General features: G+C 37.0%; 3 protein-coding genes across 3 annotated transcripts in view; 2 read left to right on the top strand and 1 right to left on the bottom strand.

Moving 5' to 3' along the window:
• The window catches only part of LOC131439101 (putative sodium-coupled neutral amino acid transporter 11), a 132,244-nt gene extending 86,124 nt beyond the window's left edge, over positions 1-46,120 (bottom strand). Inside the window, exon 1 of the mRNA XM_058609714.1 lies at positions 45,364-46,120. Coding sequence (XP_058465697.1) covers positions 45,364-45,423 — 60 coding nt within the window. The 5' untranslated portion in view covers positions 45,424-46,120. The remainder of the gene's footprint in view (positions 1-45,363) is intronic.
• Positions 46,121-78,093: 31,973 nt separating this feature from the next.
• LOC131435173 (fatty acyl-CoA reductase wat-like) lies at positions 78,094-132,354 on the top strand. The gene is made up of 8 exons (XM_058602791.1): positions 78,094-78,989; positions 111,459-111,795; positions 111,860-112,124; positions 125,685-125,877; positions 125,970-126,085; positions 126,157-126,337; positions 131,640-131,747; positions 131,822-132,354. The coding sequence occupies exons 1-8, from the start codon at positions 78,835-78,837 to the stop codon at positions 132,060-132,062; spliced, it is 1,596 nt and encodes a 531-aa protein (XP_058458774.1). The 5' UTR covers positions 78,094-78,834; the 3' UTR covers positions 132,063-132,354.
• Positions 132,355-139,788: 7,434 nt separating this feature from the next.
• Positions 139,789-141,719, top strand: LOC131438086 (fatty acyl-CoA reductase wat-like). The gene is made up of 3 exons (XM_058607884.1): positions 139,789-139,978; positions 140,034-140,632; positions 140,691-141,719. Exons 1-3 carry the CDS (start codon positions 139,857-139,859, stop codon positions 141,512-141,514), a joined length of 1,545 nt encoding a protein of 514 aa, XP_058463867.1. The 5' UTR covers positions 139,789-139,856; the 3' UTR covers positions 141,515-141,719.
• The last annotated feature ends 2,460 nt before the right edge of the window (positions 141,720-144,179 follow it).

Raw genomic sequence — 144,179 nt, 5'->3', positions numbered from 1 at the left:
AACATCCACGAATCTACAAATATTAATACAGCTAGTAGTATACCCATGGTGGCTTAACCATTCTAGATTATTGTTATATTTACATTTCGCTTGTGATCTTGATTATCAGATAAAAACTGTTTGTTTATTTATTTTTCACTATAATAAACAGTAACTACACTCTTAGAAAAAATGAAATTTACGCTTGACATAAATTCAAGTATGGCGTAATTTCTTCGGTGATGACACAAAATTACATCTACTAACATGTAAACATAAATTTTGCGTCTGTATCGATGTGAGTTTCAGCTGAAACAACTGTGAAGTTAATGATATGACTTATCTTTAAATGCTTTGTATTGTGAATGTAAGTGAATCGCGACGCTCCTTTTATGTGCATCTATAAAGATGTAACATTTTTTAAGTGTGTATGGTGAACTTGTTCTTACCCTTCAATGTTGCTAGTTTTATAGAAAACTCGTTAAAGTACATTGTCACTCTGACAGTGTATCATGACAGTGTACCGCACGATGCAAAATGTATCCTCGAAAATTTGTCGAAGTATTCCGTATTATAATTTGTATTTGACTAGAACAGCAGTATTGAACAAGTTTCAAACTCACAATCTCAGCAAATTGTTATGCCAAACCTCGGCAAGAAAATGTCCTTCACCGAGATACCAGAATATTATTTTAAATAAGTTTAAGTTTAGCGTTTATTTTCTTGAACAATCAATAAAAAGTGGTATTTCTGATCTAATTCATTATGCCGAACTCGTGAATCGATTTTCACGGACAATCTTTGACAATGCTTTCAATTATCTTTCCTTTTTAATATGAAATGTCATCGCATTACTGTAACTGTCCAGAAGAAGAAGAGGAATTAACTTTTGCTAGTCACCATTAATAATCAAATCGTTCGATCAAAACCTGGACACCTCTTTAATGCATCATGCCTTTAATAGCGATGAACCTGTTGATAGACGTCACAACAAGTCACAAATCACAGCAACCCAGCAAACTGAGCGAATCACGCGATCCGTGTTCCTGCTGCCATATCACAATCAAAGTTATGTCGTTTTCGCTTGAGAAAACTGAAACTGACCCAGGGTAGTTTCATCAAACAAACACTTTTCACGAAACTGTGTTGATTTCGCCCTTAGCAACGAGGGTTTAAGCAAACCTAATATTAAAACCAGGTTCGAAACTGACTCGATTTTCAGTTCAACAGCGTTGAAACTAGGTTCGAAACTGGTTTCAAACAAACGGTTTGACAGCAGTTAGAGTGGAAACTGGGTTAGGTTTGGCATCAAGCGAAAACGACATTAGTCAAATTTCGTGCCCAATTACCTATAAATAATGTAATGTTGCGGGAGCGACGTCAGCAGCAGTTGCTGCTTTTCATACGGATTTGTGGATGTGTGAAGCGTCGAAGAGTTGAAACCAGGAGACTGATAATAGCATCATGGTTGCGTGCTATGCGAAAGCTCCCTATGTCACGGTTACGGACTTCACACCCAGCGCGAAGGATCATTCAGATGAGTTACGGGGTCATGTAAATTGAGTTCGGAGGTTGGCTTCATTAATTATATTTCCATCATAACATTATCTGCACACTTTTTCCATTGGAATGCTTTGAACCACCAGTGGGGCTAGTTTTGGCTTTTTAAATCGCTATAAATACAGTTGGTTGTAGCCCCCCTCTGCTATGAGTACTGAACCCATAATCCTTCACGGTTCGGAAGGACCTACGAAATAATAGTAACCACTCTACTGAGTCATAACCTAACCCAATTATTTGAACGCAGCGCATGCCAGTCAGCCAGGGGTTTCGTGCTGATGTTTCTGCCAGTGAAGCTTTGAAATCAGTTCTTGACACTTGCCGACAATTTGTGAAATGGTTGTGCGTGATAGGGTAAACACAACACCTATCTGCCACCGAGCCGAACCCTTCCGAAAGCGTTGGGAAAGTTTTTCTCGTTCTACTGACGACTCCAGTCGCTGCTTTCGCCTGCCAATACAACTGACTCTTTGATGTTGATGTTTACGAATGGTTTGGTGACCCGCTGGGCCAACCCCGTCACGATGTTCTGGAGGCTGACATACGTGAAGAATCCAAAAAATGTTTCTTTGGATTCATTTTGACGATTTGTTTGGTTTGGAAACATGAAAGAAATGATTCGCATCTGCTGGTAGCTTCAACTATGAATGCCAAATAATAAAGGAATTCATGTCATATTTATTTCATCATCATCGATAAAGAAACTCCATTATGTTATGCTCCAATTCAATTGAAATTGATACAAATCTGATCTACTTTGTCAATTTTTCAATAGTACAACACAAATGGGCACGTTGGAGGGATGAAACACTTCACAGCTTCGTTAAACAGATGCAAAAACTTTTATCATTACCAGTTAATCGTTTGATCCTCATTCAACCAACTGTTGTCAGAGAGCGAAGATTTCCAGTTGAACCGAAATAAAATGGAAAATGATAGCAGTCTGTTCAATCCCCTCGGCAAACATCCACTCAGCTGGGATCGATTACTGAACGGTTCAGCTTCTATCGGTCTAGCAATTTCGGTGGGCTTCTAATCTTTCTCTTTTAGCTCTTCCGTGTGCGATAAGGTGGGCGGCGGCAGATGACGAGACCGCAAAAAGCTGCTATCAGGAATCAACATCCGAATGGGCGGCTGGCACCGGTCTCGAACGGATCGGTCGGTGGGTGTTGGGATTTGAATCGTGGCGACTGGGGATGACACTTGGTGAATAATGGAATTTCCTAGACGTGGTGACGACGGTACACGTAAATCGCTTATAATGGTTTGTAACGTGCGAGATGAATTTTATGAACTGTGGATTGGAATTTGTGGTTCGCTAAATATCTCTGAAACTTGTCCGGGGCAATGTGCTCCCTTGCGGTTCATCAAACTGAATCATCAAGCCGAACACAGGACATGACCCAGAGATTCCGATAGCATCGCCAAATACAGTTTTGTCAATAATTGAATTTTGTAGAATGCCGATGTCGCAGAAAGGTTTCCTTTCAGAATTATAGCGTTCGGTTTTGCATATAAATTGTGTTGCCATTAAGCATTCATATGAGTTCATCGTTAATCATACAGCTGTCTGCTCGTGAATGCCTTCTACATCCGATAACGAATTATCTTTCTAACGTCGTTGCTCACGCAGCAATAAATCATCCAATAAATTCCCACGGGTAGAATGTGCCGAAAATTTTAGTCTGCACGCATTTGTACGATGGCATACGACCAGTTATTTCCATCAACATGTACGAAATCGTTCGACAATTATAGTGCATAGTTTTCTAGAGATTTCATACGTAAATATTAGCCACCACCACACATATCCTTCAGAACCAGGGATGTCAAGCGATTCTTGCAAATGTGTTCTGATGTCGATGTTGTCATCAGATTCTTCACCTTCTCGAACAAAGCTGCATCGATTTCAAGCGCCGTGCATTAGACCTACAGCAAATGAAACTGAATCTTACTGAAGGAACAAATGAAACTTCAATATGATGATTGTTTGAAGTTGAAATTCAGTGAAATGGGTGCGTGGCAAATTATTATTGATATATAGGCCCTTATTACCGTTCTCACTCCACTTTCACATTCACTTTACTTACATTTCACTTCACTTGATTTTACCTATTACCGGTATCACGCATAGTGAAGTGATCACTGTGGTGGAAAAAACTAATTCTTCCAACAAAATGTTGGTGGCGTGATGTTCATAATGACATCAAATTCATTCAAGTAATTACTTTTGTCTCAAAATCGACTTCCGTAATAAGGACCTACATTCACTTCACTTGATTTCCACCGTGAAGTGATACCTATAATAAGGGTCACAGTCACTTCACTTGGTTTTCACCGTGTAGTGACACCGGTAATAAGGGCCATAATATTATATGTATTAGTAATAGATAAACGTATTGACGTACACATTTGTATTCAGTTAAAAAAATATTCCTAGTTTCTATGTGTCGGTTTTACATCTTCTGCTTTGTGCGAAGATTCGTTCAACTCAAGCGATCACACTTTGGCGCGCACTCTCTGGTACTGAATTTCACCTTAAGGTTTGAGGACAGAGGGTCACGTGTTGAATTTTAAATCGACCACGTGGCTCGCTCAATTCCCTTTGCGCATCGTATTTCTCTTGTACTCTCTCGTATATGAGCAAACTGTACCGGGTTGCCAGCTTACATTTTATTATTTTAGAAACGTGAAAACAGCCCTCTAGAACAGCCTAAAACACACTGGCCTCAGACCTTAAAGATACAATTCAACAAAACTTGTAGCTGTGGCTTTGTTCAGTTCTGACGAACAGTGTGTCGAAAATTAAACACAAAGTACCTGTGTACTTAGCGGACGCTGCCGTAGATATACGTTTAGATGACTTTCTCCAACAGTTCACTGAGTATTAAATTTGAAAAGACATGTCACAGTTTGGAGAGATTCTCGAAAGGGAAGTATGAAGAATTTTTTCCCTGATCCAGAATTGTGTGCAAATGAAATATTTAATAAAATACACATTTAAAAAAAAAAACCTGTGATTTTACACCTTATTAGATGCACATAAATGGAGTGTCGCAGCTCACGCAAATTTACGTGAAAGAACATTTAATATTGTGTCTAAAACTTCATACATGAAATTCATTGAAATAAAATAAAAAAGAATACTGAGGAGCGACCGTCGCGACTTGAACTGAGAATCATTGGATCGCTAGTACGCCTGTTAATCGACCGAGCCACAGAAGCATACACCTGCTTGACTGGTAAAAGGTGCATTTAAATTCATACAGACGCACCTGCTAGTAGAACGCAAGTTAGAGTCGAAACCAGTAAAATTCAAGCTCATCTAACATTACGTGAGATTTTCCGTCATTGAACAAATTAGGTCTTCATGAATTACATCGTATGAGGGATTTAGTCACCTGTACAGTTCAAGTTTTTATTATGTTAAAGAATCTTGTGAATTGAATTGTGAAACTAAATTCTAGAACTAAATTCTGAATTGTTGAATGGAATCTATGTTCTTGAACTGGAATTGGAATTCAATTCGAGATCTGTATTCTGGTTCAACGCTGAATTCTGAATCCAAGCCCTGAACTCTGGACCAGGATTCTGGTCTACAGCTGAAATTTAGTGTCTGAATTCCGGTCCAAGATTCAGTTTTCAAATACGGATCAAGAATTCGATTCCAAAGCTCAGTTCTAGAATTCAGATCCAGAATTTCGCGCTCGAATCTTTAGAATTTAGTTCCTAAATCAGTTACTTTCACAATTCAAGAATTGTGAAACTGTCTTTGGGATCCTAATTCTAGACCTGCATTTCGGAGCTGAATTCTGATCCTGGATTCTGGAATGGATTTTGGGACCGAATTTTGGAAATACTACTGAATTTTGGATCCATTCTGGTCTTGGATTTCGGCCTGAGGTTCCAGAACTTCAGGTTCAGAGCTCAGTTTCAGAATTCTGAGTCTGATTTCCCGAAACTGGATCAAAACCTGTAACTGAAACTATAGTCAGGGTTGAACCCTAATTTCTGTTCCAGAATTCAATTTTAACATTCAAATCCAGAATTTATTTCCGAAATTTAATTCCAAAGTCAAGGTCCTGGTTTCAGTTCCAGGTTGTGGTTTCAAAGTCTAGGCTTAGAATCAAGTTCTGAAATTCAGAGAATTTTTTCAGTAAAATTAACATTTCATCACAGCGGTACCTCAAGGTACTGCTGTCATCAAATGTTCATTTTTGCAGAGATATCCGTCGAATGAGAATGTTCGGTAGTTCGGCTGTTATAAACTCGTCAAAAGATGCAAAAATACCGAATTAGTGCAAAAATACCGAATTAGTGTGTGGCTTCGGATTCTGGGCTTAATTTTAGATCTGGATTCTGGAAATGAAAATAAAAGTCTGGTTTTTGGACTCTGAAAGTGAGTTTCATAACTCAACATTACGCAGAATTGAATTCTGAGCCTGGATTCAAGTCTGAACGCAGGTTAGAATGAATTAAGCATCAAATTTTCACCTTCTTTACTTTTCCAGCATTTTAGAAAAAAAAATTAGAAGGTTGTATTCAAGACACGACCGAGCACAATAACATTAAAAATGAAACGTTTCTAGGGTCTTCATAATAAATACAAAAAATAAAGATGATAATGATGATGATACACTAAACTTCACGACACTTCAAAGTTACTTGAAAGCTCAATTTTAGATACAAGCAACCTGAAGATTTAAACCTAAACAAATGAAACTATTTTATGATAATTTTCGAGAAACGTACAAACTTATTAATTTGATTTGATTTATATCGTTTATTTACCCCCAGTTTTAACCTAATAATGGTCGTTCACTGGGTGGACTTATTGATTTTATAAACAGTTAATCGACCGAAGAGAATGTTGTACCAGTAATCTCAGTAATGGTGTAATTTTATTAATCCTTCAAAATCGTCGATAATCTTCGGAAAGTGTCGGTAAATAATATGGCAACAATACGAGGAAGAAAACATGTAAAACAGTCCGCATAAAATATTAAGTTACTTACATTGATTCTCGTTTTGGCATATTAGGAATAAATGGAATGGATACGCAACAAAATTCCGAAATTTTGTTCATATTGTAACTTGATGTTATTAACACACGAATGAACATTGTCATAGTTACAACGCGTGTAGCCATCAGACGCCTATTGTTTTGAAGCAAATAATAATTAAACTGAAACTGGCGGTTAACCAAATTCTACGAGGGTTCCTATTCAAACGATACATGTAAAATCGCAGGTAAACTTACCTTGAGTTTATCTTTGATACTATATGATATTGCATCTAATTGTTCTGTATATGTGAGCCTGTGGAACTTATTTATACTACTAAACCGAAGAGGCCGCTTTTAGCCAAGTTTCAGAATTTAATTTTGAATATTTTGAAGCGTTTAATTCCTGATGAGACAACAACTTGTTCAGTAACATATAATGAAAAAGAAGTATCTATGATTATCATCATAACGCAACTTAATACTGAATCCATTTTCGCGCCACCGTTTTGTTCGTATGGGAATGGAGTATTTAAGTATGCAAACCGATCCGTTGACAAATTAAAACATTTTTAAGCTTACAATATTGAAGCTTTAGAATCATTTAAATTAGGAAAATCCATTAACAAATCATCGAGGAACAAGCGCTGCAAATTAGATCCGAAAAATCTATCGCCGATAATTCTAAATTATCCTGATAGTTACCAGAGAACCAAAATAAAATACTCAATTCAAACCAATTTTTCAATGGCATGCAATTGAAATATTCAAATGACGTTATCTCATAAGTTCAAGTAAAACGTTTCCGAATCGATTGGTTGTTGAATTAATTAAATCCATCAACAAATGACTGAGTTATAAGCGTTCAAAATTATGACAGAAAAATGTTACGCGATTAGTTTTCCATGTTTTAAATTGACACCCAGCCTCGGGAAGCGAAGTGTAAGGCATTTTTAATGGCAAAATCGACCAAAAATTTGCTAAATACATGGGATATTTCAAAAGAATCGGTAACCACGCTGATTCGGTTCTTCAATACCTAAATGATATATAAGATATACAAGCGAACACGGTGTTGCACAGACAACAAGAAATTTCACCAACACATAATGCAAAAGCGACAATCCAGCAATTGAAGGCATATACAACCCAGTCATCAGCTCACTGGACGAGCTACCTGTTTCATTCACAGTCAAACATCAACTAGGCAAAGAAATATTGTGCAGCCTATATTTATAGATTTCTCTTCATACTACGCATAACGATACGGTGTTTTTTATGCATGACGCAAAGCCTCCTATGCCGAACAAGAAGTTGACGTCATTTTGTACAACAGGGATTGGTGGATGAAAACATAGGTCGATTCCAACCATTTTTTCAATAGTATGCTATTGAAACATTGAAACGACGTCGTCATACATGTTTAAGTTAAAAGTTTCCGAATCGATTGGTTGTTGAATTATAACAATCCATCAACAAATGACCGAGTTATTAACGTTCAAAATTATGACACAAAAAGGTTACGCGACTATTTTTGAAACTTTTAATTGACACCCGGCCCCATATAGTGAAGAGTAAGGCATTTTTAATGCCAAAACATCAATCAATATTTGTGGTTATTTCATACTACTGGAATTTCTATCACAAATTGCTGGTCATATCTCCGATGACGATTATGTTGTTACGTTGAATAAATCAAGAGATATTCACGATCAAAAACATATCACTCTCTCATATGACTAATTCACGTCAAAAATAAAACAAGAAAACATCCTGAGACTCTTCTTCATCACGTCTTTTTTTTCTCTTAACTTGGTTCTCAGTTGGCGAGTCACACCATACAATTTGGGTTACAATTTCGATACATAATAGGTTAACGGCTCCCTATTTCGTCTGAGCTCCTAATTCCATCTCATCCCTTAATCGTGAAATTTTTTAAAATGCTCATTTGTTTTTGTCACACTTTTCCGTTAAAAAAATGGTTTAAAATCTTTCAGAGATCGTTTTTTCATTAACAAATAAATTCACTTTCCAATTTAGAAAACATTTTCGTCTCAAGTTTTACGGTTTCTGAATATTTACTAATTTATTCCTTTTTAAAATTTGATCACTATTTTACATAATTACACTACTATTCATTGTTGGATGACTTCATAATTAGCAATGTTCACTTTGCACTTGTTTAATCAACGATTGAAAACTTCTTCAATTACTCACTACTAGTGCTGCTTGATTAATATTTAGTCACATCGTAATCATGCAGTGACAGGAGAAATGAAGATAATATCAATCGCATCGGCAATCAATGAGCGTCCTGGTGAGTGTAATGTCAAGAAAATTTAAGTTATGACAGATCGTCTCTCAGACACTCAATCAGCGCTGCCAACTATACCGATTTCTCGGTATTTATACCGATTTTTGGACTCGATACAGGAATACAGATATGCTCTCTCAAAATACCGATATTTCAATTTTCATACAGATAAAAACCGATTTTCAGTTTTTGTGTTGGATTCCATAGGGGTAAACCAGGTCGAGCGACCTTTTTGGTCGCAAAATGGAATTTCGAGAAACTTATTGTACAGATAGATTTATCCGCCAAATACAGTTGACAGGACTGCATTCAATATATGATTGGTAGAGCCTGGTTGGCAGCAGTTCAGTGACATAAGCTTTCCAATCTTTCTCGTGCAAAGTTGCTAGTTGATAGTGTCATTTAGCAGCTGAGCAGAGCTAGACTAGACAATAAAAATCTTAAAAAATATGAAAATATGAAATGAAAGTTTGCACTTAATTCACTTGATTGCGCTTTGTTTTTATCTCATTTCGCAAGGTTAGCAAGGTTGCCCAGTTTTCTTATGAAGGCTATGAAAAAAAATCTTACCATTCTCAAGTGTTTTTTGGTATCCGTAACATTAGTTTAATTATATTTTTGATAGTTATATATCAATAAAACTGTTTCGGTTTCAAATATTACTAGAAAGTGCGTGTTAGGTGCTAATGAAAATATTGCAAACCTAGTCGCACTGGTTTCATTCCGATATATGTCAACATAACGCTGTTAAGTGTGTGTGTTTCATCGGTTGTGCATCTGATATTTTTATATTTTTAATAGAATTATCATGCAGTGAAATTTTAAATGTAAAACGAAAGGAAACGAAAACGACGTAATAGATTTTGAAAGTCGAATTGATTCCAAACTGGTTCTAAAAATATAGAGTGTCATTCGGCTCTTTTAATAAGAATTCTGATATTTTGCATCTGAGAGTGTAATAGTGCATTATTTTGTTTTGATTGCTATCGCAATGGCTATTTAGTATGATGAATATAGGGCCAAAGATAAGATGGATACAAATCCATTGAGATGAAATTAGGAACAGAGTAGTGAACATTTCAGAAGTGTTGGCCAAATCAATTCCCCGTGGACATGTTGCCTATGGTTTCTCGGGTTAGGAAACAAGATTACGCCGAGGTTCATTTTATCCTGTTGTTACCATTATAAGCAGGCAATGAGTCTCACTTACAGAAATTGAGTAATTCTCGTTACATTAGTTTTCACGAAATTTTCATTCTACGATTGAAAAGTCTCATTATCAAATCGGCAGTGCGTACTGTATTTGGATTATTTTTTTGAGACACGATCATTTTTTTCTGTACGTTTCTTCAAAAATAATATAAGAACTACAAATTATATTTTGTAGTAAACATATTCAATAACAGTAAGTAGGGGAGAGTCGACTGGCATAAGGCAGTTCGTGTTTTATCAAAAAGTATTTTAGGAATTTATTTGAATGCCAGAGTAAAATTTTTGAAATACCTTTCATGTACAGTTATAAAAAAATGTTAAGATTATGACCTAAGGTGTCGAAAATCTCATGCTTTTTGCCTTTCTCTATAGAAAGGTATTAGAATTGCTGGAAAAACCGATTTTCGAACGGAGCCTCGGAGACCCATAGTGTTATATACCATTCGACTCAGTTCGACGAGATCGGAAAATGTCTGTGTGTATGTGTATGTGTGTGTGTGCACTTTTAGAAGATATTTGAACGCGCTCAATTTTCTCAGAGATGGCTGAACCGATTTTAACAAACTTGGGCTTGTTTGAAAGGTACTATCGGGCCATTGATCAAGTTCGAAGATCAAATGGCTGTGACTTTTGGTTCCGGAGATATGATTATATAAGTGACGTAACCGACAAAAAGCGTTGTATTTGAACGCGCTCAATTTTCTCAGAGATGGCTGAACCGATTTTAACAAACTTGGGCTCGTTTGAAAGCTACTGTTGGGCCATTGATCAAGTTCGAAGATCAAATGGCTGTGACTTTTCGTTCCGGAGATATGATTGTATAAGTGACGTAACCGACAAAACACGTTGATTTTTACCGCTCTTATATATATAAGGGTGCCAAAATTTTTGGATCACCTCTATTTTCGTTAAGTTCTAGTGCTCAAAAGTTTAAGCACCTCGAAAAAAGCCTTCATGCAAAATTTGACCTAAATCGGACATGCGTAAGGGGTGCTGCCCGGTGGTAAAGGTTTGACAATTTTCGACCTTGAAAAAGCACCATAGGGGGGAGTACATGAAATTTCCAAAATCGAATTTTTTTTTTGATGCCGAAACTCTTAAAACTGCATGAAACATCGAAATTTAGTGTCATCTCAAAAAAAATTTTTTTTCGAAAAAATCAACTTTCTGGGACTTTTCATATTTTTTCTAAGTCCAAAAAAGTCGACTTTTTCAAAAAAAATGACACTAAATCTCGACGTTTCATGCAATTCTAAGCCTTTTGGCATCAAAAATTTTTTTTCGATTTCGAAAATTTCATGTGGGGAGTACATTCAAGATATATGAAAATTCCACTAAGTGGACTAAGAAGCCTTTTTGCCTTTCTCTATAGAAAGGTATTAGAATTGCTGGAAAAACCGACTTTCGAACGGAGCCTCGGAGACCCATAGTGTTATATACCATTCGACTCAGTTCGTCGAGATCGGAAAATCTCTGTGTGTGTGTGTGTGTGTGTGTGTGTGTGTGTGTGTGTGTGTGTGTGTGTGTGTGTGTGTGTGTGTGTGTGTGTGTGTGTATATGTATGTGTGTGTGTGTATGTGTGTGCACTTTTCGAAGATATTTGAACGCGCTCAATTTTCTCAGAGATGGCTGAACCGATTTGAACAAACTTGGGCTCGTTTGAAAGCTACTGTCAGGCCATTGATCAAGTTCGAAGATCAAATGGCTGTGACTTTTGGTTCCGGAGATATGATTATATAAGTGACGTAACCGACAAAAAGCGTTGTATTTGAACGCGCTCAATTTTCTCAGAGATGGCTGAACCGATTTTAACAAACTTGGGCTCGTTTGAAAGCTACTATTGGACCATTGATCAAGTTCGAAGATCAAATGGCTGTGACTTTTGGTTTCGGAGATATGATTGTATAAGTGACGTAACCGACAAAAAGCGTTGTATTTGAACGCGCTCAATTTTCTCAGAGATGGCTGATCCGATTTTAACAAACTTGGGCTCGTTTGAAAACTACTGTCGGGCCATTGATCAAGTTCGAAGATCAAATGGTTGTGATTTTTGGTTCCAGATATATGATTGTATAAGTGACGTAACCGACAAAACACGTTGATTTTTACCGCTCTTATATATATAAGGGTGCCAAAATTTTGGGATCACCTCTATTTTCGTTATGTTCTAGTGCTCAAAAGTTTAAGCACCTCGAAAAAAGCCTTCATGCAAAATTTGACCTAAATCGGACATGCTTAAGGGGTGCTGCCCGGTGGTAAAGGTTTGACAATTTTCGATCTTGAAAAAGCACCATAGGGGGGAGTACACGAAATTTCCAAAATAGAAAATTTTTTTTGATGCCAAAACTCTTAAAACTGCATAAAACATCGAAATTTAGTGTCATCTCAAAAAAAAATTTTTTTTTTAAAATCAACTTTCTGGGACTTAGAAAAATTTTCGTATTTTTTCTAAGTCCCAAAAAGTCGATATTTTCAAAAAAAATTTTTTTCGAGATGACACTAAATCTCGACGTTTCATGCAATTCTAAGCCTTTTGGCATCAAAATTTTTTTTTCGATTTCGAAAATTTCATGTACTCCCCCCTATGGTGATTTTTCAAGATATATGAAAATTTCACTAAGTGGACTAAGAAGACTTTTTGCCTTTCTCTATAGAAAGGTATTAGAATTGCTGGAAAAACCGACGTTTTTAGATTAGCATCACTGTTCTCATACAAATAGGCAACGCAAATGTCAAGCACTGGTTTGGAAAAATGATGCTGACTGTGTGACATAAACACTGAAGCATGCTTTTGTGAACTACTCGAATCAATCTGAATCAATTGGTGTCAAAATTAGTATCCAAAATTATTTAATAATAGTATGAAACATATTTTCATGAGACTGTTATGAAAGAAGAGAAAGGCATTATCACACCACTAGGTGGTTTAAGAAGGGTTTTTTTGTTTATTTACACCAATAATCATTTCTTTTTGTGTACATTTCCAAAGGATGTAAATGTATGTAACTTCTACAAGATTCCTCAAACCTACTATCGTTCAGAAATACGCAAAGAATTTGCTAACTCTCATTTCTGTTGAGATGAATAAAGAAGTATCGTTATTTAATCAAGAACCCTTTCTTCGATAATAACTGATTCTTTTGGGCCGTTCGCGAACGAATTGCCCATCTCTAGTAACGATTGTAGACTGTTTCACGTTTCGACAACAAAACGGACAACAAAGGATAGGTTTCATGTTCATCCCGTATCCTTAGAAGATTATTAATTCAAAGTAATCTTCGGTTGAATCAAATCGTTTCGGTTTACCATTTCCGAGCGAGCAGCTGACGGAAGTCGGTTATGGACATAGCTGCTGTTTTATAACCGTAAAGTTTTCGTTTATGAACCTAGACTGAAGATAGGTTATGGAAATTTTATCGAATATTGAGTAAAACGGTCGGTCGTTAACAGAGAGGCTGTAGGAATCGATATGATCCGATATGATGATGGAAAATGTGTTGTTTCTTGAAATGCTTTTGTAGCACCTGCTTACAGGTCAGTGAAAACGGAGCATGAGGGTTTTTATTGGGATAATTTTCCAGCCCAGTTGAGCGTTTCCTATAAGCTTGTTAGTTTCGATAAATTCACTAGACCATTATAGACCAAACTGAACCACTTCACGATTCACGCGTGACCTATCGGAAACAGTGTTGCCAACACCAACAAAAATCACCCTTTAATTATCGACATGCCCAAATTAAGGTTATTATTTTTGAATTATTCAAATGAAAAGTGCAGCGACATATTTTCTTGTTATTTCTGTCCAAATCACCTTGTTTCTGCCGTTTTCATCAGATCCGTGTTTTTAATAGCGAATGTTTTGCCTATAGTAGATTGCCGAATCTGTATTCGTTTGTTACACTTGTAACTGCGCTGTCCTACGAACTGCGAGTGAGAATTACAGAATAATGGCGGGATCGTTACTTTGAATATATTGACACTTAATAAGTGTCGCTGTTTTGTAATATAACAAAATCGTCGAAAGTCCGGGTAATGTTTATTTGATATATTTATTATTCTTAAGATAGTGCAAGCTACAAGTTTTTTTCGGATAATCGCAAAATTGAGATATTGAAGACGCACGAGCGAAGTCTATTTTCGTGCAGATGTTTGTCTGAAGAAGTGCATATAGAAATAATTTCGTACAGTGTACCGCGTAGCTATTCGAAGTTTTACGTAGTAACACATATTAACACAAAACATGATAAAGCTTCAACGCTTTCTCGGTAGCCTGCTGCCCAGAGAAAAAAAAAACATATGATTTTTAAAACACATACTAACAAACTATTTCTTCCTGTGATGTATGTGGAAAAGCATAGGATTCCTCGGTTGCATCGAACTAGCAATCCTTCCCTTTCCAAGCAGATCTGCATTCGGACGTGACCGGCATGGGTACAGTTTGCATAATGTTAATCTGCATGTTATTCCCAAGCACGTTGTTTCAGAAAAATAAAAACTCGGCAGGTCCTGATCAATCACGGAGTAGATACACGCGAGCGGTTTCTAATACCATAGCTAATGATATGCTGTTCGATTGAAATAAAATACAGCAGCATGCAGTAATACACGACTGTTGCATACATGGTTACATTTGACCATTCCTCCTCCCTCGAATTATTTGGCTTGTCAATAATTCAGATTCAATGCGAAATTTGATCTTACAGTTCGGATTCTAAAAATCTTCACTATCTAGTAGATTTACCATAAGACGAACTTTTTTTGCTTGAATCAGAATAAGCTCACTTTAACAAAACCAAGCGCTTCTTCCACGCATCGGTAGATTCCTAGTAAGATTCATGTGTCCAAAAAAGAGCGAATATATCTAACCCTCCATTTATGAACTAAACTTTTGTGAATCGAGTTAATTCGATATGGATATTTTCAGAACGTATGTGAAGAGTAGGTGCAAGAAAATGATGTTTTAAAATTTAAGATGGCGACTTGTGGTTTATTGATATTCCTTGAAAATGACCTACAGTATGGGTATTTTTGAAACGAATTTGATATGTAAATGCCGGAAAACGATGTAGCGATTTGCGATATATATGTTTTGCTTGGTAAATTGTTTAATACTTATCCGGCTATATTACAAATCCGTTTCCCAAGTAACACCTGTTACTTATTCATAGCAAAAGAAATTAAAACATATGTTACATAATGGTTGCATGAAAGACATAACGTAACAAGCCGGATTATAAAGGTGACAACGAAGTCAAAACAATGATACCGGATCACATCTCATCATACTACGCTACAATGAGTTCCAACATGACTTTGTGGTAACCTAATTCTTACGATATGTCCGCATTGACTGTTTTTGGTTGCAACACACTACATGACAAAGTTAAGTTAAGTATTCGTTGTAATAAAAAAAAACAAATACAATGTCGAATGAAAGTTTTCGTGCATTTTTCCCGGATAATAACATTACATCAATAAGTGAAGAAAAATTACTCAAATTAGGAAGATATTATGGTGATACAAGCGTTTTCGTTGGAATTCCGAATTTTTTTTCGGTATTTGTGCGAAAAAAACGGTATTTATGTTTTATTTTTTAGAAATATATTCTTCTACTAAAAAGAAGCACATAGTATATTTGTACGCTTTGTCACGGCAGTGTATATTTGGAAAAACTCATAGTATGACCATTGAATAAAATATTCATTAGATTATTAAATATGCATTATATGCATGGCATTTGGTCAACCTTTTGAACTTTGATATGTGAATAACTAATATTAATTATCGGAAACAATTCTATTTGAACATAATTCGACTTTTCATCTCCAAATTGCATATGTCGGGAACGAAATTATGAATATTATTTGAATGTCGATTCTGAAAACCCAAAAACAATGTACAATAATCAAATTCACCATAAATATCGAGTAACAAATAGTTTTTGAGTAAATATAGTGGGTTTTAATAAACTTGAAATCTTTATTTCAGCGTTGTTGTTATGCCTTCAGCTTGTTCCATGAATTTGTTTCATGTAAGTTAGTGTCATTCAAGTACAGTAACGTGTACTGCTTGAGTTATTTCACACTCTTTGAAATATCCATGAAAAGTGTTTTATTTTTCGGAGCAGAAAAATTGTTTTTAAGGTTGTTTCACTGTCCGAGATGGTGAATTACGGTTTTTTGATTCTTGGATTCTTCGGAAATCCTTACAAAATGGGTATTTTTGAAACGAATATGCCGGAAAATATCATTATAGCTGTAACTAATATATTAATAACTATAAGTCGAAAACATCTCAAACATCGTTTTTCGGCATCTACCCAAGATTTATAAGGAATATCAATAAACTGGAGGCCACCATATTGGATTCTGAATCTAGTTGAATCATTGTTTTCCGGTAAACTATTCGCCATATCAGTTTCAAAAATACAGCATTCGAATATTGCCGTAGCACTTATTTTCATATTTTACGAAAACCTGTTTACACGAAGTAGGTTCGTTGAAAAAATTTACGTCATTTGGAATTTACTTCGTATAAGAAGATTACGCTATGTGGGATTTGTTCTGTAAAAAGAGTTACGTAAATCGAATATTTCGTAAATGGAGTTTTTTTTTAAAAACCGTTTATTTCATAGACAATATACATAAGTTTTTCTTCGTCGTGGAATCCACAATACGTAGTACTTTAAACCTAATACATTTCGAATATCGTATTAGTATTTTGGTATTCATTTTTTAATCTGAAAACTGTTTTTATTAAGCCATTTGCTATTAAAAATTACATTAAAAAATACATTTATTTTGTACATGATCTTATAACTATTTCAGGTTTGTTTGTATCGTTTCATCACATTTATTTAATATATTTATTTGAACTCATGGAAGAGCATTTAAATTGGATTGAAATTTAAATTGGAACTCCAATGGACTTACTGAAATGATAAAGCAGTTTCATGAAACAAAGGTCACGACAAGCAAGAATGTCGCGAACTGGGACATTGGATAGTCTACCTTGGGTACGAAAGGAATTTATTAGTTGAGATCTGACATCACGATACTCCACGCATGTCCAAACGACATGATCAATATCGCGATAACCTTCGCCACAAGCACAATGATTAGTTTCGGAAAGCCCAATTCGAAGGAGATGTGCATCTAACGTGTAGTTATTGGACATGAGTTTGGACATCACACGAATGAAGTCCCTGCTCACATCCAGTCCCCCTGAACCATGCCTTTGTCGATATTTTAGGAATAATTGAGTGCATCCACCGACACAGATCATCTTTATCCCACGAAGCTTGCCAGCTGGAGAGTGTTCTTTGGCGAGACGCGCTATAGAATCCGTTGAAAGCAATCGGTCTCTCACAAAATTTCACCCTCAATAGCGCCACGTTTGGCTAAAATATCGGCTCTTTCATTGCTTGAAATGGAGCAATGAGCCGCGACCCAAACTATTGTGATTTGATAATTATTATTCAATGTGACGTTCACGCACTGTTTTATTTAGCCCAAGAAAAACAGTTCATTTTTGCCAGTAGCGTTTGAGCGAATATCTTCAATTGCGCTCAGACTATCTGTGAAGAGAAAATAATGGCTGGGAGATAATGTGACGATTACACTGAAACTATAATGAACTGCTGCTAACTCTGCTATATATACAGATGTTGAAGAACTCTTGAAGCCTAAATGAAGCCGAATTATTATTGTTGAATATACCAAACCCAGTAGCCTCTTCAATTCGTGATCCGTCCGTGTAAAATATTTTTTCAGAGTCAATATGCCTGAACTTACTTGTGAATATTTTTGGGATTTCCATCGAGCGTAGGTGTTCCGGGATTCCACGCACTTCGCGCTGCATGGATGTGTCGAGAAATAGAGTTGAGTCAGGAAGTGTCGTTGTCTGATACAATAAGATCATCCGGATGCGCACCCCACCAAGGTCCTGTTTTTGTTCGAAGAAAATTTACTTTTTGTTGACATTTTGTTATCAGATACCTAATGTGTCCTCCCCACGTGCATTTGGAATCAAACCACACCACGAGGTATTTGAAAGTCAAAACCTGTTGGATCATTTTTCCCATCATATGAAGCTGTAGCTGCGCGGGATCATGCTTTCTTGAAAAGACGACCAGCTCTGTTTTCTCCGCAGAGAATTCGATACCCAGATGGACAGCCCAAACGGATATGTTATCTAAGGTATCTTGCAATGGTTTTTGCAGATCAATAGCTTTGGATCCAGTAACTGAAACCACGACATAATCTGCCAATTGTCTTAGTGTACATGGGGTTACTAGACAGCTGTCAATGTCGTTTACATAGAAATTATACAGGAGCGGACTAAGGCATGAGCCTTGCGGAAGACCCATGTAGCTAATTCTGTGTGTTGCCAAATCGCCATGTGAAAAATACATGCAATTTTCTGACAAAAGGTTGTGCAAATAATCATTTATAACCGCTGGAAGTCCATGTTGGTGGAGCTTGTCTGAAAGAACATTAATGGAAACTGAAACAAATGCTCCTTTAATGTATAAAAATACAGAGGCCATTTGTTGGTTTTGAGCGAAGGCAATTTGGATATCAGACGAAAGTAATGCAAGGCAATCATTCGTCCCTTTATTTCCACGGAAGCCAAACTGAGTATTTGACAAAAAAATCGTTCGTCGTTTTCTGATGCTGGACAACATTGCAATGGGTCTATATGAGTTGTGATTGGAAGCTGGTTTCCCCGGCTTTTGCATGGCGATAACTTTCACTTGCCTCCAGTCAGGTGGGACAATATTTTGAAACTTGTTGAATAATTCCAACAAACGTCTTTTTGCAAGGACGGTCAGATTCTTCCCCAAGTTGAATTTAATTCTGTCCAACCCAGGAGCGTTATTGTTACAAGGCATGAGTGCTATGGAAAATTCCATCATTTTTAGAAGACTCCCTAATAATGCTATGCGTAGGAACAGAATCTGGACAAACTTTCTTCGCAAAATCAAATATCCATCGATTCGAGTATTCCTCATTCTCATTTCCTATGTTACGATTCCTCATTTGTCTGGCCTTATTCCAAAGAGTGCTCATTGAGGTTTCTCTTGACAAACTTTCGACAAAATGTCTACAATAGCAACATTTCTTGGCCCGAAGTATGCTCTTATACTTGGTTTCTAAAGTCAAGAATTTTTCAAAATTTTGAGGAGTTCCTCCTTCTCGTTTTAAAAACGTCTTGAAAGCATTTTGTTTGGCGAGCACTGAGCACTCTTTGTCCCACCAAGGGTTTGGAGGCCTTCTGTTAGACGATGGGCCAAGAAATCGTTTGGTTTGGGCTTGTTCTGCGGCCTCCAGAATCGAACAAATGAGGAAGTCATATTCTTCAAGTAGGGGGAGCTCTTCCATTAAGTTCAAAGTACTTGAGATACTACTTTGGTATTTAATCCAGTCAACATGTTTTGTCAAATCATACAGAATATTAACTGAATTAGCAATGCCTTTGATACTGCTAATTGAGATGATGATTGGTAAATGATCGCTACCGTGTAAATTAGGAAATACTTTCCAGGTGCAATCTAGTCGAATTGATGTCGAGCAAAGGCACTTGGACGTGCAGGAGGTCTTGGGAAAATGGAGGTTTGGCTGTAATATAGTTTCATAAGTAGTCAAGTTCCATTATCTTACATCATTTCGTTCTATTTCAACTATTACTTCACAGTGATTTTACGATACTTCCGGCATACCTCAACTCAAGAAACTCAATTGCAGGATCTTATTTTCCGAATAAATTTGCATGGGATGCATCGGAGCTGGTAACTCTATACCAAAGAATCTTCACGGTAAGGAGAGGGTGGTATGTTCAAGTTCTGCTACTGTCGTTACCTTTTTTTCGCAAATTTTCGTTTTTTTTCGCGATTTCATTTATCTAATTTCCCTCTCGGTCTGTTTCTCACTGGCAGTGATAGAAAGTAAATGTATCTATTTGTATGAAAAGTTGTTTCGACATAAATCGGGAGCTAAACCAGAATTGAGCCAGGGTATGTGAATTAAGAATTCACACAAAAACAGACTACTGGCTGTTGACGATGTAGTTCAGATGAAACCTTATGGAATGAATATTCCATCTAAACTCACTGTTGGGACATGGTTTGTTTACTCCAGATGATGAAATTGAACGTACGGTGAGCTTGTGATCTTCTTCTCTTCGTCTCAGACGTTGCGCCAGAAACCATGAAATCAAACATTCTTATATGACAACGCCAGATGTTTGTCCATTGTTGTAGGAGTTTCACTTATCATTGTCGTTTATCGACTTCATGAGAATTTGTATTCAAAACACTCCTCTGAGAGAGCTGGTTGTGAACATAAATAGTCGCTCTGAAAAAGGTCATAACTTTTCCAAATCTATCCCGGAATAGGGTTGATGTGGCATGCCCTGTAATTATGAACGTTTGAGTGGTGCGGGTCTCGTTAGCTTTATTCATGAAGTGAATGTCAGTATGCATCCTGTTCCCTGCTGCCGTATATCGACTAATCCTATGCTATTCACCCGAACACGTATTTCCAGTCACAAATTTCAACTACGGTCCACCCACGCCGAAACGTGTTATCATGTGTCCTACTTTTTTTTCTCCGGTAAGGATCGAAGAATATGATCCGAGCCTACATTCCGAATTCTAGCACATCGGGTACCGTATTGAGTAGTGCTGTCGGACGAAGAGCAAAATAGGAAAAAGCAAACCCATTTGCTCGCTTGATTTCCAACCGAGATGAGAATTTCCCACATAGTTTAGAGGTTTACGTCATCCCAGCTGGGAAGCGTGGATTTGCCAGCACCAGGAACGGCAAGGTGGCCAGCCCAGACAGGTCATATCAATGGCAACGAGCGTCGCTGCGGTTGACAAAGATGGGCCACCGGTTGGCCGCGGCAAATACGAAACAGTAAGGAACCCTGGGACAATGCTGTTGTGATGCTAATGCGGTCGAGGGAAGAAAAAGGATACCGAGATGGGTCCACGTTGGGAAGCGTTGCATGGGTGGTTTGTCGCGAAACACTGAATGCGATGTGGTTCGTGAAATGTGAAAGATACGGTAGGGATGTTGTACCCATTTGCTGTTTTCTTATTATCACTGAACGGCTCGGGAAAGTTTGCTTCGTCTCTATAAAATAGTGACCTTGAAAAATGTGAAGTTGCGTTGTTTTTTCATCCTATCCTGTTCACCAACGAATCGAACGGAGATACTGCTTTCACAAATGGCCTCCGCTGACGGGTTGAAGGAACGGACTCTAGTGAACATGGGTACGGTTACCCTAGCTTGTTTTTCTCTCTTTCCTCGTTGTCGTGAAGCTTTTCCATGGTCACTTAGGGCCATACAAACATGATTACGGCTGACACTTCCAATGCGGCAGATGAGAATCCATTTCGAAAATCACTTTGCTTAGAGTTTTCCGCTGGTGGTTGATTATTAATGTCAGAGTGCTTTTCAGTTTCTGCGCTCGTTTGTTGATTTTTTCCAACAGTAAAGTAATTAGCCTGTCAGCTGGAATTATTCCATGCACCCTTTCAGTGTGCAGTTCAGTGAACTTGATAATCGATTGTGTTTAATCAACCGGTTTTCGTGTGCCGTCAGACCCCAAGTCATCTAATTTAGAGTAACAATCATTGCCTGGCAAATAATTATCACAGATCACGCCAAACATGAGAAGGTATTCTTCGTTCCGTGAAATATATTTACACCCCTCTCAACAGCTGCCGCAGTACTGCCGCAATTTAGCCTAATTCCAAAGCCCTAGGCTCGGTCACGCCACTGTAAACGTAACTGCAGCGGACGTATTCAAAAGCTTGAGCATTATCTCTATAATTAAATCTAGTACCGATCCTCAATTTTCCGATTTATTTTTTGTTATTTACTCATACCTAGAACTATTTGTGTCAGTTTAGTGTGGTGCACAGGAAATTATTATTATAAGTATATCGTTTGTTTCCATTAAGGTTTGCTGAATACCGGTAGGCCATGTACAAAGATGTGCATTAGGGTGCCAATATTTTGGGGTTATCTCTAATTTCGTAAAGCGGTTGTGCTCAGAAGTTTGAGTAAACTTGAGTTACTACATATCTACTCATGTTTGAGTTGAGGGACGAAGCTGTCAAAAACTATGAAACTATGAAACTATGAAACTATGAAACTATGAAACTATGAAACTATGAAACTATGAAACTATGAAACTATGAAACTATGAAACTATGAAACTATGAAACTATGAAACTATGAAACTATGAAACTATGAAACTATGAAACTATGAAACTATGAAACTATGAAACTATGAAACTATGAAACTATGAAACTATGAAACTATGAAACTATGAAACTATGAAACTATGAAACTATGAAACTATGAAACTATGAAACTATGAAACTATGAAACTATGAAACTATGAAACTATGAAACTATGAAACTATGAAACTATGAAACTATGAAACTATGAAACTATGAAACTATGAAACTATGAAACTATGAAACTATGAAACTATGAAACTATGAAACTATGAAACTATGAAACTATGAAACTATGAAACTATGAAACTATGAAACTATGAAACTATGAAACTATGAAACTATGAAACTATGAAACTATGAAACTATGAAACTATGAAACTATGAAACTATGAAACTATGAAACTATGAAACTATGAAACTATGAAACTATGAAACTATGAAACTATGAAACTATGAAACTATGAAACTATGAAACTATGAAACTATGAAACTATGAAACTATGAAACTATGAAACTATGAAACTATGAAACTATGAAACTATGAAACTATGAAACTATGAAACTATGAAACTATGAAACTATGAAACTATGAAACTATGAAACTATGAAACTATGAAACTATGAAACTATGAAACTATGAAACTATGAAACTATGAAACTATGAAACTATGAAACTATGAAACTATGAAACTATGAAACTATGAAACTATGAAACTATGAAACTATGAAACTATGAAACTATGAAACTATGAAACTATGAAACTATGAAACTATGAAACTATGAAACTATGAAACTATGAAACTATGAAACTATGAAACTATGAAACTATGAAACTATGAAACTATGAAACTATGAAACTATGAAACTATGAAACTATGAAACTATGAAACTATGAAACTATGAAACTATGAAACTATGAAACTATGAAACTATGAAACTATGAAACTATGAAACTATGAAACTATGAAACTATGAAACTATGAAACTATGAAACTATGAAACTATGAAACTATGAAACTATGAAACTATGAAACTATGAAACTATGAAACTATGAAACTATGAAACTATGAAACTATGAAACTATGAAACTATGAAACTATGAAACTATGAAACTATGAAACTATGAAACTATGAAACTATGAAACTATGAAACTATGAAACTATGAAACTATGAAACTATGAAACTATGAAACTATGAAACTATGAAACTATGAAACTATGAAACTATGAAACTATGAAACTATGAAACTATGAAACTATGAAACTATGAAACTATGAAACTATGAAACTATAAAACTATGAAACCATGAAACTATGAAACTATGAAACTATGAAACTATGAAACTATGAAACTATGAAACTATGAAACTATGAAACTATGAAACTATGAAACTATGAAACTATGAAACTATGAAACTATGAAACTATGGAACTATGAAACTATGAAACTATGAAACTATGAAACTATGAAACTATGAAACTATGAAACTATGAAACTATGAAACTATGAAACTATGAAACTATGAAACTATGAAACTATGAAACTATGAAACTATGAATCTATGAAACTATGAAACTATGAAACTATGAAACTATGAAACTATGAAACTATGAAACTATGAAACTATGAATCTATGAAACTATGAAACTATGAAACTATGAAACTATGAAACTATGAAACTATGAAACTATGAAACTATGAAACTATGAAACTATGAAACTAAACTAACTAAGAAACCTTTCTTTAAATGATCTGGTTCCAACAGATCAGAGTCACACTTGTAGTAAACTGATTACTCATACTGACTTTGACTCATATCATCTTCCTGTAACATTCAAAATTTATAATGAAGCAATAATAATTCCAACTAGTTCTGTATTCAACTATTATGGAATTCAAATGCAGATCTCTATTGTGACATTGGAAATAATGAGAATTATTAAATGGTTTTGGGAAACTCTGCTGAAATCGATACAGCAACAGTTCATTTGAATCATCAAATAGTTGAAGACAGGAATCCTTCAGTCCGCAAAGCTCAATTTTCCTATCATCGATGGCAATCTTCATGAAATGTAGATTCATAGTTAAGGATTTACAAAAAGAAATTTAACATACCTTTACTTTTTTGCGAAATAAAAATTCTCTAAGGAAGTTGAATAAATTAAACCATATTCCGAAATTGAATAAATTAAACCATATTCCGAACCTTTACGAAAATTTTCTAAGATTTTTGAAAACCATCAGAAAACAATTCTAGCTTTCAAAGAATGGATTCAAATACTTCTTACAAACGGTAAAAAAGTTCAAATACTTGTGCAGCAATTCGAGAGAGTCCACAAATTTAAATTGAACGGTGTGACTCCTGATGAAATCGATGTCTTACGGAAATATTATCCTATTACAACTGAAATATTGCCACAAGATCAAATTAATTGAAATTAAATAAATCATATTTTGGGGACGGGTATAGCGTGATGGGATAGTCGATGCCATTCACGCAGCCCACCTGCGTTCGATTCCCAACCCCGCATATAGGGTCCGAAAACTTTTCTGGCCCGAACAGGCGAATGACCTTAAGGTTAAAACCTTTATATAATTGAAACAAAAAAAAGTCAATCATATTCATTAGGAAACTTAAAGACATTCAAGCTCCTGATAATGAAGGAGTCTTTAATATTCTTATTACAAATGTTCCATATGTTGCCTTGAGACTCCTGGTTGAAATTTTGAACAAGAGTTTTACATTAGCTTATTTAAAATTATACATTGTTTGTTATTGATTATAGTTTTGATCTCTAATTATCTAAAATATACACGATCTGTTTTAGTCGTAGAGCAGCATTAAGCTAGTGTCAGTTTTTTTATCAGCGTCTAACGATTTTTTTAAACTGAAATATATACCAGTTGTGCCAGTTAAAACAAGATCTCTGCAAAAAGTAGTCTGAACTATTGCGTCCTTCTTTTTGCTCTAACACCACGTTTCAAAACCTTTTGCTGTTTTGTCAATTGCAAGTTAGTGTCATATACATTTAGTGAAAAGAACATAGGTTTTGGGGTCCAATGGGAGATTGATAGTACCTATTATCTTTCTCCGGACAGGACCAACCTAGAGGCCGTGTGGAGTAGGGCGTCAAAAAAATGTAGCCAAGAGTAGATCCACTGGGTTCCTACTTTCATGTCGTGAAAGGCAACAATTGCAGGAGAATCGATTTTTCTATATTTACAATTTAGTATGTCTCGGGTTGGCGGTTCAATGCATAGGGCGCTGGTCTTACAAGCCAGTTGTCGTATGTTCGAGCCCCGACCTGGAAGGATTCTTAGTGTCAGTAGAATTCATAGTACTAGCCATGCAATGATTCTGTACACTAAGAATCGGCTGCGAAGTCTGTTGAAACAGAAAGGCCAAATTCCACAAAAGGAATGTAATGCCAAGACTTTACTTTACTTTGACTTTGCTATGTCTCGGGTTCTTCGAATCGTCAAGTCTGAATTCTTCTTGATTTAGACATCTTGGTTGTCTTTGATATTTTTAGTTGATAGATGATATCCAGATATGAGAATAGCACAAGTTCTAAATTTGTCTTGGAACTTTTGGAATGACAGTAGCTTCAGATGCGAGTAAAAAGTATGCGAAAATTATTGAATATAAACCACTAACCACACATGGGCAGAAAAGTCCCGGACCTAACAAAGAGAAAACGATTTTTTTGGTTCAAAATTAACTTCATTCATCAACGTAATCTTCATCAAGAACAAAGCAAACATTCCAGCACCGCTCTTACATTTCAATACCACTTTTGTAGAACGCATTATCTTTTGGTCTCAGTTTCATTGGAGCGAAATTTCTTACCGGCGAGCATTTTTTTCAGGTCGGCGAACAGCCGTAGTCGCTGGGAGCCACATCTGACGAATACGGTGGATGTAGGAGGAATTCGAAGTTCAATTCATATAGTTTTGCTTTTTTTATTGACTTGTGACACGGTGCGTTGTCTTGTTGAAACAATTTTTTTTTGCCATATGCGGTCGTTTCTTTGCAATTTCAGCCCCCAAACGCTCCAATAACGCTATATAATATTCACTGTTAATGGTATTTCCTTTCTCAAGATAGTCGATAAATATTACACCACGCACGTCCCAGAATACCGAGGCCACAACCTTTCCAGCCGATTGTTGTGCTTTCGGGTGCATTGAACCAGGTTGTTCAGTTGCTGTCCACTCAGATGACGATCGTTTTGGTTCCGAAATGAAGTGATGAATCCATGTTTCATCCATTGTCACATATCGACGCAAAAGTCCCGGTTTTTTACGTTTAAACATGACCAAACACTGCTCAGAATCATAAGCACGTTCTCGATTTTGGTTAACCGTATTGCTTACGCGGTCAAATGCTCAAGTAATATAAAACCAACACTTTCTTTTTATATTGGTATCTGGTAATTTCTGGTGTTACTGCCTCATTTGCACGTCCACTGCGTTCTGCGTCATCGGTGTCTCAATGACCACGTTTGAAGTCAGCAAACCATGCGTTATTTTATCATTACCATAGCACCTAAGTTTAGGACTAGTTGACATTCAATTGGAATAAGAACATATTTTTCTTTCGGCAACCGGCTGCCTAGAGATTGAGGAACAAAAAATATCAGTTTAAAAACCAAAGAAATTTACCAATTCACCGATTGCAAATCAGAATCCTATGGTGAATGAGCAGTCATTTTAAACTTTTGTGGATTGTTTGTATAAAATAATTGCCCTCGATATCGCGGGATATCGCCCCAGTCGGTTGGCTGTATTGTGAATACCGTGTTAAGGATATGAACTGTACCTGACATATGTCACTTCTAAATAGAGATATTACAGCAGAAAAAAATCGTCAAGTTAGACGTCGGACTGAATCGGTGTTTTAATGAATAATAAGTGTGCGGGTTACGAACATTGCGTGTAGGTTTTCTGCCCACTCCTTTGTAGGGGTATGAGGTGGGACCATCATCATCATCATCATCATCAATAATTAGATCTACCAAGACAAATCCTTATTATTTCCTCGCCCCACTAACACCACTTACTTTCTGGTGGAATCAGAATCAGAACAAATTGGCTCAAATGGCACGTTCCCCTTGATTTTTGGAGATTTGTGCCTCTTTATCATTTTATGCTCTTGGTCAACTTAGTTTACACGATGAGCATGATTTACTGCTCCCGAATATTATGCATTTGGTTCAATTGCAATTTCTACTGGTTTTTGATCAATCGCAGGAAACTCCCGGGCGGTGTACTGAGAAAAGCTACACTATACATTTAGTGAAGTTGAAGTTCAGGAAGGTACAGGGAGTGTAAATTCATTACTTTATTTTAAAAAAAGTTCCCATCGAATGCCTATTAAAGCTTACGGGGAACATGTTCTATCTGTAACGGCCTGCGACCATTGGTTTATACGATTCAAAAGTGGGGATTGCAGTGTGAAAGGCAAAGAACGCGTAGATCAACCAAAAAACTTGATGCTACCGAATTGTGAAAACTGTTGAATGCAAACAATACCCAAACTCAGAAACAAATGGCGAAAATGTTAAACATTAGTCATGAGAAAGATTCAGATGGTGGGAAAAAGGGTTCCTCATGAGCCGAATAATAGATAGCAAGAAAAACTAAAATTGAATAGCAAAATTATGCATTTTCGACTCGAAACAATAGGGTTTCCAGCACCGGATTATGACGGAAGATGAATAAAAGATTTATTTTGAGAAATCCAGGCGTACAGAATTTTTGGTCACCCTAGGTCCATTTGCGACACCGCACACAAAGCTGTTTAAAACGTCATTTCTGGTGAAAAGTTTTGCCCAATGATCTCACCACTAGGTGGATTAAAATAGATTTTCTTTTTTTGACAGCGTTTTTGTTGATAGTTTCTGAGTAACATCGATTTGAGCGATTTAGTATTTTATATTTACGTCAAACAAACTAAGGTAAAATAATAAATCGTTTAAAACCATTACTGTTAGATTTTCCGTAACAATCTGCTTTTGTTAGGTAAGGGCAGACTATCAAACAGGCTTCATGGGGTCTTTCGCTGACGATAGCCAGCCAGGGACTGGCACAGTAGAGAAAGCAACAGTGATTATAAATATACTCTCCCAGTGCTTGAGTGGAAAAATAGGTATAGAGCAAGAAAACTAGTGTTTGTTGTTCGATGAACAAAGAAGATGTTTGGATATGTTTGTGATTTGTGTGAATGCGATTACGGTACTATGATATGTAACTGTCCCGCATTGACGCAACTACATATCCGGGTTTTTGGTTCTCCATACATGGTTGAGTCTGTGTATGCAGAACTAAACTTAAACGATATTCGATCGTTTCTCACCTAATGTGGTAAAAAGCTATATTCAGAGGGTTCCATCGTTCTTTCTGGAGTGAATGAATCCTTTCTGTGTTGACCTTAAATAGGGTTTAGCAGATTGTTTGGCATCGTCGATGTTGAACAGTCGTTCGCACCGCACGCGTATAGCTCTTGGCTCCTGGAAATTTTTTCAGGCTACCTAGAGTTTCATTGATTCAAGGCTTCAGTCTTTTTCAAGGCTACCTGAATCACTAATTTCTCAAGGCTATACAAAGAATGATATTTTAATATAATCTGTCTTTTTTAAGTCTAAGAAACTAATCAGCCTTTTTCAAGGCTTGCTATTCAAAGAACTACTTTTCGAACTAATCAGTCTTTATTAAGACTACCACAAAATAAGTCTTTATCAAGACTTTTCCAAACTAGGAGTCTAATCGAAGACTAATTTAGCCTAGTTAATTTAATTTCAAATTTCATTCATTTCAAAAATGCCTGTGTCCAACCGGAAAGGCAACAAGCCTAAGGCTAAAAATAATTCGATACGGAATAAATCACAATCCGTTATTCAACATTTTTCTAATAACATTCACGATCTTATAGAATCTTAATGTAAAAATAAAAGACAACGGACGGATTTCCCTTCCGTTGATTGTGTGCCGTCTAACAATATTTACGAGATTCTTCCTGAATCCGATTGTAGCGACATAGAAGAAAATTCTTCAAAAATTCCCAAAATGGACGCTTGTCGTTCTGGGAAGAAACATCAATCTATGCCACCAGTGACGGTGATGATTTCCGACTTCAAAGCATTCCGTACTGAGCTTTCTACTGTTCTCCCGGAAGTAAAAGTCTCATTTCAAATCGGACGAAGAGGAGAATGTCGAGTCTTGGTTGATGGATTGGAAGATTACGAACGTCTTATTCGATATTTGTCCGAGAAACTTCATAAATTTTATTCATATGATATAAAATCAGACAGACCCTTCAAGGCTGTCTTGAAAGGCTTATCAAATGATCAAAGTACTGATGAAATTAAAAATGAACTAAAAGAATTGCTTGGTTCTGCCCCTTCCCAAGTAATACTTATGAAATAAAGAGCGAATGGTACTTCTAAACCACGCTCTGGAATTTCCCATGAACTTAACCTAATACACTTCAATCGAAGTGATGTAAACAATTTGAAAACTTTAGAAAAAGTACGTTTCATTTCCCACATTAAAATTCATTGGGTACATTATAAACGGCATAATCGTATTGCAAACTTAACGCAATGTCGTCGTTGCCAAGGCTTCGGTCATGGAACCAAAAATTGTCATATGGATATACGGTGTTTGAATTGTGGTAAATCGCATTCGAAAGACGTTTGTCCAATGAATGAAACCACTGATAAATTTTCATGTTCAAATTGCGATGGAAATCATAAAACCAATTATTTGAAATGTCCTATCAGTGAAAAAATTTTAAACGCTCGTTCGCTTAAACAACACGTCAAATCAACGACCATAAATTTACAGAACATATCTGAATATCAAAAAACCGTTACAAATGCCACGCCTAATTCTTCTAAGGCACTTATTTCTTCGAATTTAAAACAAAAAACCCGTCTTCTAACGAAAACAATTTATTGACAGGTAGATCGACCTCGTCATCATCTTCTTCTAATGTCAGTTACGCTAGTGTAACTGGTAGAAATCTACCACTTAATTCTTCTAATGTAAATAATCCAAACACAAGAACGCCTTGCAGTTCATCTTCTAACGAAAACAATTTATTAATAGGTTGATCGGCCAAATCATCTTTTTCTAATGGCAGTCTACCTACCAATATTCCTCCAATGCCATTCGCTTCTTTAAATTCGATTTAGGTGATATACCTGAAAATTAAATGATCTACCTACAAGATCAACTTTTTCAAATGATCATCCGAATGAATTCGATTTTATCACTTTTTGAAGCATTTCAAATTTCAATTTTCTTTCGAGGATGCAGATCGATTTTTTTCTTTATATTTTGTGCTGTTTTCCCACCTCAACTACTTCACAATTCCCTTCCATGTTCCTTTAATCCTTCCTTTCCTATCAGGAAATTGATGAGCAGCCAAGGAAAGGCACAAGATTCCAAATAACTAGGGAAACATGCAACTTGAGCCAATTAGTTCTGATTATTGCATCCTGATTCCTGATATAGGGTACCGGTCGTTAGATGGCTAGGATTTAGACCATGTTCGATGTACGCTTACCAAACCCAGTCTTGTGGTAGAGCCGTGTCTACCACAGCTGGTGGAAATGGTAACGCACGGATTGTATAAGAACGCAGGTTCGAGTCCATCTTTTCTGTGAGTTTCTCTTTCATTTGGCTTCTCCAGTATCGATTGGAAGAATGTACATGCATAGATACAACCGCCCTCTTTGAAAATCAGTCATCAGTTCAAAATTGATGGTTTGTCATATTGAAGACATGTGCCTTGTTTTATCCAAAATCAGATTATGGATGACAATTGCATGACTCTAAATTTCCGATTGTTGATTAAAGTCTGGTTGATGAAAACCACTTGGTAAAACATAGCCTAGGCGAACGATTTATATCCAAAGCATCCAACCGATAACCTCAAGTACTGAAATGGATTAGATATCATCTTGTGACCTAAAAGCACACGAGCACTCTCGAGAAGCAGTGCCATGTGTGTGTAAATAGGAAGAGAAATAGACCACGGCGGAAGAGCACTGTGAAAATGGCAGCGATCAAGTGGCGCCTACGGAAATAAATAAATACAATAAACAAGCCAGGAATGTGAAAAACACATATACGAGTGGCACCGTAGCACTCCTCGATGGTGTGAGGAACCCATCAGGCGGACTTGAAATACGCCATAAATTTCAAAAGTTCGTTACGGAAAAGCTCGCGTTTTGTGAATGAAACTGTCCTGAGGCTGCATGCGTGCGGATCTTGTGAGTATCAACTCATCGGTCCTGGAAAAAGATGAAAAATATGTGGGCGCCAGTGATTCGTTGTACCGGCAAATTAGATTGAAAAAGCCCAGAGATAACAGTTATCAAATTTATTGCCGAATGAACAACGATGTTTGCAGGACGGAAGCAACGATATAATTTTCCGTGGGCTAATAAATTATTTTTGAATTGTTGCGCTGTACACACTTGCTGGTTGATTATTTTTGGACAGGCACTTTTTTTCTCGTTCCGTCCAAACAAGTTTTTCTTTGGTGGAATGATGTACGGCGGAAATGAAAATCGTTCATCAACATAGTACCACCCCATGCTGTGAGTAAGAACAACAGCTCATTGCAGCATAAAAGAGTCGTCTTTTTCTTTAAATCTTTCCATATTAAAACATTTCAAGTTTAACTAACATGATATGATATAATGAAATCTTTTTGGCTATCATAACATGATGCGTTCATTTTCCGTGATTTGCTTCAGTTCAACACGAAACAGTATCAAAAATTGAAAACCCAAGAAACGTACGACCTTGGTCCCAACTTGTAGCAACAAAGTCTTATCTTGCCTTGTACTGCCGATTACAGGTGGGTAATAAAAGATTACGGTGAGTACGTGGTTGATGAAGAACTTTATAGACAAACGAGCTGAGAATGGTACGTTGCATTGCAAAGTAGCAAATAAAACTGTACCCTGGATAAAAAATGCAAGTGCTTATAGATTTCTATAAAGACCAAGAGTTCGGAGTGGAAACCGGCGATCTAAAAGTTTTTCGGGAAAAAGATTGAAGAAAACTGTTAAATCGTCGTAATGAGATAAAAGTTAGTCTTCATTGATTTCAGGGTGGCCATTTCCCATTTCAACTATTCAGTTAGCTATGAAGGTTAGCTAAATGCAGTTCTGTATTAAATTGGTACTGGTCAATGGAATCTCAGGGTACACTTGATAGAGCTGTGTCGACCAAACTGATTTAATTATTGATGATTAGTTGGATCTATCTGAAGCTAATTGTGCTTTCGTTTGGAACAGGTCATTCAGCATTCAGCTATCAATTTTAAACATGCTAGCAACTTAATTGGAACAATTATTAAACAATTTTGAAACAAAACTGTGTTAAAATGCCATAGGTCCTGAACCGAATTAAAACAAATTTGAAACAATTCTGTAACAAATTTGGAACAGCAAGTTTATTTTAATGGGTATAAATAATATATGTTATATATGACCTTGAAATAAACTGAAATAAAATATAAAACAAAGTTGAAATATGTAACGAAATTTAAACCACTTTGAAACATGTTTGATATAAATTAATTCATTATTTTTACGTTTCGTCTTTGACTCATCAGTGCAGAGCAGTTCAAATTGAACTGCTTAGTGCTAAACTCGGCAGTTCAATTTGAACCGCTAAGCAGACGTAAAGTTTCTGCTACTTACAGAACACTTTTTGTTTTGCAACCAAGTGCAATGTCTTTTCTGACGTGCCGAACGAAAACGTGTTTTCGACTATTTCTGGCCGATACAGGTATGGTCATTTAGGGGTTAGCCAAATTTTGTGCTAGGGCACATAACCGTTTTCATTATTTTTACGTTTCGTCTTTGACTCATCAGTGCAGAGCAGTTCAAATTGAACTGCTTAGTGCTAAACTCGGCAGTTCAATTTGAACCGCTAAGCAGACGTAAAGTTTCTGCTACTTACAGAACACTTTTTGTTTTGCAACCAAGTGCAATGTCTTTTCTGACGTGCCGAACGAAAACGTGTTTTCGACTATTTCTGGCCGATACAGGTATGGTCATTTAGGGGTTAGCCAAATTTTGTGCTAGGGCACATAACCGTTTTCATTATTTTTACGTTTCGTCTTTGACTCATCAGTGCAGAGCAGTTCAAATTGAACTGCTTAGTGCTAAACTCGGCAGTTCAATTTGAACCGCTAAGCAGACGTAAAGTTTCTGCTACTTACAGAACACTTTTTGTTTTGCAACCAAGTGCAATGTCTTTTCTGACGTGCCGAACGAAAACGTGTTTTCGACTATTTCTGGCCGATACAGGTATGGTCATTTAGGGGTTAGCCAAATTTTGTGCTAGGGCACATAACCGTTTTCATTATTTTTACGTTTCGTCTTTGACTCATCAGTGCAGAGCAGTTCAAATTGAACTGCTTAGTGCTAAACTCGGCAGTTCAATTTGAACCGCTAAGCAGACGTAAAGTTTCTGCTACTTACAGAACACTTTTTGTTTTGCAACCAAGTGCAATGTCTTTTCTGACGTGCCGAACGAAAACGTGTTTTCGACTATTTCTGGCCGATACAGGTATGGTCATTTAGGGGTTAGCCAAATTTTGTGCTAGGGCACATAACCGTTTTCATTATTTTTACGTTTCGTCTTTGACTCATCAGTGCAGAGCAGTTCAAATTGAACTGCTTAGTGCTAAACTCGGCAGTTCAATTTGAACCGCTAAGCAGACGTAAAGTTTCTGCTACTTACAGAACACTTTTTGTTTTGCAACCAAGTGCAATGTCTTTTCTGACGTGCCGAACGAAAACGTGTTTTCGACTATTTCTGGCCGATACAGGTATGGTCATTTAGGGGTTAGCCAAATTTTGTGCTAGGGCACATAACCGTTTTCATTATTTTTACGTTTCGTCTTTGACTCATCAGTGCAGAGCAGTTCAAATTGAACTGCTTAGTGCTAAACTCGGCAGTTCAATTTGAACCGCTAAGCAGACGTAAAGTTTCTGCTACTTACAGAACACTTTTTGTTTTGCAACCAAGTGCAATGTCTTTTCTGACGTGCCGAACGAAAACGTGTTTTCGACTATTTCTGGCCGATACAGGTATGGTCATTTAGGGGTTAGCCAAATTTTGTGCTAGGGCACATAACCGTTTTCATTATTTTTACGTTTCGTCTTTGACTCATCAGTGCAGAGCAGTTCAAATTGAACTGCTTAGTGCTAAACTCGGCAGTTCAATTTGAACCGCTAAGCAGACGTAAAGTTTCTGCTACTTACAGAACACTTTTTGTTTTGCAACCAAGTGCAATGTCTTTTCTGACGTGCCGAACGAAAACGTGTTTTCGACTATTTCTGGCCGATACAGGTATGGTCATTTAGGGGTTAGCCAAATTTTGAAAAGACATTGCACTTGGTTGCAAAACAAAAAGTGTTCTGTAAGTAGCAGAAACTTTACGTCTGCTTAGCGGTTCAAATTGAACTGCCGAGTTTAGCACTAAGCAGTTCAATTTGAACTGCTCTGCACTGATGAGTCAAAGACGAAACGTAAAAATAATGAAAACGGTTATGTGCCCTAGCACAAAATTTGGCTAACCCCTAAATGACCATACCTGTATCGGCCAGAAATAGTCGAAAACACGTTTTCGTTCGGCACGTCAGAAAAGACATTGCACTTGGTTGCAAAACAAAAAGTGTTCTGTAAGTAGCAGAAACTTTACGTCTGCTTAGCGGTTCAAATTGAACTGCCGAGTTTAGCACTAAGCAGTTCAATTTGAACTGCTCTGCACTGATGAGTCAAAGACGAAACGTAAAAATAATGAAAACGGTTATGTGCCCTAGCACAAAATTTGGCTAACCCCTAAATGACCATACCTGTATCGGCCAGAAATAGTCGAAAACACGTTTTCGTTCGGCACGTCAGAAAAGACATTGCACTTGGTTGCAAAACAAAAAGTGTTCTGTAAGTAGCAGAAACTTTACGTCTGCTTAGCGGTTCAAATTGAACTGCCGAGTTTAGCACTAAGCAGTTCAATTTGAACTGCTCTGCACTGATGAGTCAAAGACGAAACGTAAAAATAATGAAAACGGTTATGTGCCCTAGCACAAAATTTGGCTAACCCCTAAATGACCATACCTGTATCGGCCAGAAATAGTCGAAAACACGTTTTCGTTCGGCACGTCAGAAAAGACATTGCACTTGGTTGCAAAACAAAAAGTGTTCTGTAAGTAGCAGAAACTTTACGTCTGCTTAGCGGTTCAAATTGAACTGCCGAGTTTAGCACTAAGCAGTTCAATTTGAACTGCTCTGCACTGATGAGTCAAAGACGAAACGTAAAAATAATGAAAACGGTTATGTGCCCTAGCACAAAATTTGGCTAACCCCTAAATGACCATACCTGTATCGGCCAGAAATAGTCGAAAACACGTTTTCGTTCGGCACGTCAGAAAAGACATTGCACTTGGTTGCAAAACAAAAAGTGTTCTGTAAGTAGCAGAAACTTTACGTCTGCTTAGCGGTTCAAATTGAACTGCCGAGTTTAGCACTAAGCAGTTCAATTTGAACTGCTCTGCACTGATGAGTCAAAGACGAAACGTAAAAATAATGAAAACGGTTATGTGCCCTAGCACAAAATTTGGCTAACCCCTAAATGACCATACCTGTATCGGCCAGAAATAGTCGAAAACACGTTTTCGTTCGGCACGTCAGAAAAGACATTGCACTTGGTTGCAAAACAAAAAGTGTTCTGTAAGTAGCAGAAACTTTACGTCTGCTTAGCGGTTCAAATTGAACTGCCGAGTTTAGCACTAAGCAGTTCAATTTGAACTGCTCTGCACTGATGAGTCAAAGACGAAACGTAAAAATAATGAAAACGGTTATGTGCCCTAGCACAAAATTTATCTAACCCCTAAATGATAAATTAATTGTTAATTTAACAAAAACTAGAAATCCACCTAAAAGGGATTTGTTACGAAATGGAAACAAAATCAAAACAGTTCTGAAACGAATCAATGATTAGTTTGACACAATTCCTTAACATAATTAAAATAAATTCTAACCTTTTTTGCAATATGAGCGAAAAAGCAGCAATTGTGCCAATAATGAACATTTACTGTGAACGAGTCATGATTTTTGCCTTTCTCATATAGAAAAGCTATGCAATGTGAAACCAGACATTTGAACGGAGAGCCGAGTGTCATATATCATTCGACTCAGTTCGTCGAGATCACAAAATATGTATACTGGAGATGGTCGGGTTTCATGGAACAGAACAGTCAGGTTCGGGTCGGGAACGGATTAAAATATACATCCAAACCTCCGTTTACGAACACTTTTTATACGTAACCTCTTTGTACGTACCTCTTTTTACGAACCAAATCCCAAATAACGTAAACTTTTTTTACGAACCAAATCCCAAATAACGTAAACTTTTTTTACGAACCTACTTCGTAAAAAGAGGTTTTGTCATTCATCGAAAGCGATTTCCGACTCCATGGAAACTACTACAATATAGGTATTTTTGGAAAGGGTTTAAAGAGTAGATTCCGGAAAATGATGTTTGAGGTATTTTGGAAATCCAAGATGGCGACTTCCGGTTGATTGATATTCCTTGAAAACCAATACAATATGGGTATTTTCGGAACGGAATTGATGAGTAGATGTCAGAAAACGATGTTTGAGGTAGCTTTGAAATTCAAGATGGCGACTTCCGGTTTGTTGATATTCTTTGAAAACCTATATAATATGGGTATTTCCGGGACGGGGTTAATGAGTAGATGTCGGAAAATGATGTTTGAGGTGGTTCTGAAATCCAAGATGTCGACTTCCGGTTTATCGATATTCCTTAAAAACCCTTGCAATATGGGTATTTTCGGAACGGAATTGATGAGTAGATGTCGGAAAACTATGTTTGAAGTGGTTCTCAAATCCAAGATGACGACTTCCGGTGTGTTGATATTCCTTAAAAACCCATACAATATGGATATTTTCGGAACGGAATTGATGAGTAGATGTCAGAAAACGATGTTTGAGGTAGTTTTGAAATTCAAGATGGCGACTTCCGATTTGCTAATATTCCTCGAAAACCCTTACAATATGGGTATTTTCGGAACGGTATAGTGTTTTAAAGGAATAAAGAGTTAAAGGAAAATGGCAAAAACTTTCAAAAGATAATAATCAACCGGAAGTCACTGTTTTGCATTTCAAGACCACCTCAAATATAATTTTCCGACGTCTACTTTTAAATCTCTTTCCGAAAGTACCCATATTATAAGGGTTTTCAAGGAATATCTAGAAACCGGAAGTTGCCATCTTGGAACTAAGAACCACCTCAAACATTGTTTTCTGACATCTACTCATCAATCCCGTTCTGAAAATACCCATTATGTAAGGGTTTTCAAGGAATGTCAAGAAACCGGATGACACCATATTGGATGTCAGAACCACCTCAAACTTCATTTTCTGATATCTTCTCATCAATCCCGTTCCGAAAATATTCATATTGTATGAGTTTTCAAGGAATATCAACAAACCGGAAGTAGCCATCTTGGATTTCAGAACCACTTCAAACATCATTTTCCGACATCTACTCATTAACCCCGTTTCGAAAATACCCATATTGTAAGGGTTTTCAAGGAATATTAGCAAATCGGAAGTCGCCATCTTGAATTTCAAAACTACCTCAAACATCGTTTTCTGACATCTACTCATCAATTCCGTTCCGAAGATACCCATATTGTTAGGGGTTTTAGGCAATCTCAATAAACCGGAAGCCGCCATCTTGGATTTTGAAACGATCCCAAACATCATTTTCTTGCACTTACTCTTCACATCCGTTCCGAAAATAAACATATGATGCGCGGTTTCCATAATAATCACACAAAACTTTTTTTACGAAGTAAATTCCAAATAACGTAAACTTTTTTTACGAACCAAATCCCAAATAACGTAAACTTTTTTTACGAACTACCTCTTTTTACGAACCCCCGTTTAGTTCGTAAATGGAGGTTTCGGTGTATAATTTCGAGTTTTTTTTATTTCGGGACTTTTTTGGGTTCGGGTTTGAAAAAATGCCTGCCCGTCGATCTCAATTGTGTGTGTGTGTGTGTGTGTGTGTGTGTGTGTGTGTGTGTGTGTGTGTGTGTGTGTGTGTGTGTGTGTGTGTGTGTGTGTGTGTGTGTGTGTGTGTGTGTGTGTGTGTGTGTGTGTGTGTGTGTGTGTGTGTGTGTGTGTGTGTGTGTGTGTGTGTGTGTGTGTGTGTGTGTGTGTGTGTGTGTGTGTGTGTGTGTGTGTGTGTGTGTGTGTGTGTGTGTGTGTGTGTGTGTGTGTGTGTGTGTGTGTGTGTGTGTGTGTGTGTGTGTGTGCGTGCGTGTGTATGTAACAAATAATATCACTAGATTTTCTCAGAGATGGCTGAACTGATTTTTATTAACTTTAATTAAAATGAAAGGTCTTATGGTCCCATAGCTCGCTATCGAAATTTATCTTCATCCGAGGTAATATGTGCAAATCTAAAAGAAAATGTACACTCAATTTTTTCGGAAATTTTTTACAGATCCGACTTCCAGTTTTGGTATTATAATGCGATTAGTAAAATTTTTCAATTTCATGAGTATTTTTTCACAAGCGATGGCGAAACGACATGCACATTTTTATAAAACTTACTTACTGCTGAATTCATCTAGTTGGTGGATCTTATTCGTTAGTGGGTATATAAACCTACTTTGGGACTGCTAGTCCCCGGTTTCCGCTACCGCAAGCACCGGTAATAGTGAAGAAAGGCTCCAAAACCGGAACTCACTTCGATTTCTTAGCAACGGTTAAACCGGTTTTCACAATTGAAGCTCTCATTGCCTTAAAGATACTGTGCAATTTCATCCAGATCCGACTTCCGGTTCCGAAATTATAGGGCGATGATTTACAATGGGGTGCCTTTTCAAAATTTACCCTCTGAGAGAGCGATAAGTTTTTGATCGTGAATATCTCTTGTTGTATCTAACGAATCAACATAATTTTTGCTACATGCCATCGGAAATATGATCACAATTTTATGATAAAATTTTCAGTTGTGTGACATAATCTCAAATAATTCAAAATTAAACTTTTCTGAAATGTTCGGTATAAACGAGTATTAAAGAAGATAATTCGCGCGTTTGCCTTTCTCGTATTTTTAAAGCTCATAGCTCAGTGATCTGTGAAAGGATTTATATAATCCAATTACCAATAGAATCGAAATTTTTCAACTTAAGCGTGTTAAGAAAAAGCATTGAAGTATTTCTATAGTACACTATCAAAAAACCTGTCTCATTTGACCCATGTCAACACCAGCCAATCAGAACGCGTTCTGAAGAAGAGAACAAAATATCTTCTGCTGTACAACAAATCGTTCGAGAAAAACGTTCCGTACAGTGCTTAATATCGCAGTGAGTACCACAATTTGGTCCTTCTGAAAGGCAGGAATGAATCCCGTACAGCATGCTGATAGTTTGCTTCAATGAATTATGCGAAGCCGAAATGAAATAAAGAAATAAATGAAAGCTACAAACGAAATCACGTAAAAAGAAACCTCTTAACAAAAATTGGATCAGTTTGGATTCTATCGTCAATGTGAGCAGCTGTATTGTGTGTCGTTTGCAATGCTAGTTTCGCTTCCGACAAGAGCGATTACGTCACAGCTGCTAGTCGTTTGCGTTGGTGAAAAAACAACGAAAATGGGACAACGGTAAAGAGCATCACACAAAATCAACCGTTCTAATGGCTCTAAAAGTTCTCTTAAGAACTATTCGGATTTCTTCTTCGCAAATAGAAGGTAAATATCCTCAGTTTAGTGCAAATCTAGGACAGTTGGATTAGATTTGTGCACTTTACGCTGTATGAAATTCACAGCAATCGAGATCAGGTGAAGCCTTCTTTGTTTTTGCGAAAAATGTGAAAAAGGAGAATGCGTACATAATTAATACAATTGATCAACTAATTGATATTCGGAAGTGTTAAGGAACATGTCAGCTGTTTTCGTATTCACGGCATCCAGCTATTACTCCGACATTACCCACCCACCTTTTATTCGTTCTACTATCCAGCAAGTAGAAAAAAAACTAAAATTCTCCGACAATCGAATCATCATTTTACAGTTAACTCAAGTTTAAATATAAAACAGATATAAATGATACAAAAAATAATTTTCCCTCCAATCCGATTAATTATTAATATAGACACAATTGATCAACCGGCGAATTAAAGAGAGATCGCCTGGTAGGGCAAATGTGCAATAAGTTTTTGTGTGCGAAATTCTACCACAGGGGATCAACTAAAATGTGAACAACATCGGTCGAGCACAGTCAGATCAAATACCAAGTTCTTTTCTACTGGGAAGTCTTCTGAGTTGTGTATCACCACATCAACAGTAGTTCAGTTGGCAGAACGATTTCCAAGTACGATTCGATTTGTAACTGTCTCTGAGAGCTTGTGACGATAGTTTTTCGATTTCGTTTTCTTTTCTTTTTTTGATTTTATCAGTCATAATTTAAGTCGGTCTTTTCGTTGAGTAACAGAGAAAAGTTCTGCCTTAGATGTGTTTTCTTGTAGTGTATGTGTGACAACACTGTGAATTTTTTTCAGGAGCTTGCCCAAAAGTAATTTTTCGAGTCATTTATGGTTTTGGTTTTACTTGTGTAAGAGACATAAATGAAAACATTTGAACTCAAACAGTTTATTTGCGACCCACAAGGTTCCACGGAGAAAATAATGACAAAAATTAATGATTTATTAATTTTAGTTTGTTTGACGTAAGCCCGATGTCCAGCCAGCGACTGGCACCAGTAAAGAAGGTGACAAGCGATTATGAATACACTCTCTTACTCAGTGCTTGAGCGGAAAAATAGGTATAAAGCAGGGAGACTAATGTTTGATGGACAGAGAAAAAGTTTGGATGTATGGTATCGGCCGGATGACGACCAGGATGTAGACCATGTTCTACCATGTAACAAGGTTCAGATTGGCGAAATGGTAGCGCGTATGCACGGAATGCATAAGAACGCAGGTTCGAGTCCTGTTTCTGAGCGTTTTTCATTCATTTGGCTTCTCCAATATATGTTTCACTCAGTGTTTGCAAAAAAAACTAACTATTAAGTTGTAAGGATAAAAATATGAATGATTGTTAGTATTACTTTTGTTAGTATTTGGTTCTATGATTGTTAGGAAAACTCGCAAGTCCTCTCACTCAAATAATAATTAAGCGATATCTAGATCTGTATTCTGATCCTGAGCACTGGATCTGGATATCGAACTAGGTTTCTGAATCAGAACACTGAATCTGAACATGGATTCTGAACTGAGATTCTTTATCCAGATATGGAATAACTTGAAGCAGAACTCAGTACTTGGATTCGGAATATAGATCTGGATTCTAGACCTGGACCGAGATTGTGAACCTGAACCTGAATTCGAAACATGGGCTTGGACTTGGATCTTGGAACTTTTGACAGAGTTTATGAAACTAAACTTTGAACCTAGACTGTGGACGTGAGTTCTGCGTCTGGATTCTGAACCTGAGTTCTCTAGAATTCCTCAATTCTAAACTTAAACCTGACTTATTGACAGAGATTCTAAACCTAGATCAGGACTCTGAACCCCAGGGCCCGACCAGCTTTCTAGATCTGAAACACTGAATCTGGACATGCATTTTTAACCAGTATTCTGACAGAAAAGTTCTGAACCTGAAACAGAAATCTGCACTTGAATTTTAAAAGCTGAGGACAGTATGTCGCGTTTAACCACGTGGTTCGCTCTGCGTATTACATTTCCCTCCATGCTCTCTCGTAAATGTGCAAAATGACTCTGGACTCTCGTAAATGTGCAAAATTACTCGGGTGGTTTGACTACATAACATAACATACAATAAAGCTACCGCTTGTTTGGCAGCCTTGCTGAGCCGATTTGATTTCTCTCTCATGTTTCGTTACGTTACCAGGAAACTGAAGCAGAAAAAAATCACGGCGCCATAGAAATCGACTTACCTTCACAAAAATAACATTCACTTTATTTTTATCGAGACAACACCTTTGTTTTCATACACTAATCGCATCTAAATTAAATTATCTAGACATTGCCAGGATAGATTTTTGATCCACGCTTTTGAAGGCGAGGTATTCTATGAACAAGTTGAAAGACGGTGTTTTCAGCTATGCACTTCCTCCTTCAGAAAAAAAACTTTCTCGACCGCTAAAGTCAATGAATCATTCTGAAATTTTCACAGAATAATCTAAACTAATTTTCTAAGAGATTGTGAGTTGGGTTTTCGATATTCATCACCGTTTCTGAGAAAATCAGATTTGAAGCGTGAAAATAGCTCTCTAAAACGCCCTAAAACACACTGGCCTCAGCCCTTAGGCATGGATTCGGATTCTAGACCTGAACCTAGTTTCTTGACTTGAACTACTGATGTAGATTTTTAGTCTAAATCTGGAGTAGGACTCTGGACCTGGATTCAGTATTCTAAACAAGAATTTTTACACTGATAGTTTGAAATGCACCAGAATCGTGAACCTGGAACTTGGCCCTGATTTTGGATTCCGAACCTGCACCTGGATTCAGGAGCAGAACTTTGGGTTTGGATTCTAGCTCCAAATTTTGTAGCCTGACTAGGACTGAGTTCTGAGTTCTGTACCTGCATTCTGGATAAAGACTCTGACCTTGGATCTGTATTATGATTCTGAACCATTGTTCTCTGCTTGGATTTAGAACCTAGACCTGAATGGAGTAACTTGACCTAAACTCTAAATATGAATTTAGAATATGAGTGCAGAATCTGAATTCTGAGCGCAAATTCGGTACTCCGATTCTGGACCAGAATTCTTCATAGAGTTTTTACCTTAACCTGGGTTCTGTAAAATAATTTTCAACCTGGACTTCCAGAATCCTGATCCCGGATTTGGATTCAGGACCGGAACTACTAACAGAGTTTTGGAACCTGAAACTAGATCCTGAACCTTGGCTCTTAACCTGAATTCTGGACCTAGTTTTAGAACATGGACCTGGATTCCTGAGTGGAAATCGGAATTCGAGTTCTTGGCCTGAATTTTGTAGACCTGAACTCCTGACAGGGATTAATAGATTTCCATGACCTGAATTCTGAGCATGGATCTGGACTTTAGTTTTGGACATGAATTCTAATCCCAAATGTAGATTCTGAAGCAGAATTCCTGGAGAAATTTTGTATCAGAACCTAAATTCCGGGAAGCAGGATTCTGGACCCTAATTCTGGATTTTAGCAAGATTAAGGACTCGAATTCTGAAAATTCAATAGAGATCCGAGGCATCCATCTGAATCTTGAATGTGGACCTGGATTCTAATTCTAAAATCTGAATATGTACCTAAATTTCCTTTATTTTGTATTTTGTATGAATTTAATTCACTCATTCTCATTTGACCAATTTTTGACCGTAACACCACTTAAGCATTCATCTTCTCACTTTCATTTTATTGCTCATAAATCTCACAAGAATTCAATGATTTACTTATAACATTATTCTTAGAGCTAATAAATTGATTTGATTGTGGATTGTATTTTGCGATGATATAATGAAAAGTTTTCCACATCTACTTTGGGCCTATCTCAGAAAGATTTTTTTTAAACTAGCGAAGCCCACAATTTGCGACTGTTGTCAATTTTGAGTTTACTACCCATTAAAAATGAGCTAGAGCCCACCAGTGGGCTGTAGAGACGACCACTTTGGGGATCACTGCTCTATCACAAGCAACATGCAAAACATGGTTTAATATTGATGTGAGAAATGAAGAACGTGGAGGACCATCAAAAAAGTTTGAAGATGCCGAATTGCAAACAATATTCGATTTAGATGACACTTTTAGTCAAAAACGAATGGCAGCAATGTTAAGTGTTACATAACAAACAATTTCTGACCGTTTAAAAGCAAACGAATAGCAGAAATCCAAAAGTGTGGAAAATGGGTGCCACATGAATTGATTGAAAGACAGATGGAAAACCGACCGAATTTTGCTTCAAAAACATGAAAGAAAATCTGTTTTGCACCGAATTGTTGCTGGCGATGAATAATGGATTTATTTTAAGAACTCAAAACGCAAAAAATCGTGGGTAATCAGGGAAAACCATCAACGTCGACAGCACAACCAGATCGATTCGGCTCTGTGTTTGGAGGGATCGCAAAGGTGTGGCGCATAATTCAAAAACCTGGTAAAACTGTTAATAATAAATTATATCGCTGCTGACAATCCGTGTATTTTTCATTGATACTAGGAACTACATCATTTGTTTCCGCAACATCAATTATATCATCAAACGGTACGTAGTTGTATAATCTATTGCCATCTGAGTCGTGCATTATTCGTGAATCACTTGGACCTCGGACTTAAATTCTGCGAACATGCTTTATAAAAAATTTGTTTATCGAAACGCAACTCAGCAATAAGAAATCCTAGCCCACGGATGATCCAAGTTTGTACATCAGTCGGGGCCGAATAAACAATAAAATAAATAAATAAATAAATAAATTGTTCCGTCAGGATCTGTATTGTTCAAGAATATTAAAATTCGAATGCTTCGTTCCCACCTTACCAGTTAGTACAGACTAAATTCAAATGAGTTGTTTTCCTATTCAAATATTCAGTCATTCCTCGTTTCACACAACCATTGCATGTATAAACTTGATAACTGCTGACAATAAAATTGACACGCTGTTAACCCACCAGAAAACAAAATCATTACAAAGCTAATTACAACTAATCGTTACTGACTTCTACATTTCTCTCGACTTCGCGAGATCAACAAATATGTATTAAAAAAAAAGAAATATTGTGGAGGCGTATTCACAATTACTCGGCATGGTGCCTCGAATCACGCTCCTCCAGCATCGTATCCCGCTTGTATAGAAGTTCTGTGCAAATAAATGTCTCTATTCATTAATGCGATACAAAGGCACAATTTCAGGTAAGTATGCCCAAAAAACAAAAAAGAAAACGAAGGGTTGTTTGATACTTACTTGTCTTTGTAGCATGTAGCTGAACTCGGAAACGGTGTTTTTCTTATTTCCACCATCCATGCTTTGTCTTAGTGGGGCTGTGCCGGCTGTGTTCGTCGTCCTCTGTGAATAATTTCCCACGGGTCCGTCCGCTAGGTGGACAGTTTTCTTCCACTCAACGCGATAAATAAGCACCACAGGCGATGATGTTGCCGAAACGATAAGAGCTGTTCAATCACAACGTCCGGAGAGGGCTCCCACAATGCAGATCGTTTTATTTTTTGCCTTTTTCTCTCTATCTACTGTGGGTGGCACTAGCAGAACATAATTATTCCTTTATTCGGATGTTTTATTGCTCGATTTTTGAATGAAATAGCATTTAATCCCCTAGCTTTGATTTGATGAAATAGCATTTAATCCCCTAGCTTTTAGGAATTTAACTTTCTTCTTTCGTTTTCATTATTTTCCGAAGGGACAGCGAGGTTGCAGACTTCATCGACATCCACTAGGAAACGACGATCACAGTTTCAATTAGGAATTATGCACTGATTTGCCGACCAATGCAGATTTTAGATCTATGATGAAAACTCACTTATCACTTCCAGGTGCATCGGATGTCGAAAAAGCGGATTTTTGCGGAAGGGTTTTGAGATGGATGTGCAAATACGTGCAAGGATTCGAATCTTTGTCAATGTATTTTTTTTGTTGGAGTTTGTGGGACAGTTGAGTGTAGTGTGCCCGGGAAAAGAACCGAAGAAACGCGTCTGTACTCGATAAAGTTCCACTGCAGTATGACGAGGATCCTCTTGGATTTACTGAACTGAAGGTCCTCTCGCTTTGCTGCTCGTGAGGTGAATCCTCTCACTGTGCAGCGCTCTCAACTTTCTCTCGTTCGAGATAGCAGGTTTGTCTCTCCGCGTCATATGTGATTTCACACCTGCTGTGGTCAAACGACTGTTGCGCTTCCGTTGCATATGAACAGGCGTCGTGAAAATTATCAACGTAAACATTGTCAAAACAGAGAGTGAGAGTTGCAAGAGAAGAGAGCTCCAATTTTCTTACATCAGATGGTGGAGATAGGTTCTACTAGTGGGACGGTTGAACTTGACATTCAAATCTTCACCTGCATATTAGTTTTGTGAGAGATGATGGAAAAGTATGAGCACATTGCATTAGCATGCTAGGGATGTGCGAGCTCGTTTACTTTAGTTTGGTGAATTCTATCCAACATTATTCATATTTTGAAATTATAAAACGGTTTTTATACCTAGCGGTGTAATGATACCTTTCTTATATTACTTATGTTTTCAAAAATATCACTTCAAGATTCTGTCATGAAATTTTCTGTTAAAACTTGAATAAAATAAGAAACTTTCTTTGGTTACAAAATAACATAAAGTATTGCTACGTTTTGCACAGTATGAATCACAAAACGGAATCTATTAATATATGCTGTGTCACTTTTTTCTGCTATGTCAGTGCCTGCCTGAGGTGTATGAACAAAGCAAAAAGCTCGCCCAGTGAGGAAATGACTTGATTGAACAATATATGCGTTCGCTCTTTGACCGCTTTCGCACTGTATGCAGTGTGTCGGTGCAATTTTCCGTGTGCTATAAGCCGTATTCGTCCAGTATTGAGTATATTAAATATCAATTAGCTCAAATGTTTGGGGTTTGCGCGGATAGTGGAATGAAACGAAAAAGTTTCTGGAAATGAAAAATGAAAGTGTTTAAACAAACTTCTAAACTGATACACTGAGGATGAGGTCTGCCACTAGTTTGCTAGTATTATGACGAAATAGTTAAAATTCTTCATTGTGGAATTAAGGAGAACTTTCATTGAAACGATCAATCAGCTATTGAAGAATTGAAGCGTAGTCATCACGGAATAGCGTGATGATGATTCTTTTGGTATATATCATGTACTTATCAAATTTTCGAACGATTTTTTTTCAATTTACTTGAGTTTGAACGAATACAGGTACAAAAACTTTTCAAATATGGGTAAACAATCATTATTCACGTGTTGTTATCAAACGTATGATTTCAAACTGACTATTAAAATTTATTTCGACTATAATTATTGAGTTTATAAATTAATAACTTCAAACTTAAAAACTAAAAATTTTCCAGATTTGAAAACAGCTTCCAATCTCACTTTTTAGAATTTGGAAATTCATCTTACGATTTCCATATAAATGTTAATCGAATTAATTCCGATGCTTCGGAGCGCTTGTATCTCGTTCATTTGTTGATGAATTTGCTAGATTTTACTTGATTCGACATTGTACGCTAATACCACTGACAGACATGTGATTTCCGTACAATGATTTCTGTACAACGTTGTACGCGTACAACGATGAGGTGACAGACATGTTTTGCGCACAGAAACAATATACAGTGAAACGAAACATCTCAAATTTAGCTTGATTTCTCAGCTCCGATGAACGATAATATAGAAACCAAAAATTTTTGCGGTTTGAAGTGTATTCCTAGTAACTGATTTATAACAGTTTTGATCAATGCCTCTCTGAATTATTAAACTAATTTTGTATGTGAGTGTTCTTCGGAAGACAGTTTCACTCATATCAAATTTTAAGGTATATTTATGACACGGTTGTTTCTGGGATACAGGATTTTCACCTTCATTATTTAAATGTAATTAGCATTAGGGATACTTGATGTCCATAATTTTGATGTTCTACCGAAACATTCACTGAAATTAAAAAAAATAGAAAATGGAGGAAGTATGAAAGACTTTTAGAACTAATTTTCGGAACACTAGCACTATTTTGTATGCAACGAAGCTGATTTCTACCAAAAAGGTGATTAAACACCAAATTTTGTTTATAAATCTGTCGACTTTACAAAATCCGCAAAAATTTCAAGTTGTTCAGTAATAATTCATTTTTTACCCGTATATTCACAATAAAAATAAGAGCACATAAACCATGTATGGCACACACATATTCCAAAAAAATGCTTTCAACGAAACCGTTTATTCATTACAAAATTTTTAAGGATTATGTTTATCATAAAGCTGATTTCAAAACCTTCTTGAATTTGAAATCATTCCGAAATAGATTTGACATAGGTTTGATGCTTTATTTTGCTTCATAATGCTTATGAAAAATGATCTACTAGGCTGCAATATAATCTCATAATGGTTTTATTTGGATTTTGGTAAGTTTAAAGTTGTGATTACACAATTAGTTTATTGATGTATTGGATATTTATCGTTTATTATTACCACATGTGCATTCAAAATATGAATCATTATGTGTTATCCATTTCAACAATAAATTAACTTGTTATTGAATATCAGGTGTACAACTTTGCTTCCGCCGTTTTCCGATAGGTGGCTGTACCGGCTGAGGCTGGTTAAATTACATAGATGATAATGCTTTTAAAGTGAGTGTGTACAGTGCCTAACACCGTTTCAGTGATAGTTGTTCTTGTTTTCGTATTATTCACGCTCGAAAATGTCTGTTTATGTGCCCAATTCTCGCCATTTGCGGGAAGTTTTACTTTTCTGTTACAATTCGAAAAAATGCAGCTGAAGCGCATCGAATGCTCTCAGAAACTTTCGGTGATGCTGCTCTGAGTAAAATAACGTGTCGGGAGTGGTTTCAACGTTTTAAAAATGGTGATTTCGATGTCGAAGACAAACATGGTGGTGGAAGAGAAAAAACCTTCAAAGATGAACAACTAGAAGCATTGCTTGATGAAGATTCGTGCCAAACCCAAGAAGAGCTCGTTAGGAGTGAGTCAGCAAGCCATTTCAAAACGTCTCAAGGCCCTGGGTACGATTCAGAAAGAAGGAAACTGGGTGCCGTACGAGTTGAAACCGACGGACATCGAGCGCCGTCTATTTGTATGTGAGCAACTGCTTTAAAGACAAAATCGTAAGGGGTTTTTACATCGAATCGTAACCGGTGGTTCGATACGATAATCCTAAACGCAGAAAGTTATGGGGAAAGCTCGGGCATGCTACTTCGTCGAAGGCAAAACCGAATATTCACGGCGCTAAGATGTTGATTTGTATTTTGGTGGGATCAGCTCGGTGTGATTTACTACGAGCTCTTAAAACCGGATGAAACCATCACAGGAGATCGCTACCGAACGCAATTGATGCGCATTAGTCGCGCGCTAAAAGAAAAGCGGCCACAATATCAAGAGCGACATAACAAACTCATCCTTCAACACGACGATGCTCGGCCTCACGTCGCACAAGTGGTAAAAAAGTACCTGGAATCGCTGAAATGGGAAGTCTTGCCCTACCCGCCGTATTCCCCAGATGTCGCCCCTTCTGACTTCCACCTATTCCGTTCGATGGCACACGGCCTGGCAGATCAACATTTTCAATCCTTCGAAGAGTTGGAAAAATGGATTGCTTTATGGATAGCGTCAAAAGAGGACTCCTGTTTTCGAGCCGAGATCCGAAAATTGACGGAAAGATGGGAGAAAGTTGTCGCTAGCGACGGAGAATACTTTGAATAATACATCTGTAAGCACTTTTTCGCAATGAAGCTTTTAACTTTGGAAAAAAACGGCGGAGCAAAGTTGTACACCTGATAGAAAACAATAACTCAATATTGCTCAATGTTAATTTTATGTACAAATACGAATATATTGTTTTCCTTATTTGTATTTAAAAACTTCGCCAAATTTATGAGCATTTCTTTGTTTGACTGCTTTTTGGAAATAAGCTACAACGTTGATAACGTGTAGTTTAATGCTGCTGGTTAGCATTTTAGCGAGATTTTTCAAAATAAAACAAAGGTTGTTTATTATTTGATACTCAGAAGAAGGATATATTGTTTCGTGAGTTCACCATCGCTCGCCAATGGCGCTGGTAGCAGTAAACAGTGATGTGATTTTGCACAGTACAACGGCAAATGACCGTAGTACGGAAATCACCGTTGTATCATGATGCTCGCGTGACACAACCGTGATTTAGGGTGACAGACATGTGGTTTTATGGTGTACAGTGATTCCGATATCACATGTCTGTCATAAGCATAAGAAATGGATTCATTTGTCGACGGGGTCTTGTCCACACTAGAACCTTTACTTTAAGGTTGTGTTATGAAGATACTTCTTTTTCATCAAATATGGCAAAAGCACAATTAGATATATTTTAGCATCAACCCATTAACTATTATTGAACCTAACATTAATCATATAATCAAAAAAAATTAATATGATGCAAATCTTGCTTTCAAAAATCGCATAAATTTAAACTAAGTCTGTAACTTTGACAATACATATGCGTTCATGAAATCAAAATTGCAGAATTTTACTGCTTATCCAGTGGTTCTTCATATGCAAAAGATGGTTGAACCGATTTTAACAAACTTAGGCTCGTTTGAAAGCTACTGTCGGGCCATTGATCAAGTTCGAAGATGAAATGGCTGTGACTTTTGGTTCCGGAGATATACACCCAAACCTCCATTTACGTAACTTATATATGTATGTATATATGTATTAATATACGTACGCATGTGTGAAAATATTTGTATTTCTTAATACATATAAATATTGGTGAAGTAAAAGCGATCATTTATATGTATAAATATATACACATATACGCAAATGAGTGAGTGTGTAAGCATACATACATACATATATAAGGTTCGTAAATGGAGGTTTGGGTGTAATTGTATAAGTGACGTAACCGACAAAACACGTTGAATTTTACTGCTCTTATATAAAAGGGTGCCAAAATTTTGGGATCACCTCTATTTTCGTAAAGCTCTAGTGCTCAAAAGTTTAAGCACCTCGAAAAAAGCCCTCATGCAAAATTTGAGCTAAATCGGACATACGTAAGGGGTGCTGCTCGGCGGTAAAAATTTTGAAAATTTTCAATCTTGAAAAAGTACCATAGGGGGGAGTACATGAAATTTCCAAAATCGAAAACTTTTTTTATGCCAAAAGTCTCAAAACTGCATGAAACGTCGAGATTTTGTGTCATCTCAAAAAAAAATTTTTTTCGGAGAAATCAATTTTCTGGGATTTAGAAAAATTTTGATATTTTCTCCCAAAAATTTTGATATTTTTTAAGTCCCAAAAAGTCGATTTTTTGAAAAAAATTTTTTTTCGAGATGACACTAAATCTTGACGTTTCATGCAAATTCTTTTGGCATCAAAAAAATTTTGTTTTTATTTCGGAAATTTCATGAGTAACTTAGTGGAATTTTCATGGTAACTTAATGGAATTTTCATAGATCCTGAAAAATCACCCCCCCCTATGGTGATTTTTCAAGATCTATGAAAATTCCATTTAGTTGACTAAGAAGGGTTTCGTCTTGCTCTATAGAAAGGTATTAGAATTGCTGAAAAAACTGACTTTTGAACGGAGCCTCGGAGACCCATAGTGTTATATACCATTCGACTCAGTTCGACGAGATCGGAAAATGTCTGTGTGTGTGCACTTTTCGAAGATATTTATACGCGCTCAATTTTCTCAGAGATATCTGGACCGATATGAACAAACTTATGCTCGTTTGAAAGCTACTGTCGTACCATTAATCAAGTTCACAGATTAAACGGCTGTGACTTTTTGTTCCGGAGATATGATGGTATATGTGACGTAACCGACAAAACACGTTGGTTTTTACCGCTCTTATACATATAAGGGTGCCAATATTTTGGGATCACTTCTAATTACGTAAAGCGCTAGCGCTCAAAAGTTTAAGCACCTCGAAAAATGTCCTCATGCAAAATTTGAGCTAAATCGGACATGCGTATGGGGTGCTGCCCGGCGGTTAAGGTTTGAAAATTTTCGATCTTGTAAAAGCACCGTAGGGGGGAGTACATGAAATTTCCAAAATCGAATATTTTTTTTGATGCCGAAACTCTTAAAACTGCATGAAAAGTCGAGATTTAGTGTCATCTCAAATTTTTTTTTTGAAAAAATCAACTTTCTGGAACTTAGTCCCAAAAATTCGATTTTTTCAAAAACATCTTTTTCGAGATGACACTAAATCTTGACGTTTCATGCAATTCTAAGCCTTTTGGCATCAACATTATTTTTTTCGATTTCGAAAATTTTATGCCGAAATACATTTTTTATGTTCAAAACTCAAATAAATCGATTGCATATAGTTTTAATAACAGCACGAAACCCGGCTTACCGTTTTTTCATGTTTTTGAGATTTAAACAAAACTACTGCGCTATCTCTTTAATCGGCAGCACGATATGACTCAGTGAAAGGATAGAATGGTATAACATGATTCGTGTGGTTATTAAATCTATTTGTAATTTACTTTTTACGGTTTTCTACGTAATATCGAGCAATTTTAGTCAACTGGATCAATATTGGTAGGTCGTATTGAATCTACTTAAAAATTGAAACCCAGAATTCAATTCTACTTACAATCTTAGGATATCAGCCATTGTTGAAAAAAGCAAAAGCAATTTCACTGTTAAAAAAAACTAATATTCGTCTTGCAGTCTGTACGGCCAGTAAGTCGAAGCTTGTTTCGTCTGAGTCGTCAGGTTGGGCATCGCACCTCAGTGCTAGACTGATAGTGTTTTGAAAATAGCAATAACAGTACGTCTGTGATGAAGCAAGAAATTCAAATACTTCATAGCCTGTAAGATAGTTTTGAAGATGAGATGACTGCCAATAATAGTATGATAAATTGTTGGTTTTATACGTTTTAAAAAAAAGTATTTTCAACACTAACGGCTTGGTAAACGCATCACAGGAGTACGCAACTGATTAGTTTTTAGGTCAATTTTTCCACTGTAAAATTTGGTATGAGCCGAGACATCATACGAAGAAAAACGCGATTCACGTTCATCTCCCTGAACCAAGGTTTCGTCGATACCCTATTAGGCATTAAAATTACAGATAACAGGAGCGTGAAATTACATAATTTATTTACATTGTAAAATATTAGAGAAAGATCTCATTGAAACTCATTTGTAACGCAAAAATTGAGGTAATTTATGATGAGCTCATATTTCGAAGCACAAGACGATATGTCATGAAAAACATTATTACTGAGCTCGACGTAACGATATAGGGGAAAGTCTTATAAAGCGCCCCTGCTAGCCAAAATGCCCCCTTTCCTTTCTTAAGCATTGAAGACTTTTCTGAACCAAAGTTTTATCACTAACACTATCTTTTCGTAGGATCTTTCTGCTATGCAAGTTTGGTGGTTGTCGTTTGCAGGGAAGTATGAAAAAACCAAAAATTTCATTTGGCAGCTTTTCGATGTAAGGTTTTGCTTCGACTAAATAGAAGTTTTATCCGCAATTTATTTGACATACTGATTATCTCAAAACAGTAACTTTATGGACATTTCAAGAAGCATAATGCATCATTTTTGTGGGATAAAATGTCTTTTGTTGTGTGTCATGCCACTGATTTGTTGTGAGACATATTTTACGGCTGCTGGGGCATTATGTCTGAGGCGAGCGAAAAAAACTAAGAATGTGGCCGTTTTGGAAAATGTGTTTATATCAATCAATTCTCATCTTTTCCATTGGAGTCATTGAAAATTGTGTTCCTCATACGTATTGTAATGAAATACTTACATTCTCGAGGAAAATATATCAATACACTTGGAAATATCTCAATGTTTTCTTAAGGGGGGCATATTATAACACTTTACCCTATCGCAAATATTAAATTACCGTCGTAAAACAGTAAAGCGAAATTACTTCGATACTGTAGCGTTACGTCTAATGTCGATAATGTTATGATGTTGCAAGCTTTTACCCATTGAGCTTTCGCCGAACGGGCAAGCTTTACAGTACCGCTTCGAACCGTTTCAATTTACATCGCAGAGCACACTGCGATGTGAACCGTTTCGATCAATGACCAACCCGTGTTGAATGGTAATGCAATTCACATGACTTGCTGGTGTTGGTGATGGATAGTAACCTGAATGATATGGCGCAATTGAGCAGTTGATTCTTATGTCAATTGGACTGTTGAGTTAAAGTTGATGACACGAGTGCTACATTCCAACATTGTCCTGTGTCTAAGACAGTGAACCATCTCGCAAATTCTTTCAACTTTTAGTTGAAATTTGACAGTCGAGCAGTTAGTTTTTATGCAGTAGTTGAATTTAACTAAAACTTCGGCCCATTTAAAAGGTTGACGGATTGAAAGTTATTCGAGTTTATTTTCCACTGTAAATAAAATGATATCAAGTGATATAATAATTGCAATACAGAGAGCGTAATAAATAAATCGTTTGACAATATATTAAAACTTTTTATTGGGTCATTTTCTTTGACTGAGACTGTAAACATAAATTACACAGAAGAGATTTTAACTGAAAATCTGAAATTTCCAAGGTCGAAAACTTACTCAAAAATAACCAAATTATGTCGAGCAGGGTTCGATTAATCGTTCAGTTATTTATGCCGTCCATGGTTAATTTGAACCGTCCGTAAAATTGAACGAGCCTTGAGATCGAAATTAGACCACTTTAAAAAAAACCATGCGCATTTCATACGCATCGCAGATTTTTCGGCGAATTTCGAGTAAAATTCTTACGTCTCTTATATTGCGCAAATAATACATTGAAAAGTGATGGCCAGTAAAATAGATTCCATGTGTTTAGAAGGACCGCACGAAACGCTATCATGTCCATTTTACCCCAAGTTCTCTTTTTATACTGCCTTGTATTTAAACTTAACTATATAACTTAAAAACGTAGAACTTGCAGAAGAGCGGATAGAGTTTTTCTGATGTAAAAAAGTCTAACAAACCGATTGCATTTAGTTTTAAGAACAGCGGCAAACTCGTTGTACCGTTTTACCCCATTCTTTTCTAGTTATAATATTGAGTTGAAATATGAACTACAATCCCAAAAGCAGATCCAATACGATCTATCAATATTGGTTCATATTACATACAAAACATCTGTGATCCAATCAAACACAATGGGGATGACAGTACTAGCCTGTTTAAGCCGTTTTACCCAAATTTATATCAAAATTCGTATTTCTGATTCAACTTTCTTTCGCATAGCGAAAGCAGGCTGATTGCGGTTGATAAAAATCGATTGATATGACGAAGAAAGGCGCAAACATAAGATTACAAATGGATTCAATAACCTCAAGAATCTTGTTATACCGTTTTACCCCAATTCATTTCATAACTCGTATCAATCTATCGTAGACGAATCACTGTCAGCAGAAGACACTGACGATACTAATGAGGGGTGATGAGAAAATAGAGAAATAGTTATCTGTGCAAAAAAAGGAAAGAATGAAAACTTAACTTAACTTTTTCACTTAAACTTTTTTTTGATTTTTTCAAATCAACGTACATTGATCATGTTACTGCGAAAATGTTCAAAGAGCTGCTTAAGCCAATGCGTATTTTCAACAAAATGTTAGTATAGTATAACCAATCTGATTTATCAATAACCGATTCGACCAGACTCCTTTCAGAGTTCAGGAATATAACTGTTATAAAACCTTCAATGACAGTTATAGACCATAAAATGTATTTGGATCGTTGATGTTTTTTACGTAATATGGACCAATATTGATAGTTTGTATTGGATCTGCTTCCGAATGGTAGGCTGAATTATAGAAATATTAAGGCTCAATTAAAAAAAAATTAGGGTAAAACGGTATAACAGAATTCGTGCGGCCATTGAATCCATTTGTATTCTTATTTCTAGGTCTTTATTCGTAATATCAATCGATTTTCGTCAACCGAAATCAGCCTGCTTTCGAAATACGAAAGAAAGTTCACCCAAAGACACAACTTATGACATACATTGGGGTGAAGAGAGTTAAACGGACTATTACTGTCATTCCCCTTATGTGTACTTGGATCACTGAAATTTTCTACGTAAAATGAACCAATATTGGTTGGTTATATTGGAACTTGCTATCTGTTAATTATTTTTTGATATTATATGCGAAACATTGTTTAACCATAATTGGTCAAAACACCGTTCAGTAGAAGATGACTGGGGGTAAAATAAAATACAATTATTTGCGATCAATCTCGTTAAAAACAATCCATTTATCTTACTTATGAACATGTCAGGAATACCTTCCGATTGGTCGAATTCAATTTTTTCCAGAGTTTCACAGTCAGTTATCGAAGTAAAGTCGAAAAAAAGAGGAATTGAAGTAACACGGGCATGATAGTGAATTTTGCGGATCTTCTAACTACCATAAATCGATTCTACGGAAAAACTTGCATAAGAAATACTAACTTTGAAAAAACCCTTCTTAATCCACCTAGTGGTGTGATAATGCCTTTCTCTTCTATCGTAACAGTCTCATGAAAATATATTTCATACTTTTACTAAATAAGTTCGGATACTAATTTTGACACCAATTGATTCAGATTGATTCGAGTAGTTCACAAAAGCATGCTTCCGTTTTTATGTCACACAGTCAGCATCATTTTTCCAAACTAATGCTTGACATTTACGTTGCCTAATTGTATGAGAACAGTGATGCTAGTCTAAAAAACCCTTCTCAGTCCACTTAGTGGAATTTTCATTTATCTTGAAAAATCACCATACATGAAATTTTCGAAATCGAAAAAAATTTTCGATGCCAAAAGGCTTAGAATTGCATGAAACGTCGAGATTTAGTGTCATCTCGAAAAAAAAAAGAAATTTTGAAAAAATCGACTTTTTGGAACTGAGAAAAAATTATCAAAAAGTCCCAGAAAGTTGATTTTTTCAAAAAAATTTTTTTTTTATATGACACTAGATTTCGATGTTTCATGCAGTTTTAAGAGTTTCGGCATCGAAAAAAAAATTCGATTTCATGTACTCCCCCCTATGGTGCTTCTTCAAGATCGAAAATTGTCAAACCTTTACCACCAGGTAGCACCTCTTACGCATGTCCGATTTAGCTCAAATTTTGCATGTAGGCTTTTTTCGAGGTGCTCAAATTTTTGAGCACTAGAGCTTAACGAAAATAGAGGTGATCCCAAAATTTTGGCACCCTTATATAGATATAAGAGCGGTAAAAATCAACGTGTTTTGTCGGTTACGTAACATATACCATCTTATATCTGGAACCAAAAGTCACAGTCATTTGATCTTCGAACTTGATCAATGGCCCGATAGTAGCTTTCAAACGAGCCCAAGTTTGTTAAAATAGGTTCAGCCATCTCTGAGAAAATTGAGCGCGTAAAATACAACGCTTTTTGTCGGTTACGTCACTTATGCAATCATATCTCCGGAACCAAAAGACACAGCCATTTGATCTTTGAACTTGATCAATCCGATCTCGTCGAACTGAGTCGAATGGTATATAACACTATGGGTCTCCGATGCTATGGTTCGAAAGTCGGGTTTTCCAGCAATTCTAATACCTTTCTATAGAGAAAGGCAATATTTGCTTAGGTTTTTATAAAATTGTTGAGCAAAGTCACGTTTTTGATCGTTTTTTCCCCACTGTGCATTGTTATAAATGCTAGTTAATACAACTTCAGCACAAGGATTTTATATTTGCGATATTACAAGGAAAGTAGGAAAAAGCGATCCTCTTCAATCGCAGGTTTTTTTTAGCCAAAATTTCTGCCGGGCGAGGGATGTTTCCAAAGTAGTGACCCTAGACACTAGTAGCAGCAAGTGTGGACATGGCCATCAAAGTTATCGATCATTTTAATGCTGTCACTCAGTTTAGGTTGCACGTTGAGCATGATCTACTACTCCCAAGTATCAAGTATTTGGTTCTAAATTCAATTTCAACTATATATTTTCAATCATGGGAAACTCACGTGCGGCCAGCTAAGCAAATCTAAGAAGGGTATTATGTTTTGTTTGTTTATGATGGTTCCATCTAAGCAAAAATACCACAAACCAAACTATTAAAAAATCTGTCTATTCAAGATTCAAGCTACAAGTGTCTCAAAGCAAAAAAGCAGTCATGTTACCTAATGAAAGAAAATTGTAATTCTAAAATCGGTTATTCCACGTTCTTCATTCCAACAAATATTTTCTATTCATCTTCGCTAAGATTGAGATGATGTGTATGAAAATATAAATTCCAAATCGATGCTGTATTGACGCATTCGATAAATAAAATGATCGGTCTTTCAAACTGAAGTACTGAAAACTGTTACGGGAACTGATACCATTTTCTGGACAATTATTGTTGTCGGAGAATATACAGTATGTAATTAATTTACAACAACCGACAGTTAGGTGTTTATGGACTACGCATGCAAAAACAAAATAGCTGCACTATTCAAGGACTTCCTAACGGTATCCGTTGTTTCCTGATAGACGAGCTGGCTTCCTAGTGGCGGTCGGTCAACTACGCACTAGCCACACACCTTGATGCGTTCAAATCGAGCTAATTATAATGACAATATCAGACGGTAGCGGCTGAGCGCTACCTAGCCACTATTATTTGCCCGATTGAGCTCAACTCGATCCAGTATCTAATTTCCGCAAACGCCTCGCTTGAGTTCTTTGTTTTATTCAGAGCTAATCGAGAAATGGTAATTCAATTCCAGGTCGAACTCTGGCTTCAGACATAGATCTAAACTAAAAGAAAAATACTACGAAAAGTGACGAAGTGTCCTAGATTTTGCAGGATGCGATGTGATAGAAAAGCTTTACCGCGCACCACACTCAGTCGACTAGTATCCGGATCAAACGCCACGAGTTGATGGGGTTCAAACAGCAACCGGCTAGAGCTGATCCTGAATAGCTGCCATATTTGTTTCATAAGTAATTTTAATTGCACGCAAAACCTGCACAACTGTTTCGATTCTAATTTGCCTATTCCGTATTTACCATTTGAAGCATCGAAGCTGCTGACGCTCCACTCGTCAGTCAGGTAACGCTGGGCAAATTTGCATCTCATGAAAATACGCACGAGTAAAAAAAAAACAAAAAACCTGTCAATCGCTGGACCAAATTATCGAATGCTTTTTGTTCGTTCAAATTTCGGCACAGAACTCGAATACCCTGCCACAGGGGGATCCGACGCAATTTGGTATGAGGTAGAATAAACCAATGCCATTCTGGTGCCTTCTCGGTAAGTAGCTTTGTTCGAATGGACTGCTCTTGTAGCAGAGGTTTCTACTGGGGAAAAAAAGCACAGAAGTGAGCTTCAATTATGGCTCAATTGCATAGCGGGAGAGACGAAGTTGATACGTTATTGAACTTGAAAGGAGGCCTCGGCTGGACAGCGGAAATGAAGGTAGAAGCCAAAGCGAGATCGCTGCAGCAGTTATATTAGCAATTCTTAAAGTTTCGACTGGGTTCTGAGTGGGTCTCAATCGTTCAGGTAATTGTGCAGGCCCAGTACAGCCTTAGGTATGGTGTAACTAATGTTTGAAGCTACTTAAGAATTGTGACGTGTGTCGGTGAAAACGATGACTTGCTACTTTTTCAGCTGTCTAATCATTCTACGTATTTATTGAAAGACTTTTTTTTAGAATGCGTAGTAAATGCGAAATAACGATGACGCAAGCGGATACAGCGTACATTTCTCTCTCCGTCTTGTCCGTATTTACACGACTTCAAGCATTGAATAAACTTGCATTTTGGCTAATTGTTATACAAACATCAGTTGTTGTTGGGATCGGACTTCCCGAGTCTGTTGCTCGTGATTTAATTATTGATATATAAAAATCTTAGTACAGCACAACAACGGCTCTAGTGATCAATGCAAATTTGATGTCATCGACGATAGCAGGTTTCCATTTACATTTGAAAATAACATTCCCATATTGCAAGTTAAGATATTGTATTGTAGTAAAGAAATCTTTTCTTGTGTACAGGTAAAGCAGTTCGGATTTCGACGTCACTTGTTTCCGATTCATACGGCACCAAATTGCTTACCTTTCGGATTATTGCCATTGCATTGATAGCACTCTGGCTCGTTCATCGTTTTCCAAATCAAAAAACTCCACTTCTGAACCGATTTTCGCAAACCACTTTCGACACGTTCGCACAGCTAGAGCGCTGCTCACCATATGCTTCCGCCAAAATACGATGACTTTCGGAGGCTGCTTTCTCCTTATTGAAAAAACTCCCCGCAAAAAAACCCTTTATCCGCACAAAACTCGAAACATACTCGAACATACTGATTTTTAAACTGTATGACTCTAGCTTTCCAACACATTTTAGGAAAGGTCAATCAATGGAATTAAAATCTAGTTACGCCATCAGTACGAAAACGACAAGAACTTATTTATACACTTTTTGCCTTTCTCAATATGTGTTCTAACTTTTCTCTCAGATGGTGCGACCGATTTTCACAAACTTAGGTTCAAATGAAAGGTCCTGTGGTCCCATACGTAATTCCTGAATTTCATCCGGATCCGACTTCCGGATCCAGAAATATATTGTAAACTATGTAAAAAATTTTATACCATCACTGAGAAGGGCGAAAACCCGTAAAAAGTTTTCTAAATAGACCTCAAATCTTCTTCAAATGATAATTTATATCTGTAGACGGTCAAACAAACCGGTTTCTGTTATTCTTTTAAGAATCGAAGAAAATTATTTTGAAGAATACCACAGTATTATATATGATAGTATGATTGATATGAGAAAGGCATCATTACACCACTAGGTGGATTAAAACAAGTTTTATATTTCTATATCTATTTTATTCTATAATGTGGGAATTTCTGTAGCATACTATTGAAAAATTGGTTTGTATCGACCTATGTTTTCGCGAACCATTCACAGCCTGCCACCATGATGTCATTCGTTTGATTCCTCTCGCACGGTCGACGGTTTCGATCGTTGCTTACACCTCGAATCTCATTCAGTAGCAATTCTGCTTCGATCGGTATACCCTAGTAACAATTTTCGTTCTGCTAGCTTATTTGTGACTAGTTTGCAACCAGAAATTTGGGTTATTGTTACTAACATCTAACCACTTGCGTGACTCAAAAAGCGCAGTTTCTTCTAGTTGCCTAGTCGGCTAAAAACAAATTCTCATTACGTTGTAATGCCACACTGAAATAACTTGTTTTTCCATAACTTAAAAATAACTTGTTTTCAAATAAACTAGTTGAAACTTTGTCACCATCGACATTATAAACATTGAATCCAGAATACTTTTCTGTCAACAATAAAATGGCAGTAGAATACTTCAAATCCAAACTTGATCAATCGAGTTCAATAAAATTTTCTACAAATTTTAGCTGATACCAAATTCAATTTTGAAAACTTCTGTGAAAATATCGATTTTTTTTAGAGTTGTGGTAAATATAAAACATAAATTCTTGAAATTTTAGCTGAAAGTAAATTTGGTCGTTTGGTACACGAACATTCTTGTATGCGTGCTTAGCTGAGTCACAAAAAACTCTAAGATTCAAACATTTCTATAAAAATACAAAATATCTTAAGATTTTTAGTAAATATGATAGAATTTCCTCTTCAAAATTTCAATTGAAGCAATATTCAATCGATTAGTAATCAACAATTTATTTTAATTAGAAAAATTTCTGTGAAATATCTAAATTTTTTTACCTATTTTTATATATATAAAAAATAGGTATAGAATTGGCTTAAACTTTCGAAAAATTTTGCGAGGCCCGGAGGGCCGAGTGTTATATGCCAATCGATTCAGCTCGATGAACTGAGCAAATGTCCGTGTGTGTATGTGTGTTGTCAACAAAGAGGTCGAGATCTCAGAGATGACTAAACCGATTTTGATCAAACTAGTTGCAAATGAAAGGTCACCTTCCCGTCACCCAGAACGCTATTAAATGGTTTTGAGATCGGATGTTTACTTTTTGAGTTAAACGAAGTTTCATGTCAAAATTGTCAGTCTTTTGACAATTGACCTTGAAAACAGAATATGTTTTCAGAAGTAGATTCCGCACGGTAATAGCTATCCAACAAGACATAGATTGTTAAAATCCGTTCATTTTTAACAGAGATATCGAAATTTTTGTGTAAGCGACTTTCCCCCTATTCCAGCAGCAGAAGTTTTGCGCGCTGTATGGCAAAGAAATGCTTGAAAGCAACGTAAAACATTTTAGCACGGTTCGTTTTTGGCAACATAATCGTTCGAATATAACATATTGGAATGATGTCAGTACTTCCGAATTCAGAACAATTCCATAATTATATTGATTTAAACTGCTTACAGCAATAAATGCTGGAAGAACATAACATCCATATACCATTCGAATCAGTCGAGATTAGCAAATAATTGACAAATAATTTCACTCAATTTTTCACCTTTTTTTTTGAAAATGACGCAACCGTTTTCTACAAACTCTGATTCATATGAAAAGTCGTATGTTCCCACACAAGGTTCCTGAATTACGTTTGCTTCCGACCTCTGGTTCCGGAGCTGCAGGATGACATGTGAAACGAAATAAAATTTGTGTAACTCATTTTCTCGCAGATGGCTGAACCGATCTAAGATTCAAATGAAATCTAAGAATCATCTAAAATTCAAATGAAAAGTTTTGAGATTCTATAAAACATCTTGCTTTTTAGTCAGATCCAACTTTCGGTTTCGGAGATACAGGGTGATTAGTATAAAAATGTCTATTTTATATAAATTAATCAGGTTTATCGGGTTTGCAGATTTGGATAGTCGATATCCAAATAAACTTATTTCAGTTTTAGTGGTATTCAGATTTCGATTCGGAAGGCACCCAAAAATTCAATTCGCGCTACGATTTCTCAAAGAAGTCTACACTGATTTTCAAACATTAAAAAAACGTAAACTATACAGCTTCTCAGGTGAATTTATCTGACTTCGGTTACACCGATTTTCGAATTCCGGTGCCAGTATCGAATCTTTTCTGAAAGCTCAATCGTTTTCTCAAGAAAAGCCAAATCGAATTTCAGAAACAAAAATTTATATTAAAATGAACTTATAGTCCCATATAAAATTATTTAATTTTATCCAATTCTGACTTCCGATTCTAGAATTACAGGATGTTGAATTTTTAAAATTCAAACCGATATAGAAGATGACAATCTCGAAATGCTTCAAAGTTGGACTCAAAACTATTGCAATTTATTCGTCATATGGCCGAATCGGTTTAGGTAATGCTGGCTTCTGAATACCTGCTCTGAAATTACCGTAAACTCTAAAGTGGAACTTACTTCGACATATCATGGAATGCTCAATCGATTGTCACACTTTTAGATTCAAACTTGATCCGATTTGCATTATCGACACACACACACATTCGACTTTATAGAGTAATGAGTGATTAAAATCTAAAATTGCCGTTAAAAACGACGGTCATTAAAATTATGTCATAAAAACTGAAACACCGAAGAATATTCATGCAAAAAACACATGCGGATTGATAAAAAAAGGTATCATCTCACTGCTAGATGGATTAAGCACGTTTTTACTAAAGAAAGTAAATTTGAAACTATTTCTGCCGTACATTATAGCTGGTATCAAATTCAATCGATTGGCATTTTATCTTCGAATACTTCTAATATTCTAAAATTTCCGTGAAAATATCGCATTTTTTTAAACATTTTCAGTAAAGTTGAAATTGAATTCTTCCAAAACCTATAGCTGATGTCAAATGCAATCTATTGGTATATAAAAATGCATATGTCGTCGCTTTGAATTTAATGATATGTCGAAAATACGAAGTTTTCAATAATTTATACTTGGACTTTTGATTACGTTTTTGATCATAACTTTCATTAACAAAGTGTAATTGTAATATTTTATGTTCCAGTTATGTTGCGATAGACGTATCTGTCTAATGATAAACAAATTTTCAAAATCGGACTTCTAACAGCCGAGATATGGCCAGCCAAAGTAAGCGTTCCCACTTTTTTTTAACAGACTTTAGTTGGAACTTTTCATAATAACTTTGAATAGAATTTTCGGTTTTCCATCGTTTCGAGTAGATTTTATTTCGAATGAATTTATCTTTCTAATGGTAAAAAAAGTTTTGAAATCTGTCCAAAAGTGGCTAAGATATAGTCAGTCAAAATTAGAGTTTCCACTTTTCATGGTACCCTTGGTTACATTATTACTGAGCCTACTGGTTGACGATAACATTAGTCAATGGATGGTATGGGATATAGTAATCTTGAGTTTATCCTTGGTTTTACACACACAAAGATTTGTACCGATGGCATTTTGAAGTTGCAATTGCTCCACAATCGATATGCCTCATGGATAAAATCAAATACCATACTAGACAACACTTAATCTATTACAACGTATGCACAAAACCGGAATGCTCCCGTCTGGTAGCGGCAATATTTACGTACACGCATACATCATACTGAGAGATGTCAAACATATTGCGCTTGCATAATTTTCCCTGCACAGTACCATTGACTGGAAGCGTACGTTCGGTTTCGATCTTGTTCGAAAGTCATGATTTCGAAACAGTTTTCGGTCCCTGAATCGAGAAACTAATCTAATTGTTATGTACTATTGGAGAACATTTCTTGTATGATCCGCCCAATAAACTATTAACCCGGTTTTCCCCAAGGCGACGACGATGTCTCCAGGCTCTTCTTTTGACTGCCATCAACACGATCGTGAACGAGCCGAGCAACCTACAACCGTAGAGTGCCTATAATCAGAGTGACGACATCTCATCCGTAATGTTGGCCCCACTTCAAAACATTAAATCCGTAATGTTGGGAGTTTCGTTAGCTTTACATTGTGTTTGACAGATCGTTTGCTCGTTTGGAACAAAGCTGTTATTCCAAACGAACAGCTGTCGTCACTCTGGTTATAGGCACTCTATTCAACCGTAACCTGTCGAGGGTTCGTCACTTACTGCCGAGCATGCTGACAACTTTTCTAGATGGGGCTTCGATAGTTTATTAAATTACCCAGCGTGAAATCACTGTTGAATAATTGAAATTTTCCTCTCGCCAGAAATGCTGGAGCCGTCTGATGGACGACACTATCTTGATCGATTGTTATTGCCGTAGTTCGAGAGCCCCCGGACGAATGAAAAAAACGAGACGTGAGCGCGATGCGTTTTCGATCCCGGCAGCAGCTTCGTATGAGTAATGCCTACTGCGATAGGAAAATTTCCTCCAATTGCAAACAACATACCGTCTCGTCACCTCCAGTGCATACTAATGCGAAAATCCGTTCGCTGCGGTATTTTGCTATGATCGAGAGCACTCGAAGATTTGTATCAGATGTGAGTGTAATCAAATCCGGTAATTACTTGTGATATTCGATGGCAAGTGAGTGAATGGTCTTGGTCTTCGTTTGATGCATTTAATTTGCTTGTTTCCAGTTCCGATGCTAACTCGGACATATCCTTAACCTTCCGAGGTCAGTGTCCAATTAGCGGAAGCTTCTTTGAAGTTAATATTTCCGATCTAATACCGAGAAATAAGCGTGATCAGTATCATTAATGTGTTCGTCAGCTTGCATGACTCATTCAGTTCTCTTGGAATTTAACAACATTATTATTTTGTTACAGTTTCGATCATATCGCTTTACAAGTGTTCATATGCCTCATTCGATAGCCCTATGTGCAGGCAACTGATGGCGTTTCTGCGATTGCATCCATGTGCAGTGTGTTATGTTTTCGTAATTCTTGTCACTGCCTTTGGGCATTGGAAAAAACAGTAAATTACCTTTCTTGCCAGTTGGTGGTCAGTCAGTTAGGCACTTTCCTCTCTCTCTCTCTGACGCTAGATTTTTGTCGGTCACTTCATGTATGTTGTATAAGTGAAAAACTGGATCATAGTTGCAAACTAGTTCTGCAACCTTACCACGTGTATGTGTGCAAATTCATGCTGAATACCACGGAAGAGATCGGTGGGTAACAACTTCACTGCTATCTCCAGAGTAACCGTACCAATGTGTTCATTCATTGATTCGTCGATTCTAAAATAGTCCGAGTGGTCATAGGAAGATGAAAAATAAGTGGAATTTAGAATGTATTTGCTGAAAACAATGAAATGTTTTCATCTCCTATCATCTTTATAATGGAGTATGAAAATACTTCTTTGTGCCACTAATATTGAGGAATAATCTACCGGATAATTTGGCTCCTCGTGTGAAGGTAATAAGCATAAGAATGCTAGCTACAGAAATAGATGATTGTAATGTGTTCTTAACACGCGCAAATGTATTCGATTCGGTTTGGAAAATGAGGCAAATTTGGTACGAAACTATTCACTCTAGAAAAAAAATTCGCACAATAGGCAAAGCAAGCGTGGAAATTGTGGTTGATTTCTTGCCGAGTAAGGATGACGACGAGAATAACCAGACGAAGAAGTATTCTCTATACATCCCGATTACTGACGGTTGTTTTTTTTTGCATTCAACACGCATTGACGATGACAGTTGAGTGCCCTTTAGTTATTGGTTGGCAAGATTGGAATGTTTCACCTTCTTCGCAATGGTCCTTATCAGCTTGAAAAGAAAGCTTTTGGGTGTTTCGCATAATAAAGGCTATGCATTCACTGTTATGTTTATAAAGGGTGATTTTTTGCTGGAAAAGACTTTCCCAGAAAGTATGGACGCACTTTGATTTCGCTGTAAATAATTCACAAGTGTTAGATATTCTAATTTTATTCGATATACTGATAATATTAGACTACAACAACAGAATATTATTCTCAACATTTGCTACTTAGCCATTGTAGACTAGCTGGCGCACCTTCTTGCGAACGTTCCTCATTAAATTCCGTACAGACTTCTTGGCGACAAGTTTTGACACTTTTTTCCAATCTTTTTCGAACCGTTGAATGGTTTCGGCTGCCGAGACATGTTTCCTAAGATGTGCCTTCGTTAATGCCCAAAGTTCCTCAATTGGTCGAAGTTGTGGGCAATTTGGTGGATTCATGTCTTTTGGGACGAAAGTGACATTTTTGGTAGTATACCATTCTACCGATGATTTCGAGTAGTGGCAAGAAACAAGATCTGGCCAGAAGACAACAGGATCCTTGTGGCTTCGAATCATGGGTAGAAGTCGTTTTTGTAAACATTCCTTGATGTATATTTCGCTGTTCATTGAAGCAGTGGTTTCAAAATCTTACCGCAGCTACAAATTGCTTGCCAGACCATAGCTTTCATACCAAATTTTTCGACTTCAATCGATGTCTCGGACTGGTTTAACACTTGCCCTTCTCGCACCGTATAATATTGTGGTCCCGGCAAGGATTTGTAATCGAGTTTCACGTAGGTTTCGTCGTCCATGATTATGCAGTTCAAATTTCCAGCAAGAATCGTATTGTACAGCTTTCGAACTCTCGGCCTGATCGATGGTTCTTGTTTCGGACTACGTTTTGGTTGTTTCTGCTTCTTATAGGTTCGAAGATTCAAACGTTCTTTAGCACGAAGAACATTTGACTTCGAAGTGCCCACTTTTTTGGCCACATCCCGAACTGAAACCTTCTTCTTTTGCTCGACCGCCTCCAGTATACGTTTATCCAACTGAGGGTTAGCAGGGCCTTTTTTCCGACCCGTTTTCGGTTTATCCTCAAAGGTGTTATCCTTACCGAACTTCCTGATTGCATTTCGCACGACTTTTTCACATACTCTTTCCATTTTTGCTATCTTTCTTAGAGACAGTCCGCGTTCTGTGTATTTGTACACACTTTTTCGACGTTGTTCTGCTAAGAGTCCACGCATTTCGAAACAAACTAATGAAAACGAATAAACAACTGCACAAGTGGTTAGAGAAGAGTGTAAACAACAGGACGCAACCATAAAAATTGCCAGATTCTGAACCATTGCGAAATGGCAGCGGTTTTTGGTTGCGTCCATGCTTTCTGGGACAGCCTTAATCTTTTTAGCAACACTGTTTTTGACAGATCACGCGTGAATCATGTCTTGTGTCATTGTTAAATTTGTTCAGTTTGGTTTGTAATTTAATCATGAATCGTCTACATTTGGTCTACAATTTAATCATGAATGGGTGCTGTCAAAGTTGGAAGAAGATCCACTTTTTTATCGACGGAGCTCATTTCTGGTTGAATGGTTATGTCAACAAGCAAAATTATCGCATCTGGAGTGAAGATCACCCGGAATAAGAGCTACCAATGCATCCCAAAAACTCATTATTTGATGTGATTTATGATTGGCATCATAGCTAAAAAAAGTCATTTTCATTGAATCAAAATATACGAAAATGACGAGAAATAAATGTCACTCTCAGCTGCGCTTGCAAATTATGATAACGAGATCCATGTCCAGACAATCACATAAGCGAAACAGTAGTTTCAAAACTGTGTCCCTTCTTTCATGACAATTTTAAGCTCTGGGTGGCATTATTCGTGAAATACCGGCCGATATGTTGGAGAGAGTGTGCCAAAATTGGACCTTGCGCATGGGCCATCTGAAGCTGAGCCGCGGCCAACATTTGCATGAAATCATCTTCAAACATTAAATTATACTGATCGTTCTATCGATTCCAATAAAAATTCAATTTTCTCATTTTTTTGTGTTTATTTTTTGTAATCAAATCCTATATCACTTAAAAATCACTCTTATTGTGGTCTGTATCAATTTTGTACACTTACTTTTTTTCGGAGATAGAAATTTATGAAAGGTTTTGTGGTTCCATACAAAATTCCTGAATCTCATTTGGATATGATTTCCGGGTACAGCATTACAAGGTGGTATGCGCGAAAAAAAAAGAAAATATATGCATTTAATTTGCAGAGATGATCTTAGCGATTAGTCACAAACTTGGATTCCAAAGGTTCATACAAAATTCCAGAATTTTATTTAGATCCAACATCTGGTTCTGGATATATAGTACGATGTGTGTTAAAAATTTCAAACCTTCGTTTAAAATGAGGCCGCAAAAACGTAAACATTTTCAATATATATATATATATATATATATATATATATATATATATATATATATATATATATATATATATATATATATATATATATATATATATATATATATATATATATATATATATATATGTTGGGATCTATAATGCTTCAAGCACGGACTACAGGTGACCACGGTAATTTCGGATTACCAACCTCAAACTAAAACACGATACTTGCTGCCGAAAATTCAATTCAACTGTCATTCGACTTTCCGATACGACTGTACTAGTCGTTCACTCACACTCTACTCTCTTCATTTGAAAAGTAACAATAGTATAGTTCACTCATGTATATAAGTTAAGGGATGCTCAAGAACTTAGGAATCTAACACTCGGCCAGACTGACCATCATCCGGCCCGGATGATGCTAACTCTATGTTGGTGTCTTCTACATCTTCATAATCGTCAACATCGTCGCATGGTATGAAACGTTTCATATATTCTGCACACGTGGCTGTCCTGCCAGGTCCTTCGTGAACTCCAACTCTTTCGACATCGTATCTATCGTTCCTCTTCTTTTTAATCACTCTATAGGGTCCTAAGAATTTCCGAGCAATCTTTAGCCCGCTCCCAAATTGTGTACGGATGGAACCGTTAAGCGTATGAAGCGTCTGCTTACCTGTTTCGTCTAAACGAAGCCCTAGACTCTCCCGTAAATCGCTTCGCATTAGAGAAACCGCAGCGCCACTGTCAAAAAATGCTTTTATTGCTATATCCCGAAGAGATATCTTAAGACGTGCACCTTCACTTGAATCCGTTTTGGAATTACATAATTTTACCAAATGATGTTGATCCTTAGGACAATTCCGCATAACATGCCCCACCTCTCCGCACTTGTAACAGATCGGCTCACGAGAATTTCTTCCCGATGCGGGTAGGAATCGTCTTGGTCGAGGGGATGATTGATCGCGTCTCTGGTACCGTTCTTTCGAGTGACTTTCATTATTTAAACGTTTGCAATCCTTTACATTCTGATACACACGCAGTTTTTCTTTGAATTCATCTGTTGTTTTTGCTCCGTACAATATGGTCTTGTCGGGACCATTATCACTAATTCCATTCACAGTGTGAGCAATAATTGCTTCAACATCTAAGCTCGCCTTAGATCCTAGCTCACGCATCGATAAAAAATATTCAAAAACAGATTCTTCCGGGTTTTTCTTCTTATTACGCATTTTCTCGTGCAACACCACACTATTTTCTGGACGATCGAACTCGTCGATCAGGAAATTCTTCATAGCACTCCAACAGGTTACATGACGTACTGTATTAAGAGATAATTTTGCGAGGCCCTTCAATTTTCGTTTTGCCACTACATACTTCCTTATTTCTGACAACCTGATGGACTGTGCCATTTCCTCGAAGTCCTGTATCCAATTTCGAACTGGGTATTCATCCGTGCCAGAGAACTCATTAAAAGCTGATTCCACCTCCGTTACAGTAAGTCCTGCTGCTTCAATGGTCTCAACTTCGTCACTTTGTCCATCAATTGCATCTTCTGTACGGCCGACATTATCCGTTCGACGCGGGGTGCTTGAGCTTTGCGGCTGCCGTGACCGAAGTCCGTCAATTTCACTGTGTAACCTAGTATTCTCCGCGCGTAAACAATCCATTTCTATTCGCATCTCGTTCATTTGATGCGTTAGGTTAACAAAGCTAGTGTTTGAGTAATTCAACTGATCGATAAGGCGCGCAAATGTTGTATCCTGGGGGGAATGCATGATCGGCGGTTGAGAGGCGTTTAACCGAAATGGATGCATTTTAACCATATATTGTTAACAAACGCGCGTGGATTAGTTCGTCATCAAACTGTTTTACCAACACTATCACTACTTTGTCCTTGAGTTCTTATTGTATGACTAAACAATGACAAAAGATATTAAAAGAATGTCTTTTATTGCAGCACAACTCTTGAGGTTATCACGTATGTTATCTCTGGATCATGTAGGTTGCGAGAAGCAATGATATCGGTATCCCGGACGAGCCCCCAGTTTTGTTGGGATCTATAATGCTTCAAGCACGGACTACAGGTGACCACGGTAATTTCGGATTACCAACCTCAAACTAAAACACGATACTTGCTGCCGAAAATTCAATTCAACTGTCATTCGACTTTCCGATACGACTGTACTAGTCGTTCACTCACACTCTACTCTCTTCATTTGAAAAGTAACAATAGTATAGTTCACTCATGTATATAAGTTAAGGGATGCTCAAGAACTTAGGAATCTAACATATATATATATATATATATATATATATATATATATATATATATATATATATATATATATATATATATATATATATATATATATATATATATATATATATATATATATATATATATATATATATATATATATATATATATATATATATATATATATATATATATATATATATATATATATATATATATATATATATATATATATATATATATATATATATATATATATACATATATTAATAATTTATGTCCATACAAAATCACTTGGCTGTACCCACATTGGGATTCAGTTCCATAAATACTGAAAGTCGAAAAGAATTTGTATCAATTTCTCATATAAACGTTTATGAGAAGAGCATTTCCCACTAGATAGATAGACTGGATTTTCATACGCTCAATTTTCTTGGAGATGACTAAACCGATTTTCACGAATCTTAGGTTCAATTGAAATTAAGTGGGATTGAAAGCTATTAGGATCATGTTTGAAATTACCGGTTCCGGAGATAATGACCGGACTTATGTTATGATATAATATAGGTGACGTAAGTTACGTCACGTAACCGAGGAGACGCATTTTTTCTATCCGTTAAATTTTCTTGAAGTTGACTCATATGATTTGCACAATTTGAAACTTGTTTCAAAAACAAGTATTGTGTAAACAAAACTCCAATATCTTCATTTTTTAACGTGTCGTCTTCAACTCATTAGCAGTTTATGTTGAACTGCTAATGCCAACTCGCCAACTAATAAAGTTAATGACGTGACATACTGAATGAATAAAAACATATAACGACGTTATAAGGTAATAGTAATTTAAGAGTTTTTGGATCCTTGTGGGTGAACAGTTCGAGCAAAGCTCACAGATCTGTTTCATTATTTTAAGTTTGGTCTAGGACTCATCAATGCATTAGCAGTTTATGTTGAAATGTCTTTTCACGATTAAAAAAATCGCTACGTCTCTAAATCTGCTTAGCTGTTTACGTTAATCCACGAGGTGGCATTAGCAGTTGAATATAAACTGCTAATGCATTGATAATGTCGAACATGAAATGAAAAAATATGCACTTTGCACTTTGTGCTTTCTTGAAAACTACTGCTGGATCATCAATAAAGTTCGAATAACGATTGGCGGCCACCTTCAGTTCCGCAGGCGTTATTAGTGACGTAACCAGCAAAACGAACTGTTTTCAATCCACTTATGTTTTTAGATAACTGAACGTATCTGGACATACTTGGGCTCATTCAAAACTGCAGTTTGGTTACCGATCACAGAGCACTTCCGATTCTGGGCTTATAACTAGCGTAATCGACAAAACCAAAAACTTTCACTGAAATATCCCACCAATTTCAACAAACTAGGGCTCGTTTAAAAACTGCTATGAGATCAATGAACAAATTAAAAGGTAGTAGTGTTGATGTTACAGAAAGAGCGACATACGCGTTAAAGCACATTCACTCAAACTTCTCTACAGGTTATCAAATTTTTTTAACAATTCATTAATTACGTTGGTCTTATAAATGCACAAATTGTGTTATCTCTAAATTGCAGAATAATAGCAAAAGAAGCTATTATACCAAATTGAAGCATTATTTTGCCATTTCAATAACACTTAAATAAGCCATGATAGTTAAATGCTTGCTATCGCTTTTTATACGGGTTGTAGAAGAAAACAGATTTTTCGGTACGTACTGTGACTAGAAAAATGAGTATGTCTCGTGCATACTTCCAAGCACCAGCAAGGTATTAAGTCATTCAAGGTGAAAACTGTACTGATCCAGAATGATAAAAAGAATGTGACGACTAAAGCCCTGGCTCGCAAGTTGTATCGCGAATATTTGACGAAGTCTTTTCGCGTGACAAGAGATGATGAGACTTATGTACTGGAAGAATTTAAACAGCTTCCCGGAATGTCTTTTTATACTGCCACGCAACGAAGCGGCGTAGCGGGCGAACAAAAAGTCCAAATTTCCCAAGAAAAAAAAACTTGGTTCAGCCGGTAATATGCAGCTGATCAAGCTAATACTTCATCACTACCGAGCCGGTGAACAAGGAAGTGAACAGTGAAAAATGCCTGAAGAAGCGATTGTTACCATTCCTACGTAGCCATGACGCTCCTTCGCTAATCTGGTCTGATTTGGCATCTTGTCACTACACCAAAGATGCTTTGAAATGGTATAAAACGAGATTCTGCACAGGATCTAATGGCTGAGGCAAACTCAAAGAATCGTAGTTTCTTCAGTTCGCCTAAATATCACTAAAAGATTCAGTCAAGATTTTTTTTATCAAAATTGAATAAAGTCAAAAACTATGACCTTTTCCATTTGTAAACAGTTATGTCATGTCAATATAGATTAAAATATGCTAACCCTGGTTGCTATACAAAATTGAGCAATGCACGATGTGTGCTAGGCGGTAACCAACTAGATGAATATACCAGTAAATTCTATTGAAATGTGCACTTCGTTTCCCCATCACTTTTGAAAAAATCCACGTGAAATTGAAAATTTTTCATTTATTGCGCTGTAATATCAGAACCGGAAGTCGGATCTGGATTAACTTTAAGAGACTTTTTATAAAATTTCAAGACCTTACATTTGCATATTACTTGTAAAAATTGGTTAAGAAATTTCCGATAAAGTTGAGTGCGCGTTTTCTCATAGATTTGCACATATTGGCTTGTAATTCCGGAACCGGAAGTCGGATTGAAGATAAAATTCAATGGCGAGCTATGGGACCATAAGAACTTTCGTTTGAATCTAAGTTTGTGAAAATCGGTCACGCTTCTAAGCAAAGTGAGTGACATTATTTGTCACATACACACAGATATTTGCGCAGTTCGTCAAGCTGAGTCGAATGGTATATGACATGCAGCTCTCCGGGCCTCGATTCAAAAGAAAGTTTTCATGGTGATTATGTAGTTTTTTTTATAAATATAACTTGTTCAATCCTTTCACGACCATAAGATGTCCAGGACGAAAAATGTCAATGTTTTAGCTATTGTGGGTGTAAAGTAACAGAATATCACCAGAAAAACATATCAGGGTGCATAAGTTTCCTATAATTTCCTTGTAAATATTTTTCCTATGTTCCTCAGAAATAAATAATCGAAGAGTTGAGTTTATTATATTGAAATTTAATTTATTGATTTAATTCCTATAGGGTGATTTTTTAAGAGCTTGAGAACTTTTTTAAACAATAAAACGCATAAAATTTGCAAAATCTCATCGGTTCTTTATTTTAAACGTTAGATTGGTACATGACATTTACTTTTTGAAGATAATTTCATTTAAATGTTGACCGCGGCTGCGTCTTAGGTGGTCCATTCGGAAAGTCCAATTTTGGGCAACTTTTTCGAGCATTTCGGCCGGAATAGCCCGAATTTCTTCGGAAATGTTGTCTTCCAAAGCTGGAATAGTTACTGGCTTATTTCTGTAGACTTTAGACTTGACGTAGCCCCACAAAAAATAGTCTAAAGGCGTCAAATCGCATGATCTTGGTGGCCAACTTACCGGTCCATTTCTTGAGATGAATTGTTCTCCGAAGTTTTCCCTTAAAATGGCCATAGAATCGCGAGCTGTGTGGCATGTAGCGCCATCTTGTTGAAACCACATGTCAACCAAGTTCAGTTCTTCCATTTTTGGCAACAAAAAGTTTGTTAGCATCGAACGATAGCGATCGCCATTCACTGTAACGTTGCGTCCAACAGCATCTTTGAAAAAACACGGTCCAATGATTCCACCAGCGTACAAACCACACCAAACAGTGCATTTTTCGGGACGCATGGGCAGTTCTTGAACGGCTTCTGGTTGCTCTTCACTCCAAATGCGGCAATTTTGCTTATTTACGTAGCCATTCAACCAGAAATGAGCCTCATCGCTGAACAAAATTTGTCGATAAAAAAGTGGATTTTCCGAATGGACCACCTAAGACGCAGCCGCGGTCAACATTTAAATGAAATTATCTTCAAAAAGTAAATGTCATGTACCAATCTAACGTTTAAAATAAAGAACCGATGAGATTTTGCAAATTTTATGCGTTTTATTGTTTAAAAAAGTTCTCAAGCTCTTAAAAAATCACCCTGTATTTATTTATCAGAATAGTAACATAAATGTTTAGTTTTGGTATTCTTCGAAACGATTTTGTGTACTTGTTTAGTACGAGTGGACGTTGCACATAACACATTTATTATGTGTTCTATTTTCTATACGTCGTTTTGCAAGAAGGTTTTTAGTGCAGTAAAATTTTTTATTCGTTACCCGGTGAACGACCGTAACTAGGTTAAAACCGGGTATAAATAAACGATATAATAATAATATTCGTTCAGAAACACATTTGTCGCCTTGGGAATAAGTTTTTTTAACATTCAGTAAAAAACACATCGATTTAATAATAATTGAAGAATCGATAACGATTTTATAGAAGAGAAATATATTTCCCCATGAGCGTTAAGAGGTTTAAATAATTTCAAGTATTTTCTCCATACACATTCTTACAGTGGATACTTTTTTCAAATAGTTTAATAAATATCTAAAACATTGCCGAAGATAGTAAAACAATAGGAGCTACCCTTTTTTTCGATATATGTTTTTTGTAAATTTCTGCAAAATTAAGGTTATAGTCAAAATTGTGAATTGATGATGCAAATGGCGTGTGCAAAATTTGAGCTGATTCAATACACATAAAAAAAATTGAGAAAAAAATCGTGATACCTACCTAGTGAAACCGTTCATAAAGTACTTGCTTCTATAATTTTCAACCGATCATGAGCCGGACTTGAAACTGGCACTAAAAGTGGACCAGTAGTTGTCTGGTCCTGTCCTAGGTCAAAGATATAAAAAAGATAAGCTCATACATAAGAGAACAGTGTTGCGAACAATTTTAAGTAAAGGAATAAAACTTTACACAGGAACAATAACTTCTGTCGAATGATGTTGATGCTACCGTCTACACTGAGGTCTCTTTTTGCGCGGGGGATACGTACCGCGTGAAAAAAACCGCCTAACTTCGGTAATCCGCGTTACTTCGGAAATCCGCGTAAAAACAACGTCCTGATCTGATGTGATCTCCAAAAATATTTTTTTTTAAATCGACTTTGGGAGTTAAAGAATTTGAGACCGCGTAACTTCGGAAAATCGCATAGAAAAAACCCGCAAATCTGAAGATTTTTTTATGCCAAATGTCTTAGAAATGCATGATAAAATTCGAGATTCTTTTTTTTGATGCCAAATGTTTTAGAAATGCATGAAACGTCGAGATCTGGTTCATCTAAAAAAATAGAAAATTTGCTAAGTGCCAGAGAGTCCGCGTAGAAAAAATCGCGTAACTTCGGAAATCCGCGTAAAAAAAAATCGTGTCAAATAACTGCGCAATAAAAGACGTCTGTGTATTTTTGCAAATGGTATCACGTCAATTCGATGTCGGTCAAACATAGTTTAGTGCCACTGATTTTGTTTAGTGTTTACACTGACGATTGCAGTAGTAATCAAATACAAATAATTTGTATTTGGTAGTAATTTCATTTAACAACAAAACATATACCCAAATGTATTTTATTAATCTCGACGGTTAAACAAAAGATAAACTCAAGATTACAATGCCCCATACAGTTCATCAACAAATGTTGGATCAGTAATCGTGAACCAGTGAATTTAGTAATAATGCAATGTTGTTGACCCTTGGGTAATAAGCGTCGATAAACATTGGAAAAGGACGTTAAAATTCCATAGCAACAATACAAGTTTGGGAGGAAGTAAACATTGTATGTAAACCTATCGCACACAATATTGTGTTACTTCCATTTACTTTAATTCCTCGTAAGATAAGAATATAACAAATTATACAGATTCTTAGTAATAATTCTAATTGATTCTTGCTTTCCTGTTTCAAGATCCACTCGATATGTAGCAAAATACCGCGATTTTTTTCATATTCCAACTTAAGAATAATTCTACATAAACAAACATTGTTATAGTTACGACGCATGTAGCGATTCGACGCTTGTTGTTTTGTTTCTAATAATAATTGAATTGCAACCAATTGCCAATTTCATCGAGGGGTCCAATTTAAATGGTATGTGAAAAATCATACACTAATCCATCTTGAGTTTATCTTAGGTTAAACAGCAAAGCTGTTCCTAATAAGAGGGCAGCTAAAATTATCAATGGGGGTTCCACTAAATAGCACATTTGCTTCAATTCATGTGGACATTTGGTTGCGTGGTTTCACTCCATCATCCAGTAGGCTCTGGAAATTAGGATTTTCAGCGCAATTAAAGCAGGAATGTCACTTTGTATGTTGAAAAACACTTGCATTTCCCATGCAGGAGCTGTTTGTCCTCGTAAATGCGACTGTGAATATGAACACCTCTTCAGTGTCCGGTTGCCAGGAATTACCGATTCACATACGCTCCAGTACCCAACGTACTGCGTATATACCGAAGTGTATATTCAAAACAGATAAAAAAAATCATAGCAACTCCGTGAACCGTCACCGTGCAATACGCGACCGACGACGAACGGACGCGTGAGACACAGCCAGGTACTTACGTAGAATGTACATACGCGGGTTTGGTTCCTCACTGGGTGATCGGAAATAATATTGGTAAGTACATACGCCACCGCATCGCCGGTCTATGAATGTGCCCGCTCTGCTCTGGTGAGTGACGGCGGTTGCCTCGTCGCCTCGCGGGCAGCAAGTGAGTGAGTGGCGCACATGGATCACACTAATGCTTGACAATGGAAATAGAATTACCCGCGGTGCTTAGTTTCGCAAGTCAACTCGAACGGTACACACGCACAGTGGATTCCGGTCCTGGATAATTGTTTCGTTACAAGTAACTCAGAAATATTTGTGAATTCAAAAAATCGGAACTATTTGAGGTGAACCAAAGTGGATGCACAATTGGCACTTAGCGTTACGTTCGGCGTTAGTTCAGTTTTAGTGATAGATTGCGACCTACAAGTCTTGTAGGGAAGCTCGAGTGACATTTTGTATCAACACAAAATTGTGCTTGAGAAATTCACCAACATTTCCTTGTTCAGTTGCAAAATTCCTTTCCCGACACACCAACCCTGGGAGTGTGTTCGACAAATGCCAAGAGGCGAAAGCTGATATTTTTAATTGTTGAAAGTGTTTGATTTGAATAAATAAAGCAACGGTCGTCGGAGAAGAAAAACTCCAGCACACCACCACACTCTGTTAAGCAACTCTGTTTGCTCATATCATCAGCGTACTTTTTTACTTTCGAGCTGCGTTTATTTTACGGTTTTGTCGCGCACCATACACAACTAGTTGGGTTTGTTCCATTAGCAATTAGTTTTATAGTCATTCAAGGAATCGAACAACGGTGTATTCGTAAAGCATCCAAATTAGTCGAACCACACTTGAAGTGTGATTGCCCCAACCCACCCACACCGTATTGATTCGTTTTCTCATTTTCACACAAAAGGACAAAAAAAAGTGAAGCTATTTCGTGACTCGAGAGCCCGCAAAATCTACCGAACATGAGCGTTGAAGTGGGCCGGAATAATGATCTCACGTTGACGGAAGAGAAAAAGATCACCAACACACCGGTGATGGAGTTCTACCGCGGCAAAAACGTCCTGGTCACCGGTGGAACCGGATTCATCGGTCGTCTGCTGATCGAGAAGCTGCTCAGGTGAGTCTCAACCGGCCATTCCGAACTTTCCGATCGTTAATCAGGACGACGGCGCAACATTTTCTCAATGTCAATAAAACACGCACTCCGGCAGATGGTAATTGCAGTCTGACAAATCTAATGGCCGAGTGTCACAAATTATGGCCTAATGGTTCCAGTACCGCCCTGCTCGGCTTCACCTGCTCTTGTAACCAAACTTGTAACCTTGAGGAACGTGTGGAACTACAAACGCTGGCCAAGCTGGCAAGTTATAATATATTCCGTGAAGTAGGATTACTCGTGTGCTTCATCGATTGGCAAGATCAATTAAGGAATGTGTTTTATTTATGTTTGATAACATTTACAAACTGGGACTATCAATGAACGGTGGAGACGGTTGGTCGCTTGGATAAACGGCTGCTCGGCCATCCATGGAAGTTGACCATCAATGTTAACTTCCCTCTCTGAGCAGCCTAGATAGCCGTGTAGTGTCGGTAGCGGTTTCCCAACTGCTAAGAATAACGCTACGGTCCACCTGTACCGGTGGTATAAGTCCACCAAACAGGTAAGCCGTGTGGCATCCGGCGGAATTATTTTTTACCAAGAATTGATCCACTGGTTTCCTATTCCATGTCGTAAAAGGCCACAAAAATAGGAACTCCTAAGTCAAGGTGTATTTCCGTGCCGATGGCTGAATGGCTGCAGGAGGTTAAACATTGCAGTCGTGAACGGAATATCTTGGGTTTTTCCCTTACTGGATACACGCAATGCTTAGCAATCAACTTCTTTGATCATCGCTTCGGTAGGCCAGAGATTAGAAAGCTGAGTGTCTGTGGGTGTCCTCAAGGTGGTGTACTATCCCCACTTTTATGGAACCTAGTCGCTGATGGTTTGTTAAGGAAACTTTATAACCTTGGATTTCCGACTTATGGTTTTGCCGACGATTATCATATATTGATGACCGGTATAAGCATTAACACTCTCTTTGATTTAATGCAGCAAGCCCTGCGATCTGTTGAACAATGGTGTTGTCAGGTTTGGATTATCTGTAAATCCGGGCAAAACATCAATGGTGCTTTTCACTCATCGTAGGATAATTACAGGAGCTCGTCCGTTGCAGTTCTTTGGTTCAGGGGTCACTGTGGTCGATCAAGTTAAATACGTCGGGGTTATTCTTGACTCAAAACTGAATTGGTCTGCTCACATTGATTTCAGGATTAAAAGAGCTTGCATGGCTTTCGGCCAATGCAGACGAGCTTTTGGAAAATCATGGGGACTCAAACCCAGATATATTCATTGGATCTACACAACTATCGTTAGACCAATTTTAGCATATGGATGTCTTGTATGGTGGCAGAAAGGAGAAGTCGCGACAGTTCAGTCAAAGCTAAATCATCTCCAAAGGATGGTCCTAATGGCGATGACAGGAGCATTCACGACAACTCCTTCTGCTGCTCTAGAGGCGCTACTGTGCATTAAACCACTACATGTGTTCCTAAAACAAGAAGCATTATCTTGTGCATACCGTCTTAGGGTTACAGGGCTTTGGAACAGTAACCCATTAGAATATGCTACCAGTCACACTCGCTTGTGGTCTCAAATGTTTCCGTGGGATGAGTATTTACTCGCTCCTAGTGACCTAACTCTCACAAGCAGTTTTCCTTTTAAAACATTCAATGTGAGCTATCCTCTTCGTTAGGAATGATTGTCTGGTTGTCTGGAACGACAACTTGATGAACACATAGTTTGTTTTACGGACGGTTCTCTGTTGAATGGTCGTGCTGGTGCTGGTATCTACTGTCGTGAAATAGGCTGGAGCAGTCTCATTCACTTGGTAGATGCTGTACTGTGTTCCAAGCAGAAATCTACGCAATTCTGTGTGGAGTACAATCGGCACTTCAGCAGAGGATCTGTGGTAAACGTATTTATTTTTGTTCCGACAGTCAGGCAGCCTTAAAAGCACTCAGTTCGAATGACTCACGGTCGAATCAAGTGATCGCATGTCGAACTCAAATTGAAGACCTCAGCATTTCAAATGCTGTTTACTTCATATGGGTACCCGGCCATTCTGGTATTACTGGAAATGAATGGGCTGATGAGTTGGCTAGAGCTGGTGCAACGAATGATTTCGTTGGTCCTGAACCAGCTTTACCACTTTCAACTAGTTGGATAAAGCACAAGATACGTTCTTGGGCTGCATCCAAACATGCCAGCTACTGGCGCAGCTTGCAAACTTGCGCTCAGACAAAAGCATTTCTACCAGATTTAAATCTGAAAATGTCAAAGTGTCTACTGCATTTCTCCAAGTATCATTGAAGTATTCTGGTCAGAGCTCTGACTGGACATTGCAAACTCAATTATCACATGGCTACTATTCAACGTGCTGAGTATTATTCGTGTGATTTGTGTGAATGCGATTATGGTACTTCATATCATCTGATATGTAACTGTCCCGCATTGACGCAGCTACGTATCCGGGTTTTTGGTTCTCCATACATGGTTGAGTCTGTGTATGCGGAGCTAAAATTGAAGGATATTCTCTCGTTTCTCACCCAATGTGGTAAGGAGCTATAGTCAGAAGGGTTCATCGTTCTTCCTGGAGTGAATGAATCCCTTCTGTATTCACCTTAAATAGGGTTTGGCAGATTGTTTGGCATCCTCTGAGGGGTACCGAATTTACTTCTTCTCGTACATACTGCGAGTCGTTCTGCATTCTTCCGGGAGTGCAGAATGGTGTCGCTTTTGTAAGATCTCTAAATCCTCTCGGGGGTTGGAGGTTTTATTAACAGCAGACTGTTCGGGACCTCGTAGAGGTTCAGAATTTCCTTCTGCTTCCACTAAATGTGATCCTCAGCAGATTGTTCAGCATCCCTTAGGGGTGCAGAATTTACTTCTGCTTTTATGTGTTTTTGTGTCGTCAATTTTTCCCATCCTCCTAGTCCAACCCTTACCATTTCCTTTCAATCCTTCCCTCTTATATATCGGGAAAATGATGCTAAAAACAAATTGATGGCAAGGCACAAATCTCCAAATATCAAGGGGAACGTGCCATTTGAGCCAATTTGTTCTGATTCCTGATGATTCCTGTAACCTTGAGGAACGTGTGGAACTACAAACGCTGGCCAAGCTGGCAAGTTATAATATATTCCGTGAAGTAGGATTACTCGTGTGCTTCATCGATTGGCAAGATCAATTAAGGAATGTGTTTTATTTATGTTTGATAACATTTACAAACTGGGACTATCAATGAACGGTGGAGACGGTTGGTCGCTTGGATAATGTTTGTGTTGCATTCTGAGTGTGCTGCGTCATAAAATTTACCGAGATTTGATGTGGAAACTTCCACATCGCGAAGTGGTCGGGATGTCAGAATGCAGGATTTGCTTAATGACATGCAATGAGAAGATGCTTTCTTCGTCTTGGTTTACCGAGCACTCGGAAGTGCTCCAACAAAATTAGGGGAAATTAGTTTAATCGATCAAGCAACAACTTTCAGTATCTAAACGCAGTACCTACTCTAAAAGTGATTACTTCATGATATCGAAAATAGCCGACTGGGCGATCAACTCAAGTGGAAGATTAATCGTCCTTAGTGTTTTACTTACTTCTATTGAGATGCAAATTTACATGAGTTTTTCATTGTGTGTAGAGTCGAATAGTTTTTTAAGCCACTGGCAACGGATCTAATTCTATCCATAAAAAAATGGAGTGTACGATTGTATTATTTTTAGAAAATTCCACTCTCTGTGACTGGAGTTGGAAATAAAATCTCACATTCCAATTGTAAATAATTGTTCGACGTGATTCAAGGGACGTTGGAATACTATTAAAAACAACTAACCAGTAATTTCATGAAAAGATTTTAATTCGATGCCCTCCGATCATGATATTCAGTGTAAAAATTTTACAGAAAAGTCTCAGCTTTTTCATAAAAATGTTTAGAAAAAGGTTGAAAATCACGAAAGCAAACAATTATTTTATAAAATTTGTTTTGTTTTACTTTTTCTCAAACTTTACATCGGATTCAAATAATTCAAATTCATTTGATTCTTCGATCATTTGAACTTTCTCTATAGATAGGATTAATAATTGTTAAACTCCCGAAGACTGGTCGGGTTCTGGTTTGAAAAAAAAAAGGCTCGCCCGACCATCTCTAGTCAGTGTAATACACATTAAGTGAAGTGAATACGTCGACGTTCTTACTAAATAAAATGAAATTTCGGGAATTATTGACTCATTATTTTGTTATAAGAAATTACTGCAGAATGACATCGAATTCTTGTTGAAGCTTACGGGGAACATGCACTATCGGTCGCGACTTGTGAACGTTGATTTAACCCTCTGAATACCAAGGAGGTAAAAATAGTTGAAACGCTAATTTTGACTGACTATATCTTAGCTACTTTTTTAAATTTCAAAAATCGGATAACTGGACGCTGAAATATAGCCAACCAAAGTGAATGTTCCAACTTTTATTTTTCAAAAGACTTTGGTTTACACTTTTTCAGATAATTTTGGGTAGACAATTTTACTGTTAAATACTTTTAGTACATTTTATTCTTAATAAATTTACATTACAAAATTAGTGCACCATCTTATTGTATCCCCTTGGTAGTCCGCGTAATTTTTCCTTCCTTGGTATTCGAAGTTTTCAACGATTTCAGTGCAGAAAAATAAATTGACAAATTGCAAGAATTATTGAATGAAGACAGTACAATAGAGATTAGTCATTAGTAGCCAAATAATTTCTGATTATCTAGACGTCATGAGAAAAATTTAGTGGATAGGAAAATAGGATCCTAATGAGTTGAGCGATAGACAGCAGGAAAGGCGAAAAACGATGCGAAAATCTAGCTTGCACGATATAAACCTGGTTTTTTGCACCAGATCGTAACGGGAAACGAGAAATTGAGTCATTATGATTATCTTAAGGGCAGAAAATCATGGGGCGTACCTGGCTAAATTTCGACATCAACAGCAAAACCTAAGCTTTTGGTATCTTCGAAAAGATGTCTCGTACTACGGGCTTCTTAAACCAGGGTAAACTTTGAATCAGAGGTGGAAATAAGCCCATTTTGAACACAGAAATGTGAATCAAGATTTTCGATTGTGAATCAAAAAACCGAACACCGTGAATTTGATAACAAAACTAAAATTGCGACTAATTTTTAAATTGTGGAAACTGCATATTGAACAGACTAGTAGCAGACCTTATGCATACACACTCTTTTTATTGCGCTGAGACATATTTGTTTGCCAATTTTGTATCTTTGGAAAGTTTTGTGATGGGTGATAAGAATTTTTTTGTCCATTTATATGCATGAGGGTGCTCAAATTGGGGAAAATGGTCAATTTGCAACTTTACGGAACGTCCCTTAGCAGTCCTTATCATTATAGTTGGGAAAAATACCGGTTTCGTTATGGCGTTTGATAGAAACCGAGTTCGATTTCGCAACAGTTGTTTAATTCGCAATAAAATGAATACTAGATGAAATGTTTATGAAAATATTAGTTTGGATCATAATCACATTAATAATGGTAATTGAACAGTTTTCACTGCAAAGCCGTGGTATTACATTTCTTTAGTGGAATTTGACCTTCTGTTAACGCTATTTGACAAGAATTTGATTTATAAAAGTGACGGGGGCGCAGTATTTGACGCAGCGTTCGAGTTGGCGTAGCAAAATCCTGCACTCCTGTTACTTCTGTGTATGAATTTCAAGCTAAATATGGTAATATTATTCAGCTGCGTAGTACGTTTTTTATTAGACATGTTTCTCTTATCATTATAATTATTATTCATCGCAGCATGTATGATAATATTAATAGCTGTTTTTATTGATGATATAACTTCACCACGACGGTATTACTGAATAAATTTCAAATACATCACTAAACATGAAATTTCGATGTGACCGACGAAATAAACTCACCTAACGTGCCTAAAATTAACAGTATCGGATAATCAGTATACGAGAAAATTGAGAGCTAATATGTGTTGACGTTTACGTGACTTATATCATTTTATTACTGGAACCGTAAGTGATATCCTTTCGAGCGTCAAACCTGTTTAGTGAACGCAGAGTAACATGAAAACGAGCCTAACTTTGTTGAAAAGTTGATTTCGAATGAAACAGTGATACTGATAACAATGAAGACATTTTTATACTCTTACTTACCAAAATTTATCTTATCAAAATTCTTTCGTTTAAAAACTCATTATAATATCTACAATAAAGATGTGATATGGAAAGATAATACTAACTATTTTTATTTACTGTGAATTAAAAAAATTTCTTATTTCCACCCCTGCGTTTGAATGCCAATCACTTAGGTAACAGGGGTATTTTGTTCCACTTTAGGATTTATCTTATTTTGGCCCACCTTGTAAAAATATCCTCCAAATGTTGCAATATTTTTGAAAAACCCTTCCGCAATTCCGTAATTTAATGTGATTAGCTTCAAATTAATGCAACATAGGTTACTTAACATCGATTAAATCCATAATGTTTGTTAGGTGGGCCAAAATGTATCAAGTGGCCAAAATACCTCTGTTACCCTACCACCAGCAAATGAAAAAATTGAGTAAATCATGCCTCAAAAATCGACCCAAATGCTCCACAAGACGTTTGAATGACATCGGGCAGTACGACAACGCCCCCAAATATACTGCCAAAGCGGTCTAAATCATAATTTCTGATCTCAAATGGGAATTTTTTCTTGACACTCCATACTCTCCCGATATTGGCCCTACCGATTATTATTTTTCAATATCATTTTAGCGCACTTCATGAGTTATGAAGATTCGGAAAAATGGATTCTCAACAGGATTGCTTCAGAAGATAAACAGTTATTTCCACGTGGTAATCGCGAGCTGGTGGAAAGATGGTAAAAATGCGCTTTTACTTTGAATAAATTAACTTGAATTTATTACTCACGCAAGAGTTGGCATCACTGGGAGTGCAATGCGGTGTCTTGGTGCTGCTCTCAAAAAAGTATAATTTCAATGTGTAGTTTGATGCGTATAGTTAAAAATTTGGTTGAAATAGTTATTTTGAGTGATAGAGCAGGTGTGGCAAGTGTGTGTTTAGTAGTGAGAGTGCTATTTATTGAATAATATTGATCCACGAAACTGAAGATGCTCAAGCGGCGGAAACTGAGAATTAACCACCCCAAAATTCAACAATGTTAACCTGTTAACCGATCGATGCGCCGTCTGCATGTCATTCTCGGTGTTGTCGGATTTCTATGGAATATGTGAAAATTTACAAGTCGATCGTGTCATTCAGACTGAAGGTCTAGGGTTGGTCTGCAGCGGACCCGTTCGCGACTGTTTTTATTTTATTCTCTCAGTAGTCGTGTTTCACCTTGCGTTGCTGACAGCAAAGCGAGCAGGAGAAAAAGGATACTGGTGAGATCGTTCCTTGGAGATATTTTCAATTTCTCTTACTTATTATGATTTTCCTGAGTATCGAAAATCAGGTTTTGTTGAGATCATATTGTTCACCAAAACATATCCGGATCTCATTCCCTCCCTACTAACAAATCTCCTATCCCGTGATGCTCGTGGAGATACAGTGGTAACCGCGGTCTCTTGCAACAACGAGTATCGGACTAACATTCCTTCCTTTCCCTTAGTAGCACAGCCTTTGGTCGTAGCCAGCGTCATTATTGATCATATAATAAAAAGTTAGGAGTGAGTGGGTATGTACAGTGAAAATGATTTGCTTCTCCCAAGCTTCATTTTCTTGGTTCATTGTACTTTTTCAACCCATGCGGTCAATCACGAAGTGCAACTACGGGCGATCTACTTCAGCTCAGCTCAGCTCAGTAACTTGAACTTATTACTTACAAATACAACAACATGTGTTTTCATTAGTGATGGGCAGAACCGTTCATTTAAAAAAACCGTTCAGCCACTGTAGCACTTCTCCTATGTAGTGACTGAATGCCAAACAGGTCACAACTTGACAGGACCATTGTAAGGATTAATGTAGTGATGGGCAAAACCGTTCATTTTGAAAGAACCGTTCAGAACTAAATAGTTAAATCAAAAGAACTAGCAAAAGAACGAAAGAACTAGTTCTTTTGATTTAACTTTTAAGTTCTGAACGGTTCTTTCAAAATGAACGGTTTTGCCCATCACTACATTAATCCTTACAATGGTCCTGTCAAGTTGTGACCTGTTTGGCATTCAGTCACTACATAGGAGAAGTGCTACAGTGGCTGAACGGTTTTTTTTTAAATGAACGGTTCTGCCCATCACTAATTTTCATTAAAAAATCTGCAGGGGACGGGTATAGCGTGATGGGTAAGTCGATGCCTTTCACGCAGCCCGCCTGGGTTCGATTCCCAACCCCGCACATAGGGTCAGAAAGTTTTTCTGGCCCGAAGAGGCGAATGACATTAATGTTAAAGCCTCTATAATTGAAACAAAACAAAAAAAAAAAAAAAAATCTGCCAGTATTAACTAAAATATTTGATATATCAAACATGTTGTATAATTTAAATTGAACTATTCCTTTGTTGAGGTAAGCATTAAAAATTGAGTTTTATGATAATTGCTCAATCGACAATCATCAATGAAAAAAGCATCTGGTTTTATGCATACTATTCTGATACAATGTTCTCAATTATGAAACTGCTATACCAGTAAATATGAAACATGCCCATTCGTAACCGCCAGTCGTTGGTAAATAACAGATGTACACAGATGGATGGGCAATGAAGGCATTCGATTCTCGAACACCTTGAATTACACAATTCATCGAAATTATCTTTGTTCAGATGGATTAGAGTCGAAACTTTGTTTCGGTTCACGAATGGTGAGTTTAACACTTGTTTGTATGACGTTGAAGAACGCATCGCTAGGCATTCATTAGGCATTTATGTGGTATATTATCTTACGTAGGTGCCTGTCATATCAGAGTGACGACATCTCAGCCGTTATGTTGGCAACAACTCAAAACATTTAACCTGAAATGTTGGCAGTTTAGTAAGATTTAAAAATTGTTTTGCCAGGTCGCGTGCTCGTTTGATACGATACTGTTTGTTCCAAGCGAACAGCTTGGTATTACAGGCATTCAAATCTCACGGAGTAATTTTCTGGCTTGGGCAAAACCATATATTTTTCATGAAATGTGAGGTATTGGAAGGAGGAATGAACAAAAGTGAACGGTTCGAACTCTTCTAGAAAAACTGTCTAATGTCGTTTTCGTTTTTAAATTGCACTACACCGGTGTAGGTAAGGTTGCACTGAAACCGTTCGTTTTTGCCAATTGCACTACACCAGTGCTACACTTTTTCTGCACCGATACCACTGATGTAGCACTCATCAAAAGTTTGGTGTAGCTCTGTGCAATGGGATCGTTTATTGTAGTCAATGGTTACTGTTTATGTTTTCGTCATTCTTGTTCGTTTATTCATGCCTCAGTGTAGCACTGCACCGGTGTAGTGCAAATTAAAAACGAAAACGCCACAAGCTCTCAAAGTTGCAAACGGGTTGCACGAAATGTAGTATTCATATATTTTCTCAAAAATATTTTTCCGTTTGGATGTCATGGCACACTAGGTCGGTGGTTGAAAATGACAGGTTGCTCTTTTTTGTTTAACACTCCTAATACCAAATCTAAAAACCTGTTTTAATCCACCTAGTGGTGTAATGATGCCTTTCTCATATCAATCATACTATCATATATAATACTGTTATATTCTTCAAAATAATTTTCTTCGATTCCTAAAAACAGTAACCGAAATTGGTCTGTTTGACCGTCTGCTGATAAAAAACTATTAATTGGAGAAGATTTGAGGTCGATTTAGAAATTTTTTTACGGTTTTTCGTCCTTTTCAGTGATGGTATACAATTTTTAATACACTTTACCCTATATTTCCGGATCCGGAAGTCAGATCCTGATGAAATTTAGGAATTATTTATGGGACCACATGACCTTACATTTGAACTTAAGTTTATGAAAATCGGTAGCGCCATCTATGAGAAAATCTAGAAAACATATTTTCATTTTTTTGCACATTTTACCCCATAACTCCGGAACCGGAAGTCGGATCCAAATAATATTCAGGAATTTTGTATAGGACTTCAAGACCTTTCATTTGAACCTAAGTTTGTGAAAATCGGTTCATCCATCTCTGAGAAAAGTTAGTGCACTTATTTTCACAATTTTTTGCACATTTTACCCCATAATTCCTGGACCGGAAGTCGGATTCAAATAATATTCAGGAATTTTGTATGGGACCACAAGACCTTTCATTTGAATCTAAGTTTGTGAAAATCGGTTCACCCATCTCCTAGAAAAGTTAGTGCAAAAAAACGTTACATACACACATACGCACATACACACACACACATACACACACACACAGACATTTTGCGTACTCGACGAACTGAGTCGAATGGTATATGACACTCGGCCCTCCGGGCCTCGGTTCAAAAGTCGGTTTTCACAGTGATTGCATAACCTTTCTATATGAGAAAGGCAAAAAGTAACAAGTAGTAGCAAATCTGAAAAAAAGTTTCAACGGTAGCTTCGAGCTGTCATAGCTTATCTGTTACTTGGCCAATTTCGATAAATTTAACACCCTCAAGTTTTCTGAAGTTTGCAGATTCTCTTTAGTGTATTGTTATTGACGATAATTTATAAAAATGAGATTTTTACCGTTCCAAGTTTTTTTAAGTTTAAAATATGCCCTCTTTGCACCAAGCACCAGCATCGCGAATAGAATATTGAGAAGTTCAACTTTACCGAGTCATAATTTCACAGAAAAAAAATGAATTTTGCAGGCGACATAATTCTACAAACGATACAATTAACAACTACTTCATTTTTCGAATGTCGCAATATTCCACTCGCACAGAATTTTACACGCTGTGAGTGTAATTTGCACTCGACTACACAGATACAAATATTTTGTGAATTTACATCTATTTTCATGCACATATTTGGAGCAGGAAATTGAACATAAAGTTACTTTACAACTCTGTACGATTCAATATATTTTAATCGCAAAACTAAGCGTTAATTGAAAGATACAGTTCTATTCATTGAAAATTCTATGTAATCCAATTTAATTTTGCATCGATGATGGTTTTCAACCAAACTTTCGATTCAACCAATGTATATTCCTTATTACTATTGATTTACATGTCGTGTAAATTTCATTATTTCTGTCTGTGTACCAAATGCCGCTCTGTGGATTTATATGTAGGAATTTTTCAGAAAGCATGTGCTTCTGTGGTTCAGTTGATTAACCGATGTACTTTGTGATCTAATGTTTCTTGGTTCAATTCGCGCTGTTTCTATTGATCTTTGCTTTTCATTCCATTCGAATTCTAGCCATATAATTTTTAAATCACACAATTTTACACAAAGATAAAAATATTTACATCTATTTTCAGTCTATTTTCATTTACATCTATTTTATTTAGGAGCAGAAAATTGAATATAAAGTTACTCCTCAGATGTTAACTTTTCAATATACTTTAAAAACAAAACTAAGATTAAATTAAAATATATAATTCATTGAAATATCAAGGCATTCTAATTGACTTTTACCAAAGATAAACTCGAGATGGAATAGTCTATGATTTTTCATACACCATTTAAATATGACCCCTGGATGAAATCGGTTCACCGTCAGTCGCAGTTCAATGATTAGTTGAACCGAAACAACAAACTCCCAGTCGCTCTGATGATGTTTGTTTTCATATTAGTAACAAATCGTGTTCAAATATGCATAATACTGAATAATCTCACAACACTTTCTGCGGATTTTTTACGCAAAACTTGCAAAATTTTGTTTATTTTCTTTTGGTTTTGTAGCGTAACCAAGTTTTGCGACGCTTTTCTATGTTTATCAACGTTTTTTAACAAGGGGCTACTAAACGTATACTATTACTGAGTTCTCGGGTTCACGATTACCGAACAAGTTTTTTTCCTTAAATTATAAGGGACTTTGTAATCTTGAGTTTATCTTTGCTTTTACATCGATGATGGTTTTCAATCAAGTTTTTGATTCAATTGATGTCTATTTCAAGGTATCATTGAATTACATGTCGTGTAAATTCCATTTTTTTTTCTGTGCATTTTTTTGAATGTAAATTTGTGTGAAATACGACGGTCCATTTATGTGCACCTTATAAAATGTAAAATCACAAAAAATTTTCAAGCTGTTCAATTCGTTCACCATTGAAAAGGTACTACTTCCAGAAATAAAATGCACTGAACCAAACGACAATCTATAGCTATAGTGAAAACTGTAGAAAGATGACATCAGAAAGGAGGAGACTTTCTACAATAATCATAAATATCTCGAAATTTAAAGCGATGACCTATCTATTTTTCCACATCATTCGATTGCTAATGCTACAGTCACAATTTTTGCCCAACTCACTACCCCAATTTATGCACTACCAAAACAAAACCTTAAAAGATCGGTGAACTTATAAATATGAAATTAATGAAATCTTTATTTCAATCGATAGAACGATCAACATAATTTAATATGGGATGATTATTTTATGCAAATGTGACCAGAAATGAGCTTTGTCGCCGAACACAATTTTTCGATAAAAAGGGGATCTTTCTCCAACTTTGCCAGCGCCTATTCACGATTCAATTACAGACCAAACGACGATTCATGATTACATTTTAGACCAAACTGAAAAAGTTTGACATTGATACAAGACACGATTCACGCGTGAATTGTCAAAAAAAGTGTTCCAAAATGATACGAGCAAAAAATCACCATTGTTTTGAAACTCACGAATAGTTGTAACTTACGACTGATTTTTCATAAACGAGTTATAAATAATAACGCTGTGAGCGACACTCCATTGCTCCATGATGGAAAATTACTAAACGAAAGTAAATCTTCACCCTTCTACTTTTCGATGCCGTGTTCGGTTTCTTCATCCTTTGTTTTATTTCAGTGAAACCGGAGAACAAAATGTGTCAGGTTCCTTTGCGTAACCCTGTACATTGAATTTTTCAAACAATTTGTATGAAAATATATCAACAAGTTTACGGATATTCTGGGTAAATTAGAATAAATTCCGAACAATATTATAACGGTATTGAATACATTTCAACTTTTGCGAACCGAACTCTGGAGTCATTTGAAGGACTTCAATTTAACTTCGCGATTGAAAATGGAATGGAAGAAAAGAAAAACAACTCAAAATAATTAAAAACAGACAAATTTTATTCTCTAACTTTTACCCAGTGGAGAAAATCTGGTATTTATTGTGTCCTATATGACGTTTAAGTTGAACAACATCAACTCGAAAATATCGGATGAATTGTTTAACCTTCGAAAGCGTCATTTAGTTTCTTCACTTGAACTGTTTTATTCTAAATCGCTAGAAGGTCCTAAAAGGTACAGAAACTTACTTGATTGTTCTATTTTTTTAGTACTCCGGATTTTACTTCACACAACATTCAAACCAATCTGTCATCCCCCTTCATTTGAATTCTAACGCAGCACCCTTCGTTATTGAACAAATATTACTGATTAAAGTCATTGACTCGAAATAGAACGAAAAATAAATGGTACTCTCAGCTCCGCATGCAAATTTTGAGAACGAAATCCATGTCTGGTGAACGATAAAAGCGGAATAGAAGTTTCAAAATTTTGTTCTTCCTTTCGTTTATTCTTTCGGTTATTTTCGGTTTTCAGTTAAAATTGTACACTGTGCAGTTTCGATATTCAACCAAATCTTCGAGAATCGATAATGACAGAAAACGATTTACAATTATTTGTACCTGGTTGGTGCTCGTATCTGTAGTAGTACTGGTTTCTAAAATGGTCCTGGATTGTAATAACTTTGATGTATCATATTTTAGACTCTCTTTGTAGTCAAACTTTACATATTTTCTTTATATAGAAGAACAAATTAGAATTAAAAATCGAGTGAGTTTTCATGTTTCGGAAAACAAGTGACGTTGGCATTGATAATTTATTTTGTTGAACTGAAAGACGAAAATGCCTAATATTTTTCTCTTTCTCTTCGTTTGTTTTGAAAGTGGGACGAAAAAACACTTTGATAAGACTGTTGAATTGTATTCTTTCATTGAAAATATGTGACATTTTTAAGCTCTCATTGACACAAGGAGTGGAGCTTATCTCACCTTTTGGCAGGCAAATTCTAAAGCATTCTATGCGGTATCCAGAACTGAAACATTTGAAGGCCAATCTCATCGAAAAATGTACAATAAAAATGAATTTTAGTATGTTTGTATAAACAAAGTAAAAAAAATGTGACATCAACTATAATATTCAATGAAGCCATCGTAAACTATATTAAATATCATGAAAGCGACAGTCGTCAAACGCCATCTGATCGGCTTTGATATGTCCGACTTGCAGCACTAGATTAGTGCATAATTCTCACGTACTTGTCAATTTTCGTTTCCCGCAGGGTTCGGCTATGTACTCGTTCAGAGCAAACCACGAGCATCTATCAGTAACCATGTATTGTATTGGGTTCATCGTCACCTGAATAGCTCAAATAACTGCCGTCGAAGGTTGACCGGAACTAAGAGTTGACCTCGTTTGGATCAGTACTGAGCAGTCAGTCGTGAGATATTACCAAAATGTTGTGTCAGAACCTATCAATACCGATCAATGCCATGATGTTGAACAAAAAAAAAAAACATTACATAAATTGGTGATTAATTTTTTCCGTGAGTCAACTTTTCATTCGGTTATTATTTGAGCGTTTGTTATAACGATCCTAGACTATAAATACCCAATTGTAAGCTCTTGCGCAATTGTTGTTCAAACAATGTTTTTCTAACAATTTTTTTCCTGATTATAATCCTACGTTTCTAGAAGCAAAAAGTAGCTCTGATCGGACGATCTTCTACTGACCTTCGCCACCTGAACAGACGGCTAGGAAGAACCTCGACGGATAATATTTGTACAAGATTCGCTGTGCCTTCTCTCCTCCGCGCAGCCAGATCCCGCACCGAAAAGATCACACATCTAATGGATGCGTGTATGTACAATTGAGACCCGTCGCGCTGAGTCCACAAACTTTTCAAATCAAAGCAACGCTATCGCGACGGCATTTGCACTCCAAGCGTCGGAAGCGTCTCCCCCCCATCTTCCCCAAACAAGTGAATAGTAATTACGAGTAATTGCGCCGCTAGACACCTTTCCGTTGGTCAGCTTTCGTGATGGGTCAGCTGTTGTTGGCACCAGCGGAACCAGCAGCAGCTATCATCAATATTTGATCAAATCGATGATTTGGTTTTTTTTGCGCTGATTGATGTACAGCGCTCCCCGTTCAACCGAGCACAAGCCTCGATTCAAGTTCAATATTATTACCGACAGCTCACTCGAAGCTAATGACTTCTAATGTGTGATCGATCTTCGGGTGTACGTGTAACTAAGTACTGGCTTAAGAATTTCGCTCTGTAGTTTCAAGGGGAAGGATAAGTTCCGTGCAGTCAAGGGAGGCTCGATTTCAACGAAACGTAGAAGTGGAATAGTGCCACCTGACGTTCTACCGAAGCTGTTGTTGGGTTTCACGCATTAGTATTCACGTTTCCATCTATTTGAAAACTCTTCTCAGTTTGAGAGTATGGCAATATACTTTTACTGGATTGCGTAATCAATGTTTCAATTGGTATCATCTTACTGTTGAGTAAAGGAAAGATTTTACAAATATATCCCTTTGCTTGGGATGCTAAGATTGTGATAATAAATTCACAAAAAATTGTTTTAAATGGAGCTCAACGATTATAAATTTGGAAAACTAAAATTCAATCACAAAATGGAAATATGTTTTTGGGGCAATCTGATTCTGATCCAAAAATTATCAAAACGAAAGGTTTTATGGTCTTATAAGTCAAAGTCGAATTTTGTCCAGATTTGGCTTACGGTTCTGAAATTATAAGGTGAATTGTGTTTGAAATTGCAACCGTAAAAAATTTTGCTCAAAACTGTTTCAATTTGTTGGTTTCTGACCAAACGAACTAATTTCGGCAATACCAGTTACCAGTTCTCGATTCCAGGAATACCGTAAGTAGTGGTCAAAAACTCAAATTCGGAACTCACTTCATCTTCTCACATACGGGCGAACGTTATTATTACGCGTCTTTTACGCGTCCCATACACAGTTGTTAAATTTTGCTCGGATCCGACTTCCGGTTCTGGATCTACAGAGTGAAGTGTGTTTAAAATTTTAAACCGTCTTTTAGAGCGACAATGTAAAAATAACGTGCTTAATCTACCTACCAATGAGATGATACCTTTTTTTTATCAATCCGCTTGTGTTTTTTACGTAAATATCGTTCAATGTTTTCAGTTTTCATGAAATTATTGCACCGTCGCACAGTGGTTCGAAAGAATAAAAACGTGGACATAGTAGCTGCCAAACCGTTCTTTTTATGCATATAATTGCTTTAAAGAAATTATTTACAAATATATACCGCGTAATGTGATTCTCCTAATTGTTCATGGCCTACTTTGACAAAAAATATAACCATAACTTATTTTTCTGAATAGATAGAAACTTTTTTCTTCTACAATGTTTTAGAACTATTGAAAATAATTTACTTTGTCAAATATACCAAAAGTCTAGGTCGCACCGTTTCGGATATACACGGATTTTACGGCAACCCCCTTAAAATCAGATTTTATTAATAACTTGTTTCGAGTATTTTTTATGCTTATTTTGTTTGGAATAATTGAAGAAAATGAAAAATCCCATATTTTTGTTGAAGGTAGTGCATAGGTTTGTTGTTTCCTGGAAAGTTATATGTTACAACATTTTACCTTTTTTTTACCTATGATAAAACCTTACACCGAAGCGAAATATGCAACTTTATGCAGCTGATTTTCTTGAAAAATTTCCGCAGTGGGTAATATGTGAAACGAAAGCCTTAATTTTGAGAATTTCATGTCTTAATTTCTCGAGAACGCTTTCAAGAAAATGGTCACTACGAACAAATTTATTGCTCTTGGGCAGTATAATCATACTTGAGTGTTTTAATGTTAACTTATCTACACACTTGAAAAAATCATTTATTTCTCTGAAGATGCACATAAAAGAAGCGTCGTTATTCATTTAAATTTTCATCTCGATACAAATAAAAATGAATCATATCATTATTTTCACTGTCAATTGAGATCAAGTTGACATTGAAACAGACGTAATATTTATTTTTACGTATTAGAAGATGCAATACTCTGTCATCACCCAAGAAATTACGGCATGTTTGAATTTACGTCAAGTGCAAGTTAAATTTAGTACTAGTCACGCAATGATTCTGTACACTAAAAATCGGCTACGAAGTCTGTTGAAACAGAAAGGCCAAATTCCTCAAAAGGAATGTAATGCCAATACTTTGCTTTGCCTTGCAAGTTTAATTTTTTCTAAGAGTGGATTTTTGAAAAAGCATTTATCAAACTAAGTTCGGTTATTTATTATTGTTTTATAAAATGTTTATAAAGTACATATTATTTTAAATTTTTTTTATTGATTCCCTACAACTTCCTTTTTGACACCATTTTTGTTTCTGTAGTGGGTTTAAAACTACAACGTAGCAATGAAAGTGCATACAAAAGTACATCTGTCCTTTTGGAAAGACTGTCTTGACTGCAATCTGTCTCTCCGATCTTGCAAAAAAATGATTTGCTATACTGAAGACTTTTACAAAGTTTCAACTAAATCGGAGTATGTGAAGTTTGATGACTTGTTTCTCATTTCTGAAATTGTTCTTATTTGCAATTTGATTGTAATATCTTCGTTAAAAAAACATAGAAACTAAAGTATGGAATCCAAATAAACCAAACTACACCATTCTAGCACCCCTAATGGCTCCGTATAGCAATGTAACCGATTCCTTTTGACAACCCGGCAAAAGACACAGCCGTGCTTGCAGGTCTACCTTGAATCCATCGATAGCAATTGCTGTTAATGAAGAAAAAAAATAACGATTATTTTTAATTAAAGTACTGTTTTCAAGTACAGTGCCAAGTTCTTTAACCGCTTGAACAACAATGGGATTGGTTGTTAGACTTTAGTAAAACTGAAACAAGCAGCACAGGATGTACAAACAAGTTCCAAGTATGTAAAATTGTTAATAGTTCAGGAATAAATTATTGTGCTACGCATCGATGATTGCTTCTACCAGCACACTTGAGCTAAACTTAGCCTCACTTTCGTTCATATGTTCCCTGCTGTAGCGAAACGAAGCGGCTCAATATTTTTGCAGTGGACTTACTTTTCAAGGTTAATGGTGTTCTACCGTGTCTTCTAATGTTCTGAGTTGCGAAATGCTCGTTTTTTTCTGCTCGTGATAATGACATGTTTTGAACTATTCAAGTTTAACCGTTTGACCTGAACGTTTTTGTTGTAAAAAAAGTCTTTAGCTTTTCGGCAAACGGACACTGATTACCATTCGTGTAGGAAAAGTTGCAGATTTTACGTATTTATATTCCTGCAAAGAATACGAAGAAAAATTTCCTAAAATGTGAAATAAATTTCGAGGCGAACAGTCGGGAGGTCTGAGTCGATAAACCGATAACGGTCATAGTTGATTTACAAAAGGAGAAGCAAACAAATTTGTGTACGATAGATAAAGCTAAACCTGTCTTATCCACCTAGGGGTGATAGTTGGCCTTTTTCAGATTTTCATACATTATACTGTGGCATTCTTCAAAATACAGTGGTGCACCCTCTAGACAGGATCTATTGAAACATTGAATAACTGGAAACAACCGTGGAAACTGTACGTGCTTATCGTAGAAATATGGGAGACGTTCAGCGCCTTTCGCCAAGGCAATTCGTACTGTGGCGAAAAACAGTGTTGGTGATTGCCGATAATTTGACAGAAGCTGCTCGATATTTATCTATATTGTATACAACATTTTCAATCCGGTAAAAGATGCTACAAGAACTCGTGTCTCTCAATGCATGAACCGCGAGAGAGTATTCCTACATTTCTTCGCTCCAGCTCTTACTCTAAGTATTTCACGGCCCTTACAAGAATAGATACAGTTTTACAATGATCGGCGCTGTGTGGAATTTACCAAGAGAGAATCACAAGTTGACAATTCGACTTGATGATACTCATACTAGGTTGCAATATTTCAAAATCCTTGTGTGGATATTTCCATAGACACATCTTATACAAAGGTTATATGCGCATAGTTAGAATAAACGGCAATAGTAAAATGATTCTATCGCAATTATCCACCGCCCGTATAGAATCGGATCGCATAGCGAGGATAAGTTACCGTTTGTTGCTTCCGAGAGAATCCCCACAGCAGCGTGATAGCCCGTGATGCTCAGACGGGTCATCGAGAGAAATTCGCTCTCGCACTGGTGTTCATTCTGTGTCAAATGAACCATGCCGGTTTTTTGTTGCTGAGATGATATACGTCTCTCTTTGATAGCACTGATTGAATCGAGTGAAGAGTTGCTAGAAAGCGAAAAATGTATGCCAGCAATCCAAAGACGACTAAACTAAACGGTAATATCACAGCAAAAATTGCTGCTATTACACCCGAAATATTGCAAAATACGATACAAAATATCCGGAAAAGGACAGGTCATTTTATCGATATTGTATTCTGAGTGAATTGTCAATAAATAATACACACTGAGATCTTTTTTACGCGTTGTATTAAGGCACTTTTTACGCGGTAGTTTTACCGCGGATTTCCAAAGTTACGAGGTTTTTTTTACGCAAATTTCAGAAGGATTTCCGGAGTTACGCGGTATTATTTTTCGCGCAGTTTTTTTTTTACATGATTTGTACTCCCGCGTAAAAAGAGACCTCAGTGTAGTATGCACTAAATAGATTTTGTTCATTTTTGAAAATCGAAGTTATTAAACATATAAATAGGTCCTGTCTAGATGACGCACCTTATATTTCTCCTTAACTTTTGAATAGAAACAAGAGCGTGTGCTTAGGCTTGAACTAGTATAACCTACAAATTAAAACAGTTTTCAGCTAGAATTAGATATAAACATAAAATAAAAATGTTGTTATAAGGTCTATTTAGCTTGCATATTCAACTTTTTGCAGATTAGTAAATTTTAAGGAGAAATTATGAACTGAAATATTAAATTAAAAAACCTGTCTTAATCCACCTAGTGGTGTAATGATGTCTTTCTCATATCAATCATACTATCATACCAATAAAATACTGTGGTATTCTTCAAAATTATTTTTCTTCGATTCTTAAAAGAATAATCGAAATAGATTTGTTTGACCGTCTACTGATAAAAACTATCAATTGGAAAAGATTTGAGGTCGATTTAGAAAACTTTTTACGGTTTTTCGCTCTTTTCAGTGATGGTATAAAATTTTTAACACACTTTACCCTATATTTCCGGATCCGGAAGTCGGATCCGCATGAAATTCAGGAATAACGCATCGGACCACAGGACCTTTCATTTGAACCTAAGTTTGTGAAAATCGGTCGCGCCATCTATGATAAAAGTTAAAACACATATTTTCTTTTTTTGCACATTTTACCCCATAACTCTCGAACCGGAAGTCGGATCCAAATAATATTCAGGAATTTTGTATGGGACCTCAAGACCTTTCATTTGAATCTAAGTTTGTGAAAATCGATTCAGCCATCTCTGAGAAAAGTTAGTGCACTTATTTTCACAATTTTTTGCACATTTTACCCCATAATTCCGGAACCGGAAGTCGGATCCAAATAATATTCAGGAATTTTGTATGGGACCACAAGACCTTTCATTTGAATCTAAGTTTGTGAAAATCGGTTCAGCCATCTCCGAGAAAAGTTAGTGCAAAAAAACGTTACATACACACATACGCACACACACACACACACACACACACACACACACACACACACACACACACACACACACACACACACACACACACACACACACACACACACACACACACACACACACACACACACACACACACATACATACACACACAGACATTTTGCGTACTCGACGAACTGAGTCGAATGGTATATGACACTCGGCCCTCCGGGCCTCGGTTCAAAAGTCGGTTTTCACAGTGATTGCATAACCTTTCTATATGAGAAAGGCAAAAAGTGAGGTTGGATGTGGCTTCCGAATTCTTAACCATTTAAAAAGATATGGACAGGTTTGAAGATAAATCAAGTAACATTACTACTGGTTTTCTTCATCTGTTATCGCATGTTTAATCACCTAAATAAAATTTGTTTCTTTAAACATAATTGCAAATTACTTTCGTGGTTTTCAAATATTTGAAGGATTTTTGACTTTCTCTAATATAAAGGTTATGCAATCACTGTGTCATATACCATTCGACTCAGTTCGTCGAGTACGTTTTTTGCACCAACTTTTCTTGGAGATGGCTGAACTGATGGTCACAAACTTTGATTTAAATAAAATTCTTGTGATCCAATACAAAACAAACTTTCGATTTCGAAATCATGGGGTAAAATGTGCAAAAAAATAAAAATATGTGTACTTACTTTTCCTGGAGATGACCAAACTTATTTTCACAAAACTAGATTCAAATGAAAGATCTTTTGTTCCTATAGAAAAATTCTGAACTTTATCGTGATTTGACATCCAACTACGGAATTACAGGGTGATTAGTGTAAAAATCCCAACTTACTCACCTTTCTCAGAGATGGCGTGACCGATTTTTAAAAACTAAGGTCTTGTTTCCATACATAACCTCTTCCGGCTCCGGAATTACAAGGTGATGAGTGTCCAACCAAAACAAACTAACCGTGACTGAATCAGTCGAACTTTGATTCGAATAATTGTCTTATTATCCTATTGAATGAGGTTGAATTTTATCCGATTCCGACTTCCAGGATAATGAAAGCTCAAAATGTCTAACCTTCATATAGTTGACAGCCCAAAAACAGTACAAAAATTTCCCAGCAAATTGTCAAAAACTCCTACTTTAACTGTAACAGTTTCCCGATTCCGGTTCCGGGAACAATTATCCAAAATGTCCAATATGAAACTTGGAAACTACACCATTAGGTGGCGCTATGGGCCCGGATTGACAAAGCAAGAAAATTTGACTTGCTGAGAAGTGAGATCAACTGTTTCTTTTTCGAAGAACGACAGGCGTTTGTGGATCAAAGATCCAAACCATGGACAGAAATTTTTTTTTAAGATGGAATTATTTCACTCAGTCAAAGCAATGCGAATCTCTCGTGCACCTTTGGATTCATAGGTCTTCCGCCAATATTTTTTTTGATTTAATTTTTAAATTGGCAAATTATGTTAGTGTCCTTTTAGTCTTGGTACATCTGCATACTGAATGATCACATGCCGGAAATTTAAATGAAAAATATCCTTTCATTCACGAGTTATTTTCCTTACAATAATTTGGTGTTTTCCGGGCGTGAGATGTGTCTGTTGAGGTAACCCTAAATTGCACTTATGTCATTTTCAGTTGAAGTCGAAGCCAACCACGTTTCCGCCCTAAATGCGGTCATATGCATACATTTGAAAGCGGCTAGGATCAAAACGGGGTTGGGTTTAGCTTACTTTAGGCTTAAATAAAAAAATACCATATTTTCTTGAGTGATGACAGGATACTAAATCTAAAGGGTGATTTTCTAAAAGGTATAGGATTAGATTTTCAAAAAAAAAAATGAGAAAATTGATGAAATCATTTTTGGAATCGATAGAACGATCGATTTAATTTAATGTTTGAAAATGATTTCATGCAAATATTGGCTCAGCGCAAGGTCCAATTTGGCACACTCTCTCCAACATATTGGCCGATATTTCACGTCAATCGTTGCTGGTTTAGCCTTGTAGACACGAGTCTTACCATGGCTTCACAAGAAATTGTTCAAAAGCGTTAAATCACACCATCTAGGCCCAAAACGTGGCAGGTAGGCCCAAAACGTGAGATAAACTGTTCACCGAAGGCTGCTCTTACTTTGGTCATGATTTCGCGTGCCGTGTGGGATGTGGCACCGTCTTGTTGAAACCACATGTCAGGCATGTCCAATTCTACCATTTTTGGCAAAAATATCGTCATTCATCACACGGTAGCGCTCGCTATTTACAGAATCGTTCCGCCAATCGTTGCCTTTGGAGAAGTACGGTCCAATAATGCCACCGGCCTAAAATCCACTCCAAACAGTGACTTTTTTTTCTTACAATGCTACTGGCTGGTCCTCACTCAGGATACGGCAATTTTGCTTGTTGCAGAAATGAGCTTCGTCACCGAACAGAATTTCTCGATACACACTATCATAACCGAGCATGAATTTGGATAGTAAAATTCAATAATTTGCAAGTGTTGTTCGTTCGTAAGTCGATTCATTTTAGACCAAACTGAAAAAGTTTGGCAATGACACAAGACACGATACACGCGTAATCTGTCAAAAACAGTGTTGCCAAAAAGATACCAGCAAAAAATAACCCTTTGTCAACATGTATACTTAAATTTTGTGTAGGTTTCGATGTCAAGTTACCTGTGAATTACTGATTTTTACATACATTTTACATAGCTGTGAATAATTACTTATTTTACCATATTTAGACTTATAACTTCAAGTAAAGGTGCAACTTTGCACTGTGTGGGAACCACAGAATCTTTCTAAGTTTGTGGAACTCGTCTCCGTTATCTCTGACAAATTGGTGTGAGTTCAATTTAGATGCCGTTTGATCACTACCCCCAATACTTCCAGTAATCGAGTACCGGCATAGCAAAATTTATTTTGTTAAGTCATCATCTAGAAATTCCTGCAAACTAGTAGAATTTATTGATCCGTTGCATGCCATTTTCTCAATTTTACATTGTCACTTATAAAAGTAACATTCCTAAGTGAGTAGTGTGTACTCATTGTTTTATTAACACTTTTTCACTATCTTACGCACCGGATTTTGAAAATATGACGAGCATTTTACGTATATCACTTAGCAATTAGAGCCTGCCAAAAACATTTTTAGTATTGTGCATCCCGAAAAACTTTTATCGCGCTTACAACAGCGAAACGATTCGCGAATGTTTTTAACTTTTGCCCAATGATTTCGATGGTTATTGTTTATTGTTGTTTTATCAAGATGTTTATCTTTGAATGGAAATAACTATCGAACTGTCAAAAGCAGTGATGCTACAGAGCAGGTTTTTTGACAAAAGTTAAAATAGCCAATAAGGTATGAAATTTTGACCATAAGCTAAAATTAATCGCGAAATGGTTTACAGCCAAAATAGTTTTGACTCATACCGTTTTCGTTTTTTAACCTACACGCGGGCGACTCTGACTCCGATAAAACTAACACGTGGTACGCGCCTAAACAACAACTCATAAAAAAAGAAAAAATAAACAAACTCGCATGGATGCCGTGGTGTGACCCGAGAAAATTTTCAGAGCGAAACTACGCGTTTGGAGTCCGATCTAGAGCGACCCCAGGCTGTTTGGGCGAGTTTGGGTCAGCTCTCGGGCTGCTCTGATCAATAAACGAAAACGGTATCAGTGACAGTATTGCACTGACTCAATATGACCTAATCTCTCAAATGATTTGTTTACAAGTTCATTCAAAATGCGTGTAAAGGAAAATATGAACAAACTACTGATAAGCTGTCAACCATTCAAGACCTAGAATCTAGGTTATTCAGTATGAGTTCATTCATGACGTCACTTATCAAAACAGAATTCTGCCAAACTTGAAACATTTCGTAAGTGACGCATCATTCAAGCCCAGTAAATCCGAACATCGGACGCATCGTGCACGAAAGCTTTTGATTGCGTTTCGAGCTTACGTAGTGTATCGGTAGAACAAAAGAGTGAAGATGTACTAAAGGAGAGAGCGGATGTCTGATATTCAAGAGAGATGCGATATATCGGGGTTTGGATTTCCAACCCCGAACATAGGGCAAGAGTTTTTCTGGCCCTAAGAGGCGAATGACCTTAACGGTAAAGCCTCTATGATCAAAACAAAACAGCGTTTAACACTCCTTCACACACAATCGGGGAGACGGCGGCCCGAAAATGCCTAGTTTGATTTTCCTTCGCTCTGTTTCTCTAGCGATACATAATGTAAAAATAAAGCTTTCTTAAGTCGACGCGGTTGATGCAAATGGTGCAGAATTGTCCGATGACGGGCCGATCGAAGCGCTACGATCGGCCCCATATCGTGCTCAATCGGTCCGATAATCGGGCCGATGATCGGACCGATACGGGTCTACAAATTTCACTGGGAGTCTTCCGATTGCTTAACCAAAGCCAGTTACTCTTTGATCTAGTAAACCGTCAAGTGATGTCGTGGTAATATAACAGAAATACTACCCCAATCGACAATTACTTCTTGTACCGAGTCGTGCTCGTGTAATAAATGATGGAGCCAAAGGATAAGGTTTGTAAGCGCCAAACGTTCTACCGCATGATCATTAGTATGCTTCGGTGGGCTGATTTATTCCTATGCGTGACAAACGGTGGCGGGTGGTGTGGTAGTAAAAGTGCAAAATATGTGCATTTAATTCAGTGACTTGACGGCTAGAAAATCAACAAACAAACCAAACGATGGTCGGGGAATTTGGCTTACCACATCCCTGCGTAACTTACGAACACGGTTTTCATTTAAATTTACTTTACAATAGAACTGGATCACGTCACTCCGATTTTATGGTAGCGATTTCTTTCTGAATCCTGAGGCGATGAAATAAACCTCATTTGTTGAACTTCTACGTTGGCAAATAACAAATTTAAATTCCATTAGAGATCATGTTTGCAGATCGAAAATGATGATGATGATCAAGTTGAAATATCGGTAGGTAATTCTCATGACGTGGGTATATCTTGAGTACACATAAGCTGATTTTATAAAAAAGGAAAAAAATGTGTTCTAGCGAACAAGAATTCTCAACCAGAATGATCCAGCACGATCGGTTAGTTGCCGCTGGCTTGCAGATAGAAGAAGTTTCTCGGTGGGCAATTATTATGCAAAAAGTGACTCCAAAGAACAACATTCACCTCAATTGTTGCCCGCAAAAAAGTGCAGGGGATTTCCAGGAGTCGGTCTGTTTGAATGACAGTAAATTTTATCGTTAGAGAGAATAACAGAAAAGGGAATATACGCTTACGATTACATCTGCTTTGAAGTCTGTTCGCACTATACCGGGGCGACCGGGACGGGACCATCCGGGACTATCCGGGACGTTTTTTTCCTCCTCGGCGATGACTGAGCTGCCGGCGTGTGTATGTATTGGAATCCCGATACCCGATCCCGATCCCGATCGCACCGTCGGCGCTGGAAAAAACTCGGCGAGGAATATCGGTGGCAACCAAATGGATTTTATCCCGGATCCGGGATTGCAATACATACACACGCCGGCAGCTCTGTCATCGCCGATGGGGAAAAAAACGTCCCGGATGGTCCCGTCCCGGTCGTCCCGGATGGTCCCGTCCCGGTCGTCCCGGTATAGTGCGAACAGGCTTTAAATCTTGTGCCCGAGTTTGGTGTGATATTTTATAATCAACTAAAGCTAATTATGACAATGCACTTTGCATTCCAGCCGGCAGAAACTATAGAAATGTTCTGTAACGGCAGAGCGCCTAATTTCGTCCTCCGCGTTACTGAGAATGAATATTGTATAAGATTTAATACGATAAATACGTAGGATCTGTGACTAAGCGAAGCGACAGTTTGATTCTGTTGCACGAATTCTCATCTTACGAAATAACATAATAAAACGTATTTATTAGGGATAAATTTCTATGCAATAAACAGAATAAATACAGTATGAGTCTCGGTACAGTTACCCTAATAATGTTCGGCACCACACGAAAAACTCCAAACAAGGTAACTTTGTTTAATTTGGAATTTGCTGCAAAGGGAATGAATTATATAATTTCAAACATCTGAAGCGTAAGTGAGTATTACTTACAATGAATGAACGTTGAAATGCTGAGCTCACCTGAAGCAAGATTCCATCTCCGGTGCCATATGAGTCAAACAATGGAATCGAATTCCGTATGAGTCTGTGCAGTGCGAGACACTTGCTATATTTTCATCTAATGTTTAGAGAAGAAATACATTGAAACAAATAACAGGGATCATAGCTATTGCTTGGTTACTGGACTGTAATGAACTACAAATTTCTTCTACGAGAAAATTTTACTTTACTAAATATGGGGTGCCGTTCCAAGATTCTCCTCGTGGAAGAATGGCAAGTACTTAATTTTGAACATCACTGGTTGCGGTAAACAAACAAACATAGCTCAGAAATGATGTTTGCTAAAATTTAAGGAATCATTTATTTGCTTATTCATTAAACAAATGCATACTACAGACAAAAAAATGTTTTTGCCTTTCTCAGGGCTATGCAATTACTGTGAAAACCGACTTTTCAACCGAGGCCCAGAGAGCCGAGTATCATATACCATTCGATTCAGCTCGACGAACTGAGTAAATGTCTGTTTGTGTCTGTGTATACTCGATTTTCTCGGAAACGGCTTGATTTTCACGAACTAAGGTCTTAAATTTAATGAAAATTTTCTAGAACATTTCATCCGGATCCGACTTTCGGTTTCGGAACTAGAGTACAATAAGTGAAAAATTTTAGAATTTCATTTTTTTTTTCATAAACGATGGCAAATACAAGTACAAATTCCATAAAACTGACTGATAAATTCTTCTAGTTTGCAGAATTTGTTCGTTCGATGGGAATATAAACTGGATTTGGCACTAATAGTTTCCCATTTCCTATTCCGGAAACACCGAAGGTAGTGAAGAAAACCTTCAAAAGTAGAACTGACTTCGATTTCACAGCGATGCTTGAACCGATTTTCACAAATCTTGATTTAAATTGAAGCTCATATTATTTCAAAAACTACTGTAAAATTTCATCTGGATCTGACTTCGGGTTCCGCAATTACAGGGCGATGAGTGACAAACCGCCTTAAAAAATGACAATACAAAACCAGTACGCACCGGTACGAGCTGGCGCGGAAGAAAAAAACACAATTCCCCTTTATATACAATGCACACATCGGACTGTGTTCAATTTTGTACACGCTATGAAGAAAATGAAAACCTGATTACTTACTCACTCTCCTCAGATATCGCGTTATTTAATAGATTCAAATAACGGTCTTATAATTCCATACAAAGCTTTAGAATTTCATTCGAATACAACTTTCGGTTCAGGATTTACTATGAAGAGTTTTAAAACATGTATATTAGGGTGGGACAAAATATTGATTTCAGCTCCACTAAACTTTTCGTGTTCCTTTTGGGTACCATGAGCACCAAGCAAAATTTTAGCTCGATCGGAGAAACTATATTTTCGCGCCCGAGGTTTAAAGTTTGTATGGGATTTAGTATGGAGAAATTAACTTTTTACAAAAATATCGGCTAGAGATCAACCTATGAACTCTGAAAATCAGTGCGTATGTCATTTTTGTAGGAAATTTAACGAGGAAGAAAAACTTCAAAGGTTTTAAAAAAATCCGACACTTGTAGAAAAAGTTATTAAAGGAAAATCGATACAAGGTCCGAACGATGGCTCATTCTTTAATATATCTTGCACCACTGCTGCTAATGATGGTAATATGATTTAGCTTTCTTTTATTATGACATAACGGTTTTGAGGTATTTGAGTTGTTTGATGTCTTGACGATAATTACTCAGCTTAGAATGAAGAATCTTTTCAAGTGACAAACCATGCTCCAAAACTTACTGTAAGGACACAAATATTTATGTAAATTATGTTTTTGTTTGCATAAAATAGTATCGTCTGTATCTTCTAAACTATAAGAGATAGAGAGTTTGTAAAATCGCTAAAGTTATTGGTTTTGAGTTTTTCTAAAATATTATGGAAGACTCCAAAAACCTATTTCTTCAAATTAAAAAGTTAAACTTTTTTGTGTCTTCACAGTGAGTTTTGGAACATGGCTTGTCACTTAAAAATAATCTTCATAATAGACTGAGAAACTTTTGTCAAAACATTAAACAACTCGAATCAACCTTTATAGTATATTAAAAGGAAGTAAAATCATATTACCAGCACTAGCAGCAAAGGTGCTAGATATATTAAGAAGTGAGCCATTGTTTGGACTTTGTGTCGGTTTTCCTTTGATAACTTTTTCAACAAAAGTCGGATTATTTAGCGGTTTTCGAAGGTTTTCTTCCCCGATAAATTTCCTGCGAAAATCACATGGTGCATATGAGACCCAAAAGCAACACGAAAAATTTAGTGGAGCTGTATTTAATATTTTGTCCCACCCTAATGTATATGTATATTATTTCAACCGTTAGTGATTGTTGGTATCGGCCTATCAAACTAATTCCAGCTATCCTGGTTCCCGATTTCCGGAAGCATCGAAAAGTTCGAAGTTTTAAAATACTCCAAAATGGATCTCAAACTATTTCCTCAGAGATGGTTTGACCGATTTTCATGAACTTAGGTTTAAGTAGAAGATGTTTTAATCCCAATTCAAATGCCTGATTTTCATCTGGATCCGAAGTCCGGTTCCCGAACTACTTGGTTAGGCGTTTAAAATTTTATACCGCTACCTAAAACGACTAAGCAAAAGAAAGAAAATTTTCTTTCAATAAGGTTCAAAACTGCTCCAATTTTTAGGTCATATTTGTTGCTTGTGATACGAACCAACTTCCGGCTGTTCCGGTCCTCGAAATTAGGTTTCGGTGGTATTGGAAATAGTGATCAAAAACTGCAAAAAGGATCTACCTTACTTTTCTTCTACATGACCAAGCCGATTACTCATACAGAATTCCTGAATTCGTTGTGGATAATACCTCCAGTTCCTTAACTATAGGATGTTTTGATTCGTAGATTTTTCTACAAACTTTCCTGTTTCTATTCAACGAACAGTTGTTTCTAGAACTCCATAGTATTATTTACGATGGTATGTGTAATACAAGAAAGGCATCATTGCACAACTAGGTGGATTAAAACAGTTTTTGCCTTTCTCTCTCTTTCTCTCTGTGTGTGTATGTGTGTGTGTGTGTACTTTTCGAAGATATTTTTACCGCGCGATCAAGTTCAAAGATCTAATGACTGTGACTTCTGGTTCAGGAGATATAATGGAATAAGTGACGTAACTGACAAAATGTGTTGTTTTTTCACCGCGCAAGTTTCTCGGAATTGGCTCAACCGATTTTAACCAATATTTTGAGATCACCTCTAATTTCGTAAAACGCTAGCGCTCAAAAGTTTAAGCTCCTCGAAAAAGAAGTCCTCATGCAAAATTTGAGCTAAATCGAACATGGGTAAGGCGACGACACGACCAGACACTCCAAAGAAAAATCGGAATAAAAAGTGTGCGTGAGCGATTTACCGCCAGTTACCATAAATATAGCGACCCCTTGAGAATAACAAATACTATCTATTCGTGCAACACTGTTTGAGTTTCTATGAACTATAGTTACCAAGAAGCCCCAGAAAAAGTAAACAAACAGTTTAAAATAGTAGTGGAATAATTCCACCTATTTGAAATTGTGTGCCCTTTTCTCTTATTTACCGAATTCCGGTGAGAAAAAACTAATGTGCATTATGAATGCAAACTATGAGAAAGGTGAGTGCTTAAATTTTATTTTTGTGTTTTCTGAGATGTGAACAAATGGAAGTTATTTGTATGTAAATATATTATGTTTCAAAATAGTTTTTTTTTATTCATTCAACAAACAGATTTCTATTATTTGCAGTTAACATTCTTCTGCCGCTTTCAAGAATGCCCCTGATGTTGAACATGAAAAAACAAATACAGCAGTATAACATATTTATAATATTAAATATATTTTTGATGTACATACAGAAACAATTGAAAAATGACATATCCACGGAATAACAAACGAATTTGAGAATAAATTGAAATGAAAAACGTGTTCGATTTCACGAAGACGCTAGTATTATTACAACATTTGGAGATATTCTTGAATTATTTACAAAATCTATTTTTTACCTGTAGACTCTAACAATTTTTGCTTTGATTTTATTATTTTTATTCTGGTATTATCATATTAAGACATACGATGTTTTCAAAATTATTTTATATTTATTTCTGTTTGTACGTTCTTTTCCTAAGAGTAAACTTCTTTTAAGAAAACATTGTTTATCGATAGTCACATGAACCAATTGTTCTGAGTTCCAAATCCGTCGGAATATACCACCCCCAAACACAGTAGTGCCCTATAGGCGTACCCATCTTTCAGTACCACAATACAATATTCTAGTTACGAATGTGATTTGATTAGCCTTCCTCTCCGTGACTGCGATGAAATTGTTTAAGTTCTATGAAAAGGAAGATACAACTTCAATCAAAGTTTAACACAAATGACTCAAAACTCTCTGAAAAAATAAATTTAATACCTGCAAGCGGCCCAGCTGTACTCAGTGTTTCCGTTTTAGATGAGAATCTCTTGTTTTTGTTTACATTCCTCAAGTTTAGTAACCAAGGCTACTGGTAACTGTTTTTCAAAATCAATAATTTACCAACTTGTGTTGCCAATTTCAACATTTTTCAGACGATTTCGTTTTGACATTATCAGTTACTGAGGGGTAGATAAATTTGCGATACAGTTTTGATAGTCGAGTGGCAGGTCGTGTCGTCGGGTAAGGGGTGCTGCCCAGCGGTTAAAGTTAGAAAATTTTCGAACTTGAAAAAGCACCACAGGGGGGAGTACATGAGATTTCCGAAATCGAAAAGTTTTTTTGATGCCAAAGATCTTAAAATTGCATGAAATGAAGAGATTTGGCGTTATCTCAAAAAAATTTTTTTTGAAAGAATCGACTTTCTGGGACTTTTTGAATACTTTCTGATACATCAAAAAAAAATTTTTTTCGATATGACGTTCTCGACGTTTCATGCAATTCTAAGACTTTTGGAACCACATTTTTTTCCCATTTCGGAAATTTCATGTAAACGCTAGTGCTCAAAAATTACTTAAAAAGTTATCACAAGAAACTACTGAAAAAAAAACTATTTCAAAGATCGTTAAAACAGTCATTTTCGACATGTTCACCCGTCAAAGTCGTTGACACTTTCTGGTGCCGCTTTGTCTCACCTCAGCTGACCTGAACATCCAAAATTGGTTGATTTTAGAATTTATTAGAGTGTAGCAGTACTGAACTATCGCATTTATTTACATGCTTCAATAGAAAACCTAAAACCGGTAAAACCTGCATTGTACTATTACCATATTCTAATTTTTCATTTGTTTTAAACTTTCGATCGTCTTCACGACGTACGTACAGGTAATCGGAAACAGAAACAGCATTTTATTGCGTTCACCTCAACGCAGTAGGCCGGCTCTGTTCTGCATAAATGTCGTTTCTTTCAGCGCTGATTCTAATTTGAATTTCCAATAAATTAACAAGACACGACACAAACAATGCTCCAATCCTGATCGGTGCCTAGTCAGAACAAATAAATATTTCCGTAAACTGATCGATGCGCTGTCACATTTTTTTTTTATCTATTTCTTGACGGACATGGTACTAATACATTTATTCTATCGCTTTTTTTCTTCAGAATCAATGTCAGACAAATCATCCTGCTGTCCAGGCCGAAGAAGGGCAAAACAGTTCAACAGCGATGCGACGAATTGTTCGGAAGCGTTGTGTTCATGAACCTGAAGAAAGACTATCCGGCGTTTATGGATCGAGTCAAAATTCTGGATGCCGATCTGCAGCACCCGAGGGTGGGACTGTCGGAAGAGTCGATCGATTACATCATTAAAAACACACAGATCGTATTTCACGCGGCCTCGGATGTACGGTTCGATCAGGCACTGAAAAAGGCTATCGAAGTTAATGTTCGAGGCACTCGGGATCTGCTGAAAATCTGCGAAAAGATTATCAACTTAGAGGTGAGAAAGAAGTTTCGTATTTGGTTGTGTTTGTTACCGTTGCTGACGGTGGAATTTATTTCAGTTATTCATATACATTTCCACCGCGTACTCTAACTGCCCGGAAGAGAACATCAAGGAAGAGTTCTATCCGCCTCCGACCGATCCGGAGCGAATGATAACACTGGTAGAGGCTATGGACGAACACTTCGAGGAACACTTGAATCGAACAGTGAACGAGTTCATCCACCCTTGGCCCAACACCTACGTGTACACCAAGGCTCTGACGGAGGACATCGTTCGGCAGTTTGGTGAACTCCTGCCAATCGCCGTGGTGCGACCGTCCATTAGTGAGTATATTTTTCAGTATGAAATTCAACCTACAATGTATTTGGTAGATTTATTTCTGTTTTGTCGTAGATATTCGATATATGAATTTTATTCTCAAATTTCTATGTCAACAGTCCATACATTTGTAATTTGAAGTTCATTCATTTTTGTAATCTGTTCATTATTAGTTTTCATCAGTTTACTGTAATCAAACAACGATTTATTAACAAACTAACTATTTAGAACCGAACAACACATTTCGTAACATTCGATAGAATATCGAGAAGAGCAGAGAGATCATTTTTATCGCCAAGTCGTTAATTCATTTTTCCAGCTTAGCAAAAGCGTGATCAATCCTGTCAAAGACGTAGTTTCTTTACAAACGTTATTATGAATTGCTGCTAAGAGATGCAGAATGAAATCATTCTCCGTTATGCACTGGTCAAATTTATTCAACATAAAATTTGGCATTGGAGGAAGCAAGGGTTTCCAACAGCTTGGATTACTTACCAGTCTCAAAATGGATTACTTCGATTATTTACATTATTACCCTGATTACTTCTGGATTACTCGATTTCTTTATAAACTATCTGATAACTCTGAATTACTCTGAATTAGTCTGAATTACTTTGAATTACTCTGAATTATGCGTAATTACTTCTTCTTTTTTTATAGATATTATTTATTCAGGCCTATTTGCGCACAAGCTTTACGTGGCCGATTGAGCCGATTTTTTAAATAAATTTTTTTATTATTGGATCTTGTTGTCACCCTTTTTCTATGGGGAGAAGAGCTTCTATTTCCCTCCTGCGAGGATTGATGGGCACTTTGTTCGTGGCTCGTCTCGTCATCCATTGCCGCATCGGTGGTATTGTTCGCAGTCTTGAGTTCGTTGTTAGTTACTGTAGGTGCGCCTTGTTCTATATTGGTTGAAGTTGCTGGTTGGTTGGAGGGTAAGTTGTTAACTGCAGCCGGTGTACTTTGTTCTAAAGGGGATACTGATGGTTTCGTTGAAGGGGATGCTTCATTGTTGTTGGTGGCTGTCACAGGTGTACTGGGGTTGCTTGGGTTTTGTGTGAAGGAAGCACTGTTGTCCTTTGGTGTAGTTGTCTCCTTGTCCAGTTTATCACATGGCTTACCGTAGTGAACAGCTTTTTGGCAATATTGACATGTGGCCATCTGATTGTCATAGGTAACAAGTGATTTGCACGGAATTCTTGTATCTTGATCGAAAATCACATAAGAAGGTATAGGCCTCTTCAAGCGCATGCGTAATAAACGGACGCAATTTAGAATACCGGGGAAAAAATTCTTCCACTTTTCTTTTTCAATAGAGAGAATCTCTCCGTATTGGGACATAGTTTTGCGAATATATGAATCGGTGACGCTTGAGGAAAGACCATGCCCATGTACTTCTATAGCACTATCCATATATACTGGAACTGCACTGCCTGAAGCCAACAACAATTGTATTCTTTCGTGTCGGCGGTAGCTTTTGTTCGTTTGGTTCACTCATTTCGAGGTCGTTCTATTGTTCACTACACAATACTGTACTTGGTTTCTTCTGTCCCGAACGTAAGCGGTTTTGTTTTATCGACTGACTTGGATGAGATGTGAAACCGAACTGTGATTACTTCTTGTTTATGGTAATATTTCTTCTGGATTACTGGATTACTTTCAAAATACAATGTTTCTGAAAAGGATTTTTCCAAGAAGCTCATAAAACGAATTTTATCATTTTCGTATGGTCCGATTGATTTTTTTTTTTCGGTGTATCAAAGGTTACCACAACCCAGTGGGAACAACCAAAATTTACTTTTAGAATTGGTTCCGGGCTGGTTTCATAGAGAACGATTTATTCAATATAGGGTCGCAATAATCCACCTTGAACGATTTTGAAAACCTTTTTGTGGGACTTCGTGCAGGGAAACGTGACGCTTGAGCAAATTAGCTATGATTCTTGCCCAACTCTGACATAAATATACCCTCTCTTGATTGTACGTGTTTTCAGTTAGAATACTTTGAAGACTAAAATACAAAACTTTATTAGTTTTGAGAGAGGCCATGTATTCAGCGTTACAGATCTTCATATTTCAATTAAATAATACTTAATTAGTCCCATACAAAGTTCTTGAATTTTATCAGAATCCTGTTTCCGTAATAATTGTGACAAGTGAAAATAAATTCAATTTCGAATTATTTACTCGATTTCCTAATATAAATTTGACACAATTCGTGCACCAGATTTCATTCTCTCACCCATCCAGATCCGACTTTCGGTTGCAGAATTACTGGATGAAGAGAAATTTCAAACAGTGATTCAAAACACGGAAAATATTTTGACGCCTTTTCTTTTCTTTTATCTTTTCTTTCATTTTATCAGGAGCAGCACTCAAATAAATTCTAAACAATAGGCTTTGTCGGTTGAAGCCCACACAAACCGACTCCGGCTGTATTAGTCCCCGGTTTCCGCTTCCGAAAGCATCGCAAAACTTTGAAATTGAACACGCTTTCCTCATCCATAGCTCGAACTATTTTCAAAGACTTTAGAAGGTTTAAACGAAAGGTTTCATGATCTCATACAAAATTCCTTAATTTCATCTTTCGATGCTCCAGCAGCCGAATTACCGTCATATAAAGCGCACCTGTACGAACATGTACTCGTGCCGATGAAGAGAACACAACACCGCTTTTTCGAACAATGCACACAGCAAGCCGTTGTCGATTTTGTGCACGCGGTAAAGGAAACGAAAACCGAAGCTCGGATTCGAAACCTCAACCGAGTTCATTGGTATACGAGAGGTGAGGCCGGAAGACTGAATGGATTTCAATGGGTTGAAATTTATTTGATATGACATGTATCGGGAGTTCATCCATCGCGATGTGAGGGAATATACTCAAATGAAAGGTCTTACCGTCTCTCAATCTGCTATTGAATTTTGTTCGTATCCAACTTCCGGTTCCGAATTTTTAGAGTTAAGCGTGTTTGGGATTTCAGGCCGGCATTTAGACCGAAGTTGCAAAAAAAAAAACAGAAAAAATCTTCCAAATTTGCATCGAATTGAATGGGCATGAAATGATCAAAATAAGAATGTATTGTCGTCAGAATAACTGTCCCGAGATATTCTTTCCCCCCGTTTCAAAACAGTCAATGGAACGAGAGCTTTTTTTTTGAAAATTCAGATCAATGAGTTCTGAGTAATGATTTTGGAATAATGATCCCATTTTGATCTCACGAGGAATACTAAAATAAATTTATATTCAGGCCGCATCCTACCGTCGTCATCGTGTTGGGATTTCGCAGACTTGGAAAAAGTGTGCGTTCTTTTGACGTAGGACTACGTCTTTCTTTACTATGCTCACCTGGGTGCGTTTTCAAAATTTCACAACACGTAAGGGTTACGAAAATACTCCAGATTTGATTTGCTAAAAACGTTTTCGCTGTTTGAGTATTTTATCTAACTCTTTCACGAAATAAATATACAAAAATTTAAAATAATTTGATTAGCTTTGTGAAACTTTTCCTCTACGAAATTCGCACCAAACGAGTGCATATAAAGCTCGCATTTGGCTGCTATGCATTCGAAAACAATTCTCCGAACAGCGTTCAGTATCGTAGAAAATATAACTTTCTGCAAGCCTGAAATAAACCCGGCGATTGCATCATTCAGCTGCTGGTCGTTGGCGTGCGAGTAACAGAAAAGATACATTTAATCGGTCCGAATAATGAAAAGTAATAATCCGAAAAAAGTAATCAACCTAAAATTTCTAGAAAAACTTGAAATATTCCCAGAAGAGCTACGGTAACAATGGTATTAACCGTTTTTGTTTTCAAGACAAACGTGATTGTTGCCTAAAGGTTTAAAGTATAATTATGAACATTTGGATTTTTTTTAATAAACCGTTCATTGGTGTATAGTTGTTTACCAGAGCTTTACTTTTTTATTATCCTGTGATTAGTTTATGTTTATGTTTATTTAAAAAAGGATGACTATTTCTTTTGGTTCATTTAATTAATAATACGACATAACCGCAAATTTAGTCGTACAATTCTTGCAGCCAAACAGACCAATATAGCATTTCACATGAATATTTGCGCCAATGACTGCGAACAGTCAATGCACCTGAATTAGAAACACAAAGTCAACCGGTCGCTAATGATGATATATGCGATGGCACTACTATCTTTTACAGCAAAAAAGTGTTTTATTGCAATGGGCCTTCCATCACATTACGAACTGATCAATCAATTCATCTCATCTTAAGTCTCCAACTCATCAGTGCAGTAGCAGTTTATGTTGAAACACGGCTAATGCCACCTCGCGTTTCAACGTAAACCACTAAGCAGATGAAAAGTTTTTGCTATTTACAACTTCTTTCGGCACGTCAGAATTTCGGTGCACATATGAGTTTTTTTTTTTTTTCATAAATACGTTTATTTCATAGGCAATATACATAAGTTTTTCTTCGCCGTGGCATCCACAATACATAGTAGTTTAAACCTAATACATTTCGAATATCATATTAGTATGTTGGTACTCATTAGTTAATCTAAACACTGTTTTTATCAAGCGAGTTGCTATTTTAAATTACATTAAATAAAATACATTTATTTTGTACATGATCTTATAACTATTTCAGGATTGTTTGTATCAGTTCACCACTTATATTCAATATCCTATAGTTGGCTATTGGTTGAACTCATGGAAGAGAAAACAGTTTAACATAAAATAAAATTTAAATTGGAACTCCAATGGATTTAATGAAATGATAAAGAAGTTTCATGTATGGAAGGTCACGACAAGCAAGAATGTCGCGAACTGGGACATTGGATAGTCTACCTTGGGTACGCAAGGAATTTATTAGTTGAGATCTGACATCACGAAACTCCACGCATGTCCAAACAACATGGTCAATATCGCGGTAACCTTCGCCGCAAGCACAATGATTAGTCTCGGAAAGTCCAATTCGAAGGAGATGTGCATCTAACGTGTAGTGATTGGACATGAGTCTGGACATCACACGAATGAAATCTCTACTCACATCCAGTCCCCTGAACCATGCCTTTGTCGATATTTTAGGAATAATTGAGTGCATCCACCGACCCAGATCATCTTTATCCCAAGAAGCTTGCCAGCTGGCAAGTGTTCTTTGGCGAGACGCGCTATAGAATTCGTTGAAAGCAATCGGTCTCTCATAAATTTCACCCTCAATAGCACCACGTTTGGCTAAAATATCGGCTCTTTCATTGCCTGGAATGGAGCAATGAGCCGGAACCCAAACTATTGTGATTAGATAATTATTATTCAATATGTCGTTCAGACACTGTTTTATTTTACCCAAGAAAAACGGTTCATTTTTGCCAGCAGCGTTTGAGCGAATGGCTTCAATTGCACTCAGACTATCTGTGAAGAGGAAATAATGGTTTGGAGATAATGTGACGATTACATTCAAGCTATAATGAACTGCTGCTAACTCTGCTATATAAACAGATGCAGGTTCTTGAAGCTTGAATGAGGCCGAAACATTATTGTTGAACATACCAAACCCTGTCGCTTCTTCCATTCGCGATCCGTCCGTGTAAAACATTTTCTCAGAGTTAATATGCCTGAACTTACTTGAAAATATTTTTGGGATTTCCATAGGGCGTAGGTGGTCCGGGATTCCACGCACTTCGCGCTGCATGGATGTGTCGAAAAATAAAGTTGAGTCAGGTACATTTAGGAGGCTGACACGGATAGGAATATATCTTGAAGGGTTGATTTCCTGTGACATATGGTTAAAATATACTGTCATGAATTTTGTTTGAGATCGAAGCTCGACTAGTCGTTCGAAATTATTAATTACCATGGGATTCAGCACATCACATCTTATTAGCAGGCGTGATGAAAGCTCCCAAAATCGATCTTTTAATGGAAGAACTCCCGCCAGAACTTCAAGACTCATTGTATGTGTCGAATGCATGCAGCCTAAAGCAATTCGCAAACAACGGTACTGAATTCGCTCAAGTTTGATAATATGAGAATTTGCAGCGGAACGAAAACAAACGCATCCATATTCCATCACTGAAAGTATCGTTGTCTGATACAATTTTATTAGATCTTGCGGATGAGCACCCCACCAAGACCCTGTTATTGTTCGAAGAAAATTTACTCTTTGTTGGCATTTCGTTATCAGATACCTAATGTGTCCTCCCCACGTGCATTTGGAATCAAACCACACCCCGAGGTATTTGAAAGTCAAAACCTGTTCGATTATTCTTCCCATCATATGAAGCTGAAGTTGCGCGGGATCATGCTTTTTTGAAAAGACGACCAGCTCTGTTTTCTCCGCAGAGAATTCGATACCAAGATGAACAGCCCAAACGGACAATTTATCTAAGGTATCTTGCAATGGTTTTTGCAGATCAATAGCTTTGGATCCAGTAACTGAAACCACGCCATCATCTGCCAATTGTCTTAGTGTACATGGGGTTACTAGACAGCTGTCAATGTCATTCACGTAAAAATTATAGAGGAGCGGACTGAGGCATGAGCCTTGCGGGAGACCCATGTAGCTAATTCTGATTGTTGCCAAATCGCCATGTGAAAAATGCATGCGTTTCTCTGACAAAAGGTTGTGCAAATAATTATTTATAACCGCTGGGAGTCCATGTTGGTGGAGCTTGTCTGAAAGAACATCAATGGAAACTGAATCAAATGCTCCTTTAATGTCTAAAAATACAGATGCCATTTGTTGCTTTTGAGCGAAGGCAATTTGGATGTCAGACGAAAGTAATGCAAGGCAATCATTCGTCCCTTTATTTCTACGGAAGCCAAACTGAGTATCTGACAACAAACCGTTCGTCTCGACCCAAGTGTCGAGACGTCGTAGAATAATTTTTTCGAACAATTTTCTGATGCAGGACAACATCGCAATGGGTCTATATGAGTTGTGATTGGAAGCTGGTTTCCCCGGCTTTTGAATGGCGATAACTTTCACTTGTCTCCAGTCAGGTGGAACAATATTTTGCTCAAGAAACTTGTTGAACAATTCCAACAAACGTCTTTTTGCGAGGTCGGGCAGATTCTTCACCAAGTTGAATTTAATTCTGTCCAATCCAGGAGCGTTATTGTTACAAGACATGAGTGCTATGGAAAATTCCATCATTGAAAAGGGGCTATCAATGGAATCATCATTTGAAGAAGACTCCCTAACAATGCTATGCGTAGGAACGGAATCTGGACAAACTTTCCTCGCAAAATCAAATATCCATCGATTCGAGTACTCCTCACTCTCATTTCCTACGTTACGATTCCTCATTCGTCTGGCCGTATTCCAAAGAGTGCTCATTGAGGTTTCTCTTGACAAACCTTCCACAAAATGTCTCCAATAGCTGCATTTCTTAACCCGAAGTATGTTCTTGTACTTGGTTTCTAAAACCAAGAATTTTTCAAAATTCTGAGGAGTTCCTCCTCCTCGTTTTAAAAACGTCTTGAAAGCATTTTGTTTCGCGTGTTTAGCATCTGAGCACTCTTTGTCCCACCAAGGATTTGGAGGTCTTCTGTTAGACGATGGACCAAGAAATCGTTTGGTTTGGGCTTGTTCTGCGGCCTCCAGAATCGAACAAACGAGGAAGTCATATTCTTCAAGTGGGGGAAGCTCTTCCATTGAAGTTAAGACACTTGAAATATTACTTTGGTATTTAATCCAGTCAATATTTTTTGTCAAATCATATGGAATATTAACTGAATTAGCAATGCCTTTGTTACTGCTAATTGAGATGATGATTGGTAAATGATCGCTACCATGTAAATCAGGAAATACTTTCCAGGTGCAATCTAGTCGAATTGAAGTCGAACAAAGAGATAAATCTAATGCACTTGGACGTGCAGGAGGTCTTGGGATCCGTGTCATGCTACCCATATTTAGTACCGTCATGCTAAAATTGTCGCAAATATTATATATTAGAGATGATCTGCTATCATTGTAAACGGAACCCCACATCATTCCGTGCGAATTGAAATCTCCTAAAATCAAACGTGGAGCAGGAAGGGCTTCGACAATTTCATTAAGCTGTCGTTGTCCAACTTGAGCTCTTGGAGGAATATATACCGAAGCAATGCAAATGTCCTTTCCTTTAATGTTTATTTGACAAGCAACAACTTCTATACTAGAAGTCGAAGGAATGTTTAATCTATAAAAGGAATAACATTTCTTAATTCCTAAAAGCACTCCACCATACGGGGAGTCTCTGTCGAGACGTATAATGTTAAAGTCATTAAAATTTAAGGCTATGTTTGATGTAAGCCATGTTTCGCACAAAGCAAATACATCACATTTTTGACTATGCAACAAAACTTTAAATGAATCAAGTTTTGGCATGATGCTTCGACAATTCCACTGCAGGACAGTGATTGAATCATTTGAGGCGGATGATAAATTATCCATCAAATGATACAAAACCTGTAAGAGCTGGCCATTGAGCTGATAACTGTTTCAAAAAAGTTCTAGCTATTGGAAGGAATGCTGTTATGATGGTCTTTAGAGGTTCAGAAATATTGAATGCAGCGAAAATCCATTCTACAATTTCCGAAAATTTCAGTAATCCTGTTGGTGAATGTGAAATGGAGCCCACTGGATTATTGTCTTTTCTTGAGCTAGTTCCTGGATTGGTTTGTGAATTTGACAAACCAGGAGGCACAGTTTTTGGTTTTAAATTTGGCTTTTTAGCTTTAACACGGGGATCTTTTTTTGAAGGTATAATTTTAGGTGTCTTTTTTGGTATTTTGTGGTTTGTTAATCTCCTCTTAACAGACCCTTGAGGAGTGACAAACGAGGTATCTTCACTATTTCCGTCAGAGTCAGATTCCTCTGGCTCCGCAAGATTTGAAAAACCGTTTTCGGTTTCCAAAGGGGAGACATGTATGACCGTTTTGAGCATTTCTGCATATGTGCGCTTAGACCGTGCTTTTAAAGAAAGCTTCATTTTGTCTTTACGCAGCTTAAATGCAGCGCACACTGAAAGATCATCATGAGGGCTTTCCCCACAATAAACACATTTTTCAACATCTTTATCGCAAAGATTATCCTTATGAGGCCCTTGACATTTGATACATTTGGACTTATTACTACAGTAAGTAGCTGTATGTCCGAATTTTTTACAGTTCGTGCAATTCATAACATGCGGTACGAAAAGCCGAACAGGAAGACGAATTTTATCGATATAGACATGGCTAGGCAATGCAGATCCGGCAAATGTTACGCGAAACGAATCTGAGGGACTTTTTTCCATCGACAATAGATGCTGAGTACAATTGTTTGCACTCGAGTATCTTAACTCCCTCAAGCATGGAGTTTTTAAAACGGCCAACTCCATTTTTAAGTAAATCATCTGCTGTCAGACTTGCTTCAGTCACAACACCGTCAATTTCTACCTCCTTCGATGGAATGTAAACTCGATATTCAATAGCAAATAATTTACAGGTTACAATATCGTTTGCCTGTTTCAAGTCGTTAACTACAACTCGAATTTTATCTCTATTAACCTTACAGATTTCTTTAACTTCAGAGAAATGTGATGTCAAATCCTTTGTAATTTGCATCAAGTTTAAAATCTTTTCTTTTTTTCGAAGATAGACTATCCATGGCCCAGTGGTACCCTGTGGATAATGTTTAGCCCTCGGAGTATTTAAACTTTTACTAGTATCCGGAATCGGATTCGGATGATCTTCCATGAGATCATCCATTACATTAAATTTTTTTTGTAAATTAATAATACCAAAATAAAAACTTATGTTTAGTAAAATTTCAGATATAAGAAATAAAAATAAATTAAATTAAATCTACCTTGTAGCTGATGTCTCTGTTCCTTTATCGTGAAGAACGACGTGAAGCTCTTCCAACGATTTCCAATTGGCAGTCTTTTGCTGTTTCCAATTGGCAGTCTTCTGTCGTTTACTGCTATCTCAGTTGCTCTGCCGTCGTTGTGAACACCACTGCACTTGCTGTACCTGACCCCAGGTACAGTGCTTTTGCTCTTGGTGGCGATCAAATGCGATGCTTGCAGTGTAGCACCTCGCGATATATGCCGTCTCTTTTGATCCTACGCAGCGTACAAATTCTGGTACCTGGTAGATCAGCACTGGGTTGCTTTATCACCTCTGTGCCTTTGCACCCCTTCGTCTTCGCACCTTTATGCGATGGCACCTCTGTGACTCGTCACTTCTATGCTCTCGCACCTCTGTGTCTCTACACCTCTGTGCGTATGAACGGGATGGCCTTCGTTGCTAGCTTTCCAGTCGGGAAACGCCCCGAATATTGCGTTTGCTATGGGCAGTTTAACTACCTGAAGCTTAGAATTGTCTCGGTAGCAGCCGTTAACTCACGAGCCAGTACAATCGAAACACAACCTCTTCGCTTGAATGGTTTTTACTGAATGACATGAGTTTTGTAAACAGCAAAAGCAATACATCAGCTTAGCGGTTTATGTTGAACAGCGAGGTGGCACTTGTAATGTTTCAACATAAACTGCTATAGCATTGTTTAGTCGAAGCAAAGCTTTGGTATTACATTTCTGTAGTGGAATTTGTCCTTCTGTTTCATTCAACAGACTTCGCAGCCGATTCAGATTGTACAGAACCATTGCATGGCTGGTGCTACGATTCTACTGACACTACGCATCCTTCCAGGTCGGGGCTCGAACATACGACAACTGGTTTGTAAGACCAGTGCCCTATGCATTGAACCGCCAACCCGGGCAACGTCGAAGACAAAACGTAAAATAAGTCGAACTTGTAGTTAAAGGAAAACCCCGTTTTAATCCACCTAGTGGTGTTATGATGCAATTTTCATATAACTCATGTTTTCATTAATACTATTAGGGGGGGTTCACAAAATTGAATACCGAATAAAATCAAAAAAAAGTTTTTTTGGACGTACATTAGCATAACCTTTTCAATTTTCAACAGTTTTTTTTTGGAATTTTTCGTTTTTTATTGCATTTTCGCTATAAATGACAGTTTAAAATTTTAAACACATTTCACCCTGCTGTTCCGGAGCCGGAAGTGAGAACCAAACAAGGGTCAAACACATTCTATTTTTAGATGTTACATGGGGTTGGGTTGAGTTGGAGCCAGCTGAAATTCAATAGAAATTTATGGGACTATAAGCCTTTAATTTGAATCTACGTTGAAGAAAATCAATTGAGCGGTCTCTAAGAAAATCGAGTGCACTTTTTCTTCATTTTTTGCACATTTTAACCCGTAACTCCCGAGCCGGAAGTTCGATCCGGGTGAACTCAAGAAAATCGGTCCAACCATATTTGAAAAAATCGAGTGCACATTTTTATTATATACACATACATGCATACATATACATTTTGCGTACTCAACGAACTGAGTCGAATGGTATATGACACTCGGCCATCCAGGTCTCGGTTCAAAAATCGGTTTTACAGTGATTACATAGATTTTTTATATGAGAAGGGCTGAAACATTGAATACCACAGTATTCAATAGAATCGACGCTAAAAAAGAATAAAAACAAAAAATATAAAAACGAATATACACGGAGAACCCTTCGATCATAAAATTGCGATATCGCAGTTTTTGATTTTTGCGATAGTTGATTTAACTAATTTCTTTTTGATTCAACCAATATGGTTTTTGATTTGCATATATTCAAGTTGTTGAAAAATATGTTGTCTTGAATGCTGTCAAATGCCGGAGACACTTGAAAGCAAAACAATAATCGCAATGCAGAATCAACAACTTTTTTAGTTGTAAAGTTCGCGTCGCTTTAAAATGTCAATGAAAACAACATCAATGGTTAAAGCGTTTAGTGAAATTGTGTTCATTCGATTTGAGAAATTTATGATAACAAGTGTTTATCTAACAGCGGTGTTGTGATAAAGTTAACCTTGTTTAAGATGAAAAAGATTTGGTGACAAATTAGAAAATGTAAATGAATGATCATCTCGTAATCTTTCAGGTATGCGCAAAAATTTTATGCTTCAAATTCGATCATTGATTTACTTCCACCAGACAGATTTACTTCCAGCTGTTTGATACCGATGATGATGTTCATGCATTAGCAATAAAACGCTTTTTGACATGAATTTAATTTATAAAAGTAACAGGAGCGAAGGGTTTCAAACACACAGAACGCGCTGCGATTGAATGGCGCGTTTGAATTGCCGCCGCAAAATTCCAATTCCCAGCGGTTGATGCACCCAAGCTCATATAAATTGACTAAAATTATCAGTGCATAACTTTAGTTCAACCGTTTGAAGGCATCATCTTTCAATACTCATTTTAGGTAAATTTAATAATTTCGCACTCGCCCCTCCGGGCACTTTTGCTGATTAAAAACGTTTTTCTACATCAGTCATTTCCGATCGCAATGTCTAAAACAAATAAAACCGATTTATTTTTCAACTAACAGAATTTTGTTTCAATAACAACACCAGTTATTCCAACTAAAATATTTGTTGAAATTGAAAGGTATGTGTCCTCACTAATTGACAGCATTTTTTTTTCAAACAGTTAAATTAGTTGTTTCAACCATCGTTTCTGCTAATCGAAAAACAAAAAGAAGCCGGGACTGTGAATGTCGCTTTAGCTTGATACTAAACCTAATTTAGTTTCCACACTAACTGTTTTCAAACCGTTTATACAGTACCATGCAGGACTGATAGAGTCTCTAATGATTATTCTATCTATGTTCATAAGTCGAATTTACGGCATTATTATGATGTTTTTTGTCAACTTGCACAGTTCGAAAATTTCTTGATTTTACACCTTATAAGTTGCATATAAAAGGAGCGTTGTAATTTACACAAATTTATATTCAAGAACATTACATGACTTAGAATCGAATGAAATTTAAAACAAAAGCTCGATAGCAACATCGCGACTTGAACTAAGAACCATCAGATCACAAAGCACGTCAGTTAATCGACTGAGCCACAGAAGTACATATCTGCTTAATGAATAATTGCCACTTGGTAGTCGAACGCAAATTACATTGTAAAATTCTGCACGAATAGAATATTGCATTCTTTGACAAGTTAAGTCTTTATGAATCGTATCATTTGTAGAAATATGTCATCTGTAATATTCATAATTTTTTCCTGTGTGGGCCTAACTAGCTATTTCGTTATTGCAATATTACATTTCAGAAAACATATTGTCAATTTATTTTGAATTCTGCTCTGTTTGCTCAGAGATTAATACACAAAAATTCAATTTTGAATAACAATCGATAACCAATGTTAAAACGTTTTGTCCATCTTAATCTCTAGCTCCCTAGTCTTATGAGTCGTTGTCTTTCCATTAGGCAGGTGAACCATTAATAAGTCTTTTTATCGTTACACTTATTTTTACCTGTGGTTGATGGAGATAGGAACTGCCTGATTATCATACTGTTGAAATATTATAGTAAAATTGGTATTAATTCCTAATTACTGTTCTCATTTTTTCCTCTAGTGCTATATTCTAATTCTAGTTTTTCGTTGGTTAATTTTGTACATGTTTACACCAAAACGATAACTTTCGTGATGTAGTGCTCTGAATTATTCACCATTTTCTTCTCATTGCCAGTCATTGCCACCTGCGAGGAACCAATCGAAGGTTGGACCGACAACATTTACGGCCTGAACGGAGTTATCGCAGGTGTCGCCCTGGGCATCATCCGCGTAATGTACCTGGACGACAAGAACAAAGCGGACATTATCCCGGCCGACATCGTCGTCAACGGAGTGCTGGCCGCCGGTTGGCTCACCTACGTGGAACGGTAACTGACACATCCCTTCCCTTGCAAAACAGTAGTACAAGGGTAGATGTTTGGTCTTTGTTAAAATAAAGTTTTATCTATCGATATCTTAGGAAACACGATCGGCCAATCGAGGCGAAAGGTGCCAGCACTGATATGAAGGGTATGGTTCGACCCCGCACCAAGATATACAACTGTGTCTCCGGAAACGAAAACCCGATTAGCTACCGTAAGAATCGTCGCGCCTAATCGAAACAATGATCTCTGGAAGAGTGAAACAATTTTCTTGTTCTGTTGCAGAAAAAATCTACGATTACTCCATTCAAGTCGGCAAGCACTGTCCTCCGAAGCGATCCCTCTGGGTGGTGTGTCACAACACGACGACGAACAAGTATCTGTTCGAATACTATAAATTCCTGTATCACTTGCTGCCGGCTTTCCTGATCGATCTGTACCTGCGAGCAATTGGACGAACACCACGGTGAGTAGTTCTTATTTTTGATAGAGCGACTTATTTAAATATTTCGCACGGTCGGTATAGTAGTTCAATTTACATTTCTACCAACAATTGTGGTTTATTGCGAACCGAAAGCTTTTGTATATGTCCTCGAAAATGTTCTCCGAGCGTAAACATACGTACGTTCGAAAGCTGTTTCCTCGGTTCGTGCGATGGTGTTCTGTACTCGGTGCTCGGCGAAGCAATTTGTTCCGAACAATTTCCGATTGAATTTCGTTCGATATGATGCTTTGTTAATTTCTGTTTACGAATACTGATTTGGAAATTATCGACGGACGTACAAACACGAAAAATTGAATTCATAATTTCAAATGACGAATAATTCCATTATCAATGATTTGGTGTTGGATTAAAATGAATTTTACTGGTTATGACTGTAATTTGCATTCGGCTAGCAAGTGTACTATTTACCAGCCAAGCAAATGTGTGCTGAGATTATGAAAGATTATTCATTAACTGCAGATTGCTCGGGTAGATTTTATGAGCTGTTTTAACTGAAATTTTTGGACGACTGTGAATGTTTCGAGAAAAGATAAAAATGCACAATTAAGCAGTATGTAGATTTATGAGTATGAGTAGCATTGAAAATTTTTTTATAAACCGCTGATTGCTCGTGCAGCTAAAGACCTGTTTTCACTTGGACGACTGAGCATATTCCTGGAACGTACATATCAAAATAGACAAGTGAGGATAAAAAATAAATAAACGTAAGCTGCTGTAGCTCTTGGTGTGACATAGTGTGCTCCCTAAGGGCAATACTACAAGCAGTTCTTGGACATTGGAACATCTCTCAAGTATGTATTTCCATAGTCTCAAAACATACTCAGATGGTCCTAGATACCTTAGCGCATGGACGTAGTACAATTTCTTATGTTGTTTATAGTAAAATCAAAATAAATTGGGAAATTGAAATCGAATGCGATGTATCATTTAATTTACTTAATTTTTAGATTAGTTTGTGATCCTTAGAACACTATTTTCAGGTAAACCGCAGATTTTGATGGTGGGTTGGGACATATTAAACAATAACTATTTTTATGAAGAGTCATAATTTGATAATCGGCGTACTCGGCGATGCAGCGTTCAGTGAAGTGTCCCTTTCGGTAAAAAAGAGATTTCATCATTTCCGAAAGAGCAATTTATAATGTGCTTCTGTGTTCAATTATTTTCAGAATTACACAGATTTTCGGAATTGCACATACACATTCTGTACGGTTAGACATAAGAAATTCCGGAAATGTTGGGCAGGTTATCAGACTCTAAAAAAAATAGACACTAAAAACTAAAAATCGAACCTTTTCTTCAAGAAATGAAGGACTAAACGAAAAAATCAATTTAAACAAAAAATCGTATCTCACTTTTTTAAATAATTTTTTTAACCTAAATTTAAAATCTACATTTTTTGTTAATTTGATCAGTGTGAATTAAAAAAGTAAAAAAGTTACTACTGAAGTAACTCTTTGGCATTTTTCTAGTTTTAAGTTTCGGATGAAAAATAAAAAAATACCTATTGTGACCTTCCTTCTGAAATTCACTTATTGTGACCTTCTTAGCAGTAGTCATTTTCAAGATTGTTCGACGGGAAACGCAAAGGACTGGTTATTTTTCATCAAGTACTCGAATTCTTTAAAAGTAACTAAAATTCTCGATTTATTAATTTTCATTATTCCCGCCACCCTGAGCTGTGGTAGACACAGTTCTACCGCAAACATGGGTTGATAAACCTAAATTGAGCTGGTTAAAGACTGGTTGATAGCAATTGTTTTTAACGATTTAATCATTTTTAGTTGGTTTGATGTAAAGTCGCCATAACTAAGCTCCAAAAAATCATCTTTTCTCTGAGTTTAATTCATTTGGCTTCTCCAATATATGAATGAATGAAAGAGTTTATTTATACTCGGTTTTAATTGTTTGGTCTTTCGCCGAGGTGTTCTTCAATATATGTTTCCACTCAGTCATTACAATACTTAACTAAAAATCGCTTCTACTGTGACTACTTAATTTTTCAAAAGACAAAAATCGCATCAACGTTCGTGTGTTGGTTTCAATAACGGCACTCTTATGGCGTTTTCGTTTTTAATTTGCACTACACCGGTGCAGTGCTACACGGAGGCATGAATAAACGAACAAAAATGACGAAAACATAAACAGTAACCATTGACTACAATAAACGATTCCATTGCACAGAGCTACACCAAACTTTTGATGAGTGCTACACCAGTGGTGTCGGTGCAGAAAAAGTGTAGCACTGGTGTAGTGCAATTGGCAAAAACGAACGATTTCAGTGCCACCTTACCTACACCGGTGTAGTGCAATTTAAAAACGAAAACGACATTAGAAAAAATTACATTTACATTTGACGTAAATTCAAGCATGCCGTATTTTTTAACTTTAGCTAAACTAGCGTTGAAGCTTTTGAAATGATTAAGTTTTACATGCTTTGTGATGTAAATTCAAGAGAATTGCGACGCTCCTTTTATGTGCATCTATGGAGACATAAATTTACACGATTTTTTCTAATACTGTTTTCGTTCATTGATCAGAGCAGCCCGAGAGGTGACCCAGAGTCGCCCAAACAACTTATTAGATGTTTGTTTTAGCAACCTGGGGTCGCTCTAGATCGGACTCCAATCGCGTAATTTCGCTCTGAAAATTTTCTCGGGTCGCACCACGCAGTTTGTTTATTTTGCGAGTTTCTTTATTTTTTTCTTTCTTTCATGAGTTGTTGTTCAGGGCGCGTACTACGTGTTCGTTTTACTCGGAGTCAAAGTCGCCCGCGTGTAGGTTCTCAAACGAAAACGGTATAAGTGTTACGATTTTTTTTGATTTGAAGAGACGTTTTATTTTCATCTAATTTTTCCGGTTACTTCTTAAATTCTTTCGACTTTTTTTGGTGTATATTTTTATAGTGCTCTATCGATTTCTTTGAGCTTCTTTTTCGACACAATAAATATTCTAAGAATTCTGAGTTTCAACGATTTGGAGGAAGAGCATGCAAAAATACGTACTCCTTTTTAGGAATCAATCTTGAGTAAAATTGGTCTCTCTATCTGAACCAAAAGGTTCATCTTACAGAAAATGTGAGCACAGTTTTCGGAACAATCCGATCTTGATTGTACTTCTCTTTATCTGCGTATAATTTCAAAAAATGCTCGCATACAAAAACACGAATGTTCAAATACTGGAGATTTCAAACAACTCAATTCAATTTATGAAATATCCGGATTATTATTTTACACTTTGACTTTTCACTGATATTCCGTTCATCAATGTTGATATGAGAGTTTAACACAGATTTGCACAAATTCATTCAGGCGAACACAGATTTAGGAAAAAAGGCGGGTGGGTAATGTCGCAGACATAACTGGAGGACTTGAATACGAATAAAACTGACAAGTGCTTTTTAATTCTTCCGAATAGAGATAATGGTTCGTATTTTTTAATTGATTGTGTGAATGTTACGAATTCCACTACCTCGTTTCCGGAATTGAAACGGTATATCTAGACTAAAGTATGACTTATTGACGACAAGCGTGTTCTACCACACAAATAGCGCCGAAAAAATGAGAGTAAAAACCTACAACAATGTATTTATTTTTTTGTAGATTTGCTTACGTAGTGTGGAAAAATTTTGCGTAGCTTCTTGGAAATATTTTAACGATTTTGAAAGGAATTGTTTTGTAGAGTTTTTTCGATTTTTATAACTATTGAGTACATCATTTATTAAGGGGCTGGTAGGGTCTATTAAAAATCATTTATTTTTTTCCTTGCATATTCTAATAGTAAAACGATTCAAGGATGAAACTCTGGAAGTTATGGTCCTTTTTCTTTTCTAATATCATACTGCGAAGAGACAAGAGCTCGGCGCACAGGCCCACGAGCTCTGCATAGATTGACTTGAAAATTCGACAAAACATTTTTGAAATGTTGTTTTATAATAAAATGCAAAGAAAAAAGAAAATTATAATACGAAAGTGTTAAACTCTACGCGCTCTCTACGAAATTAAATTGTTTTCTTCGATTTTATAGACAATAAATTTTTAACGCGTTTTTCTTGAAAACAGGTTGTGAAAGGATTGAACTCAGTTCCAGAATCAAATTTATAAATTTAATACCAACACGCAGATTCTGAGTTTTCAATTGGAAATGGAATTTTGAAAGTCAATTTTGGAAATAAATTTAGAAATTGAATTTAGGAAGTAAATTCTGAAACTGAATTCAGGAATCAAATTTTGATTCAGAAGTCCGCACAAAAATTCAGGTTTGGAGTTTGGATCTAAAATTTTATTCTAGAATCCAAATCAAATACTCATATCTTGAACTTTGTTCCAGAATACTGAAGTTGAAATTCTAAATCAAAATTCTGGATTTACTAAGACTCAGGAGTCTTAGCTTTAGCTCATGAATTCCGAACCTGAATTGAGGGACTGAACTCAGTTCCAAAATCTGGTTTCACACCAAATTTCTAAATTTAAATCCAGCACGCAGGTTCTAAGTTCTCATTTGGAAATGGAATGTTGAAACTGATCTAAAATTTTGCTCCAGAATCCAGATCTAAAATTCATAATTTAGTGCTTAAATTTGAACCGTTAGGTGGCGTTAGCCGCTCAACATAAACTGGTGACGCACTGATGAATCCTATCTTGAAATTTGAATCAAAATTCTGAATTCCTGTGTTAAAAAAATTTAGTTCCAGAATAAAGTGTTTTGAACCTTTATTCTGGAACTAAATTCTGAACCATAAATTAGTTAAAGTTCAAAAATCAGAATCCAGGTTCTAAACTCAGTTCCAAAACTCATTTTAGAATTCAGTTCCAGTCTCCAGTACAAATTAAGATTTACACAACGCAGAAGGTTTTGTATTGCTGCTACTGTTGTTGGAAGGTCCTCATCACGACGTCCAGTTTAAAGTACAGGTAGAAATGATCGATTTTTGATCATGGTTTACCTTTTATACTCGTTCAGATGAACATTGGAACTGATATGTGTCTGGTTATCTCAAAACCGTCGTTCGAGTGCAAAAAAAGGCAAATGAGTTTTCTTAATTTTTTTCCAAAAGTTGATAGAAAATGTTAATATTTTAATCATCAACGAGACCAGACTTATATAAACACTTGCTACGAAAACAAACTTGTTACAGCCAGATGATCGGGATATTTACCACTCTGTAAATATTGTTGTGTGATTATTCTACAAAATCAGTTGAACTTGAGCAGTCATATTAAAATTTTTCATTTACTGATCGAGCATTTCCAACTCTCTCTAGAATCATGGACCTCTACCGGAAAGTACACAAATTTGCAACGGTCATCTCGTACTTTGCCAATGGACGGTGGCACTTCGAAAAGGAAAACATGAAGGGCTTAATCGAGAAGTAAATTTCGCAATCGGGGTGTGGAACTAATGCCCGAACTAATGATTCTGTTTCGTTTCGTTCTTTCACAAAAGATTATCACCGGACGATAGGGACATGTTCCAGTGCGACATCAGCCGGATCAGTTGGCCCGACTACTTCTGGACGTACATCCACGGATTGCGACGACACATCGCCAACGAACCGATGGACAATTTGGAAGATGCCAAGAAGCGACACCGACAGATGGGCCTGGTACACTACTTCATCCTGGCGATGTACTACTTCCTGTGGCTGGTGCTATTCTTCTACGTATTCAAGTGGCTACTGCTTTGAACCACCGGTCCTGTTCAGTCGAAATTTATCGTATAGGTTGTGTGTAAACGAATCGTTTTGACGGTGAACGCATGCTCAAACATCTTCCTGTGATTTCCTTCGATGAAATTTAAGCGGATGGAGGGAAATGGTATCTGTTTGTTTTTTGCCGCAAAAGATTTTATTGTTTAGCATGTAAGTTACGAAGGTGTATCTAGCTTTAGGGGCCTAGTTGATCTTGCTGCACGGAGACACCCTGTTTACGGGTGTTAAACATGATCAAATAAATTTTAAATTATTTTCTAAACCGAAACATTTTTCTTATTTTTTGATTCGCATTACATCACATCGTTCCTTTACACAAAATGGGTTTTCCTTCTTTACCGTCACATCCGTGCCCTCTCAGTCGACGGTCAGCCGCGTACATACCGCAAATTATTGTTTACAATTTGTGCAAGTTATTACGAGAGCAGACTGCGGTTCAGCCGACAGAGCTGTGGTCAGCTGATGTTGCTTCCTTGAAGCTGATATCAAAGCCAGTTAGACTAGTTTTCCGGCTAACTTCGCACCGAAAGCCACCTGCCTACCGGCTCCTTTGGCAGTGTGCGATAGTTGCATGAAACTGAGTGACTGCGGCAACGCACTTCTCACTTCATCGTAGTTCATGCGATTGCACACCGGTTCTAATGACGCTAGAAAGTTATATCATTATTCGGTAAGCTTCGAGTACAAATGTACCTTCAAGCTAATAATGTGGTTTGGCCGTGATGGACTAAACGATTGACACACTCCGGCAATTTATAACAGGTCAAACCGATGCGGGCGGGATAGAAACAAAATTGACGCGCCATTATCGGTCACTCCCGCACCTTGAAATCGTTGAGTAATTTACTATGAATTGTTTTTCATCTGATGATGCAATATTATTTGAAATTTTTCCTAAAGCTATATTTTGTTTACCGATTGAATGACAAGAAATCGACACATAAAATAACGAATTTAATGTGTATGCCAATGACGCAGAATCTATAAACAGTATGAAAAAACTTTACGTTCTAGCTACTGTTTGTATCTACGTTCTAGCTTTGTTTATAGAGCCTGTTACATAAGAGAGTTGTCACTCAAGAACTGAGGTTCATTGAAGGTGACACTTGCCGCAGTTACTCTTTTCCTGCTTCTTATTATCAATTTCGTTCACTGGTTTACAGCTAGTTCTATTTCTTCAGAATGCTTCTTCGTTCAACCCACAGTATTCTAATCGACACAGTTCGTCGTGATCGTAAAATATCGGCGTGTATGCCAAAAATATCCACTCACTTTACTGAGAGTTTGCTAGACCGATATCTTTAAACGTTGATTCAAATAAAAGATATAAGGCTTGTTCGCGACAAAATCTGGACTGATTAAACTTGGAATAAAACAAATTTCTAACAGTAAATTCAAAATGCATTTTCAATCATTTAGTTGTGCGTTTTTATTCAGCTTAAAAAAATTACTGTTACTTAATTATGCTGCATGAATAAACTACGAGTTTACTGCTGCTATTATATTCATTGAAGACTTCTCTTCAACCGATTTAGCTGTCTTCATCCAATGGCTTCGAAATTTTTACATAGTTATAGAAGGTGTTTTTTTAGAGTGTCACAACTTTTTGCCTTTTTTATATAGAAATTCTATGCAATCACTGTGACAACCAAATTTACAACCAAGGCCCGGAGGGCCGAGTGTTATATACGAATATCCCGATCCGAATTTCGGTTCCGGAATTACAGGGTGATATGCACAAAAAAGGGAAAAAATAGGCACACACGAAAAAATAGTCTCAGAGATGGCTGAGCCGATTTTCACAAACTTAGATTCAAATGAAAGGTCTTATAACCTCATACAATTTTTCTGAATTTCATTTGTATCCGACTTCCGGATCCTGAATTACATTATGTGGAAATTTATGAAAAAATGCGCACTCAATTTTCTCGGAAATTTCTCAACAAACTAACTAATGTCGTTTTTCATTGAAAAACACTGGTGGCGTGGATTGCTCTGGTTTTGCACTTTCGAGCAGAAATGGCAATGAAACACCGTCAAAATATTGCATTTCTGCTCGAAAGTGCAAAATCAGAGCAATCCACGCCATCAGTGTTTTTCAATGAAAAACGGCATAAGTGAATATATAAAACTACTTTGGTACTACTAGACCCCGGGTTCCGCTTCCGGAAGCACCGATAATAGTGAAGAAAAACTCAGTTAAACTGATTTTCACGAATCATGATTCAAATTAAAGCTCTCATTGTCTTGAAAGATACTGCGTAATTTTGTCGAGATCCGACTTCCGGTTCCGAAATTATAGGGCGACGAGTGTCAAAACATTCAAATCATCATTCAAAATGACAATGCAAAACTGGTACGCGGTGGTACGTGCGGTACGGAAGAAGAAAACAGCACCGGTTTTGGTCCGTTCGCAGCGTGCTTTGTTCAATTTCATTACCTACTTGTTAGTATTATTACAAAATCATGCTATGTGTGTGTGTCTGTATGAATGTTGTCTGCATGTGTGTTGTCAACTAAGAGGTCGAGATCTCAGAGATGGCTGGACCGATTTTGATCGAACTAGTCGAAAATTAAACGTCTTCCGTCACTCTGAACGATATTGAATGGTTTCGAGATCGGATATTTACTTTTTGGAGTTTTATGTCAAAATTTTCAGTTTTTTGACAGTATCTGTCACACTTGACCTTGAAAACAGAATATGTTTTCAGACTCAGATTCCGCACGGTAATAGCTGTCCAAAAAATCATAGATTGTTTAAATCCGTTCATTTTTAACGGAGATATCGATATTTTTGTGTAAGCGACTTTTCGCCTTATTCCAGTAGTAGAAATTTTGAGCGCTGTATGATAAAGCAAAGCTTGGGCGCAACGTGAAACACGATTTTTATACTGTTACATACAATTGTTTCTAAGTACCAAAAAGACTGTGTACAGCATCCTTTTCCATGACATTTAGCCTCCGCCCGATTTTAGCACGGTTCGTTTTTGGCAGCATAATCGTTAGAATATGACATATGTAAACCAGATGCTGGCAGCATTTTCGAGTTGAAAGCAATTCCATAATTATATTGATTTAAACTAGTTACACCAATAAATGCTGGAATAACATAGCACCCATATACCATTCGAATCAGTTCATCGAGATCAGCAAATGCGTGTGTGACAAATAATTTCACTTAATTTTCTCGGAGATGGCTCAACCGTTTTCGTCAAGATTATCATGGAAGTCGTATACTCCCAAACAAGGTTCCTGAATATTTATTTCGTTCCGACTTTTGGTTCCGGTTTTCGATCCGGAAGTTACTCAAAATTTTAATACGCAATACGATTTCTCAAAGATGTCAGCATTAATTTTCAAAAAATTTAAATCAATTGTAAACTATACAGTTCCTTAGGTGAATTTAACTATCTTCGGTTTTACAGATTTTCGAATTCCGGTTCCGACATCGATTCGTTTCAAAAAAGGCCTAATCGAAATTTATAAACAAAAATTAAGATTAAAAGAATTATGGTCCCACACCAAATTGGTGAGTTTCATCCGATTCATACTACCGATTCTGGAATTACAAGGTGAGAAGTTTTTAAAATTCAAACCGATAAAGAAGATCAAAGTCTTGGCATTACATTCCTTTGGTCTTTATGTTTCACCAGACTTCGCAGCCAATTCTTAGCGTACAGAATCATTGGATGGCTAGTACTACGATCCTACTGACACAATGAATCCTTCTAGGTCGGGGCTCGAACATATGACAACTGGCTCGAACAGATGACAATACCAAAAAATTCAAAGTTGAACTCAAAACTATTGCAATTTATGCGTCATATATATTTATGACCAAACAAACCGTTTTGTATTATGCTGGTTCCAGAACACTGGCTCTGGAAGTACCGAAAATAATGACAAAAAACTTTAAAGTAGAACTAACTTCAACATCTCATGGAATGTTCAATCGATTGTCACACATTTAGATTCAAATTCGATTCGATTTGCAGCTCCGACATTACAGAGCAATGAAAGATTAAAATCTCAAACTGCCGCTTAAAGCAACGGTCATTGGAATAATGTAATGAGAACTAAAACACCGAAGAATATTCATGCAAAAAAAAAACACATACGGATTAATAAAAAAGGTATCCTCTCACTGTTAGGTGGATTAAACACGTTTTTTTACTATCAATCGCAATTGATCTTCTTTCGACGCCATCTTAGATTTAAAAGCTTGTAGTATCACTAAAAATTGATTTTACAAAATGAACACGCAAACCCTTATGAAGAGTAGGGAAATTCGAACCCCCTTTTAATGCAGACTGATAAATCTCCCGAAAATCGTAATTTTTCAAAAATAGAGAACTAATGGTTTAAGTAGAATATCACATTTTAAACGTTGCAGTATTTGAAAATGCTAACTTGCTTTGAAATTGTAAAGATCATAACTCTATTTTGTCATTTTGAAAAATCGAGAGGAATTTCGAATCACTTTGCGAATTGAGATTGATGTAACCCGTTTATTTTCGATTTCGCAATGAAAAAATAAAAGATTTTAATAACAAATGTAAATAACAAACCGAGTTTTGTTTTTACAGAGGAGCAACTTTAGATCGGTCATGTTTTACAACGTAAAACAGCTCATTGGTGATAAATTAAAGGGTGATTTTTTAAGGATTATATAGGATTATAAGAAAACCCAAAAAATTGAGACAATTGATTAAATCTTTATTGGAATCGATAGAACGATCAATACAACTTAATTTTTGATAGATGATTCTATGCAAATGTGCAATTGGCCGCGGCTTCGCTTTAGATGGGCCATGCGGCCAGAGATGTCTATCTCCTCTGTGTGACGAAGAGCAAGCAAAATTTCTCCCCTCGCACTGACAACTTCAACGAGAGCTCTTCTCTTTCACATTTATACACCACTGTTGTGTAAAGTGTGCACGCATCATGAGTGCGTTTGTTTATTTCCTTTTACCTCTTCCACTGAATCGCACCAAAGTGCTAGAGCATTAGCTAACAAATTCTCTGAGGAGGATGCAGATACTTTCACAGAGGTGTACACGCCGGTGAGCACTCTGCTGTATGGTTTTCGTAGATGAAGCGTGGACACGCAAAATAAAACAATTTATCGTAAAATTTTCGGTTTTCCTTGCAAATTTTTCATAGCAAAGCCAGATCTACTCTCTATTATGTCGTTTTCGTTTTTAAATTGCACTACACCGGTGTAGGTAAGGTTGCACTGAAACCGTTCGTTTTTGCCAATTGCACTACACCAGTGCTACACTTTTTCTGCACCGATACCACTGGTGTAGCACTCATCAAATGTTTGGTGTAGCTCTGTGCAATGGAATCGTTTATGGTAGTCAATGGTTACTGTTTATGTTTTCATCATTTTTGTTCGTTTATTCATGCCATGGTGTAGCACTGCACCAGTGTAGTGCAAATTAAAAACGAAAACGCCATTAATTGAAGTTCACAGAAGTGTTCGCTCACAATCACGCGCCAGTGGTCACTTGGGTGTATTTAGACGAGAGCGCGTGTGAGCGATTCATGCGAAGAGAATGTGTTTCACTCGCGCCAGCTGCTTTAACCACAAGCACACACTCAAATGCTGTCTATTCGGCACTGAGAAGAAGTGCGCTTTCCTCTTTGTGCGGTGCTTCGTTTTTTCATCTTTGGTGTGGCAAAAATCTGACTCTAGCGTGTATAACTCTGGTGAAATGCCATCTCTGCATGCGGCACACTCTCTCCAACATATCGGCCGGTATTTCACGAATAATGCCACTCACATCAAACAGTTACTTTTATGGGATGCATTGGTAGATCTTCCAATGCTTTTGGCTGGTCTTCACTCCAGATGCGACAATTTTGCTTTGTGTCGTATCAAAGACATCTTATTAACAAGATATCCAGCTCTCACATTTCCCGAACAAATCACTGGCAACATACTTTTTGGCGAGCATGTCGCCCTCAGGCGAGTCCGCATCGAATCTCATACATAGAAGTAAGGGAGAAAATGTCAAATTCGTGCGCGCCAAAATAGCAGGGCTGCGCACCCATACAATTGACATGATATGTTGAATGTGATGCCGTGCGATGGCGTTGTTGAACTGAAAATTGATTTCGCTCCGAGCTGACAGGGTCTGGTCGTATCCATTCAACCAGAAATGAGTTTCGTCGTTGGACATAATTTTTCGATAAAAAAGTTGGACTTCCTTTAACTTTATCAGCGCCCACAAGACACGATTCACGCGTGTCAAAAACAATGTTGCCAAAAAGATACCATTACATAGTGGTTCGACATTCAGACACTTTTGAAGTCTAAATAATCATTTGATTGTTGCAAAGACCACCAAATCCTTCTGGTCAGATCGAATTCTAATGAAAATATTAAAGGAAACTGAGATAATACATTGGCAGAAGCTTCGTATCGATCGATGACAGATAATGACCAATAAGAGTAATGGTTCGAAAATCCCTACTTTCCCCTACTAATTTTGTATCTTTCATCTAAGGACATGTTCAGGAGTGTTTTAGTTCTAGATGCATAATTTATGTCAGTTTTAAAACTTAAATCTAGAATCTATAACAAAATAGACTGGCAGCCCCAGCAGCGTTATATCTGTGGTTCAAATATACAAAAAAAAAGAACAGCAACGTAGACCAGTTGTTAATTTGACAGAAGTACTGGTCGAATAAATAAAACTTACTGGGGATACGTTTGGTCCAGTTTCTGTTCTATTACAGATCTTCCATATATAACTTCTAGCTGCTGAATTTGCTGTACGAACTTTAAATAAGAACTTGTTTTGATTCACCTATTCAGGATTGTCTTGGTGGTTTTCTCATTACCCTTTATATGAGAAATCGACTGCATTCAAAAATTTCAGACCTGCCATTTGAATGAGTTTGGGAAAATCCGATTAGCCATCTCTGAGAAATAGAAGTGAACTGTGCCTTGGGGCTTTTGATCTCTATTTGCGGTACTTCAAAAACCGGACCGTCCGAGCGTTGGTTCAAAAGTTGATTTCCACAGTGATTGTATAGATTTACTTCAAGAGAAACGCAAAAAATGGGAACACACTATTTTCAATTCTGTCAATCAGTTTCGATAATATCATGATTATCACTGTTCAACAAACGGTATTTTTAATATTTATATCGTCGATATTTGCCTATCTGGAGGCGTTATTCGAATGGTAATATATTTGACGAAATTGATTGCCTCGAGTCACGATGATTGAGATGCAAGCAGGTATTCAGTGCCGTGCTGTCGGCCTATCGTCAGGCAACTAATTTTAAAGAAGCAATACGTTGAATGGACTATACATTACGGAATGTTTTCTATGTTGTGCTTTTCAATTATTGATGTACACACTGATATTAAAATTTGCTCTGTATTACGTGTGTTATGCTTCTGGTAAAATAAGCAGAGAATTCATATAAGCAATTTACATATATCATCATTTAAATTATTGTCCATTCTTCATATTTCATCTATAAAGTTATTTTCCATTCGGACGAAAAAAGAAACCTTCATAATTTATTCGGCAATTCGAAAAGAAACGAGACATTTATAATATCGATGCGGTAGCTGCTCAGCAAAAAATAAATAAACTATGTACCAAAATACTCAACCTGGCGGTCAAGCGATTAAAAATGCATTCGAAATGCAAATATGACGATAGTCGATCTACAGTTGACATTGTACGGAGCCTCTCAGTTGTGTAACAGCAGCTCATCCATCAACGTTGCGTTTGTTGTACCGGCAAAATGAACTCGGTGGAATTTGAATCGTACCACTCTCCACTTAAGGATTTCTATCAGGGAAAAATCGTGCTTCTAACAGGCGGAACAGGGTTTCTCGGGAAGCTGTACATCGAAAAACTGATTCGGTAGGAATATTGTTACGAAACGGGGTTGTTATTAATTTCACTTCTTGTGCTTCAGATGTGGAGTGTCAGAAATACTGCTACTCTCACGGAACAAAAACGGAAAAACTTCCACTGAGCGGCTGGCCTCCATTCTTTCGTCGGAACCAATTTTTACGACCTACCAAGACGACCCAGAGTTTTACCATCGCAGGATCAAGATCATCGATGGAGATGTCAGCAAGCATCAGCTGGCGATCAGTAATGACGACATGTCCTACATCGTGAACAACGCAAATGTGTTTCTGCATGCTGCTGCCGATGTCCGTTTCGACGAATCACTCAAGGAATCCGTTGAAACTAACGTACGTGGAACCAGCGAGATAATGAAAATTGCAGCGAATACGAAAGCACTAGATGTGTTCATTTATGTGTCAACTGCTTTCTCAAACTGCATCCGGGACACGATTGAGGAAAGGTTCTACAAACCCGCGTTCGATCCGTACCAGATTATCAAATTGGTAGAGCAGGAAAACGACGAAGAAAGTTTTCAGGTGGTAAGTAAGAAGATCATTGAGCCGTGGCCCAATACGTATGCTTTCACGAAGTCACTGGCGGAAGATATCGTAAGACAGTACTACGAAAAGATCCCTACAGCAGTTATTCGTCCATCGATTGGTTCGTACTCGAGGTTTGATTTTGATTTCAGTAATAATGATTTGCTCTTCGATTGAAGTGACCACCACGAATAGTGATCCAATTCCTGGTTGGACAGACAACATCTACGGCTACAATGGAGTGGTAGTTGGAGCTGCAACTGGGGCCCTTCGAATCTTTCATATCAATAACGACAACCGCGCAGAAATTGTCCCAGCGGATATAGTTGTAAACTCAACTTTGGCAGTCGGTTGGTACGCGGCTAATCATCGGGACGAAATCAACATTATCAATTGCACGGTTGCCGACAATCTTGTTAACTGGGCAACGGTGAGGAACGTGCAGATGAAATGGAAAGCTAAAATTCCCTTCCTAAACACACTTTGGATACCGACTTATAATACGACCAAGTACTATTACGTCTCGGAGGTTTTGAAGATCTTCTACCACGTAATTCCGGCAATCTTCTTCGATCTTGCGCTCAAATTTAACAGTCAGAAACCGCGAGTTATGAAGTTGTACCGCAAGGTTCACAAGTTTTCCGAGGTGTTGAGTTTCTTCACCAACAACGAATGGGACTTCCGAAACGAACACTACCACAAGGTGATGGCACACATGACGGCGGATGATCACCGGTATTTCCCATGCGACGTGAAGCAGATCGATTGGGTCGAGTTTCTGGCAAACAATTTGAAGGGACTGCGGATGTACGTCATGAAGGAGAAGTGGGATAATTTAGAGCAAGCCCGCAGTAAGTATCGGAAAAAGTGGATGGCACATCAGGTGCTTCTGGTGTTTTGCTATGCAACGGTTCTGTTCGTTGTCTACAAGCTGTTGCAGGCGGTTGGCATTACTGAGGTAGTGGAAGAGGTATTTACAATGAGTGGTACCTTAGGGCAGTGATTTCTAGTTTCATTATTCGGTGTCTATTTATGCTGTACAATGAGTGTCTGATAAGTTAACTTGGAGATACAAACTTTATAATTTTCATGATGACGCTTGTCGAAAATTGCAGGAATATCAAATTTTAGGTGGGTCATAGAATATAAGACTGTATTTTTATGTCAATTATTCATTCAGTAAGACAATTAAAAACAGTTTAAATAAATCGTCGAGTTCAAATTTTTAAGAGCTCTTAATTGAGAATCGCCTGATAGCCGAGTGCTTTTAATAAACCAATACACTTTATTTTAAACGCTAATAATTGAGACGCTTTCAATAATACTGCGCCCCGAGTTGGCGGTTCAATGCATAGGGCACTGGTCTTACAAACCAGCTGTCGTATGTTCGAGCCCCGACCTGGAAGGATTCGTAGTGTCAGTAGAATCCTAGCGTGCGGTTTACCTTGCAGTTTCAATGAATTTTGATCCGTTATTGAAGATCGACCTGCTTCTTTAGTCAGACTCGTAGTAACTTCACATAGTATAATACTACCTATAACATGTTTTAACGATGGTAACATAAATTTAATACTGAACTGTTCACACTTGGATTCTGCTTTAATCAACGATAATTTGTACTGCTGTTCAATTCGTGATCTAAGGAGAAAAAGAAAAATGTACATTGACAACCTCCCTAGAATAAAATAAAGCCAGTTACTTCCTCTAGCTATGAACAATGTTACCGTTGAGAGACCATGGACAATCGTAAGGAAAACTGATTTTTATTAGCCCTAGTAGTGCAATGTTTAAGAAGAATCTATCATAAGTAACATGTGCTTATAATTTTACTCAGGAATGATTTGTAGTGTTACCAATTTTTGTGAGATAGTATAGTCTACAGAAAAAAGAATTGAAGATTGCATTTCAAGAAGCTTGGTTTTCTCCAATGCCTTGCACTTTCCACGACTTCGCTCGCAGAAACATTTATAAGGTTCTTCTATGTATAAAATTAAAATGGTTTTGTTGTTCGTTTGTTGGTTTTTAATATTCAATTTTCTTCGTTTATTTCTTCGAGACGTTAGTCATTAACATGAAATACATATTTTAAAGCAACAATTGACCTAAAAGCCATCTTGAATGTCGTTTTCGCTTGATGCCAAACCTAACCCAGTTTCCACCCTAACTGCTGTCAAACCGTTTGTTTGAAGTTAGTTTCGAACCTAGTTTTAACGTTGTTGAACTGAAAATCGAGTCAGTTTCGAACCTGGTTGTTATATCAGGTTTGCTCAAACCCCCGTTGCTAGGTGCGAAATCAACACAGTTTCGTGAAAAGTGTTTGTTTGATGAAACTACCCTGGGTCAGTTTCAGTTTTCTCAAGCGAAAACGACATAAGGCAAAACATTCAGATTGTTGTACCCGTTTCCAGTTCTGTTTTATTATAATGTCATGGCTGCTATGATGGAAAATTGACTCGACTGCAGCTTTTCACTTAAGAGCAAATTCAGCAGCTAGAAGTTTTATATAAAAGATCTATAATAGAACTGAAACTGGAACAAACGTATCCCCAGCAAGCCGTTCTAGTTTTATTTATTCCAACAGCTCTTCTGTCAAATTTAAAACTGGCATACGATTCCGTTCTATTTTTTCTATATTTGAAACACGAATAAAACACTGCTGAGGCTGCCAATTTTTCTTGTTATAAATCGAGATTTAAATTTTAAAACTGTGTGTGTGTATGTGTGTATGAGTCGAATAATCTCACTAGGTTTTCTCAGAGACGGCTTAACAGATTTTGACAAACTTAGATTCAAATGAAAGGTTCCATACGGAATTCCTGAATTTCATCCGAATTCGATTTCCGGTTCCGCAGTTATAGGGTAAAGTGTGTTGAACATTGTGCACCGTCACTAAAACAAGCGGAAGAAAAAACGTAAAAAAATTCTAAACTGGACTCAAAACCGTTTTTCCCAATCTTAGGGTCAAATGAAGGGTCTTATGTTTCTACCAAAAATTACTGTATATTTTCGGATGCAACAAAACTTTAAACCGTACTTTAGAGTGCGATGGCAAAAAGGTATAAAATCTTCAAAATTTGAATAAAAACTAGTAGAGTTTGTACGTCATGTTAGTTGGTGGCCGTACGAACCGACTTCGATTATACACCAAGTAGCAATTAAAAGTTGTTAAAATTGACATGTTCCACAATTGCTACAGAACGGTTATTCATGTTGGATATGTTTGACAAATGATTTTACATGTTTTTGTAACAAATGTGAAAATCATTCATATTGTAGATGCACCTTGTTGTAAATTGGTTGCAATTGCTGGTTGGTTGGAGGGTAAGTTATTAACTGCAGCTGGTGTACTTTGTTTTATAACGGATGATGATGGATTCGTTGAAGGGGATGCTTCATTGTTGTTGGTGGCTGTCACAGGTGTACTGAAGTTGCTTGGGGTTGGTGTGAAGGAAGCACCGTTGTCCTTTGGTGTAGTTGTCTCCTTGTCCAGTTTATCACATGGCTTATCGTAGCGAACAGCTTTTTGGTAATATTGGCCATCTGATTGTCATAGGTAACAAGTGATTTGCACGGAATTCTTGTATCTTAACCGAAAATCACATAAGTAGGTATAGCCTTCTTCAAGTGTATGCGTAATAAACGTACGCAATTTAGAATACCAGGGAAAA

Source organism: Malaya genurostris, chromosome 3, assembly GCF_030247185.1.
Source record: "Malaya genurostris strain Urasoe2022 chromosome 3, Malgen_1.1, whole genome shotgun sequence".
NCBI classification, from domain to species: Eukaryota; Metazoa; Arthropoda; class Insecta; order Diptera; family Culicidae; genus Malaya; species Malaya genurostris.
Note: the sequence above shows the minus strand (reverse complement) of the source record. Positions and strands in the feature narration are given on the sequence as shown.

Excerpts from the sequence above, each read along its gene's own strand:
- LOC131438086 (XM_058607884.1), top strand. The coding sequence starts at position 139,857 with ATGAACTCGGTGGAATTTGAATCGTACCACTCTCCACTTAAGGATTTC. Across the intron at positions 139,979-140,033 it reads TACATCGAAAAACTGATTCG|ATGTGGAGTGTCAGAAATAC; the intron begins GTAGGAATATTG and ends CTTGTGCTTCAG. Across the intron at positions 140,633-140,690 it reads AGTTATTCGTCCATCGATTG|TGACCACCACGAATAGTGAT; the intron begins GTTCGTACTCGA and ends CTTCGATTGAAG.
- LOC131435173 (XM_058602791.1), top strand. The coding sequence starts at position 78,835 with ATGAGCGTTGAAGTGGGCCGGAATAATGATCTCACGTTGACGGAAGAG. Across the intron at positions 126,338-131,639 it reads GCAATTGGACGAACACCACG|AATCATGGACCTCTACCGGA; the intron begins GTGAGTAGTTCT and ends AACTCTCTCTAG. Across the intron at positions 131,748-131,821 it reads ATGAAGGGCTTAATCGAGAA|ATTATCACCGGACGATAGGG; the intron begins GTAAATTTCGCA and ends CTTTCACAAAAG.